Genomic DNA, 144,179 nt, shown 5'->3' with positions numbered 1-144,179 from the left:
GTATCCTCATAATAATTGCATTTGTTAATTTTAAATGTTTTTTCGATTAAGGTTAACGTAATTTTGTTGCAACTTTTTTTTAATTAGAACTGAACACAACAATAACAAATATACAAAACTATTAAGACATCCAAATAGTAAAAATAAATATATATATATAACACAAGAAAAAGGGTTTACATTAATCATTACAAACATTATTTTACAAATACTTCTTCCCCGACAACTACATACAGCAACTAAATAAAAATAATTATGCAAATCAAGATGGAATCATTTAAAAAAAAGATTCAGTTCTTTAGCAAATAGTATTGTTTGCTTACACATTTTTTACTGTCAATAATTTGAATAGAATCCATGTATAGTTCTAAATCAACTAAGCAAGCCTTTAAACAAGGCTTCGAATTACTATTTCTTTTACTTTTATAAATATGAAATTTACCAAATAAAATTATAAGATTCAACATAAAATTAATGGCTATACTCTTTGATTCAAAATAAAATGACACATCTTTTGAAGTCAAATCACAATTGTAACCTGTTTTCTTACAGGGATACTTCTCCCCAAAACTTCTACGGATATACACATTCATAAAAAAGATGAGCTAATTTTTCTGGTTCATCCAGACAAAATAAACATTTTTTTATCAATATCCGTAAACTTTGACAAAGTATAATCACAAACCATTTATGTTAGGTCAACATTTCATACATACAGCAGGGGGCAGTAGCGAGACGCCAAGGGTCATGAACCGCTAATGAAACAAAAGAGCAAGACGAATCAAACTGCAGCTGCGCAAAGTTAATTGACTCTTTGCCCGCGTGCGTTACCCCCTGCAGTTCTGTCCGTTTTGACAGAGGGAAATCAACACCCGAAAAAAGTTAATGGACAGTCTCTTCAAAGAATTTCTGGTAGGTACAGTAATGTTAATAATTATTGCAGAAAACTACTTTTACCTGGTAAAAACTAGCTCTGTCCTCAGCAACCTATTTCAGTACATGCTCCTTTAAATGCTAATGACCTCTGCTGAGCCCGCCCCCCAGTTCTGTGGGGCGTGTCTTCACAACACACGTGGGGTATAGCCACGGGAGTGTAGTCCAGTGTGGGCAATGAATTGTGGGTAATGCAGTAAATGCAAGTGCGAAAACGCAAAAATGTGAGATAAGCTGGAATATAGAGCCTGAGCCTGTTTTCTTAAGTAGTTTTTGGTTTGACTTAAGTACGGAACCCACCCGGAAGTTTGTAATATCGCCTGACATTTACAAATTAAAAGAATGGACATGCATCAACTAGTTTGTCTTTCTCATCACTGCATGGGCATAAATTAATGGGCTGTTACGCTGCTGCGACCAACGACAACAAGAGCAGAGAAGCTAACACAGGGTAAGTAGCGTACTGAGAGAGATACGAATGCGATGTGTTAACTGATGTGTTTACATGACTTCTTAATCATTGACAGACACCGTTATAAACCATTTAGCGTAACAAAGGTAAGCATAATATAGTTTTCCGACTACGTACACAGTTTGCAACTAGACAATCACCTTAATGCATTGTTTATTATAAACGTGCGATTAGGAATTATATAGAGACGGATGTATATAGAGAAGACTACATAACCCTGTTCTATGAGAGTGTAAGTTAACTTACACTCCGCATTCATCGTGATTATTAGAAAAGGCGATCTGCAAAAATTTATAGAAATAGAAATTACACTCACCGAGCCTGGTGAAGATGAAGCAGGAACACAAAGCGTTGGTACAGATCCATTTTTCAGGAGCAGCTTTCTAGCAAAACCTGCTTTATATTGACCCTCGTTTATAAAGCAGTCTGGTAAAAAATGATTAGCGCAAACATGAATGCATTTAGGTAGATTGGCGGGGACGTTAGCTTCAAAAACAAAATTCAGCCACTGTGTCCTCAGCGGCTCAGATGTCGGTAGTGAATGACGACTGCTGTGTTCGCTATTACACCCAACAACTGTACACCACACTTGCTTAGGCCTCATTTTGCTCCAGCATCGAAACAATGGCCAACAGCTTTCTTTTCACTCTGGGTGGGTCTTTGCTAAAACACCAGCGTCAATCAACTATAGTAGGCATTTGAGATTGGCCTGATTTCAGAAGGGGCATCTTATTTTAATAAATAAAAAGAAAATCACTGGGTGGCTCTTTATCATTGTGGAGTGGTTGTGTACACACTCTCTTAACACACATTTCAGTCCAAACAGCTTGAAAAAGTGCATGTAGGACCATATGACCCCTTTAAACACAATCCCCCTCCCAAATGTATATGTATATGTTGCATATTGTGTACAGTATGTCTTTTGTATTGTTAGACCATAATCTTAATCTTAATTTCTCGATTTTTGTGCTGCATTTCAAACAGTGCCAATTTTTATTAAAATGCTTGTGACAGTAACGTTGTTGTGAATAAAGGCACTTACAAATGTTAAATTTACTAAAGTCATTTGTGTGGAACTTGTTGACAAAATTTTTTTATTAAACCCAACATTTAATTTTTTTGAGTGTGTGAATTAGATTGTTAGTGTTTTATGAAAGTTTGGCACCTGTTATAAGTTGTTCCCTAATAAAAAGGATGTATTACATGTTTAATGCCTCTGGAGTTGTCTTTAAGGGTCACTAAAGCATGGTAAAAATGGGGCTGCTATTCATTATGGTATAACATGTAGTTGTAGTAACATGACTAAATAAGATTTATTGTAATTGATGTAAATGTATAGGATTAACATCAAGGAATAAATTTAGAATAGCATGAATAGTTGTTCAACAAAAAAGATTCAAGTTAAATAGAAATATTTAAATAATGTTCAATCAAAGTTAGCTGTTAATGTTAAATGGACACATATTTCAAGTTGGTTTAACATCATCCAATGTTGTTAAGATATGGTGGTGTAATCATGTGGAACCACGGTCCACCATTGAATCCTGTTCAACCAAAGTGCTATTTTTTTAAGTGCTTGTTGTAACCTGGGGTCCTAGACGACCACCTGTATTGCCTGTTGGACAGGCCAGCACTGGTCTTACTAACACCAATATAAGCAGTCAGTCAAATAACATTGTGGGTACTGCAGGATTAAACAAATGTGAAAAATCATGAACATGTAAATAAAAGAATTTTAAACTAAAATAAAAATCACCAGGAATGCCATTAAAGAGTACATTATAATTATAGAGATTAACATGTTCGCCATTCGCTGTGGATTTTTCCTTTAAAACAAAGTAATTAATTTGTTGTTTATACATAAAATAGTGTTATTTAGTATTATACCACTTTTGCCTGTTGCAAATGGAACCGAAATGAGTCCATTTATAGATAACACCACACTTCTTATCATGTTTCAGTAGAAAAAGGGTGTGTCTCCCAGAAGCTGAAAAACGAAAGCATTCCAACTGTGAAAGAGTGAACTTTGAAACAAAGTGTGTTTAATTTCAGCATCTTCTTATTGAGAAAATATATGCATCTTAAAATAAGTGGGTATTTAGGTTTTTGATAAAAAAAAAACGAGTTAATTTGTGATATAAAAAAGTAATGTATGAAGTGTAATTTATTTTGTGAAACAATAATGATAAATTGTCTTTCAGGTATGATGGCTGTTTGTGTGACGCTGCTGATTTTCAACAGCTTTATGGAATATCAAACAGGTATAAAAACACCCTCTCTCTGCCTTTTTCTTACTTACCCTTGTGCGTGTGTGTGTAAGCTTTAGTGAATTCTACGTTTGTGATGTTCTGTATAACAGGAAAAGATAGTGGTATATAATACAACTAATTCTGGTCTACATGTGAACACTGCAGTGGCCTGAAAAAGGTTAATTTGTGGTTTGTGTATAAAAACAATGAAAAAGACAAACATTCTGCCTAATATTATGTGAATCTCTGTACACAAAAGTGACATGTGGAAGTGTGTAATGATCCACGATTACGAAGAAATTTTTGTTGTGCAAACAAGGCTGTGACTATATTTTTACAGTTTTATGGTCCTAAAGAAAAAGCTGGTCCTCATCACTCTTCAATAAAATTTCATTAATATTTTTTTAATGGAGAATTTTAATGTGTCAGGTTGAAAAACAGCCATGCTAAGCTAAAGGGCATGTTTATAACACCGTAAAGGAGAAAAGGAAAAGTGTCAAGCTCTTTTTTTTGGGAGTTCGGCATGAGTTTTTTTTTCCCAAATTCCTGTTCTCGCCAAGTTTCTGTTTAAGGTTAAGTTGACAGGAATGTTCATTGGATTTTTGTATTGAATTTTGTGTGATGTGTGTGCTAGAACTTACACATACATTATGCGTTGCACCAAAGTACAGTTAATTTTTTTTACTAAGTACACTGTACAGTACACTGTAAAGCCATCTAATATTTATAGTAATTAACTTTAAAACACCATTACAGTAAAATATTGAAATACAAGGTGACACAAAAACGGAAACTTTTTTACAATCCAATAAAACTAGAAGTGATAAAAGAAATACATTTTATTGCCCGTTCCACTGATCCATGATTACAAAAATGGCGGAGTGTTTACTTGCTAAATGTCACTAACCTGCAGTGCTACCAATACGCATTTCAAAAATTCCCGTTATTCTGTGTCACCTTGTATTATAAATCTAAGAAATTCATTTGACTGATACAGGATATAAATGAGCAATGCAGAGATTGAAGCACAAGACATTCCAAGTTATAAGGTAAAGCCTTAAAGTGCCCTAATTATGCCATTTTAAAGGTTGCTAATATTGCTTAATGAGTCTCTTAAAACAGGTTAACATGTATGCAAGCTCAAAAAACACTTTAGTTTTCTCCAAAAATAGATTTAATTTTACCCCATTTTTAAATGATTCGTAAACGACTCGTGTGAAGCAGTTTGAAGATTCAGTCTGTCTATCTCCTTTCCGTGAGCCCTCACTGCTGTGATTGGTCAGATCGCGCGGTGATTTATGATTCGTGTCGGAAAACAAAATGCCCATTACCATAACTGAACAACGGCTCTGGAGACCCGTCAATACATAGAAAAGATAGCGTCATTTTTACCGTGTAATGACCAGCTAATTTTATATTAACTGTGGCTACAAAAATCGAGAGGTCTTTTATCTTTGTGTCGGTGTTGCGTTAAAAGGCCGTTGAGCAAAAAGGACAAACACAAACAAGTAGATAAAGCAAACGTGTATTATACAAAACTAAATAAAGTAAACAAAAAAGGTGCACCACAACCAAAGAAAGATATAAACAATATTTACAAACTACATATAATAAACGGTATTTGTATGTGTGCGTGAACGTGGGTGAGTGGAAATGTCCGAAGTCCTTGTTTATTGTATGTGTGTTATCCGAGTATACCGAGTATGGTTCGGTCTCACAGGGGGTTAATGAAGTCTAGGAGGCCGATGACGGAGCGTGAGAAGTCCACGGAATATGTCCAGTCAAAGATAATCCGGTTAAAAAATCTTCGAAAGAAAATGATCCGCAGCAATCTCTTCTTCTCTAGTCCAAACAATTAACGGCTGGTCCACCATTACTACTTATGCATTTTCCCCTCGGGACATGTGCATGCTCTGTGCCCTTACACTTCGTGTGTGTGTGTGTGTGTATGTGTGTGTGTATGTGTGTGTGTCTGTGTGTGTGTGTGTGTGGTGTGTGTGTGTATGTGTGTGTGTATGTGTGTGTGCGAATTGCGCCTGCTCCATGCCCTTACTCCTAGCGTGTGTGTGTGTGATGCGTGAAGTGCACATGCTCCGTGCCTTTACACTTCGGCATTTTTCCCCTCAGGGCTTGCCGTAGATAGGCATGCGCACTTCGCGAGTGTTAGAGTTCAGTTTTGGTGAATGGTGGAGAATAAACATTTAAAAAAGGATTTCGTATGCTCTTGTTTTTTTTATTGTTTTTTTATATTACAAATTGTTTAAGCGAACCCAGCAAGAATGCTCGGTCACATTAACAAGAGTATGGTAATGTTAATTGTAAGATGGCGGGCAAGTTATTCGCGACATGGAACGTGGCCGGGGAAGTTGTTCGTGATGTAGAACATGGGCTGGCATTATGCAAATATGTTACAGAGTGGCGTGGATCCGTAACGGAGAAATATTAGAATTGTTAACGACTCGTTATGGCGAATGTGAGACGACTCTTTTTTTTTTTTTTTTTTAATAGACAGAAACTTCATTTATTGTGCACTGTCAGCGTCACAGATAGTGCAAATAGTTTATGTTCACATACAGCTACATGACACACTGCATGAAAGATAATATTTGAAAAAGCATAATAGTGGCACTTTAAGCACTGACTCACCACAACTAGCCCAAATAACCTTTATTGATTCACTAAAATATTTTAGTGCTTTTAATTAAGTGGTAGAAATGTCTGTAGTTCTACTAAAAGTGCTAACTGTGCTGGTTTAGAACTTAAGGCTTTGCATTATGTCAGAAGCTGGTGTGGTCAGGTCCTAGCATCACCAAACAGGAATATCTGCATCCTGGAACAAGACTTTTCAACTCAGTTGTATCCTACATTGAGGAAATATACTGGATTACTTTATTATTATTATTATTATTATTATTATTATAAATTATATATTACAGGCTTTATTATAAATATATTTTAAGTTTTACCACACATTATACATCACTTAACTGGCAAATATGATTGACATTAAACTACTGTACTATTCATTTACAGCTTTATTCATTTATTTATTTTTAATGATGATGTGGTGAATACAGCAACCAGCCTTAATATTAAAACCTATAAACATATTTTATCTGGGCTTTGAACCGGCACTGTATTCAGTGGATAGGGTTTGTGCATTGGCTGGGAATCAAACCTGTGCCTCTTGCATGGTATGTGAAAAACCAACCACTGAGCCACCAATGCCCTATGTACAGATCTACTGTATGTCGTAAACAAAAAGTGTTAAACAACGCAGAATATGTTTTATATTTGAATTTGTCCAAAGTACAGTAGGTACATTTAGCTTTGATGACGGCCTAGCACATTAATGGCATTTTCTCATCTAATTCATGAGGTAATCACCTGGAGTGCTTTTCAATTCACAGGTAATTTGTGACATTCAGTGCACTCAGGTCATCAGCTAACTACATTTTATTGGCACACAAACTTTTTGAGCTTGGACCTGACCAACTGAAACCACCCCACATCATAACACTGCCTCAAGAGGTTTGTACAGTGGCCACTATGCAGGTGCATCGCTTCATGTGCTTCCCTCCTCCCCCTGTTGCACCCATTACTTTGGACTCATCAGACCACATAACTGTGTACCATTGCTCTAAAGTCCAATCCGCATGCTCCCTAGTAAATTGAACCCTTTTTTCTGATTAGTGTCACAAACAAATAGTTTTCTTATAGCAACAATGCTATTATATCTCCGTCCTGGGATTGGGTGCACAGGGAAATAGTCTAACTTTAACTATTATTTGGTTTTTACTGTTAATTTTTACCATGCACAATTTTACCAAGTGTTTAAGTGATCTCCATTCATGAGGTGTTTTTTTCCCCCGACCACATTTTTTTTCACAAAGTTGATGGTTCAGCAATATCTATCCAGGTTTTGATAATGTGTTGCAAGGGTCTTAACCCTGTTCCTTTAAAATTGTTTTCTTTGCTTAATGCAGTCCAATAGTTTGACCCTATTGAAATGGTAACTTTTTGACCAGGCAGTGTAATTGCATGTGTGTATGCATTAGCTAATAAGGTCAATATAGTCAGTCATTCTGGCATTAGCTTTAATATGTGAACATTTTTTAAAATCTCTTTTACATGGTATCTGTTACAATAAATCATTGGTTACAATAAAGAATTGTTAAAATCAAGCATTGCTATGTTTTGACTCCAAAATGTTTGCCTTAAATAAAACACTTAACACACTGTGTCATTGCTATTGGCATTTACTTCCTACCCGATGTTAGAGAAAAAAATCCACTCAGTGCAAATATTTCCTTCTTGCATGGGATATAAAATGTATTCACTTGTTCTGACAGTCAGATTTTTTCTGCCTGGACCATTGTATCTATTAATTTTTTTTGTTTCTTTTTGGGGAAAAAAATCAGAGCAATTAAAGTTGGTTGGTCCAGAAGCGTCTCTTTATGCTGTAGCTGGTGAAAATCTGGTCCTTCCTTGTTTCATCAAACCCAACACCAGTGCTGTGGACATGACAGTGGAGTGGCTGAGGATAGAGGAAATGCCCTTATTAGTGCATCGCTACAGGAATCATGAGGACAGATATGAAAAGCAGACTCCATCATACAGAGGAAGAACATCACTGTTTAAAGAGGAGCTGAAAAAAGGCAACGCTTCACTCAAACTCTCACCTGTCCAAGCCTCTGATGAAGGAAAATATAAATGTCTCATTGAGGACAAATCTTGGTATGATGACATCATTGTTCACATCATGGTCGAGGGTAAGAACCATTTTTGCATTGAAGCTTTACACAATTAACTTTACCAAAAACCTTATTTTCTCATAATATCAGTGGTTTTTGCATACATAATCTGTATTTTCCATGGTATTTTTTGTATGTTTGGGTTTTAGAATGGGAGTTAACTCAATGACTGACCAAATCACAGGTTTTAAACCATAGTCCTGGAGAACACCCTGATTTTCCTTTTCTAACATTTTTGATTAAACTTAGAAAGTGTTGGTAATAGCTTATGAAGATGAACAAAGAGTGTTGAAAGAAAGGGTAACTCCTAAAACATGCAGGACAGAACATTTCAGTACCAGGGTTGAGAGCCTTTAGACTAGTAAAGTACAGGGGTTGGACAATGTCCACACGTGGGCTGGTATTTTTTAAAATTTATATTTTTTTCTGCGGTTTTCGCCTTTCGTCCACAAACAAAAGCTGTTTTGGTTATTGAAAACAGAGTTTTTGGAAAACTCCTTTTTCAGTGGTTTAGACAGATGTAATTGTCTGTGTGCCAGTCTACTTGAGTTGACGTCAGCTTTGTTTATGAGGATATTTTGTTCAATGGTGGACGTAAGAACAGTAAACTAGTGAATGTGTTAACGTTGCGTACTGGACTTAATGAACCTAGGTGCCTGAATGTACTACTAAGCTTACTGCAGCTACATACTGTACAAAACTCTGATGACACAGACCCCGCAGACAATGACTGCTTTTTCAGACGAGACCCATCAGATTTCTACAAAGCGCAACAGGTAATGACATTTTCTTTAGGCTTCTGATTGGCCCCCTGTTGATTAAGGATGCTCCTAACAGCACTTACTGTAACAGGGCGTGTTGCGCTTTCATGTGAACAAAGATATCTTTAAAACGTAAGTTGTGTGAACGGAATTAATTTTAAAAACGAAGAAGAAAATTCAGTTTTTTGCACATTCTACCAGTAAGATCAGAGGGTGAAGGTTTCATTAGCAGAGTTATAGCAGTTTTGCCTAAAATATTGCAATGCACAAAACATTATGGGTGACGTATCAAAGTTCAAAAGAGGAAAAATTGTTAGTGCGTGTCTCGCTGGCGCATCCGTGACAGCAAGTCTTTGTGATGTATGAAGAGCCATGGTATCCAGGGTAATGTCAGCATACCACCAAGAGGGATGAACCACATCCAACATGCGTAACTGTGGAAAAATAAAATAGAAAATAATAGCGATAAAACTTTTAAAATTATTTAAAATTTGATTTAAAATAAAAATAAAAACAGTTTGCAATGAAACTTTTAAAACTATTTACAATTTTATTTAGAATCAAAACAAAACAGTTAAAATATGAGATAAACATATCTTTTCTAACTGACTCGATCCTAACGATCTGAGTGGTCTGTTAGGTTTATATTCAGTGAGCATATCTGCAATGTATTTAGGTCCTAGGCCATTGAGTGATTTATAAATGAGTAAAAGTACTTTAAAATCTATCCTAAATGTTACAGGAAGACAGTGTAAGGACCTGAAGACTGGTATGATGTGCTTAGATTTTCTGGTTCTGGTCAGAATTCTGGAAGTAGCATTCTGGATGAGCTGCAGCTAGAAATGTCTTCTTGGGAACATTAGACAGACTGTTGCATGCCCAGAGTGAAGCATGGGGGTGGATCAGTGATGGTTTGGGCTGCAATATCATGGCATTCCCTAGGCCCAATACTTGTGCTAGATGGGTGTGTCACTGCCAAGGACTAACGAACCATTCTGGAGAACCATATGCACCCAGTTATTCAAACATTGTATCCTGGAAGTGGTGAAGTGTATCAGGATGATAATTGAACATCTCCTATTACCAGATCTAAATATTATTGAGCCACTTTGGGGTGTTTTGGAGGAGCGAGTCAGGAAACATTTTCCTCCACCAGCATCACGTAGTGACCTGGCCACTATTCTGGAAGAAGAATGGCTGAAAATCCCTCTGGCCACTGGGGCCCATGGAAAAGTTGCAGGATTGGAGGATGGCATGTGCTGGATCTCTTCGGTTGTCAGCTTAAAATATTTTTCTAGTGAAGGAGAGGTAGGGTCCTAAAATTGTACTGTTGGGGTGGGAGTGAAGCAATTTTTTCATCATAAAAGATAGAGTGGAGGTTTCTGTAGGTAAGAAAGAGACTTTTAATGGTTGGATCATGGAGTGTGAGAGAAAATCTGTTTTCCTTACAAGAGACTGGCAGTGACAGAGACCACCTACCATCAGTGTTTGAGAATGAGACAACAGTAGAGGGTAGAGAGATAGGTTTCAGAGAGTAAATCCTCTGCTTTAATATAGGAATGAGGTCAGGTTCTGTACTAGGATTCGGCTATCTCTTCCTAAACAAGAATATGTACGTGCTCTGCTATGCCGTTCCTGTCTTCGTTCATTGATCTAACAGATCTAACTGTTGCTTAGCTAGATACTGTATTGAGGTTGTCAATAGAAGACAACTTCAATATGTCTAGCTAAGCACTTTGCACAATGCACACCCTAAGGGTGACAAAAACTATGCTTGGTTAATCACCTAAGAGAACAAATTATTTCAGACATTTTTCAATAGAACGACAATACAGTGGTACTTGGCATACAAATTTAATCCATTAAATTCCAGAGGCGAATTCTTAAGGTAAAATTTCGTATTGTGAAACACATTTTCATGCACATGTAAATGCAAATAATCTGTTTCAGGGACCCAATAATGTTATAAATATTAACACTTTCTCACATTATAATATTTTTTTGCATATAAAAAAATCTAAACATTTAGACATGTAAATGAAGTAAAATATAAAATAACATTAAACCTCACCTGATCTTAATTTGTGATTCCTCTTTTTTAAAGTTTTGATCAGCTATTGTAAGTAGATGCATCTAAATGTTCACGCAACTGGACGTACCCATGACCAGCTTGCTGAAAATGCTTTGCAAGCTGAGGCAAGCTTGTTGCAAAATTTTTGTTCTTAAGGGGAAAATTCGCAAGGCTGTGCATTCGTATACCAAGGTATCACTGTACTAGGTACACAATATAGATCCAACTGTGTCAACAAGTCTGGAACAAAAATGAGTGTGTTTGTGTTAGCTAACAAGGTTTCAGTATCTTTAAAATTTTCTTTTTTCATGATTACAGCTCAGGGAAGCCACCCAGTGTTCAGGATGGAGAGTTATGATAACTCAGGAGGGGTTAATCTAGTGTGTGAGTCCAGAGGCTGGAGACCTGAACCTGAGGTTCTGTGGCTGAACAGAGATGGAGACCCTTTGCCTGCTGAAGAGACACAGATAGACAGAGACACTGAGGGCTTCAGTGTGAAACGCCGCATCACTGTTCATGATTATAGTGACTCCAACAGATTTTACTGCAGACTTCAACAAAAACATCACATGATGGAAGCAGAGATCATCATTAACAGTAAGAAAAATCATTAATAGATAAAAAAAGTAATAATAAAACCATTTAGATTTATATTGTAACATTTTACTGTTGTCATTACATGTACACCCTAAAAAATGCTGGGTGAAAAACAACCCAAGCTGCTGGGTAACTATTGGACTAAATAATCTGGGTTATTTTTTTAACCCAGCAAAATGGGTTATTTTTTTAACCCAGCAAAATGGGTTAAATATTCAACCCAAATGCTGGGTCATATTTAACTATAATGCTGGGTTAATTGTACCACATAAATTGGTTAAATGTTCTACCCAGATGTTGGTTCATTTTAACTGGAATGTTGAGTTAATTCTACCTCACAAATAGGTTATTATTTTTTTCATGTTTTACAGTGAATCTGTAAAAAAAAAAAAAAAAAATACCCACATCTATTAAAAAGTTAAATTACTTTAATATACTGGATTATTAAAAAAAAAAAAAAAAAAACTTAGAAGTTTTGCAAACCATACATATATGCAATAAACAACATCCTATTAAATGTTCATAGAAAAAAAAATTATTTTTCAAAAGCACAAGAACAGATAATCAATAGCGACATCATTACTATACTATTACTCACAAGGGCAGAATGGAGTAATAACACAAATAGGCTGAGGCAGCTTCTACAGAGCAGGATCTCTCTGTGACATTAGATATCTTTCTGCAGAACAAAACTATCCAGCCCTGGTCTCATTTTAACATACAAACACTGTCTATGACTTTTTAAGTAGACCTCGCTATTTCATAGCGACATTACAAAAAGTCCTATACAGGTGCACACTACTTTAAATAGTTAATGTCAAAAATATAAAATGCCTTGAAGCACACATTAACCGCCCCAAGTAGTGTGCATTGCTCCAGAGCCTGTCCCACCAGAATGACGAATGCCTGAGAGCAGCGCTGGTCATCATCTCCCAACGTCAGGATGTACAGTAGGGGTACGGCCTTGACACTTCAGCCTGCTGGAGGTATTCCACCATGTTGGTGCCAACCTTAGAAAGAAATAAAGAAAGTTAAAAATTGGTTGAATAACAAAGATTAAACTGAATAAGACTATCAATTTAATGTGTAATAGGATTTATACTAAATAAAAAAATGACAAAGCTAGGGTATAGGTAACCTGAAACAAAAACATGGAGACAGCTACTACCAAAAATAAAATAAGCAAAATAAGCATGGCTTTTGGGATAAAGCTCATTTATATATATATATATATATATATATATATATATATATATTAGTCAGACTAGTTGATCTTGTGGTCTGTGTTGATTTTAAGCTAATTACCGAGGAGAAATGCATTGTCATAGCTGGGGACATACTGGCACATTACAATCACCCAAATATTAATACTTCCATCTAGTAGTTATCTGTACAGCTGACTTAATTTAGTCTGAGTCACAAGCAACTTTGGTTAAAGAGGGCTACCTGGTTAGCTTACATGCAGCAGTCAGATTTGCATACTACTTGCCAAAGGGGGAATGGTGTAAAATATTGTTATAACTCGGGAGAAACGCGGACGACTTTTGACCGCGGAGTAAATTACTAGCTAGTGAAAAACGGGAGCGTTAGCAGGGGTGTATATTTGTGAGAGGGTCAGTGTTTTGTAACACCCCAGCATTTTACAGTGAGATTAATAAAGGTTTAATGTTAATGTGGTTGCTAACGCTAGCAACCTAACTAAATGCTAGCGTCATGCTAATACTACAGTTACAGTTTCGTCACCCTGCAAACATTCTACAGATAAAGATAAAAAGCTCAGACATCTTATCCGTTTCTTTCATACACAGGTGGGGTTCTTTGGCTAACTATAGCAGCTATTGTCAGCTAAATTAACTTACCTCAGACCAGCCTGAAAGTTTAAGTGTAACCTTAACACAGTAACAGTAATAAATCTTACATATAGTAATACTATTTTAGTCATATGTGACTTAGGTGAGTGAACATGTGTATACAGACCTTGTATTTAACGTCATTTTCTCTTTAATGAACCGTCATCAGCAGTGTGGGAGCTCAAGAGAGACACGAAGCTCTGACTGACAGCCGCTGAATCCACCGGTGAACTTTGGGGGAGAAGCCAATCAAACTTCAACCCAGCAGCTGGGTTACACAAAAACTACCCAACTCTCTGTAAATAACCCAGAAAAATGACCCAACAGCGGCAACCCAGCGCTTGGGTAGAAAAAACAACCCAGCGTTTTTTAGAGTGTACAGTAAGGTGTTTAAAGATGAAACATGAACACGATAAATATTTATATATAAATAATATTGTATTAGAACTTGGGCATTTCTGTTTTTGCTACAATTCTGTCTATACAGTTGTGTATTGCATTTATGAAGTATTCTTATATATATATTCTCATAAAAATAGCTATAACAAACGTGGTTTCCTTTCAGGTAAAGTCTTTGAGGCTTGGAAGTGGGACGTTGGCATTTCAGTTTCAGCATGTCTTATTGCTGTTGGAGCTATAATAACTGCAGTTATCTGTTACAAAAAAGGTAATCTTAAAATTACTTCATACCATTTCCAACAAGAGAGGACTGCGTTAAGGCCCCGGATCCCAGCCGGAAAAGCCACCCAGCTGACGATGTCAAGAAGGACTGGGTGTGGCCGGTCTTAGCTTGTGTCAGTGGGAGAGGTCATCTTTATGGGAGCGTGCAGGAGCGCTTCCTCTGCATGCTCCAGACTGCCACTCTGCCCTCCGCTGCCTTTCGCCAGCCATGTGCCCGCATGGCAGCTTGGCACTGCCACCGGACTTCCACTCTTTGACACCTTTACTCTTTATTTCCTTCCTCCCTCCTTTAACCCTTCTCCTTCCTTGTTTTTCTTACAGAAAAATCCCTTTTTCCAGTAAGAAGACACCTCATGTCTGTGGTGCCAACTGTGCAAAGAGGTCGAACCTCTTCGATAAGAAAATATATATATATATATATATATCAAAAGAGAGTTTAAAAATAACAAAACAAAAAAAATAAAAACAGGATCCTCACACTGTATTTTTATAAGCTAATTTACTAGTTTGCTAGTGTACTAGAAGCTGCATTCAACAGCAAGCAGGAGCTGGAAAATAACTGAGTAAAGAGCCTGTTGTTGTTCTAAAGTAACTTGCTGAAGAGGATCACCATAAGTAAGAACGGGGAACATCTGAAGTAAAGTAATTGAAGTAGGAGCAACATTTTAAAGGGCCCTAAATTTTATCAGTAATATTTTAAACAGAATGCAGTAACATATGGGAGACCAATGCAACTGGCTGACCAAAGACAGGTGTGAAAAGTTTGGTCTAAGAAATAACTTCATCTTCACTTCTTCATGTAGCACAAGAGTTTTCTGCTTGTTGTATACAGATGGAAACAAGACACTTTAAAAAATAAGCAAAAGCACAAAAAAAAACTTTCAAGAAGTGAATGATAAAAACCCACACTTGGCAAAATATTTTTTTTAAGTCAGCTGTGTTCACAATGGTCCAAGTGTGAAATGGCAAAGGCTTATAAACACACTCCAACTATCAATGTGCAATTCTTTAATGCATAAAACTAAACTTTCTTAGGTTTACTCAAACAAATTGTGCTACTTAATGCACACCTAAGATTTTAACCATTTATTGGGAAGTAAACATCAAGGAGGTAGAGGAGGTGTCTTGTGAACATCATGTTTCACTTTGTGAATTGTGCTTGGTCATTTAACAAATATTTAAGATGGAGAACGATTACATTTAATAACTGAAATCCATGTCCATTTCCCTTATTACTATATAGTATTACACTGTTTACTCTGTTAAACAGATCGATACTTTTATTTATACTGTATAGAATTTACACAAAATAACTCAAAACCACTTCATCTGTTTCAGCCTCAGTGCTTCAAAGGGAAAAGCAAGAAGCAGGTGAGAACTTTATGCTTTAAAATTCTACAGATTATTTCATTGAAGGAAACAAAACATACCAAAAATAATCACTATTGCGAGCACATGCCTCTTTCACAGACAATATCACTCTGAGCAAATGTAATCACAAAGGTAACTGGGAGTTTGTTAGGCTGTTTGGCCTCTTTGACTTAGAGACACAATTATACATTGTGAAGGTTCAGGAGAGAGAACAGAAATAAATTCTGGACAGCTTAGATTTATACAAACAGATGTAAACAGGAAGGAGGCCTATGGAGTGAAATGTAAATGACTCTTTAGGTTTCATTTACAAACATATTCACAGGCACGACCCAAACACAGGAATAAAGGCTATGACCTGTGGCCATTAGCATTAAAACAGTGACTTAAGCATCTCGCAGAAGCAGCAAAACATGAACATAAAATTTAACCAAAAAGAAATTAAACACAAAATGGGACATACCCTATAAACTTCAAAAAATAATACTAATTACAGAAGATCATTACCCATTATCCCTAACATGTCACTGGTCACCATCACCTGTGTCTGTTATTCCTGATGGCAGTAGACAGGATGAAAGCAATATGCTAAAGAATAAAACGAGAAAACAATTATGTGAAAATTCAATTCAAGAAGATTTAGGTAATTAATTAAATGTGACAAAAGCACAATGGAGAAAAGAAAAGTTCAAAGCTTTTGTTAAACCAAGTCAAGATGTGGCAGAAAAAAGCAATAATTGATTTTAATAGGGAATCATTTAGAGGAGGAGTTGGGAGGACTAGATTATGGAATATCAACAACTGTGACAGCAAACATAACAAGAGCAAAAGTTATTGAGGATAGGCAACTGATAACATGTTATAGCATTAAATGCAATAGCTTATCTGTATTGATTCTATAAAGATATTCCATCAAGAATTTAGTTATGCTAAATAAGCTATAAAATTAAATTTTATATACAATATAGATTTTTATCCACATAAAAAATGGTGACCAAAAGTATTAAGACAACATGAGCCATGTATTATAGTTCCCCTGTGCACAAAACAGGTGATGTCACTAATTAGTCTTAGCCTAGCTGACTGAAGAGCTGTGCTAATTAACTGAAAAACTGAATTGTGACAAAGGTATTCAGCTTCTGGAGTCATGGTCTGGTTTATCTCCAGACCTAAACCCAGTAGAAAACTGTAGCAGTCAATAAACTGTCTTCTGTACATGATCTTCAGGACGCAATCAATGAAATGAAAGATGAAAAAAAAAATTAAATTAGATTTTATCATATACACTGTAAAAAAACAAAAACAAAAACAGACTCAACGTAAAAAAAGTTTAGTGACAAGTTGCACAGCTTTTTTAAGTTTACCCATTTTTTATAGGAGAATTTGCTGGCCAAACAAAATATTTCACATTGCTGTTTAGTGGACACATTGTGTACCCAGTTCAAAATCTTAAGTTGACTCAACTTGTAATTCAAATATTTAAGTAAGCTCAAGTACTATTGGTTGTGGGCTCAATTAATTATATTTCTCTAGGATTGACTTAGCCTAACTTTTCATGTACTCAAAAAGGTAAGTTGTCTCATATTGATGTAGTTTGTTAAAATTATAATTTTTCTAAAAACAGGTTGGTCTAACAATACTCTGACAATTAAAACACACAAACATTACTTAAAAAAACTTCTTCCAAATTCTTTCAAAACTAGTCAAAGTTAAAACAATAATCTGTATAAAACACATTCTATTTTGCTTAAAGCTCAAAAAAATACTTGAATAACAACAGCTGCTTATCAGTATATAATGCTTACAACATAACCATTTTTAAAAACTAGCAAATATTTGACTTTTAAAGACTTTTTTCCCCCCAAAGTGTCATTGTTTCTGTGCATGTGAATCTGAGCGTGTCTCTACAAGTCCAATAATAATCGTTCGGATGGCTTTACGTCCAGTGTACACGCCCTCAGTTCTTTTGGTATTTAATGTTTAGAGCACAGACCTGACCAAACATCAACGCTAAAGCTGTTCCATGTCACCCAGGCTATCAAAGACTACAGACCCCTCCAACAGCTTCTTCAGGCTCCTCCTGTAGCTCCAAAAGGCCATCCGTCACCCCTCTGAACCCAATCCTCCACAGCAGAGCTCTGGGTAAAGAGAACAAGTGGAGTGTTGTAAAGACATGATAACTTGATAATAAATGATCAAGTTATCAAAGATGAACTGAATATCTAGTTACTGTATGTTAAAAAGTAAAATATATTAATCAGGCTATATGCCACCAGAGTGTAAAACACTGTTTCTGGAATTTTAACGTTGATGTTTTATATTTTTAAGGGTTTTACTTTGTCATTCTCTGGAGTAACTACATGTTTAAAGTGATGTTTTGAATTTAAACTCATTCGGGTTTCATACAGATAAGCAAACCAATTTAACACTAGTAGATGAGTACTAGCGACTCTAAAGCCAAACTAACACAGACATTTTTATATCCCTTAACTTGATGAATGAGTACTGTGCAGCTACTCTTTAACTGTTAAACACTAAAGGGGTTTTTCTTGAACTTTTTGTTAGTTGAGTGCTGTGTATGCTGATGTGGAGCAGGACGCTGTTGCTGGGCAAAAGTCAGGGCAAAGTGGGGAAACTGATATTGTAGATACGGTTATAAATGTTTGGCTCGCTAACTCCTGTTCAGTGTACCTAACGTTAGCTAAGCTCACCTCAGTAATGTCCAGGGAGCCTCAGTATAATGATAATCGAAAACACACCAGCCTCATATTTATAACCTTAACTGTCTAAAATACCTTTAGGCTAACAAAAAAATACTGTATTTTATAAAAATAAATAAATAAATGAATAAATAGTTACCAAAATAATAAAGAGTCCACAAAACAGCAATTTTTACCTCTATAGTGTAGTCAGACAGCATCAGTCTGGCAGGGGGAAGGGGGGCAGGGGTCTTATAAATCATGTGATTGCATCTTAATGAAGATAAATTACAGTAAAACCTCGGATTGCGGAGTGTTCAGCAAGACGAGCAAAGATTTTTAATAAATTTTGACTTGGAAAACAAACAAGTCTTGGTTTACTAGCACCGAGTATCATATATCATGCATGCACTTTTTGTTTTGACGCTGAGTGTCATGTGATCACAACTGAGCCAATGGTTTTTCTCTCTCTTGTGCTGCGGAACTGTGCGCAATCGTCTCCCCAGCTGGGTCTTAGTGAGCGTCTCCTACTGGTATTATCAACATCCATGCACGCGTGTACTGTTTAATATAACACTGTGACCATGTGTGTGTGCAAAAAGCATATTTTAATTTGTGTCTGTATGCGTGTGTGTACTGCGCGTGTGTAAACAAAAGCAAGTCTCATTAAAGAGGTTAAAAATCCAAGACTCAGCCTGCTCTTTGTGTGCGCGCGCGCATTATTAGACACCGTGCCACACACACACAGACGCCTCCTACTTTCGCCTTTACAAACACACACAGTCTTTCTTTCTGCTCTCTCTTTTCAAAGGTAAAGTGCAGGTTGTTTTGTTTTATTTTTACTTTACAGCAGTGATTCTGTTAGTGTGTAGCTCAATCGTGTGTCATTAGAGAGATTTCTTGTTTATTTTTACGATTAAACAGGGTTTCTGTTGTGTGCGCGCGTATGTGTGAAAAGAGTGGGGGAAGACGAGAAGGGGGAGAGGGGAGCTTACTTAAGATTAACACACACACTAAAATTCAGGAATTACAGGCACACCGCTGCACGCACAAACGGAAACACTTATCTGTCAGGATTTATTTGTACTTTTTTTAAAGGGTAAAGTGCAGGTTAATTTGTTTTATTTTTACTTAATATTTTTTATTCATTATTTTTATGTATTTATGTTTTTGGGCATTGGAACGAATAATTTGAATTCCAATATTTCCTATGATTTGGTTTACGAGTGTTTGGGAATACGAGCCGGCTTCCGGAAGAGTTATGCTCGTAATCCAAGGCTCCACTGTACTGACTCAACTTAAATTTATTTGGTCTGGGTCTCCAAACTACTCAAGAACACAGTGTTACTTGCAGAGGTGTAAAGAGTACCTGAAAACCATACTTGACAATGAATTCATACAGATACCTTACTGTAAAAATTACTCCATTACAAGTTACAAGTCACCAATTCCAATAAGACTTGACTAAAAGTCTTAAAGTATCTGATTTTAAAAGAATTTAAGTATTATACTCGTACTGAATGTAGGCTCAAAGAACACCAAGAAATGTGAAAAACAAGAAACCGTTTATTTGAGGTTTTATTTTCTAATATATAAATGAAATTGAACACTTCAGTATTTTAAAATGGCAGAACATAAGTCAGTCTCAGTCAAACTCAAATGTTCAAAAAAGGCACAAGTAAAAGATTTATTTTTCCTCAAAAAAAAGAAGATATTTTTAGTCTACAATGAAAAACAAAATTCAGAGCGGACTTTTTTTATTCAACTTCAACAAAAGCTGGTTCTCAAAGTTCTTGGAACTTATTCTACCTCTTTTTGGACTGAAAATGAGGCCAGCACTGCTAAAAAGTCGCTCGCAAGCAGCAGATGCAGGTAGGGGAGTGTTGAGCCTTAATGACAACTTCAACAGAGGTGGTAAGGTTTTCAGGATACCCATGTCGTCACCAGCACACGTCAGATAGCCATCAAGCACTGCTGGGCCTTTTTGTGCCCGAGATGTCTTCAGTGGTTTGAAGAAATCCTCTTCTTCTGATGAAGTGGAATCACTTGTAAGCTGAGAGTTCTACATATTTCCCTTTATGAAGTCAAGGCCTACAAAACAATACAATACACATTTGGAAATGTTTCTGCAACAATTAAAAAAATTAATTTAAAAGCATTTTTTGTGCTTTTAAAATTAAGCATATATGCACTTACAGTTTAAAATACATTATCTCAGCATTTCACAACATTCCCAAAACATTCACACATTACTGATAAAAGTATATAGAATATTGCCTAATGTCCCAAATTATATACACAATACTAGAACATCATTTTTCCATCGAAATGTTTAAATTAGTTCTAAAATCAGTTTGCGATTAATTAAAACAGAAAGAAAGAAAGAAAGAAAAAAAATCTACACTAATTAGCATGTCACTGCTCTTCATTTAGTTTTATATGCCTGTATCAACAAACCGAGTTTGAGGATGGCAGCATCAGTTGTCAAATTAGTTTTAAACTTTGGAAGCAGGATTTCAGCCGCAATCAGCACATTGAGCACATCACCGAAGCGCTTGTTAACAACTGCAAGGACTTAATCTACCAGGCTCTTGCAGAATTTCATGGATATCTTGGCTTATTTTAGTTTGGAAACCATGACATTGAGTGTTGGTACAAGCCAGCCCATATGCACATTGGCTTCTCCCTGCAAGATATTAATCACATTGGCAACAGGGGCCATAGCCGTGACATATTTCCCAAGAAAGGTCTTTTCTGCAGGAGTGAACCTATAAAAGAAAAACCTTGTTTAAGACTATTTAAAGTAACTGATTATAGCAAAATATAAATGCTACTTATTTAGGATATAAATGTTTCATAGGAACAGTAGAACAATTTGCATTGATTTGTAATGATTTGCTGCTCCTGTTTCCGATGTTTCTGATTTTTGAATCAATAGTGAAAAAATATCCATCATTTCATCTGACAATTCAGGATGCCATGATGGCATACAAATATTAAATTTTGCTGGTGGAAAAAGGCATAAAGTCTCTGAAAGAAACTTCAAAAGAAAATGCATCATTACTGTACATTATAACATTACTCACATGGGGATTTTAAATTCCGCACAGAGATTTCGGAAAACACTATCTCCCTTTTCCTTCATGATCTTCAGGATCCTCTCCACTGAAAGAAACAAAGAGTTTCATCGTGTGGCATTTAGATAAATTAACTGCACACTACATTCCTCTTCCATCATCTCTGCAGCCTTGTTGGACCGGCCACTCTTGTTCCACAAGGCCCAACATTTGGAGAAGGACGATCTTGATAACCTTTTCATATGATTGAGCAGTGTCAACATCCACAGTGAAAACCAAGTTCCGAAGATGACGAGCACCACATTGATTCTTGGGCAAATGAAATTCAAGTTCACTCTTCTCTAGAATTTCAGCAACCTCAACATATTCAATCTCCTCACATTTCTCCTCATCTTCAGTGTCAGATTCATCCTTATCTTCTGATAGGGTTGCTGTTGCACATTGTGTTGCTGCCGTGCATGTTCTCACTTCCATAGACACGAAAGGCTTTCAAAAATTTTATCCATTATCTGTTGTTATACAGACAACTTTTTCATGGATCTCAAATTCAGAATGTATGTCATGTATCACAGCTGCAAATACATCAAACGTGTGCAACCCCCTTAATTGTCGACAGGCTTGTCTGGGTAAATCCAGTGTGCTGTCATACCTATAAAGCTGCGCCACCTTGAACTCCAGCAGTCAGTAGTTGTACAGATGTATTCCACCCTGCTCATGGCTTCTGTTACACTTTTCTTCATTCCTCCAGCAGCTTCCTCTATCTTGGTACAGATGGTTGATCTTGATCGTACAGTAGAGTTAGGCTGCAAGTCATGAATCAGGTCCTTAAATTAATCTTTTTCAACCACGTTAAAGGTTGGAGACCATATACAATGAATCGCAGGACAGCTTTTTCAGTGGTGGCTTGAGAAATGATCTTGGTCTCTACTTTTGAGTTGTTTCGTTAGGGGCTCCATATTTTTGCTCACATTCTTCCTTTCCTGAGCGATTGAGGTCAGGTCGGAGTAGTTTTCCAAGTGATTAGGATGTTTTCTCTGTATTAAAATTAAACAAAGAGGAGCAGTGTTATTTTTTAACTCAGTAAACTACGTATAAATTTAATGAAAAATACATCACAAACTCACAGTTAAATACACCCGATGCAAAATGTATAATTTCAATGATACGTTTATTCACATTGCACTAAATTTTTTTAATTAAAATATAGTCATGTCGCAGTGGTTTTTGCCATATTAGTAACTGTATTAAGTTTTGGTAACATTATGCTTACAATAACACTGTAAAGTCAGACATGATCTGTATAGAATAATTTGACTAAATTCACATTAAATTACATTAAATTGACTCTTACCTCAATGTGTTTCCTCAAATTTGATGATGAATTCTTAAAAGCACTTATTTTTTGTGGTTCGTGGCAAGCAAAGTAGACACTGCATCCTATAAGTGTCATTCTGTGTACCGGCAAATGAAAACATTTCTTTCAAATAAGGCCATGGATGGTCTTCAGTGCTGTCACTGCTTAATGTGCTGGCTTCGGCTTCATCAGTGGCTGCAGCCATGTCGCTAATTTAAGTGAAACACCTGGCATTTGGCAAGCTGCTAATTCACGTTCACGTTCATTTAGCACATATAGGTAAATAGCATCCAGTACCTTTAGCATCCTGCAGAAGGCAATATCGCCTCTTTCGCCCAAGCAATTAGCCATGGCAGATAAAGATGCCGACTTGTCGCGCACAATCACAATGTAATGAGTAACGGTAAGTGTCCGTTTAAATGTACTGGAGTAAAAAGTACATATATTCACTCAAAAATGTAGTCGAGTAGAGAGTAAAAGTTGCTTATATTTTTTAAATTCAGTACAAGTACAAAGTAGGCAAAAAAATACTTAAGTACAGTAACCAAGTCCATTTACTCAAATACTTTACACGACTGGCTACTTGTTGTCTCAACAAATACCACTGTAGGAAGTTGGGCCAAAAATACAATATTAATTCATTTAACATTTACTGTATCTAGGGATCTGCCACTCTTTGGAAGAAAAGAGCAAATTGGTGGTATAGGGATATTTATAACAAGTAAAATGAAAATATCCTTAGCAAAGGAAAATAATATAAATCAATACCGATATAGATTTTGGTATGCAGAGAAAGTATGAGTATAAATAAATAGGTTGCGATTACCATCAAATCATTACAATTTTTTAGAATAAAATATATTCAGATGAAAGACATAAAGGTGGAAATTAAATGAGGCAAACTGGAAGACATTCCAAGAAAATCTAATGTATCAAGATCTTCAATAAAGATACTGTACAGTACAGGCCAAAAGTGTGGACTTACTGTACCTTTACTCATTCAATGTGTTTTCTTTGTTTTCATGACCAATTTTTATTGGTAGATTCTTACTGAAGGCATCAAAACTATGAATGAACACATGTGGAGTTATGTACTTAACAAAAAAAAAAGGTGAAATAACTGAAAAAAATGTTTATATTCTAGTTTCTTCAAAATAGCCACCCTTTGCTCTAATTACTGCTTTGCACACTCTTGCCATTCTCTCGATGAGCTTCAAGAGATAGTCACCTGAAATGGTTTTCCAACAGTCTTGAAGGAGTTCCCAGAGGTGTTTAGCACTTGTTGGCCCATTTCCTTCACTCTGCGGTCCAGCTCACCCCAAACCATCTCGATTGGGTTCAGGTTAGGTTCAGAGACTGTGGAGACCTTTTTTTGTTAAGTACATAACTCCACATGTGTTCATTCATAGTTTTGATACCTTCAGTGAGAATCTACTAATGTAAATGGTTATGAAAATAAAGAAAACACATTGACAGATAGATGAGAAGGTGTGTCCAAACTTTTGGCCTGTACCGTATGCAGTACAGTAGTTACACAATCAGCAGAAGAAGAAAAAAGAAAGAAAAAAAGGGAAGTGTCCCATGTTGGAATTGTTGACATGGAAAAAGAGTAAAGGTACAAAATAAAGCATCTAATATATAAAATACTGAAAATGTAGCTGAGGAATTCAGGAATTACAAAGAAAATGGCATCATCAGATAAAGAGATACACCTTAGTATATCAGAAATAGAAAAAGCTGTTGCAAATGCACGACCACATAAACAACAACAAACACATGACAAGAGGTACAATTCCACATAAATTATTCAACAAAATTGGGAAAATAAGCTAAATACCATCAACACAGGACATTTCCATCATTATTGTAATATTGCAACCTGCAATAATGCGTCAGACTCGGGCTTTAAACTACAGGCAACCTGCCATATATATATATATATATATATATATTTTTTTTTTTTTTTTTTTTTTTTTTTTTGAAAAGAGAAAGAAGCCAATCTCTCCTTATCAGAGTGAGTTCTGTAAGGAAAAACTTTAGTATACTACTAGTATCAGCTGTTTATATAGAATAGGCCTACAGTATAGGCTATGCTCTGGAGTGATTACTTTTTAAAATAAATTTATGAGAGGAAGGAAGAATGCACAACTAGGTACTAGATTATTTTGTTAAACAATCTATATAAATAAAAGAAAGGTTTTGTCTATACATTGTTCAGAACTCACTCTTTTAATGATATCTTTGTTTTATACTGTACATCGGAGGACCGAAACCACTCTTACGTCAGTATGTCTGTCCGTATGTCTGTATTTCTGAATGTCTGTCCATCTGATTTTGTCACAGTATCAGGCAAACTGACTCAACAGAATTTCTTTTTTTTTTTTTTTTTTTAGATATTTTCTTAACGTTAAAACTGCACCATACACTAAATTAAAATGTAGAAAAGACGTCATGAACAGTTTCGTGCCAGATTACCTCACAGCTGCCATCACTTTTCTGGACGAATACAGCGCTTTTGCTTTAAGATGGACATGGCTACACACATGTGGGACACACAAAAACAACCGTACTGCCCCTACAACCTAACTTTTAAAAACTGAATCTTCAAAGATGATTGGACAGATCATTGTATGTTTATTTTCCTGAGGGAAGTGTAAAATAAGTTTGTGTCATATGTACTGAATCCGTGGTGTTAATAAATGCAGTAATGTGGAACGCCACTATGAGAGGGTCGTTACAGAAATCAGTCTGAGATGAGGGCATGTAAAATATCCGCCCTGAGAATCTTAGCCGCTCAAATCAAAATGTTGTTTAAAAGTGATGTTATGAACAGTCATTTACTTTAAACTTTAAACAGGGAGTGTATTTGGCTGATGATAAAGAAACTTCAACTTAGCGTAAATAAGAGACTCAACCCAAAATTTTATTTCTTTGTATTAATAAGTTAGTTCTATGGAGTTCTGCCATACAGAAAGACAGGCAGACATGTACATGGGCTTTAACCTAAAATAATAATATCACTGATTACATTAACGCTGATCAGCTTATTTTTAGCTTTACCTTTTAAACTATTTCTAAAAACTCCCTGACTGTCAACCACAGTAGTAACGCTAGTTAATTTCAATTAAGAACTGTGTACTCCAAAAAGGTTTAAATGGGACACCACAAGGTGTACAGTATGCTGTGTTTTATTGTTGATCATAATGACTTTAATAAATAAATAGTTAAATGTGTAGGGAATTCATTACATGCTGATGATAAGGCACTGTTGGTGTGGGAAAGGAATCTGGATTATATACGAAGAAAATAGCAGAATGCAATAAATTAAGTGGAAGAATCTGCAAACTGATGGGGATTTGAATTGTATATAAATCAAAAACAAGTGTTATGCTTTCCTAATAAAACTTTGTATGAACACAAATTAGAGCAGAGTAAAATTTATTTGGTTTCTTGGTTTGAAGTTTGAAGTACTTACATGTTCACTGAACCAAAAAGTTAAAGTAGTTCCTTCCAAAATAACCTCAGCGTCAGAGGAGGTGAAAGTCCCATTACACCATTACTTGACTGTGCTCCAATTGTATTTGTGTATACTATACTTTTATTTTAACAAAGGTATAGTGGTTTTTCCTGGAGAACTAAAGTGCACACACATAGAGATTATCTGCAACACTGAGAGAAAGTGCTAAGTTCGATTCAGGGTAGGGAAGTGCAGACAGCGTCTATAACCGGGTAGATCCATAGACAAGAGTTCAAATCCACAAACACGGTTTAAATGTAGAGTCTGTAAACAGGTGAGGTCATACACAGCAGTAATCCAGATAAAGATCCATAATGGCAAAGACGAGAGATGAAATCTAAGGAATGGACAAGGTCATAGACATACTGTACTGTATAGTGATAACTGAGAAACACGCACACAGAAACAAACAGGAGGTGCAGAAAGGAGCTACTCTGGAGATGACTGAATCTCTCTGCATTCTGTTTAAGCTGAGAAATGATTACACGATAGAACTCCTCCTTAGTTATGATTGTGCACAGTGCCATCTCCACCTCGCAACTGAGATCTTCATAAATTTCACTCTATGAAGTGAAATCAGGGATATCAGAACTGTCACGAGCCAGCCAGATCTGATGACGCTGATCTCACTTCATAGAGGATTCAGTAAGAAGATCAGAGATCAATACATCAGTTACATTATAATAAATTATTTTCTGTAGGATCATAACTGAGCTGTAACATCATGTTTAACGTGTGGTCCATCATTTAAAAAACATACAGTATAACATGACAGGGCATTGCAGATCTGGTGGTCCACTGTGGCGACACCTACAACATAACATGACAGGACAATTACATTTCATGACAGCAATTTGTTCATTTCCCTTATCTCTATATTACACTGCTTATTCTTCTGACGCATATATTTTTTTTTTAGAATTTACACAAAATACTCAAAACAATTTGATCTGTTTCAGCCTCAGAGCTTCAGAAGATGGAGGAATACACAGGTGAGAATAAACTTGTGTTTTTAAAATAATATTGAATATTTAATAGGAAGGCACATCAGGAATTATGTAAATACACATAATTTTCTGATATAAAGTACCATCTTTACATTGCACATTAGCTTTTATCTAAACAGCACATCCAAAAGTATGTGGACACTTATCATTTAGCAAACATATAACATGACAGGGCATTACGGATCTAGTCGTCCACTGTGGCGACCCATCGACAGGAGCAGCCGAAACACCAACAACATGACAGGACAATTACATTTCATGACTGCAATTTGTTTCGTGCTGTTCGTTTCCCTTATCTCTGTATTACACTGCTTATTCTTTCATGCATAAATTCTTTATAGAATTTACACAAAATACTCAAAACAATTTGATCTGTTTCAGCCTCAGAGCTTCATAAGGTGGAGAAATACGCAGGTGAGAATAATCTTGTGCTTTTAAAATAATATTAATTATTTAATAGGAAGGCACATAAGGAATTACGTAAACACACATACTTTTCGTATAATGCCCCATAGCTCTCGGCCTGTTTTCACCCTCTGTGTAACAGCTAGAATCAACTCACCAGGTTTAAAGTAATAATGTACCTGTATATTCTAATACTAATGTCTGTCTGTGTTCACACAACAGTTTATATTTTAGTTTGTAAAAATGTTTTGTTGAACACAAATAAACTGGTAATACATTTGCAGTACTGTAGTGTAGAAAGTTGTGTGTACTGTGTGATATAATAAAGTAAATTTGTATTACCACAAAGTGTACTTTTTTAGTATTTGTAATTGACCACAGGTATAACAGCATGTTACTGCTGCAATAAGAATATACTCATAGTATATTAATCATGTATTTGTAACAGTAATAAATAGCTGTAAAGTACTTATAATATATTAAATATATACTTAAATTGTATTAATTACTGTCAGGTATCTACGTTAGTACACACACAGGCATATACTTTAAGTGTACTATTTTTTGTACAATTTAATACAGTTAGTACAAAATTAGTTGTTCCAAAATAGCCAACTTCAAGTAAACTAGTCATTAGTCTGGCTGCAATTACATTTAAGTATAGAATGGATTGTAGTTTTGCAAAAAGACTGGGCAAAGCTTTGTGTGGCATTGAGAAGGTGACAAGGATTCACCTGATTGAGTTTATAAGTCATTTTTAGCAGGGAGTGATCCTTTTCCATATCAGTACAATATTTAACAATCCGGTTATGCCGGATGAAATTGTGTTGAGACAAATTTATATAAAATACTGCATTGTGTTTCAGACTTTTTAAAGAAGAAGCTGTCTTTAGGTAAACATTTTATCTTATACTTTGTGTGTGTGTGTGGGTGGATGCGTGTGTGTGCCTGCGTATGTGTGTGGGTGGATGTGCGTGCGTGGGTGGGTGTGTATGGGTGTGTGTGTGTGTGTGTGTGTGAGAGAAAGAGAGAGAGAGAGAGATTTTGACAATCCTACAATACAAAGCCTTAAGTAGGTCAGTAAAATTGTCTTACTGAAATTACTGAAAATACCTACTAAAAATTATCTATTTAATGCGTAAGAAAACTTACACATTAAATAGATAAATAAATAAATAAATATGTGAGTAAATTAAATAAAAAGAGCATGATAGTGGATGTTCTTTTAATTAAGTTAATTGTTTATGACAGAGCATAAAGCCTCAACATTTCCAAATCCCCAGTGCTCTTATAGAAATTAAAATCTTCCAGAATTCTCGATTTGATTTGTCTGGTAAAATTGTCATGGTGTAATAGTCTGTGTCTAGTGTTTTGTTCTTCCTGGTAATGCAAATTGTCACTTTGGTTTGACCCAGGATAAAATTAATTAGATGACACCTGAATAAATTTTTCCTGGTATATTTTAAATTAAAGATGAAAATCTGAAAGATAAAATTTACATGAAAGCACATTAAGATCTTCTGTAAAAACACAGTGACTGCAGTCAGAGACAATGTATAAAATCATGAAAAGCCTTTATTTTTGGCAACAGAAAGGACATGGTTGTGTGACCTCTGGAATTAAAATAGAGATAATAGAATTTACGGTGATACCGTGTTACGTCCATTGGAGGACAGTTTTTCTTGGTTAATGGTGGATTTCTTGATAATTTACAAATTTCTTGGTTAATTGTGATTTGTACAATGTCCTCCATTCTGGTTTAACATCATTATTAAAACCAAGTACCTCTTACCATGGTGGGTCCACCTTCCCAGCTAGTCTTTTCTTATTTAAAACTTTGACGCAGGTTCTATACAGTAGCTTACTGGACACTGCCCAAATGTTCATTTCTCCGTCACCCAGCACTGTAGGAGAGGAGCCTTACACCTATCAAGGTCCTGGGTGATGTCCAGCTGGGGAAAAAGCTCCTCTGTAGGACCAGACTCACAGATTGTATAGTCCTTCAGCTGAACATGTTCTTGTGATGTTAGTGTGGACCTCCACTAATGTAGCAGCTCGCTGACAACACGCCAGGAACCCACCAATTTACAACCATGCTGCCAAATCGTCTGCCCATGAGTAGTCTGTTCCCGTCATGTTGATTGGGTGTCAAAGCTTTACAATGCCTCATGAAATCAAAATTTTAGACAGTGTCGAGGTGGTCAAGTCAGAGATGTCCAGATGGCCCCTGTAGACCAGGGGCTCCTTGCCAGTGTATGGTACATCCTTGGTCCTGTTTTTTTTATTTTTTATAATTAAACGTAAAGACGATGCTGCCAGGTTGTTAATAAATAGTGTACGCCCCCTATAGGACATTTTTGAGACCAGCCACTTTACCTGCTCAGTCTGCCCTTTATCTTCTTCACAATGCTTTCCCAGTTAAAAAAAAAAAAAAAAAAAAAAAAACTTACTGCTGCCTAGGTGGATACCCAAGTATTTAAAACCATTTTTTTCCACACCAAGCCTCCAGGTAATGTAGGCTCACCATACGACTCTCCAACTAAAATTGCTTTACTTTTAGCCCAATTAATTGTTTAAGTCAAAGTCTTTTTAAACAGCAGTTAAAACTTGTTTACCTCAGCTTGTGTGCCTACCATCAGCTTGTGTGCCTACCATATGAACAAGTTGTCTGCATATGCTGAGAGACAGACATGGGGGGTTAAAAGGTGGAACATTAAGACAGGAAAGTTGGCTTCTCAATAGCATCTCTGGGACTCTCAGCTGCTGGCCGAGCTGTGGTTGCAGGGGAAACGACCCCAGCAGACCGCATTAAAATCCTCTAAACCATCTTTGAGAATTATTCAACCTAGAGTGATTTTCTTTACAGGGAAACCAGTCTTCCATACCGAGATAACTCTTTCGCAATCGCTTCAGGACGTTATAGACAGCACAATCATTTTGGAAGGGGAACTGAGGGGAGAAACCGATGAATTTGTGAATTTCACAATGGGAATGAAAGTATCTACCTATCTATCTCTAAACTGTTATGAGCTCATTGTTACTTATTAAGCCAGTTTGTAACTGAGTTTGACATTGTTTTAAAAAATCACAATTGCACTGTTCATGCACATGCCTCAAGTGCTACTTGCACTCCTCAGCGTATGCGCAGAGAGAGACAGATTGCGTGTGTGTGTGTCTGAAATCAATAAAACCGGCAAATATTTTAAGTTTTTATTTTTTATTTTAGGTGAGTGTGTGTTAGATGTAAATGTGATCAGACATCTTACTTTTACTCAGGACATTGTGCTCAGTAAGGACGTTTGGAAGTCGTAAATTAATTATGCTCCACATGATCTTACCCAGGTTACTGTTCAAACAAATGTCACAGTAATTATTGGGGTCAAATTTAGGCCCACTTCTATGAAATGGTGTTATTAGACCTTGATTTCAGATTTTAGGGAAGACACTTACACTCAGGACAATATTGAAGAGTTTTAGAGCTGGTTTGTTTAATCATTTCGTTCAGGATCCCATCAGGTCCTAAGGCTTGCTTTGGTCTCAGTTTGTTAATTTTATCTTTAAGTTCCTATTCAGTAATCAGAGAGTCTAAGGGGATTTGGTTGTCTTTGATAGCCAGTTCCAGTTCTTCAAGGTTACTCCTAATGAGATATTGCTCTGAGTTTGTGTTGAATCTACATTTTTTTAGTGTGTGGAAATATATATATTTAATATATATAATATGAATGGCTAGGTCTTCACACTCTTTTTAAAGTTTGTTTCAATTATCCCAGTTTAGCGACTCCTTGATTAGTGTCAGCTGTTTCTGTGTGTATTGTGCTTTTTGAATATTAAGTATGTTTATATTGTTCACCGTAAAGAAAGCGTATGTTAGTGTCAATGAGGTCTCTTTGTTTCTGATTTGATAATTTTCAGAGTTCTTTTCTTAAATTTTGACAATCTTTAACAAACCAGCTATCATCCTTTTTAAATGTACGTTTCAACTCTGGTTTTTACTTTCTCTGCTGATTTTTTGAAGATTGTAATAATATTCTGACCTGCCTGATTGACTCCTTCTTTACTGTAGCTGTATGCAGTCTCCAGAAAGTTGTCAAGGAGTGTTTGGATTTCATGGCTATTGTTGGCTTTCTGGAACTCTTCTGTGCTGTTTTCAGCCTATGTGGATGTTGTACAGCTTACTGAGCTGTGTGTGTGTAGTGTGTGTGTGTGTGTGTGTGTGTGTGTGTGTAGTGTGGTTAATCTCTGTCTTTTAAATGAACACAGTAATTTGGCTGTGATCAATTAGAGGGGTTAGTGGTTTAACAGTAAATGCCCTGAGAGAGACAGAGTCTAAATCAGTGATCATGTAATCAACTGTACTGTTCCCAAGAGGTGAGCCAAATGTGTATCTTCGTTAAGAGTCCCCATATGTCCTACCATTGACAATGTACAGGGGTCTTTTAATTGTTGGATTTTTATTTTTATTTTTATTGTGTGTATTATATTGTGTAGGTGTGATTGGTACAGTACCAGATGATAAGACCTCCTGAATCCATGCCCTGGCGGCACCGTCCTAAGTTTTGGAAGGGGGTAATGATTTCCCTATAGTCCCGGGGGCAGTGGGTGATTGTAAAAAATGGATTATTAATTGTCATGCACAGTTACTTCATATTTTGAAAAAAAAAATTTACTTTTAATGTAACTTTTTATTTATTTATTGATTTCTCTCATTACCGCAACATCTTATGTAATTTACAACCATTTAAAAAATATATATTTTAAGGAGACCTGAAAGAACTGTCATGATCAGGGGGCATAGGCGGATGTTGTCGCCGTGGGCGGAAAGAGCAGGCATACACGCAGAGGGGTGTTGTAAACAAAAAATATTCTTTTAATAATATCAATAACAAAATATAAATAATAAAGACACAAAATGAACAAAGGAACTACAAACTCCAACAATAACCAAAAGCATATGGCGAAAGGCTCTATGGCAAGACAGACTTAATGACATTTACAGGCTCTAATACCTGTTACACAGGCTTAAGGAATTATACCAACACTACGCCAGGAGCTGAAACAGAACAAGACCAGAGACACGGGGAGCCCAGGGAGACCAGAGACACGGGGAGCCCAGGGAGACCAGAGACACGGGGAGCCCAGGGAGACCAGAGACACGGGGAGACTGGGGAGACTAGGGAGACCAAATTCAATTTCAAATTTAAAAATTCAAATTTTATTTGTCACATACACAAACATACACAGTACGAAATGTAGTGAAATGCATTATACAACTGCCATTGACCCTAGAAGAGAATTAAAGTTTACAAATAAGAAATAAATATGAATAAAAGAAATACGATAGAAATTAAATAAAAATTTTAATTAAACTAGGAAAAATAGAACTAAAAATGAAAATAGAAATGTGCTAGGAAAAAATAGAACTAAAAATAAAAATAGAAATATGATGTGCAAAAATAGAAATCTACTGTACAAATTGAAATATACTGTGCTGTGTGTGCAAATATGCATAGAGCAAAGTGACTTTGTGCAGAGGTTATTAAAGTGTCTTTGTGCACTGGTCCAGGATGTAAACGTAAAACTGTAAAATGTAGTGTAGTTGTGAAGGTAGGTGTGCAAAGTTATTAAAGTGTCTTTGTGCAATGGTCCAGGATGTAAACGTACGACATGTAGTGTATATATGAAGGAAGGTGAGCATGTAATTGTCCATAGTGCGCATGGATGTAAGAAGATTGATAGATTTAATCAATTATGAAAAAGATGAAAAGATTGTTAGTTCTGCATAGTGATGTGGTTGTGGTTGAGAGACCTTATCGCCTGCGGGAAGAAGCTCCTCCTCAATCTCTCTGTGTTGGCCTTCAAGGAGCGGAATCGCTTCCCAGACCGCAACAGAGTAAACAGTCCGTTATTGGGGTGGCTGAGGTCCTTCACGATCTTCCTGGCCTTGGTCAAGCACCGCTTGCTGTAGATTGAGTGCAGGTCAGGGAGCTCGATGCGGATGATGCGCTCAGCTGATCGCACCACCCTCTGTAGAGCTCGTCTGTCCTGCATGGTGCTGTTCCTGAACCAGGTCGTGATATTTCCCGTCAGGATGCTCTCTATGGTGCAGGAGTAGAAATTCCTGAGCACCTTGGAGGGCAGTCTAAAGTCTCTCAAGCGTCTGAGGTGGTAGAGACGCTGCCGGGCCTTTTTTACCACGGTGTTGATGCGACAGGACCATGCCAGGTCCTGCGTGATGTGAACACCGAGGTATCTGAAGCTGTCCACTCTCTCCACTGGGCTCCTGTTGATGACGGGGGTCTGGTAGTTCCTCACCTGCTTTGTACTAAAGTCCACTATCAGCTCCTTTGTCTTACTGACGTTCAGGAGGAGATTGTTTTTCTGGCACCAGTTCTCCAGATTTCCAACCTCCTCCAGGTAGGCCGTCTCATCGTTGTTCGTGATCAGGCCCACCACAACAGTGTCGTCAGCAAACTTGATGATGGTGGTGGAGCTGGTAGTGGCCACGCAGTCGTGGGTGTACAGAGAGTACAGCAGGGGGCTCAGAACACAACCCTGGGGGCTCCAGTGCTGAGAGTGAGGGAGGCTGAGACATGTCCGCCCATCCTTACTGCCTGTGGTCTGCCAGTCAGAAAATTGGAGATCCACTGACACATTGATGAGCTGAGTCCCAGGTGCTCCAGCTTGGTGGTAAGTGTGGAGGGAATTATGGTATTAAATGCAGAACTGTAGTCGATGAAGAGCATTTTCACATAATTCCCCCTCCGAGTGTCCAGGTGAGTGAGAGATGTATGGAGGAGATGAGAGATTGCATTGTCCGTGGAACGGTTTGTACGATAAGCGAACTGTAGTGGGTCTAGTGTGTCTGGTAGTGAAGAGATGATAAAGTCTCTGACCAGGCATTCAAAGCACTTCATCACTACTGAAGTGAGGGCTACAGGGCGATAATCATTGAGGGAAGCAGGATGAGGTTTCTTTGGGACAGGAACAATGATGGACTCTTTGAAGCATGTGGGGATCACCGACTGAGATAAAGAGATGTTGAATATCTCAGTGAACACAGGTGCTAGCTGGTCTGCGCAGGCTCTGAGAATGCGGCCTGAGATGCCGTCTGGTCCTGCTGCTTTCCTGGTGTTCACTCTCTTGAAGGCTCTCCTCACGTCATGCTCGGTGATGATGAACGCGCTTCCAGTGCTGGCAGTGACTTCCTGTCTGCAGCCGTTAGCGCCGCTAGCATTAGCATCGCTAGCGTCTTTAGCTGCAGCCTCGAAGCGAGCATAGAAAGTGTTAAGCTCGTCTGCCAGAGACACGTCTGCGTTCATCATACCGGATGTTGGTGCTTTATAGTCTTTACAGGCTCCTAGAGTCACTCTGTTGGAGTTGTGACTCTAGTTTCCTCCCGTAGCGCTGCTTCGCCTCTTTCACCGCCTTCCGGACGCTGTATGACGCAGCCTTGTACGGTTCCATGTCCCCCGATGCAAGTCCCGTGTTGTAGGCAGCGGTGCGAGATCTCAGAGCGTCGCGGATGGTTTTATCCACCCACGGCTTCTGGTTGGGAAACGTTTTAATACTCTTTTTTTTTTACGGTATCGTCCGCTAGTTTCCCCATGAATCCCACAACCGCTTCCGTAAACACGCTGACGTCACCATCGGAGCTGTTTCTGAACATGTCCCAGTCTGCGTCATCGAGTGCGTCCTGTAACGCGGCCACCGATTGGTCCGTCCAGCACGCGACCTCCCTCTGAACCGGAACTTCCTGTTTCAGCCTTTGTTTGTATTTTGGCATGAGGAAGATGGCGGCGTGGTCAGATTTACCAAACGGTGGACAAGATTGTGCCTTGTAGCCGCCCTTGACCGTTGTATAGCAGTGGTCCAGTGTCCTTTCGCCCCTGGTGGGGCAGGTGATGTGCTGATAAAAGTTCGGCGCTGCGCGTTTGAGGTTGGCACTGTTAAAATCCCCCGCCACAATAAGCGCAGCGTCCCGGTGTTGTGTTTGTTGTTGTGTGAGTGCCTCATGCAGCTCGCATAAGGCAGTGTCCGTGTCCGCTTGTGGTGGAATATAAACGGCGCTGATTATGACCGATGTAAACTCCCGAGGTAGATAAAAAGGACGACACATGATGGACAGTAGTTCCAGGTTGGGTGTGCAGGAGCGTGTGAGAGGAACAACGCTCGCGCTGTTGCACCAGCTGCTGTTCACCATTAAACACACGCCGCCTCCCCTTGACTTCCCCGAGTCCTGCGTCCTGTCCATGCGATGAACCGAGAAGAACTCGGCCGGCTGGATGGCGTGGCCCCGCACCGTTGGGTTCAGCCATGCCTCGGTGAAGCAGAGGAGATTGCAGTCCCGAATGTCTCTCTGGAACTTTATCCTGGCCCTGAGGTCATCGAGCTTGTTTTCCAGTGACTGGACGTTGGCGAGCAGGATGCTAGGCAGAGGTGTGCGGTGTGCACGGGCTCTCAGCCTGTTCCTGACGCCGGCTCGTTTCCCTCGGGGCCGCCGCTTCGCGTCGCGTCCTTTGTTGTCCCTCAGGATCTCACTCGGCCAGCTCGGATCCGGAGTTAAAAACGTCGAATTGTGAGTACATTGTATACCAATAGAAACAAGAGTGTCTCTATCATAACTAATGTACCCCATGGTGGTAATTTTGCCGGTTTTAAAACGCTATAAACTAACTTAAAGAACAAAAACAAAGAAAAGGTGGTCGGAGCAGTCGTGACGGCAGCCGACCTCACCGGCGCCATCTTGGATATATACCATAGACACGGGGAGACTAGGGAGACCAGAGACACGGGGAGACCAGAGACACGGGGAGACCAGAGACACGGGGAGACCAGAGACACGGGAAGACTAGGGAGACCAGAGACACGAAGAGACTGGAGACACAAAGGGACTATGGCTAGAGGCATTCTTCTAAATAAAGTTGAATTTACAAAACCACTGGACTTACAAACTTACTTAAAAACACAAGACGTTTCAGTGTTCATCCAAACACCTTCATCAGTTGGTTTGGTGCACAGGAAGTAACTCTGGCAAATGTAGACACAAAGGGGTCACATGATCTAAATCACATGACAGGTGTTAGTCCAATTGTGTGCCAGAGAAGATCCAGCAGCTTAAACAGGTTTCCCCTCCCCTGCCTGTAAGGGGGAATCAATTGGCTTGTCTGCAAAGCGCCGGGGCAATGTTCTCAAAACAGCATTGTATGATGAGGACAAATGATGTCTCAGTCCCCCACCTCTGTTTAAAGAAGGTCGCTCTACTTTCACATAGATGGCCTCCTTGACGCCTCTCTCAAACAATCCATCCTCTCTGTCCAGAATATGAACATCTTGAGAGGAAATCTGTTTAAGCTGCTGGAGCACCATCTTCTCTGGCACACAATTGGACTAACACCTGTCATGTGATTTAGATCATGTGACCCCTTTGTGTCTACATTTACCAGAGTTACTTCCTGTGCACTAAACCAACTGATGAAGGTGTTTGGATGAACACTGAAACGTCTTGTGTTTTTAAGTAAGTTTGTAAGTCCAGTGGTTTTGTAAATTCAACTTTACTTAGAAGAAACTTCTACCTGGATGAATGAATCTCCACAGACATAGATTCTACACATGCATTTAAAATCAAAGCAATATTTTCTATTAATTAAATTATCATCTAATGAACACCCGTTGTAGTAATAATATATACAGTACTGTAGGTTTTGGAAATGATGTTAATTATTTTGGTACTAATAATATGTACAGTTAAACAAGTATAGTAAATAAGTACAGTTGTAAGCATAATTCGTTCTGGAAGTGTGCTTGTATATCGAAACATATCAAAGTGGATTTCCTCATAAATAATGGAAACTGGATGGATGATTTGTTCCACAGCCTAAAAATATTGATATAAAAATAATTGATACAAAATGTAAAGTAAAGAATTTACCTGTTTTTTACCTTTGAAAAGAATCCCAACATATCACATGGTTCTAAGTATTCAGACCCTTTGCTCAGTATTTAGTAAAAGCACCCTTTTGATCTAATACAGCCATGAGTCTTTTTGGAAAAGTTGCAAGTTTTTCACACCTGAATTTGGGGATCCTCTGCCATTCCTCCTTGCAGATCCTTTCCAGTTCTGTCAGGTTGGATGGTAAATGTTGGTGGACCATTATTTTTAGGTCTCTACAGAGATGCTCAATCGGGTTTATTATTTTAGCTGTGTGCTTAGGGTCATTGTCTTGTTGGAAGGTAAACCTTCGGCCCAGTCTGAGGTCCTGAGCACTCTGGAGAAGGTTTTCGTCCAGGATATCCCTGTACTTGGCTGCATTCATATTTCCCTCGATTGCAACGAGTTGTCCTGTCCCTGCAGCTGAAAAACAGCCCCACAGCATAATGCTGCCACCACCATGCTTCACTGTTGGGAATATATTGGACAAGTGATGAGCAGTGCTTGGTTTCTCCACACATACCGCTTAGAATTAAGGGCAAAAAGTTCTATCTTGGTCTCATCAAACCAGAGAATCTTATTTCTTACCATCTTGGAGTCCTCCATGCAGGCTTTCATGTGTCTTGCACTAAGGAGAGGCTTCTGTCGGGCCACATAAAGCCCCGACTAGTGGAGGGCTGCAGTGATGGTTGACTTTCCACAACTTTCTCTCATCTCCTGACTGCATCTCTGGAGCTCAGTCACAGTGATATTTGGGTTCTTCTTTACCTCTCCCACCAAGGCTCTTCTCTTCTGATAGCTCAGTTTGACAGGACAGCCAGCTCTAGGAAGGGTCTGGTCATCCCAAACATCTTCCATTGAAGGATTATGGAGGCCACTGTGTTCTTAGGAACATTAAGTGCAGCAGAATTTTTTTTGTAACCTTGGCCAAATCTGTGCCTTGCCCTAACATGCATTGTAAGCTGTAAGGTATTATACAGACAGGTGTGTGGCTTTCCTAATCAAGTCCAGTTAGTATAATCAAACACAGCTGGACTCATAAAAGGTGTAGAACCATCTCAAGGAAAATCAGAAGAAATGGACAACACCTTAGTTAAATATATATGAGCCTCAAAACAAAGGGTCAGAATACTTAGGACCATGTGGTATTTCAGTTTTTCTTTTTTAATAAATCTGCAAAAATGTCAACAATTCTGTGTTTATCTGACAATATGGGGTGCTGTGTGTACATTAATAAAGAATAAAATGAACTTAAATGATTTTAGCAAATGGCTGCAATATAACAAAGAGTGAAAAGAGTAAGGGGGTCTGAATGCTTTCCGTACCCACTGTATGTGCCCCTTTTAGAGTACACAGAGGTATTAGACAGGTCTGTTCTTGATCATTATCTCTATTACAGTATGCAAACAGAGAGATTGGGTTTCTGTTTTTGACATACCTCACTCCAGTATGTCAACCCCCTCTGCAACCTTCAGTAGTTCCAGAATAGTTGCATCCAGAGACTTCTCACCGGACCCAGAAACGAAGTATGGAGAACAGCAGCCTACAGACATTTACACACAATGGGAGGACTCAGACTTGACAGAACTTTACATTTACATTTACATTTAGGCATTTGGCAGACGCTCTTATCCAGAGCGACTTACAAAAAGTGCTTTAAAGTTTACATCATTGGATACATACTTACACTGGGTTAACTAGGTTAATAACTAAGTGCCATTAGTCCAACACAACTGGGAAGAGGGTTTTTTTTGGGGGGGGGGGTTAATTCAAGTACTGGAGAAACAGATGCGTCTTGAGTCGTCGTTTAAAGATAGTCAAAGTCTCAGCTGTACGGACATCTAGAGGAAGTTCATTCCACCACCTAGGTGCCAGAACAGAAAAGAGCCTGGATGAATGCCGCCCTCGATCCCTGAGAGATGGTGGAATGAGGCGAGCAGTGCTGGAGGATCGGAGGGAACGTGGTGCAGTGCGTGGTGTGATTAGAGCAGAGAGGTAAGTGGGTGCTGGGCCATTTTTAGCTTTGTAGGCAAGCATCAGCGTTTTGAATTTAATGCGGGCAGCTACAGGAAGCCAGTGCAGGGAGCAGAGGAGTGGGGTGGTGTGGGAGAACTTGGGAAGGTTAAAAATGAGACATGCTGCTGCATTCTGGATCAGTTGCAGAGGACAAATCGTGGACAGAGGCAGGCCTGCCAGGAGTGAGTTGCGGTAGTCCAGTCTGAACAAGCAGTGGAACAAGCACCTGAGTAGCCTGTGAAGAAAGAAATGGGCGAATTCTTCTGATATTGTAAAGAAGAAATCAACAAGAGCGAGTAAGGTTAGCAATATGTGGGGAAAATGACAGATGATTGTCCACAGTTACCCCAAGATTGCGGGCAGTGGTTGAAGGAGTGATTTGGTTGTTGTCCAGGGATATCACAAGGTCTTGACATGGGGATGAGTCACAAGGGATAAACAACAGTTCTGTTTTACTGAGATTGAGTAAACTTTGTTTCTAATGGACCCAAGAACAGCACACACTACTGGATTACCAGGTTTTTATCAAGGACTTTTTTTAAAATTTAGAACTTTTTACAAAAACAAAACAAGGGAAACAGAACATTACACGGTATGCTGGAGGCACCCCTGGTCTGTGGGGGGCATCTAGATACAGGAAATCGTGACCCTCTGGCACTGGTAAACATCACATTAACAGACCTCTCTCTGGCAAAGGACGTATGGGACTACGGTCTCTATGGGTTGTCAACCAACTCCTGCATCGCTGGAGGTCCACCCTAATGTTAGAGGAACGAGTTCAGCTGATGGACTACTGAAGTCGCAAAACCAGTTCTCAGAAGAGGAACCCTTTCCACAGCTAATCATCACTTCAGACCTGTAGATGGATACAGCAGCCCCCTCCTGGTGTGCAGGGGAGATGAACTTTGGGGCAGTGTCTGGTAAGGTTCTGTACAGATCTTGTGTTAACGTCTTAAACAAGAAACACTGAACGGGAGGTTAGACACACCATAACGTAATGAACTTGGTTTTAAAAATGATACTGAACCAGAGTGGAGGGCACTGTATAAACCACCACTGACAAAAAGTCTGCTGAGCTCCAATGGAGAATTTTAAATGGAATCATCTCTGTGAATCTTTTTATCTCTATTTTATGTCCAGAAATCACATAAGAATGCTCCTTTTCTGTACAGAGAAAAGCTGTTTTTCATATTTTTATACATTTTTCCAGGTTATGGTCCTTGATCTTTAAAAAAAAAAAAAAAGTAATCACTGCATGTGAATTTCACCTTTCAGGTTTTTACTTTTGGTTTTAAATCTGTTTAAAGGAACAGATTCATATTCCAGTTTATTAATTTAATCGTTGGTCGAGCCACAATGGCAAATATACATAAGCAGGAAAAACAAGCTGGCACAAAGTACAGACTGCGATACCCAAAGAATCTTAATTGATTTTTATTTTAACAAGAATATGAAAGACACAAACATGTTCAATATAGTGTTGTAAGAAGACTTTATGCTCTGTAGAAGAAATTAGGAAGAAATTATATTTGCACCAGAGCGAAACTGAAGTGCAACAGCTATATATGTTTCACAAAGTTAACTCCAATGTCTTTAAAATATTAATTTTCTTATTTATTTATTCATTTATTTATTTATTCTTAATTTATCAATCAAATCCTGATCTCATTTTATACAATTAAATTAGTAAAATAAAGGATTGTAAAAGAAGTTAAAAGTCTCTCTCTCTCTCTCTTTCTCTCTCTCTCACATACACACACTCACACACTTTCTTTCTCACACACACATACAATCTCTCTCACACCAACACATACACATATGCACACACACAATCTCTCTCTCTCTCACACACACACACACACACAATCTCTCTCTCTCTCACACACACACACACTCTTGCTCGCACACACACAATCTCTCTCACACATACACACACACGCACACACACAAGCTCTCTCTCTCTCTCTCACACAAACACACACAATCTTGAGAGAGAGAGAGATTGTGTGTGTGTGTGTGCGCGGGCAGATGTGGTTCAATAGCAAAAAAAATAGATTTCCTACATTTTTCCACATAAACACATAAAAGTGTGTGTGTGTGTGTGTGTGTGTGTCAGTGGATGTGACTCTGGATCCTGATACAGCTCATCCTGAACTCAGAGTGTCTGCTGATGGAAAACAAGTGACACGTGGAGACACACGACAGAAGAATCTCTCTAAACCCTCTCTAAAAAGGTTTAGTTATTATTACAGTGTTGTTGGCAAGCAGAGTTTCTACAAAAGGAGATTTTATTATGAGGTGCAGGTCAGAGAGAACACCTGGTGGACATTAGGCGTGATGAGAGAGAGCGTTAACAGGAAGGGGAAAATTACATGGTCACCTCAGTATGGACTCTGGACTGTGGCACTGTCGGGGAATCAGTACTGGGCTAAAGCTGATCCTGATGTCCGCCTCACACTGAGAGAGGTGGAGAAGGTGGGGGTGTTTGTGGATTATGAGGAGGGTCTGGTCTCCTTTTATGATGTGGAGTCCAGATCTCATATCTACTCTTTCACTGGTCAGTCTTTCACTGAGAAACTCTATCCATACTTCTGGACTTGGAACAATAAACCACTGATCATCACTGCTGTTACCGAATAAATAATAATTTGTGTTAAATTTGATTAGAGACTGTTATTGTGTATAAAGTAAAAATAAAATCTATAAACAATTGAAACATGGAGAGTTTATAATGAAGTGTGTTTACATGAACACAAATAATACCATCATCATCTGATTTTAGCAGTTACAACCAGATTTTACTATTATTATTATTATTATTATTATTACAGCTATTATTAGATTTCTTTAAACTCTTTAAATAAACACAGCTGTTAGTCCAGTTACTGTTTGTGTTGTTAAAGAATGTAGACACCTCATGAAGTTGAGTCAGACACGTCAGTGACGCCGCCATCTTTGAAAGGGCAAGTTTCCAGCCTGTCACTTCAATTTACAGCCTTAACTAACATTTTCTCAATCTAGGAATCACCACTTATTACAGGGTAAATCCTTGACTGTGTGTGTGTGTGTTATTGCGTTTTAAAGTTTGATTTAGTTATTGAGGTTTAGAGTTCAAAGTTTGAGATTCTGTTTAATGCTGTTTGTTTTCTCCTCAACATCATGTAAGTTTTAATATTGCACTTGTACATAATCATACATGAAATTGATGTATTTTTATACAGTTTTTATTAATGTGTAATATAATCAGTCAAAACAATAGCGTCACAGTTTATAATCATTTCATTCTCAGTGATGAAATCTGCAGGATTTTCACTGAATCAGAATATGACCAGTGTGTGGAGCTGTGTTTGTATTAGTTGTGCATGTTTGTATCTACAGAAACCGATGATGGCTGCAACATAGAATTTTGGGGGAAATGAGTTTGTTGCTATGAATTGTTCCTGCGGTAACAGCAGTGGCGATTCCAGCTGGGAAAGGGGGCCTTAACCTCTTCAGTGGCTGGATTGCGAAGACTGGCTCTTAGCGAAAGAGAAAGTGCCCTGGCAGCTTGTGCAGCCCTTTAGCCACTGTTTCTTGTGCCTCAATCAAATGAGTCCATCCACCTTTGAAGTCCCTGGGGCACATGACATAGCCATCGCAAATATGAATATGAGCATGAACATGTAGGACTTCAGGAAATTGAATATTTAATGTCTCTGGATCCACCATGACCCTGACCAGGATAAAGCACTTACACTCACATACCAGTCACATTTACAATCAAACTGGTGTACACTGGGTTATTAACACACACAGCTAAACACATCCAGTTTGCTTAACTGCTCACGTGCTGTGTATTTAAGAGGGGTGATGTGTGATATTGCATCATGCTCCCACCATCTCTCAGCCTCCAGAACTCTTCCCTGTTCTGACACCCCGTTGGTGGAATGAACTTCCTCTACTGTAAATGTCCGAACAACTGAGCAACTGGCAGTCTACAAACAACTTCTTAAAACCTATATTTTCTTTAAGTCTTCTTCTTTGTCTTTCGGCTGTTCCCTTTCAGGGGTCGCCACAGTGAATCATTTGCCTCCATCTAACCCTATCCTCTGCATCCTCTTCTCTCACTGCATCCATAAATCTCCTCTTTGGTCTTCCTCTAGACATCCTGCCCGGCAGTTCCAACCTCAGCATAAAACCATATTGCTGCTCACAAATGCTCACCTCTGCCCTTAACCTAGCTTCCACTACTCTTTCCCACAGCTTCATTGTCTGGCTCATTAGCTTTATACCTCTATAATTGCCACAGCTTTGCACATCTCCCTTGTTCTTAAAAATTGGCACCAATACACCTTTCCTCCATTCCTCTGGAATCCTCTCACTCTCCAAGATCTTGTTAAACAAACTTGTCAAAAACTCTATTGCCACCTCTCCTAAGCACTTCCATACCTCCACAGGTATGTCATCAGGACCAACAGCCTTTCCACTCTTCATCCTCTTCAACGCCCTTTTCACCTCACTTCTACCAATATTTGCTACTTCCTGTTCCACAACAGTCACCTCTTCTACTCTTTGTTCTCTTTCGTTTTCCTCATTCATCAACTCCTTCCATCTTCCCATCACCCTCCTGGCATCTGTCAGTACATTTCCATCTCTATCTTTAATCACTCTAACCTGCTGCACATCCTTCCCATCTCTATCTCTCTGCCTTGCCAACCTGTACAGATCCACCTCTCCCTCCTTACTGTCTAGCCTAGCATACAAGTCCTCATATGTTCTTTGTCTGGCCTTTGCCACCTCTACCTTCACCTTACTCTGCATCTCCCTGTACTCCGGTCTACTCTCTTCAGTCCTCTCAGTGTCCCACTTCTTCTTAGCTAGCCTCTTTCCCTGTATACACTCCTGGACTTCCTCATTCCACCACCAAGTCTCCTTGTCCACTTTCCCCTTACCTGATGATACACCAAGTACCCTCCTACCTGTCTCCCTGATCACATTGGCTGTAGTTGTCTAGTCAACTGAAAGCACCTCCTGACCACCCATAGCCTGTCTTAACTCCTCCCTAAAGACTTCACAACATTCTTCCTTTCTCAGCTTCCACCACTTTGTCCTCTGCTCTGCCTTTGTCCACTTTACCTTCCTCACCACCAGGGTTATTTTACACACCACCATTCTGTGTTGTCTGGCTACACTCTCCCCTATCAACACTTTGCAGTCACTGATCTCTTTCAGGTTACAACGTCGACACAAGATGTAGTCGACCTGAGTGCTTCTGCCTCCACTCTTATATGTCACCCTATGTTCCTGCCTCTTCTGGAAGAAAGTATTTACTACTGCCATTTCCATCCTTTTTGCAAAGTCCACCACCATCTGTCCTTCTACATTCCTGTCCTGAAGACCAAACCTGCCCATCACATTTTCATCACCTCTGTTCCCTTCCCCAACATGTCCATTGAAGTCTGCACCAATCACCACTCTTTCACCTCTGGGGATGCTCTGCATCACTTCATCTAACTCACTCCAGAATTTCTCCTTCTCTTTTAACTCACATCCTACCTGTGGGGCATAACCACTAGTAACATTGAACATTATCCCTTCAATTTCCAGCTTCAGACTCATCACCCTATCTGATACTCTCTTCACCTCTAGAACATTCCTTACAAACTTCTCTTTTAGGATAACTACTACTCCATTTCCTACTATATTTTCTTTAAGTACTTGGGCTAAAAAAAAAGAAGAAGCACGTCTGCCAAATGCTTTAATTATAAAGTTTACATTTGCATTTACATGATGTTCAGTGTAATTCATGCTTCGGCTCAAACCATGGACCCTGGAGCTCCTCTCTGTGGAACTGTAAATTCTAATCCACCTAAACTACTAGCAGCAAATAATGTTAAAAATAGTAATATTAGGTCAATTACTTGTCCCCTGTTTTTTCAGCACAGTGAGATTTTTTTGCATTTCCCAGTTAGTAATCTGGGGTTAGAGTGCAGTCTATTAGGTATTTAAAGTGATCAGTGTCTTTTCTGTGAAACTCTAAGAAGGGCTGTTTCAGTGGAGAGTAAGCCATGGAAACTTAAACTAATTCAGGATATCGTGTCTTATCTGAGGACGTCTATCATCGCTCAACTTTGCAACAAATGTTTTAAAGATCAAATATTGTGATTTTCTAACACACAACTATGATCAGAAATTAATAACTCCTCAATGTGAACAGAATCAACATTTAAACCACAAGTAAAAACAAGATTAAAAGATTCAGTAAGTAAATAAAGTATAAATCAGAGCTATCTGGTGTCATCAATATTAAAAAACAAATCATATTTTGAGAAAAAGTCACCAAATAAATTTAAAAAGACACTGATGGACATTGGTTACCAGGTGGACAGTAAACATAACTAAAACGAAAAAAAAAAAAATAGAGTGGCTGACCTTGGTCATTTATAATTCAAAAGAAGAACAGTGGTAGCTCAGCGGGCTAAGGCATTGAGTTACTGTTTGGGAGATTGTTTTTGATCCCCAGCTCCACCAGATTGCCACTGTTGGGCCCTTGAGCAAGGCCCTTAACCCTGTGTGCTCCAGGGGCACTGTATCATGGCTGACCCTGCGCTCTGACCCCAGTTACGCTGGGATATGTGAAGAAAAAATTTCACTGTGCTGTAAGAGGACGATTCAGTGTTTTGCACCCAAAGACTTTGTTTTCATGTGGGACTTCTATTCCCAGAGTACTCCTTTGTCATGTGCTGAATGCCCTCACCTGAGCCTTTTTGCCTTGGACACAGTGGTTGTCTCGCATCTGATCTGTTTTAAGTTTGTTTTAATCTGTTCTGACCTGTTTCGTTAATTATTGCTGTTGTGTTTGTTTGTTTATTTATTTATTTTATTTTATTTTATTTTATTTTAACTGTTGTCTTTAGTTTTCTTTATTTGTGTTTTTTCATTAAATGTCTTAACGCCTGCAAATATGCCTTGTCTGCATCTTCCATCCAATTCTGCCTTTTTGTCACATTTCCCAAAAAACATCTTGAATATCTCAGGACTTCTGGGCAAATCTTCTATGGACTGATGAGTCAAAAGTTGAACTTTCTGGAAGGAGTGCATCCAGTTACGAACACAGCAGTTCATAAAAAAAATCCGTTTGTGACCTTGAGCTTAAGCGCACTTGAGTTATATAGCAGGACAATGCTCTAAAACACACCAGCAAGTCCACCCTGGTTGGAAAAAAAAATTAAAATAATAAAAATTGAAGGTTTTGGAATGGCCTAGTCAAAGTCCGGACTTAAATCCGAAACTCTATCCATACTTTAGTCCATGTTATACAGATGTTGTCTTATGTTTTCAGGACAATGAACCACTGAGCATAATGGCTGTTATTAAATAAATATACTGTTTGATTTATAGCTTATAACATTTTAAACTGTATGTTTTGAAGCTGGCTATAATCATTACTTACATCTAAAAACAGAATAATTTGTGTAAAATATGATTTGAGACTAACTGTTATTGTATATAAAATAAGCATAAACTCTAAAACAGCTAAAACATGTAGAGCCTTTATCATTATCTGATTTAGGCAGTTACAATCAAATTAAAGTCATTATAAGACACATGGATGTTAGTCCAGTTACTGGATTATTACATGTTTGTGTTGTTAATCTGATTTCTCCCAGAAACCCTGATGGAATGTAGACATTTACATTTACTTTACTAGGCATTTGGCAGACTCTCTGTTCCAGAGCGACTTAAAAAAGTGCTTTGAAATTTCCATCATTATATAGATCCCCATTGGTTACTAGACTACTAACTATAAGTACCATTAGTCAAACACTGTTGGAAAGGTTCAACCATTTAGAGGAGGTGCCAGAACATAAAACAGTCTAGATGCATGTCTTCCTTGATCCCCGAAAGATGAGGGAACAAGTTGAGCTGTGCTTACGAATGTGAAGAATTAAAAAGAATGTTATTGGTAATTACGTTTGCACATACAAGGAATTTGTGACAGAAGCTTTCAGAGAAGACAACAACACACACAAAACAAAAAAGATTACAATTAACAAGAAATACAATAAGATTTGAAGTATTATCAAACAAATAACAGTGGTATGTGATTATGATTGTTTTGTTATGATTATGAGTGACATATGATTATTTCACATATTTTAATTGCACACTGGGGAAAATATTTAACTGTTCATGAGATAGATTGTCTGGGGGAAGAAGCCTGGCTGTCCTGGTGTTCAGTGCTCTGTTTGACAAGATGACAAACGTTCAAGGACAAAATGGTTTGGATGTGATTTCCAAAGTAATTTCCTAAACTTATATCTTCATTCTGGATATATATATGCAGTTCTGGAAGGAAGGACAGGGGAGCACCAATAATCCTTTCAGCAGTCCAAACCATCCCTTGTAGTCTTCTGATATCTGATTTATCGCTGAGTCAAACCAGACAGTTATTGAAGTGTGCAGGAGTGATTCAATGACGGTTACTGTATGTAGAACTGTGTGACCATCTTCTGTGCCAGGTTGAATGACCCTCAGCTGGCGAAGGAAATACAACTTCTGCTGTGATTTTTTTAAACAATGGAATATGGTTGTCCCACTTTAGGTTCTAAAAAACAGTAGAGCCCAGGAACTGAAATGACTCCATTTCTGGAGTCTGTAGAGGTGTTCATTATCTGGCTGTTGAACATGACAAAGCTGTTGATCAATTAAAAGATAGGGCTAGGAACAGAGAGGTGGGTTGGTTTGATGTGGAGCAGTATAGAACCAAGCACCAAGAGGACCAAGAGCCTTGTGGGACACCAGTGGAGAATTTGCGTGGAGTAGATGTGGATTCCCTCTGTGTCACTTTATATAACTAATCTTCTATGTAGGAAGCAAACCATATTCGTGCCATGCCACAGATTCCAAGGCTTTGCAAGTGTAACAGTTGGTAGTGAAAAACGCTCTCACTTTTGTTTTATGACAACAATTTTTTTTATGGATGCTTTTGTATGCGATGATTGTAATCCCCTGCCTGTGTTTTCATGAGTCTGTGTGTGTGCGCGACATGAGCGGTGACATAATTACGTAGGCGTACGTGCGCACTCTGGTCAAAGCCTTTTTCTACACGACCAGAGGGGTGCAGGCGCGTGAGAGACTCGACACACACAACTCATAATTATATCTGTTTGTTACAGCAATAAATTGTCAAAGAATTAGTCCCGTGTTCAGCCTCATCTGTCACACAACACAACGCAGAGAGAGAGAGAACAGAACAGTGTAATGCACACAGGAGAGGAGTAGGCTAGAGAGAGTAGGGTTACACAAGGATAGACAGGAGAAACTTGGGACTTACTGGGGCAGTGGTGGCTCAGCGACCGTTTGATCGACAGTTCGATAACCAGCTCCACCAGGTTGCTACTGTTGGGCCCTTGAGCAAGGCCCTTAACCCTAAGTGCTCCAGGGGCGCTGTATCATGGCTGACCTTGCGCTCTGAACCCAGTTATGCTGGGATATGTGAAAAAAGGAATTTCACTGTGCTATAATGTACATGTGACATATAAAGGCTTAACTCAACTTAACTGTGTCAAATGCTGCTGAGAGGTCAAAAAGGATGAGAACAGATGACTGTTTAGCTGATCTAGCAGCATGGAGCTTCTCAGCGAATGACAGAAGGGCAGTCTCTGTAGAATGTGCTGCTTTGAATCTGAATGGGTAGGATCATTAAGGTTGTTCTGCAAAGGATAAAGAGACATTTGATTGTAGACAGTGCATTCAAGAATTGAGTGAGAAAAAAGGGAATGATAGCAGTATTAATGATGCATGCTGGCTCCTGGCAGGGTTTCTTAAATGTAGCAGAAACATATCCAGATTATTTAAAAAGGTTGATGATGGCTGTGCTGAAGAGGAAAAGGTCTTCAAAAATGGCCTAGAGCATTGTGAAGGAATTGAGTCTAAGAAACAGGTGATGAGATTGGAGGATGAGGTGATGTGCTGAATCTCTTCAGTTGTTAGGCTGTAATATTCTGCTAGGAGATAAGAGGGAGAGTCCTGATGTTTTGCTGTAGGACCAAACGTGTGGCGATTAATTGCTATTTTCCCCCATCATAGAATATGGCAAAGTAATCAACAGTTAGAGAAGCCAGTGGGTTGAGTGGTGAAGAGAAGATATTGTGGAGCTTGCAAGGATTATTTGCATAAGCTTTCAGCTTTTCCCTGTTGAAGGCAGTTTTAGGGGAACTGCAGTTCTCTGCAGTTTTTCTGCAGTTCCTAATTCTTTTCTATTATTGCAGCATATTTTCTATTATATACATAACCAAGGAGCAGAACAAGAAATCTTCCTTGTTTTTTTTTTTTTTTCTATCACTAGCTGTAGGGAAAGAAAAGGAGTCTAAGTCTGAGAGGGATGATAGGGTACAGGAAGACACAGAGGAAGGGGAGACAGATTGGAGGTCTTTGTGGGTACAAGAGAAATTTTCGTAGTTGGTTTATTTATTTGGTTCGTACCAACCATACGATACGCAGGAGAGGATGGGTGAAGATAAAAGATGCAAGAAAATTATCAGATTTATCAAAAGGAATAGCTGGAATATTTGTGGCTGGGGAGTGGTAGTGGGAATTTCTCTCTCTTATGTGTGGGTGGGCAGCTGTTTAATGTTCAAGTTCAAGTTCAAGTAGGCTTTATATTCATTACAACCATATACAGTTAGTACACAGTGAAATGAAACAATGTTCCTCCAGGACCAAGGTGCTACATGCAACATAAATTTACAACATAAATTAACATAGGCACTAAGCTAGCTAACCAAGAGGCCTAGTTAGCTGGCTAGCAGAGACAGGACAGATAGACCTAACAAATTAGAACATAAATTAACAAAAACTAACTAGCTAAGTATAAAATTTTTATAGACAACATAAAGTGCACATGCAAATGTGCAAACAAGAGCAACAACAAAGTGACAGTGCGCAACCACGACATAACAGAACATAGAATATGGTGTTGAGGTAGTGGGGAAACATAAACATTTCTTAAAACAGCAGCAAGAATTGAGGAATTAGTGCAAAATGTAGTCCAGTAATGATCATTGTGCAAAAGAGATAAACAGTGAAGCATTTACAGGTACAGGTTGGTGTGTACGATAAATGTTAAGAAGTTGTTTAAGGAGAGGGATTGCCAGATTACCTCACAGCAATTATAGCTTTTTATGGCAAATCTCTTAACAGAGCCAATTAACACAATAGTTTATCATAAATACACAGTGTATGCGGAAGACAGAAACAAACATAATGCCCCTACAAAGTGCCCAAATGTTTACAAAACATTAACAAATGCGTGACATAGCAGGGTTTACTCCAAAAAAATGATGTAACTTTTGAAAACTGAATTTTCAGAGATGTATGGAAAGATCTTTATACATATAACATTAGAGAGAGGGTAAAATACAATTTAAGAACTACTTAGCAATAAGAAGCTTTCGGGAAACCGGGCCATGATTAGTTTTAGCTTTTAACTATTTCTACAAACTCTTTACTGTCAACGGTGGGTACTAACTCTAGTATATAGTAAATTTCAACTGTTATTTCTGGAAAATGCATATCTCACGAAATATATAATTAGGAAATTTTTTAATTTTTTAATTTTTTAATACTGTGCAAAAGTCTTGAGTCACCTCATTTCTTTATATGTTGCTTCCAAAGAGCCAGACTTTATTGTATTTTTCTTATGTTGTCTTAATAATCAGTTCTGCAAGCTCTCATGTTTGGTAAGTTTTTGGTTTTCATTTTCAGTCTAGTCCCTGTACTTAAAACAGTTTCAAAGGAATGTGTTTTGTTTGTTAAGCTACACCAATGTTATGAATTATTCAAGCATAAAAAACATCTAACTCAAGGCCTGAACCAGTGAGAGACAGGTGTAATATACTGGTGATGCTGATTGCAGAGTGGTTGCAACAGACAAGAGGGGAAATGAGGTTGCTGCAAGCAATTTTTAAATAGTATCTTTAGGCACGTTGCAGCCTGCCACAGTAAAACATTTGTTCCCATTTTTTATTTAATCTACATCATTTAATTTTATAAGAAAGCAAAGCAAGGCAGGTTTATTTGTATAGCACATTTTATACACAATGGTAATTCAAAGTGCTTTACATAAAAGAAAAGAAAATAATCATAAAATAAAATAGAAAATAATAACAATAAAACTTTTTGAGGAAATTTTTTACATTTGATTTACAATAAAAAAAAAACGTTTGCAATGAAACTTTTAAATGAATTAAAATTGAATTTAAAATAAAAATAGATAACTATTTAAAACGAATTAAAATTCAATTTAAAATAAAAATAAAACGTAAACATAAAATATTAGGTAAACATAAAATAATGCAGTCTGTTCGGACGTAGCACTGTGCTCATTCAATAAATGCACAGCAGATGAGTTTTAAGTCCAAATTTAAATTTGACGAATGTTTTAGCACATCTGGAGCCTCATGTATCAACATTACGTGCGCACAAAAACTTTGCTTACGCCAGTTTTCACGCTCATGGTCGGATTTACAGTGAAATTAACGTGAGAATGTGCGTTCTTCCACGCCAACTTCATGTCTGGCGTACGTGTATTTCTTGTGTGTGTTTGTTTTATTTCCGTTGGCGACTCCTAGAGGCAATTATGTTAAATTACACACTACAAAGTATCGCACCAACACGTGAAAAACATTGCTATTGATTTATAATTAATAAAATGGGTTAATTGACATAATATTTTGCTACAAATTATGTGATTTAGAACATATAAAAGCATTTGCAAATGTATACAACCCTTAGTCTATGGCAATGGCAGTGTTGGCCTTATTAGAGGACATTGTCAGTGGCCGAATCCGAAGGGACACGTTTTTAGGGATCACAGTGATTTTCTGGCCCACGATGATGACTGGCTTATTAGCCGTTTCAGATTTCCAAGAGCTATCCTCTTGGAGCTCTGTGCTGAATTGGGTCCAAATTTGGAAAGAGAGACAGCGAGGAGCCACACAATACCCGTTCCCTTACAGGTGCGGTGCTGACAACACTTGGTTTCCTGGCAACTGGCTCTTTCCAAAGGGAACTGGCAGACCCCTCGGGGTTTAGCCAGTCGTCTTTAAGCTGTGCAATGGCAGCTGTATGGGACGGGATCATCCGCATGTTTAGCAGGTATATAAGGTTTCCATACCATGCAGTTGACCAGCCAAACATTAAAGCGCAATTTGCAGCGATCGCCGGTTTTCCTAATGTAATCGGAGCGATCGACTGCACACACACTGCTATAAAGGCGCCACCTGAAGACGAATTTGCACACGTGAATCGGAAACATTTCCATTCAATAAATGTGCAAATAATATGTGATTCTTAAAGGCGCCTAACAAATATTGTGGCACGGTGGCCTGGGTCAACCCATGATTCATTCATCCTCACAAACAGCATGGTTGGGATGAGGCTCCAAGGTGGCAGGGTGCGCGAGGGGTGGCTTCTTGGTGAGTGATGTATTTAAAGATATTATTCCAGCTAAGTTTTTTTTTTATTATTATTAATTCCGGAGGACAAACTTGCAAATAACACAGTTTTTCTCCGTACTGTATTGTCCTAAATTCCCTGGCTGTTTTCCAGGAAGTTGTCTTGAAGCTGTGGTAATATGTCACAGTCTGTCTGTAAAGAGCTCTGTGGGCAGGACTGAGCTGGGATGTCCATGAGCAGTGGTTGTTTTGGCTGTGTGGTGTTATCAATGTCTTTGTGGGATTCTTTAACCCAGTGGTTCTCAAACATTATCTGTCATTCCCCACTTAAGGGGGTGGGCGAATTTCCAAGCCCCACTTGTCAACAAAATGATAATGAAATCGGCCAAGTTAACTATTTATTGAAATATACATTTCTAAACCAATAAGATCAAATAACACCAAGTTCAAAACAGATAAAATACACATGCAATTGTTATAACAGGCTTACTTTGTCACTTATCTAGAGTTTTCTTTCAAAGAAGTCGAGTGGCTTATTAACGTGACTAGGGTGTGTTGTCTCTAAGTGTTTTCATACTTTGTTCGGTCTCATGCTGTCTGCTGACAGCGGTTTAAGACACAAAACACACACGGGTCTCTCCTCTGCCCCCACCATCCTTACCATCCCCACCATGAATCCAAGCGCAACATAGGCTTCATCATGTTTCCTTTCACCTGGCTTTTTGGTTGATTAGGCTGATGGTGCTGAATCGCCTGCTTTTTTGTGGTCCATGTAACAAATGTATCCATTGATGTTATTATGCTTACTACCAGTGGCGGCTTCTAGCTTTTGAAACAGGGGAGGCTCATATTAGGCCTTCATCATAAAATTCATTATGTTATAGCACCGTCTGCGTCTGCCATTATGCACAGCTTGCTAGTTGGCTAGTTTCCCCTTCCATGAGCCACTTTAATTATATGAACGAAGTAACTTTACAATGTTGAAACATGGAGCAAAGTCAAGAACACTATAATATGTTTTTTTTTTATTTAAAGAATGATTTGTACAAACAAAAATGGTTTATATCACCAGCAAACATTACAGAGTGCAGCATCGTCGTACCACTTCACCTGCAAATCCGCATGGGACTGAACTAGAATCTCTGTAGCGCTGATGTATACTTAAGACATGCTGTCAATCATAAAAGGGGTTCCGCCCTTTTAACAGCTCCTCCAATCATCATGCAGCATCCCAGCATCCTGGCCCGCCCCATTGGTCCATTCACCCCCAGAGACGCTGAGCGTCCGTGGGCGGGACATAATCGCAGCGTTTATCCAATGACCGTCTAGTTTCAAAGCACTGAAAAAAAAAAACGTTCAAAGCAGCCGCATTGAAGTCAATGGACGCTGGGCTTCAACGGGGAAATGCACTGTGACGCTACGGGAATGTATGAGAAGAAAATCAAGTCAGCCGACCTGCTATATCTAACTGATTCTGAACGAACTCGTCTTTGAGATGAACGTTTTCTAACGCATTTTTAGTCAATAAAATGTTAATACAATAGTACATAATTTGACCAATAGTTTTGTGACATTATAGGGAAAGCTGAGTTTCCCTTGCAGTCTTAAAGAAATCGCCACTGCTCACTACATACTGTACAGTGCGCTACTGACCCGGTTCGTGACGGCAGTAAAGTTAGTTTTATATTCGCATATTCGCATCTCCGAATTCAATAGCTGCGTAAATAAACCTGCAAATAAGATACCCACATATATTTCCTCTCTACATTGTCTTTAAGCTCCATCCGCCTTAAATTATACATGTTTAAAAGCATAAACACCATTATTCTCTACGGCGCAACGAATGATTTAGGGATCATCGCAAAATGCCGCATACCAACAAAAGGCGTAGAACGATATTGATCTTCCCTTCTGTTCAGCGCCTGAAGGATCAAAAAGCAACTTTGTTGCCACACTGGAAACTAGAAATACCAGACTAGTATTGCCTGATAAAATATAAATTTTTAACAAAAATACAGAAACATCGGCATACACATTGGAATAAATTAAAATACATATATAATACCGAATGTTTTCTTATATATGTTTCTTATATTGTTTGGTTTCGAGTGTCCGATCTTTATTGTCAATAAAGAAAAGCATGAATAAGAATAGGTACATTCCTATTATTTTCCACTAATTCCCTCCCGTTCATTGCGCCCCACCTGTCATATCTGTATTCCCCACACTTTGAGAACCACGGCTTTAACCACATGATGACTCGAAAGCTGTCTGTGGTCACTCATACTTTGTCCAGGCGTACATGTACCATTCAGATTGAGAGGATTGGCACACTCTGATAAAGGATGATTAAGGGAGAAATAGATATTTTCCTTTAGCACCCTTGCACCGGGTTTGTTTGGGTGGAGACCATCCAGTTTGAACAGTTGTTTATGGCCCCAGAAAAGACTGAAGTTGTCCTTTTGAACTGCAGGTTCTTTGTAGCCATGTGTTCAGCCCAAGCAACCGTGAGAACATGTTAGTTCCCCTTGCTGGGAGTGATCCACTGATGAACGACTAAACTTTAAGTCTTTGAAGTGTTTCAAAGAGGTCAGTGAAATTCTTCTTTAGGAGTTCTGACTGCTCTTTCCGAATCTCATTTTTCCCTACGTGGATAATGACTCGATTTGCAGTCTTGTGCTTCGTCAGAATGTTCCGAAGTTACCTGTTCACATCAGAGACGGTTTCTTGAGGAAATCAGCATAAAGTTGTTGTCCTGCTATTAATGTTTTTGATAGTTGAGTCCCCGATTATCAGAGTCTTAACCTTGGTTTCGCTCTGAGCTGAGTGCCGCTGTCTGACTTTGAGCGCTTGTTGGTAGCGACATTAGTTGGCTGATCCAATCCCTATTCAGTCACATTTTCCTCACCCACATTCATTAACGCTTTAAATCTGTTTTCAAGTTGAATAGGGGGTGGCAAAATACCAGTGTTTGTTAGTCATAGCCATATCTGGGAAAGAGGATGCTTTTGCAGCAATGGGAGATACTCCTGACAATCTGATGTCTCGAGTGCCTTTGGGTCTCGCTCCCTGTTTGTGCCATCGATTAATCTGTCGATCAGTTTTAACATGTTCCTTTACACTTGGTATAAACTGTTAAGATTCACGGGACTCACCAGCTGTATGCTGAGGGGGGCCATGATGACGATCTGCTAAGTATTCTGCCTTGTTTGGAATTCCAGCAAGTAACTTTGTTTTAAGAACCGCAATCCTTTGTAGAAGTGTTTGGCAGGTCATGCAGCAGGTAGAATACACAAGAGGCATTTTCTTTCTCGTATGTTTGTAGTAGGCAGCTGTGTTTTCCCGTCTCTGGAATATAAGCTGCTGGCAGCAAAAGGAAAAAGTCCCCTTTTCGTCCATTCACAAAAAGTTTTCAATTTAAGTGTTTGTGCCAAAAAAGTCTTGTTTGAGCACTGTGCTCAACTTCTTGTGCTAAAAATCTTGAAGAAATCAGAGAAAAGTACAGATATAGGGAGCAAAGCAGTAAGCAGGAGCGTCCGAACGGTAGCGAAGCCGGAAGAAGAAATTATACATAGTTTAAGACTTTCACACAGTATTGTATATACAGTATTAATGTATTAACCATGTTGTTTGATTATGATCATGTTGTTTGATTATGATCTCCTCCTGAACGTCAGTAAGACAAATGAGCTGATAGTGGACTTCAGTACAAAGCAGGTGAGGAACTACCAGACCCCCGTCATCAACAGGAGCCCAGTGGAGAGAGTGGACAGCTTCAGATACCTCGGTGTTCACATCACGCAGGACCTGGCATGGTCCTGTCACATCAACACCGTGGTAAAAAAGGCCCGGCAGCGTCTCTACCACCTCAGACGCTTGAGAGACTTTAGACTGCCCTCCAAGGTGCTCAGGAATTTCTACTCCTGCACCATAGAGAGCATCCTGACGGGAAATATCACGACCTGGTTTGGGAACAGCACCATGCAGGACAGACGAGCTCTACAGAGGGTGGTGCGATCAGCTGAGCACACCATCCGCACCGAGCTCCCTGACCTGCACTCGATCTACAGCAAGCGGTGCTGGACCAAGGCCAGGAAGATCGTGAAGGACCTCAGCCACCCCAATAACGGACTGTTTACTCTGTTGCGGTCTGGGAAGCGATTCCGCTCCTTGAAGGCCAACACAGAGAGACTAAGGAGGAGCTTCTTCCCGCAGGCGATAAGGTCTCTCAACCACAACCACGAACTAACACAATCTCTTCATAATTGATCAAATCTATCAATCCTTTTACATCCATGAACACTATGGACAATTACATGCTCACCTTCCTTCATATCTACACTACATGTTGTACATTCACATCCTGGACCATTGCACAAAGACACTTAATAACTTTGCACACCTACCTTCACAACTACACTACATGTTTACGTTTACATCCTGGACCAGTGCACAAAGACACTTTGTTCTTTGCATATTTGCACACCCAGTACAGTATATTTCAATTTGTACAGTATATTTCTATTTTTATGCACATCATATTTCTATGTACAGTATATTTCTATTTTTATGCACATCATATTTCTATTTTTATTTTTAGTTCTATTTTTCCTAGCACATTTCTATTTTTATTTTTAGTTCTATATTTTCCTAGTTTAATTTAATTTTTCTATTTAATTTCTATCGTATTCTTTTTATTTATATTTATTTCTTATTTGTAAACTTTAATTCTCTTTTAGGGTCAATGGCAGTCGTATAATGCATTTCACTACATTTCGTACTGTGTATGTTTGTGTATGTGACAAATAAAATTTGAATTTGAATTTGATGCCCAGGTGGCATTCAGCAAAATTCTGCAAAATAAGAAAAGGGCAGAAAATAGCTCAAGGTTAAGTCCTTGGACACCAGGTCTTATTATGAACTGAAGGTGACGCAGAAGGTGCCCTGGACTGTGGGGCTGCGTACCGAGTCTTTCAATGCAGGCGACATTCAGGATTGGTATCCGGAGTGTCACCTGTACTAAGAGACTCATTGCCATTGTCTCAGCACAGGGAAAGATAACAATCAATGATGGTAAAGCCACTTCGACAATGTTCACCAGACTGGCAAAGCTCGGTCTGTATTTGGATTACACACAAGGTCAAGTGTCCTTCTATGATGCAATACCTAAACCTCACCTACTATACTCTCTTATCTTATCACCTTCAAAGAAAAACTTCATTTCTATGCAGCTTTTCACATTGAGATTGAAGAGACTCAGGAGGTGATGCTTTTGTTTGTTTAGGGTTGATATTTGAGCATGTTAGGTTCGGTGAACTATTAATTTACCTTGAATTAAAATGAGTAAAAAAAAAAGTTGTCTTATTGTCTTATTATACTAACGTGTTTTATTTATTATTTTTGAAATAGTATGAATGTTGTAATGATGAATAAAAACTTGTTCAAAAAGTAATACTACATGTATCTTATCTGTGCTCTAGCATTAAAATATATTTGAAGATAAAGACATTTCAAACACTGAAGGAGGCTAGTTATTTATACACATCACTGAGACTGTGGACACTGTACACAGACTGTAGTCTGTAGAACAGACACGACTGATTTAATATGTGTACAAATAAGAGCATCGATTTCAAAATGTTGGGTTGGATGGGGAAGTTTAATGAGAAAGAAACCAACATTAGAGACCATCAACTAATCTTAGTGAGGACCTTCCACAGACATGAACATTAATGCAGCTAATTAATGGCCAAATCTAGTTTAAATTAAGATTATACATTTTTCTAAATCTGCGAGATATTCTTACCCTTGTAAGACTGTATGTACTGTACGTCCCAATATAAAAACGTGCTCCCACCCTAACACACACATACACCACATACACATGCACGCCTATGTGCTAATGTGGCAAATTTAAATTTAGTGTAACAGCTGTGTGCATCAACTCGCCTCAACCACCTCCATGGTTGAGAATTTAAATCCTGTATTGGGTCTGTGTGTATGGATTTTGCATGTTCTCCCTGTGGTTGGTGGGTTTCCTCCGGTTTTACACCGGTTTCCTCCCATAACCCAAAGACATGAAGATTAGGCTAATTGGTGTTCCCAAATTGCTCGGAGTGTGTGAATGAGCGTGTACAGTAAGTGTGTGTGTGTGTGACCTGCGATGGAATGGCACCCCATTCAGGGTGTACAATGCCTCAGGCCCTAAGTCTTCTAGGCTCCAGGCATCTCGCAACTTTATATACAGGATAAAGCCTTATAGATGGTGATTAAATGAGTGTAACAGCTGTAGATGGAGCTGAGGAAGGAAAACTAAGAGGAGCAAAAGAAAAAAGGTGTCTGCTATTATCACATCCTGTTACATTGACTACCTAGTAGTATTTTTTTAAAGGTCCTACACATTGTATTTTTTATTAAATGTTAATATGATCTTTAGGGTCCTAATGAAAAGTTTTATATTATACGTTAATTGAAAATTCAAAAGGATTGTGTAAAAAAAACACTACTTTTACCTGGTAAAAACTAGCTCTGTTCTCAGCAACCTGTTTCAGTACATGCTAATTTAAATGTGCTGAGCCCTCCCAGTTTTGTGGCGCGTGTCTTCACACCACACATGGGGTATAGCCACGGAAGTGTAGTCCAGTGCAGGCAATGCTTTGGACTGCATTACCCACAAAGCATTGCCCACAACGCAGTGCTTTGTGGGTAATGCAGTCCAAACTAGAAAATGCTGGAAAATATAGCCTGAGCCTGTTTTCTTCAGTCGTTTTTAGTTTGATTTAAGTACGGAACCTATGCGGAAGTTTGTAATATCGCCTGACAACGCAGAAATTAGAAGAATGAATTACCGGGCTGTAACGCTGCCGCGAGCAACAACAACAAAAACCGGAGAAACTTACCGAGAGAGATACGGATGCGATGTGTTTACTGATGTGTTTACATGACTTCTTAATCTTCGACAGACATCGTTATAAACCATCTAAAGTAACATAATATAGTTTTCCGACTACGTACACAGTTGGCAACTAGACAATCACCTTAATGCATTGTTTATTATAAACGGGCGATTACGGATTATATAGAGACGGATGTACATAGAGAAGAAGCCATAACCATGTTCTATGAGAGTGTAAGTTAACTTACACTCCGCATTTATGGTGATTATTAGAAAAGGCGATTTGCAAAGAGTCATAGTAAAAGGAATTACTCACTGAGCCTGGTGAAGATGAAGCAGGAACACGAAGCGTTAGTACAGATCTGATTTTCAGGAGCAGCTTCCTAGTAAAACCTTCTTTATATTGACCCGCGTTTATAAAGCAGTCTGGTGAAAAATTATTATCTATTATCTATATAATTCTAACATGCCACAGATTGTCAGCATTTTAATAATTAAAATTAACCTGTGGTTCTTGATGTGTTCTCTAGTGGGTGAGTGTAAAACAAAAATGAAAATGTTTTTTTTTTTTTATAGTATGTTTTAAATGTGCGGTAGTTTCTATAGTTGTCCAGCAGGGGTCAGAGTGTTCATTATTGTAAAGATTTGGGGAGTAGTGACGCGCGGGTCGGGTATTTTTCCAACCCGCGGGTCCCGCTTTTATGAAATTATGTGGCCCGCCCCAGCCCGCCCCGCACCACTGTATCTATTTTTACAACCCGCCCCTCCCCCACGACCATTAAATAGACATAGTAGGCATTGTAATTTAAATGTCTGTTGCTCCGTTTGCATGTCACCTGACTTCTGTCTGCTAAATTGAGGAATCTTTACCTGGAACTGTAAACATCTCCATCACCTGATAGTGTGAAGCACTACCTTTATGCATGTGGTCTATATACATATCACTGTAAAATGTTGCATAAATATTTACATTTTTACCCTATGTATATATCATCATTCCTAATAATTACTCTAGAAGTGTCCACCGTTAAAGAACCTACTCCTGTTCTGCTGGTCTGTTGTGTAGTTGCTATATATTTTGATTATTAAGCAGCACAGTCAGCTCACTATTTACAGTATTTTAATGCCAAGCAGTTTTGATGTCAGTGAAGAATGTTTGAAGGATTTGCTTTATTATCAGATTGATTATCAATACTGCTGCTAAACCTGCTATACATTGGCATGTTTTCATATTAAACAATTAACACAATCAACTAAACCCACTCTCATCTCTCCTTACTGATTTCAGTCTCTGCCTCATGCAAAGACTTTTTATGTCCATGTGCAGGAGTCAATCATTTTTGAGTCCAAAGCTTTCTATAGTCCTGTCATGTTCTATTCTGATTGTTATTTTGATTCTTACCCATTAATATCTGCCATATTTCATTACAATCTCCCCAGGATCCCTAAAAGCTTAAGATTGTTTCAGGATCTAATTCAGGACTGTGCGAAATGAATCTAAAGCTCTGTATGAAGAGTTAAAATGAGAGCTACAGTCTTACTAACACCACTATAAGCAGTCAGTCGAATGGCATTGTGGGTACTGCAGGAATAAACTAAAGTGAAAAATCATGAACACGTAGATGAAGTTTAAACTAAAAACTCCACTTGAAATTTCGTTACAAAATACATTTTGAACACCACTGAAGATCACATTATAATTATAAAGATTAACATGTATGCTTTTCAGGGTGGATTTTTCCTTGAAAGCAAATTAATGTAATTTGATTTTCATACATAAAATAGTGTAATTTAGTATTATACTACTTCTGCCTGTTGCAACTAGAACCTAAACTAGTCTGTGTTAACACACACCTCACTTCCTATTACAGTATGTTTCTTTAAAAAAAAGGGTGTGTCTCCCAAACGACCAAAAACGAAAGTACACCAACTGTGGAAGAGTGAACTTTGTAACAAAGCATGTTTACTTTCATCTACACATCTTAAAATAAGTGAGTATTTAGATTTTTGGCAGAAGTGATAGTATAATTTGTGCTAAACACAGGTGTAATGTAATTAAGTTTGAACAAATAACGTGAAATTGTCTTTCAGGGATGATGGTTGTTGGTGTGACTCTCCTGATTTTCTACAGCTTTATGGAATCTCATTCAGGTATGAAAAAATATTCTCTCTCGTGCGCGTACTCACTTACTTATGTGTGTGCAAGCATTAGTTAATTCATGGTTGTGAAATCAATGTTGTATCTAATAGAACTTATTTTTAGTCTACTTGTGAACACTGAAATGAAGCCTGAAAGCAGAGTAATTTGCTGTTAGCGTATAAACAAAACTCACAGATAAACATTCTGAATAATATTCTGTGAATCTCTGTACACAAGAGTAACATGTGGAAGTGTGTAATGATTCACGATTATAAAAAAAAAAATTATTTGTGAAAACTAAACTCCCAGAGACTAGAACCTGTTCTACATGTGGAATTAACTAAATTAATCGGACCTCATCAAACCTGTTCATGCTTTCAATTGTTTTGCATTTGTTCTCTGGGGAAGAGAGAAATTTTTTACAGCATTGTGGTCCTGAAAAACAAACTGACCCTCATCACTCTTCAATAAAATAACTTCCTGTAACTTCAGGGTTTCTGATTGTTGAGAATATTTTTGGATCCATTATATTTGTGTCATTTTGTAAAACATCCATCCCTAGTTTAAACAATGTAAAGAAGAAAAGGAAAAGTGTCTAGCTCTTTTATTTTTAGGTTCAGCATGCATCAAAGTTTTTTTTTCCCCCAAATTCTGTTCTCTCCAAGTTTCCCTTTAAGGTTAAGTTGATAGGAATTTATTTTTATATAAATTTTATTGCAATCAAAAGTTTATTGCGGTTTGGAGGTGTGATGTGTGTGCTAGAACTTATACATACATTATGCATGCGATGCACCAAAGTACAATTCATTTTTTGAAAGTGTTTCATTATACCTGTACAATGTGAAGTTCACAGTAATTAACTTTAAAATACATTTATAGAAAAATATTGCAATATCATAAATCCAGTAAATTAATTTGACTGATACAGGATATAAATGAGCAATGCTGGGATTGAAGCACACAACATTCTAAACTGTAAAGCAAAGCCTTAAGCACCGAGTCACCACAACTAGCCCAAATAACTAGTACTGATTCAGTATAATATTTAGTGGTGTTAATTTAGTATTATAAACGCTTGTGGTTGTACTAAAAGGGTTAGCTCTGGTGGCTCAGTTCCTAAGGATTTAAATTGCAGATCAGAAGGTGGTGTGGTCAAGTCCTAACACCACCAACCAGCAATATCTGCATCCTGGAACAAGACTCTTCAGCTCAGTTGTATCCTGCATTGAGGGAATATACTGGATTATGTGTTACTTTACATTAGGTTAGACATTACAGTCTTTAGTGTAAATGTGTTTTACGTTTTACTAAACATTTAACAAATTTAGCAAATTACATTAGAACTTTATTTATTTATTTATTTATTTATTTAAATTTAATGTTAAGGCATTTATAATGCCTTAACATTAAAACCTCTAAAGGATGAAGTGAATAATTGATTATCTCAATACAGCGGCACCTTGTGAAGGAAGGGATAAACACACCAAATACTTTATTAGAGACACCTGTATACCTACACATATGTAATTATCTAATCAGTCAAGCGTCTGGCAACTGTGTGGTGTATAAAATTGCACAGATACAGGCATTTAACTTCAGGTAACGTTTACATAAACCATCAGCACAAAACTCTGATCTCGATGATTTTGACTGTGCCATGGTCAGTGTCAGAAAGATTTGTTTGAGCATTTCTATATTAATTGCTGATCTCCTTCGATTTCATGCACAACCGGGAATTCCTCAGAATGGCGGTATAATAAAAAAAAAGAAATCTGGTGAGTGGCAGTTCTGTAAATGACAATAAAAGAATGGACAACATGTCAGTCCTTAAGGTGCAAAAAGATTGCTTCCTATGTTGCAGTGTTTAACATTTATGTATATGTATATGCATGTACAGGTAGTCCCCTACATAATGACCTGTATGTATGAACTATGTAGCAAACAAGTGTTAAACAACCCAGAATAGGTTGTTTAACACTTGTTCCAGAACCAACTGAAGCAACCCCACATCGTAACACTGTCTCCAGAGATTTGTACAGTCGCCACTATGCATGATGGGTGCATCGCTTTATGCATTTCCCTCCTTACCCTGTTGCACCATAACTTTTTGGACTAGGGTCAAACTGAACTCAGCAGACCACATGACCTTTCAAAGTCCAAAGTTTAGGCTCCCTAGCAAATTTAAGCCTTTTTTTCTGATTAGTCTCACTAACAAGTGGTTTTCTTACAGCAACACTGCAGTTTACTCCCAGTCCTGTGATTGAGTGCACTCTAACTTTAACTATTATATAGTTTTGATTTTTATCATGCCAAATTTTACCAAGTGTTTAAGTGATCTCCAGTCATGAGGCCAAACCCCAAATTTCTTACACAAAGTTGATGGTTCAGCAATATCCGTCCAGGTTTTAATGTGTTAAACATTAAACAGTTCCTTTAAAATTGTTTTCTTTGCTTGCTGCAGCCCAATAGTTGTACCCTTCTGAATGGTGACTTTTTTTTGACCAGACAGCATAATTGCCTAAATAAGCCTTGCTTTGTTTTGACGTAAGTGTTTTATTTGAGACAAACATCTGACTGACACTGCCATGGGTTTTTACTCCCCATGTCAGGGAAAAACTCCACTCAGTGTCTGATTGAAGATTTCCTCCTTGCATGGGACTTTATTCATTTGTTCTGACAGTCTAATTCTTTCTGTCTTGACCATTGTATCTATAAGTTATTATTATTTTCTTTTTTGGAAAAAAAACAGAGCAATTAAAGGTGGTTGGTCTGGAAGCTTCTCTTGATGCTGTTGCTGGTGAAAATCTGGTCCTTCCTTGTTTCATCAAACCCAACACCAGTGCTGTGGACATGACAGTGGAGTGGCTAAGGATAGAGGAAATGCCCTTATTAGTGCATCTCTACAGGGATTATGCAGACAGATATGAAAAGCAGACTCCATCATACAGAGGAAGAACATCACTGTTCAAAGAAGAGCTACAGAAAGGCAACGCTTCACTCAAACTCTCACCTGTCCGAGTTTCTGATGAAGGAGTATATATGTGTCTCATTAAGGACAAGTCCTGTTATGATGACATGATTGTTTACATCAGAGTTGAGGGTAAGTAACATTTCCACACTGAAGCTTTACACAATTAACTTTACAGCAGACCTTCTTTTTTCATATTTTTGTTTGTTTGGGTTTTAGAATGGGCGTTAGCTTAATGACTGACTAAATCAAAAGTTTCAAACCCTAGTCCTGGAGAACTCCATGTCCTACTCAGAGTTTTCTCCTCTAACAATTTTTTATTAAACTCAGGAAGTGTTGGTAATTAGCTTAACAAGATAAATCAGGAGTGTTGAAAGAAAAGGGGAGTCATGGCAGTGACTGAAGGTGTGGCCCGAGTGTTGTCCAGAGGATCCTAAAGTCGTGATGGTAATGAATCACCAGGGATGAACAGCAATTTGGTTTTGCTGAGATTAAGGTTAATTCAATGAACTGCCATCCAAGATAACATGTCTGATTAAAGTGGAAATATGAGTGTCTGAGGAAGGAAAGGAGAGAATTAGTTTAGTGTCATATGCATAATTCAATTCAATTAAATTTTATTTGTATAGCGCTTTTAGCAATTTTCATTGCCGCAAAGCAGCTTTACACAATTAAAAGAATTATTTAAGTTTGTATGAAATGTGAATTTGTATGAATCAAAATGGTCAGTTTGTCCCTGGTGAGCAAGCCGAGGGCGACAGTGGCAAGGAAAAACTCCCTGAGATGGTAATAGGAAGAAACCTTGAGAGGAACTGGACTCAACAGGGAACCCATCCTCATTTGGGTGAAACAGAAAGCAGTAAATGATCTGCATTTATACAGTGTGTTAGGTGGCAGCCAGTTCAGCTATAATAGCTGATGTTAATTGATGTTAATATGGAGTCCAGGTAGTTACAGTATTAAAGACCCAGGTAGACTTGTAAGAAGTTCCAGTCCTGAACTATCGAACTGTCAAGTCCCCAGAGAAACAGTTGCCAACACCAGTCAAGGCCAGAACCATTTTCTAGGTAGAGAGAATCATCCCCAGACACCAGACGCATCCCAGAGAGACACACGGCGCATCCATGTGACGAGATCTTCAGCCAGAAGCGGGGCACCAGGATGGGTCAGACAGGTCTGGAGAGCAGAGGGAGTCTGGATCACTGGCAGCTCGAGAACGACATGTGTAGCTCGACAGAGAGAGAGAAGGAGTGAAAGGGGGAGACAGGGAGAGAGGAAAGAGAAAGGGGGGGGAGAGAGGAAGAGAAGAGATGGCAGTTAGGTATGGTCACAGTCACACATGGTATAATGGCAAGTTGTATTTTTGAGGAATAATTTTATTATTGAACAACAACCATGTTCTCAATGAACCCAAAAAACTCAATATCAAAGCTGAATATTTTTGGAAGTAGTTTTTAGTTTGTTTTTAGCTTTAGCTATTTTAGGGGGATATCTGTGTGTGCAGGTGACTATTACTGTGCATAATTATTAGGCAACTTAAAAAAAAACAAATATATACCCATTTCAATTATTTATTTTTACCAGTGAAACCAATATAACATCTCCACATTCACAAATATACATTTCTGACATTCAAAAACAAAACAAAAACAAATCAGTGACCAATATAGCCACCTTTCTTTGCAAGGACACTCAAAAGCCTGCCATCCATGGATTCTGTCATTGTTTTGATCTGTTCACCATCAACATTGCGGCAACCACAGCCTCCCAGACACTGTCAGAGAGGTGTACTGTTTTCCCTCCTTGTAAATCTCACATTTGATGATGGACCACAGGTTCTCAATGGGGTTCAGATCAGGTGAACAAGGAGGCCATGTCATTAGTTTTTCTTCTTTTATACCCTTTCTTGCCAGCCACGCTGTGGAGTACTTGGACACGTGTGATGGAGCATTGTCCTGCATGAAAATGATGTTTTTCTTGAAGGGTGCAGACTTCTTCCTGTACCACTGCTTGAAGAAGGTGTCTTCCAGAAACTGGCAGTAGGACTGGGTAGTTGAGCTTGACTCCATCCTCAACCCGAAAAGGCCCCACAAGCTCATCTTTGATGATACCAGCCCAAACCAGTACCAGTAACCTTGCTGGTGTCTGAGTCGGACTGGAGCTCTCTGCCCTTTACCAATCCAGCCATGGGCCCATCCATCTGGCCCATCAAGACTCACTCTCATTTCATCAGTCCATAAAACCTTAGAAAAATCAGTTTTGAGAGATTTCTTGGCCCAGTCTTAACGTTTCAGCTTGTGTGTCTTGTTCAGTGGTGGTCGTCTTTTAGTCTTTCTTACCTTGGCCATGTCTCTGAGTATTGCACACCTTGTGCTTTTGGGCACTCCAGTGATGTTGCAGCTCTGAAATATGGCCAAACTGGTGGCAAGTGGCATCTTGGCAGCTGCACGCTTGACTTTTCTCAGTTCATGGGCAGTTATTTTGCGCCTTGGTTTTTCCACACGCTTCTTGCGACCCTGTTGACTATTTTAAATGAAATGCTTGATTGTTCGATGATCATGCTTCAGAAGCTTTGCAATTTTAAGAGTGCTGCATCCATCTGCAAGATATCTCACTATTTTTGACTTTTCTGAGCCTGTCAAGTCCTTCTTTTGACCCATTTTGCCAAAGGAAAGGAAGTTGCCTAATAATTATGCACACCTGATATAGGGTGTTGATGTCATTAGACCACACCCCTTCTCATTACAGAGATGCACATCACCTAATATGGTTAATTGGTAGTAGGCTTTCGAGCCTATGCAGCTTGGAGTAAGACAACATGCATAAAGAGGATGATGTGGACAAAATTAACTGTAGAGTGCAAGCAGAGACTCCGGCAGGACTAACTATGACAGCATAACTAAAAGGGAGAGCCAGAAGGAAACACAAACATGAGGGCTTCCTGAGATGTAAAGCAAACAATTACCTCACCGTCAGCAAACCTGAGTGATCAATGAGAGTGAGGAAGACAGCATCCAAACATACCAGTTCACCATAATACTCTACGTCCATGAGTCCCCCAGATCTGCTCCTTTACATATGGCCAATCTATTTATAAAAATGCTTGGCTAAATAGCTAGGTTTTTAGCCTGGACTTAAACACTGAGACTGTGTCTGAGTCCCGAACACTATTTGGAAGACTATTCCATAATTTTGGGGCTTTGTAAGAAAAAGCTCTGCCCCCAGCTGTATTTTTCATAATACGCGGTACTGACAAGCAGCCTGCATCCTTTGATCGAAGTAGGCGTGGCGGATCGTAAGACACTAGCAGTTCGCTCAGGTACTGCGGTGCGAGACCATTTTATGCTTTATATGTCAAGAGTAGAATTTAAAATCAATGCGAAATTTCACAGGGAGCTAATGCAGTGAAGATAAGATAGGGGTGATGTGCTCATATCTTCTGGTTCTAGTGAGGACTCTCGCTGATGCATTCTGGACTAGCTGAAGCTTATTTATGCATCTAGCTGAACAACCAGACAGTAAGGCATTACAATAGTCCAACCTAGAGGTAATAAAAGCATGAACTAGTTTTTCTGCATCGTTTAGCGACAATAAATTTCTTACCCTGTTAATATTTCTGAGGTGAAAGAATGCTATCCTGGTAATATTATCTACATGATCTTCAAATGAAAGGCTGGAATCAATAATCACACTAAGGTTTTTCACTGTTGCATTTGATGGAACAGAAAGGCCATCTAAAGTTACGGTGTGATCTAAAATTTTACTCCTAGCTGTATGCGGTCCTATGACTAGAACTTCTGTCTTATCTGGATTAAGCAGAAGGAAGTTAATTAGCATCCAATTTCTTATGTCCTGCACACATTGCTCAATTTTAGTAAGCTGTTTTTTCTCATCAGGTTTTGCTGAGACATATAACTGTGTATCGTCAGCATAACAATGAAAACTAATACCATGCTTACGGATTATGTTGCCCAGAGGAAGCATGTAAAGGGAAAAAAGCAGTGGACCTAAAACTGAACCTTGTGGAACGCCAAACTCCACTAGAGAACATGCAGAATAATCACCATTTAAGTCTACAAACTGATAACGATGGGTCAGATAGGATCTGAGCCAGGAGAGGGCTGTACCCTTAATTCCTACTACATTTTCTAATCTGTGAAGAAGAATAGCGTGATCAATGGTGTTACAAGCTGCACTAAGGTCGAGTAATACAAGCATAGTTACACAACCCTGATCAGAGGCCAATAGGATGTCATTAAAGGGGTCATCCAGACACATTTTTCATTAATTGTTAATGCTCTTTAGGGTCCTAATGAAAAGTTTGTAATATATTTAATAAAAAAAATTCAAAAAAACCCCACTACTTTTAACTGGTAAAAACTAGCTCTGTTCTCAGCAACCTATTTTAGTGCATGTTCCTTTAAATGCTTATGATCTCTGCTGAGCCCGCCCCCCCAGTATAGCCACGGGAGTGTAGGGCAATGCTTTGTGGGTAATGCAGTCCAAACTGGAAAACGCTGAAATATAGAGCCCGAGCCTGTTTTCTTCAGTCGTTTTTGGTTTAAATTAAGTAGGGACATGTTATTGTAATAAATGAAAAGAAAACCACTGGGCGGCTCTTTATCATCGTAGAGTGGTTGTGTACGCACTCTCCTAACACACAGTTCAGTCCAAACAGCTTAAAAAAGTGCATGTAGGCCCGTATGACCCCATTTAACTACTTTAACGAGTGCTGTCTCTGTACTGTGATGAGGCCTAAATCCTGACTGATACAGTTCATGTATGCCATTTTTATGTAGATATGAGCATAGTTGCTCCGCTACTATTTTTTCCAGAATCTTGGAGATAAGGGGGAGGTTTGATATTGGCCTGTAACTGGACAGCTGACAGGGGTCGAGGTCAGGTTTCTTAATTATCGGTTTAAAAACTGCTAATTTAATAAAGATTTTGGAACATAACCAATGCAGAGTGAAGAATTAGTTTTTCTTAACAGGGGTTCTGTTATTGCTGGTACTATCTGTTTAAGAAAATGTGTCGGAACAGGATCTAATATACAGGTTGATGAATTTTCAGAAGAGATGAGTGAAATTAGTTCATTCTCTTCTAGGGGAGTAAAGTATTCTAGGTTCTGATCTGACATGGTTAGATTAACATCTGCATCAATTACATTGTTCGGTTTCAAAACTTCAATTTTATGCCTAATATTTACAATTTTATTATTAAAAAAGTTCATAGCTAAACTGAGGATCAATTATTATTGTTTTGGCACAAAATGCATTTAATGACTACATCTCTCAAATTTCATGAATTCTTTTCTCACTCAGACACAACAACTACCAAAAATCTTTGTACGTACAGGACACTTTGCATGTGCTTACATACTGTTTTCAAAACTGTTAAACTTATGTTCAAACAATAACATAATGCAAAACTGAATAAGACTGCAAAATTCATTGGCAATATTTTATTGAAACATATTTTAAATCTAAAAATGCAGTTAAACCAGCCACAGCTAATTCTCATTGTAGATGAACATCTACACAGGTGTTACTCTTTCAATTTCATTACAAACGGAGACAACTGCTGAATAGGTTTGGATTGTGATGTAAACATGGACCCAGCCAGAAATAGAGAAGTGGCTGAAAGAGGAAGAAGAGTGGCTGGGAGGGGGCGAGGTGGAAGAATGCATGGTGGAAGAAGAATAAGATCAAGAGCTGTAGTCTCAGATGAGATCAGAGCTACTGTAATTGATCATGTAGTAAATCATGGAGGCTGGTCAGAGAGTGCAGCCAAATCTGCAACGCTCTACAGTGGCATATGTTTTCCGGCAAACCAACAGGTAACTTGTATTCTGCATGGGGCATTTGACTCAGTTGCACATTTCAGAAGTAAAAAAACTTTTGTGTAATTGTTTTTGCATTTCTGCTTAGGACTCAACGGTTACCTCACACAGGGGGAAGGGAAAGAATTTTGGAATAACTTTGTGCAAAAAAAATAAAATAAAATAAACAAAATAAAATATTGACAAATTCTGCATAATGTCTAATTCATTCCAGTAACATATATTGCAGATATAAACAATATATATTGCAATTCTAACAGAGATGTGTCCTTATTTTACACAAGAAAACACTGTGTAATGCTACATGTTTTTAGTGTTTTTTAGGTCATTATTTTGTGGGTCACAATGTGTGTTTGTCGGCTGTCGACCTTTGCTAGTGTTCGGGAAGAATGAGTATATTTGAGACCTGAATAAAGTGTTTTGCTAGTTGTAATGCATTTTGAATGTGAAATGAACTGCTTTGCCAGGCTGAAAGTCAGTCAGGAGAATTGTGTGAAGAGTTTTGCAAAAGTGACCTAAGTATTGAGAAATGTGTCCTAGCGTCTGTAAAAAACTGTAAATTCAGCAGGAACAATACCAGATGATATAGTAAGATTGATGATGAAGGGGAAGATGTACTGTGAGATGACCTAGAGCAGAGATTGGGTCCAATGGAAAGGTTGTAGAAGGATGACATGATGTGCTGAATCTCTTAGGTTTTCGGGGAGGGGCCTAAAATTGTAGTGTAGAGGTTGGGGTGGGAGTAAAGATCTGGCAGATTTTTTAAAAATTTTCATCATAAAAGACAAATGTCTTTAGATCACATAGGCCTGGTTTGGTAGCGATTGTATAAATTCCCTAGGAGAAGTATATCATAAATCCAATAAGTGCGTTTTAGCAAATGACACAAAATAACGACATGTTTGTGTGCGTGGTGTGTGAGTTTGTGTTGACATTTGTGATGTGTGTTAGTATGTGTGTGTGAGACATGTGAATTGTTAGTGTCTGTGTTTCTACGTGCGTGCTTTAGAGAGAGAGAGAGTGTGTGTGAGTTTTAACTTTGTAATGTGTGTGTATGTGTGTAAAGTATGAGTGTGTGTGTGTGTGTGTGTGGGTGTGTGTGTGTGTGTGTGTGTGTGTGTGCATTTGAGATATCAAAAATCCCTCTACAATTGTGCATTCTTAATGTCCTTAGATCACATCGGCCCGGTTTGGTGGCGATCGTATAAATTCCCTAGGAGGGGTATATTAAAATTAATCGGAAGTTGTTCAGCTCAATGAGCTCTAAATGTGTAACGAGTTTTGTGTGCATATGATCAAGTGTGTACCAAATCTCTTTTGAGAGCCCCAGGCCACGTGGCTCTCAGGCATCCTAATGGCAGCAGATTCCAACCTGTCTGAAAATTTTCATAAGTTTTTGGGCATGTTAAGACCCCCATAAAGTCCAAAATAGTGGGGAAAAAATCCGTACGAAAACAAGAGGGTCCTGCACACCCTATAGTGCTTGGGCCCTAAATATAGTTGCAAACAATGATGACGGGCCCAAACTCCTGTGCCATCGCCGCCCAGGCACACCAGAAAAACAGCGAGCAAAGAGTGCACATGCACTTAAAGGGGAATGCCTAAAAGACAAAAGTGACAGTTTGGGTCTAATGAAACAAATTATAACAGTGTCCACTGATGTCAAAAGGGACTCAGCAACTAAATTCTAATGTCTATACTGTGTGTGTGTATATAAATATATGTACGTGTGTTTGTGTATGAAGTTATTAGCCACTTTTCAGCATTAGACATCACCATGACTAAACCGTTTGAGATATCTGAAATCTTATTGCAATTTTGCATCCTCGGGGTTTTGAAATTATAAAGGGCTTTGGTTTGGTGAAGATGATAATGTTGCAGGTGCTTTGGTGTGTGTGTGCATGGGTGTGTGTGTGTATTTGCGTGTGTGTGTGTGTGTGTGTGTGTGTGTAGGATGGTTAGTGTGTGTAGGATGTATGTGTGGTTTGTATATCGCCGCCCCTGTGCACCAGACTGAATGTTGCACAGTGGGCAATTAAAATGTTTATATTGTTTATCTTTTAATTAAATTTTGTTTATTTCTGTATATGTTAAAATTGTAAACATAAAGCCATATTAAAAGAACAAGAAGAAATGCATCTAGTGGACATAGTTTAGTACTGCAGGAGTCAGGCCAAAACCATGTCTAGTCAATGGGCTCATATATGTAAAAATTAGTTGTGAGCCGTTTGACCATAACAAAATCCTGAAACTAAGCAAATTTACTCATAACCACTTGTTCTTTCTATGTAAAAATGTTTGAAACATTAGAACTTTCTACCCGTAAGAAATAAGAATATTATTTTTCCTTAAGTTAAAACCTTGCCATAGCAACACAATTCAACACAAAAAAATCCTTTATAGTTTCACATCAGCCATGTCTTTAAATTATTGTGCCTGATTTAGAATCAAATTAGTTGAAAATTTGTGACAAAATATTAGAGATTTCCTAAAGTAAACACTTCCTGCTGCCAGTTGATTGCGCTATGACGGAGACTCACTTTTTGCATGTCATTGTGAGCAGCTTTTTTTTCTTAACATAAAACTGAGGTTTGATGTACATCACTCAATTTACAGTTATTAGACACTTCTGGTTTCCTATCATTTGCCAGAGGTTCAAGGGCTCACCAAGATGTTCAAAATGTTGGGTTCTCAATGTATTGAGATTATATTGGACCCTGTCCGGTCAAAATGATATAAATCCCGTGAGAGAAGTAGATAAAATTCTAATGGGTCTGTTTTTTTTTAAACAACGCAAAATAACTGACTTCCTGTTTAACAAATCCCACAACAACTGGATAAACTTTGATCAGCTCTAAATCATATCAAGTCAGATCTAAATCTTTACTTGCAATTTTGCATTATTAATGTGTTGAGATCATATTGGCCTGGTTTGGTAGCAATTTTATTAATTCCCTAAAAGGAGTATTTCAGTATTTAAAATTCCACTGGGTGCATTTTGCAAACAACTAAAAATAACTGACTTCCTGGGAAAATTGTTTAGCTCAAGGAAATCTAGAGGAATACAAGATTTTTAAAGAATATGTGCAGCAGTGGCGGCTGCTAGCTTTTGAAACAGGGGAAGGTCATATTAGGACTTGATCATAAAATTCATTATGTTATTTGTATGTAAATTCTGGCTAGTTTCCCCTTCCACAAGCTACTTTAATTATATGAACGAACTAACTTTACAATGCTGAAACACTGAGCAAAGTCAAGAAGGCTATAACATGTTTTTTTTATTATTTAAAGAATGATTTGTACAAACAAAAATGGTTTATATCACCAGCAAACAATACAGAGTGCAGCAGTTCATCGTAGCACTTCACCTGCAAATCCGCATGTGTAGTGGCGGACCATCTGTAGTACCGGGAGTTTTTCCTGGTGGGCCGCTGGCCAGTGTGGGCCGGCCCAGTCAGTACGCAAATATATAAAAAAAAGAGCGTGTTGTTGCGGGAGAGAGAGGTTGATTTACGACAGCTGTGGACGGGAGTGTAGTCCAGTGCGGGAGATGCATTGTGGGTAATGCAGTCCGGTGTGTGTGAAGTTGAACGCGAATGCGATATGTAAGCTGAGATATAGAGCCTGAGTTTTGTTTTCTTTTCAGTACTTTTTAGTTGGATTTAAGTGCGGGAGCCACCCGAAAGTTTGTACTATAACCTGACAATGGGACTGAACTTGAATCTCTGTAGCGCTGATGTATACTTAAGACATGCTGTCAATCAAAAAAGGGGTTCCGCCCTTTAAACAGCTCCTCCAATCATCATGCAGAAGCTCGGCGTCCAGGCCAGCCCACTCCTTATTTGCTCCTCATTTACCCCCAGAGAGTCTGAGTGTCTGTGGGCGGGACATAATCGCAGCATTTATCCAATGACCGTCTAGGTTCAAAGCACTGAAAAATAAACGTTTAAAGCAGCCGCATTGAAGTTAATGGACGCTGGGCTTCAATGGGGAAATGCACTGTGACGCTACGGGAATGTATGAGAAGAAAATCAAGTCAGCCAACCTGCTATATCTAACTGATTCTGAACGAACTCGTCTTTGAGATGAACCTTTTCGAATGCATTTTTAGTCAATAAAATGTTAATACAATAGTACATAATTTGACCATTAATTTTGTGACATTATAGGGGAAGCTGAGCTTCCCTTGCAGTCTTAAAGAAATTGCCACTGATGTGCAAGTACTTTATGTATGGCCTATGCAGCAAGATTTTCCAGGGGCGCTGTGACGGGCGTGTGCCACTCCCAGGGCCAAGGCTCACTGACCTCCTAATGGCCGCAGATTCCAATCTGTCTGCAAATTTTGATGAGTTTTTGAGTATTAGTATTTTTTTTTAATAATAATTCTTAGAAGAACAAGAGGGCTCTTCGCATTACAGTGCCTGGGCCCTAATAATCTTTAGGAAAACAAGAGGGTCCTGTGCACCCTATAGTGCTTGGATCCTAATTACACCATTCAGTTGTTCTCAAAAGTTGTTAGCTAGTAACTGTAGGATCAAGTAGCTTTTTAGACTTTGTTTAGCCAAGTTGTGTATGGTCAGAAACATAGACTCAAAATTGCGGGTACTAATTTATCTAAACTGTAGGATTCAGCAGATCTGCTGGAATCGTTGCGCCTAGAAACAGCCAGATCCGAGGGATTCAGTGTGTTCATGAGTCCAAAGATTCGATGGATTCTAAGGATTCGGTGAGCGCCCCTAGTGGAGAACCATGGCAAAAGCAGATTGAATCTGTATCACAATGACACAACAAACTGCAGCTATTTAACTTTTCCGGGATTATGTGATTGGACGTAATGCTCTATAATCTGCTTTTATTAACCACCAAACATATGAAAAATGTAATGAAAAACGGCTCTGGCATTCGTATCACGCCAGCCTTGTTTCCAACCCCACAACACCAAAATGGGAATATTAAGCATGTACGACCCCTGAAAGGGAATAGCCAAAAGACAAAAAAGAAGAAGAAGCATGTGATGCTTTAGCTCAATGGATACAATGGATAATGTATAATTGACATGAAACCCAAGGTCAAATCCTGGCTTCACTATCTTTTTTTAACTGAATCAAACCATACCAGATGCCTGTTTTAACCGATTAAAAAAATTCAGATACCTCTGATATATTTATATAATTATTTTCTTCATTTTAAAATATTTTGCACATTTGTTTAAAATGAAAGATTGATACGTCCAAGGATTCAATGGACTCTAGAGCCTCCATAGATAAGTGCCCTCTAGTGGCATACTATAGGAAAACGCAGTCAGAATCCCTACTGACTCAAGTGACTCGTGAGACTCGGATCCGTTCAATAAGTGATTCAGAAGGATTCGAATCCGTTAATGTATCCGGGTTTCTTTCTCATCTCTAGTTCACTTTCCTCCAGTAGCTCCAAAAGGCCAGCCGTCACTACATATCTAGTTATGATAAAAATAAAAGATATTAATATGGCTATTTACCACCAGTGTGTGTAAAACACTGTTTCTTAAATTCTAATGATGGGTTAAAGCCGCGTATTGCTTCATATTCAAAAGGTTTGATATTTACAATGGTTTTACTTTGTTTGTGTGGAGTGATGTTTTAAAATAACCGGGTATCTAATCAAGATACTGTAGATACGTAGATAATCATTAGTGATTCTGAAGCCAAACTAGCATAGGCATTTTTATATCCCTTAACTTACGAGTACTAAAGTACCACTACACCTTAACTGTTAATTAACTGGGTTTTTCTCGAAGTTTCGTTAGTTGAGCGCTTGCGCGTCTAAGCTCTCCTCAGTAATGTCAGGGTACCTCAGTATAAAGACTGTGTCAAATAGTCTGGAACAAAAACGTGTGTGTGTTTGCTAACAAAGTTAGCCTTTCTGGAATTGATTTTAATACACAAGTGCTTCTTGTTTAGCTCTTTATGTGACCTTAAAAGCTTATTATGATTTCAGTATATTTAAAACTTTCTTCTTTTTTATGATTATAGCTCAGGGAAGCCACCCAGTGATCATGATGGAAAGTTATGATAACTTAGGAGGGGTTAATCTAGTGTGTGAGTCCAGAGGCTGGAACCCTGAACCTGATGTTCTGTGGCTGAACAGTGAAGGAGACCCTCTGCCTGCTGAAGAGACACAGATTGACAGAGACACTGAGGGCTTCAGTGTGAAACGCCGCATCACTGTTCATGATTATAGTGACTCCAACAAATTTTACTGCAGACTTCAACAAAAACATCACATGATGGAGACAGAGGTTATAATTAATAGTAAGTCAAATCATTAATACATGAAAAAAAAAACTTGAGTTAATAAGAATAATAAAAAAAACTTTTAGATTTATATTGTAACATTCTACTGTTGTCTTTACATATGAGGTGATTAAAGAGGAAACACGAACATGATAAAGATAATATTTCAGTATTAGAACTTGGGCATTTTTGAGTTTTTTTGTGTGTGTGTGTTCTGTCTTTACAGTTACGTCTAGCATTTAGGAAATATTCCTGCCTGGGTTCATAAAAATATCTGTAACAGGCTTGGTTTCATTTTAGGTAAAGTCTTTGAGGCTTGGAAGTGGGACGTCGGCATTTCACTGTCAGCATGTCTTATTACTCTTGGAGCAATAATAACTGCTGTTATCTGTTACAGTAAAGGTAATCTTAAAATTCCTTTTTAACATTTCTAGCACATTCAAACACAACAAGTCCAGCTTTTTGTAAAGCGGAAAATTTAATTCATCCCTGTCTTTAAATTTCAGTTTCTTTATTTATTAACTAACATTTTCACAATCCTTTTGTTAAAAAAAAGAAAGATATTTAATAAATGAGAGAGTATCACCTTTCTGTCTGCACATCAGGGTATTATTACAGGACACATGAGATTTACTGTTCGCAGCTCTTAGAAACCTTAGCGTAGTCATATATTAAAGATTTCAATTAAAACACAAATGTTTGCAGTGTGGCTTAATTCTGCAACATTGTGCAAATCAGCATATTGATACTTGCACCTCAATCAATTTAATAAAAAAAAATTTTGTATTACTCCTTTAACAATGGACATTGAGAAGCTTTAAACAAACAAACCAAAAAAAATTCTAGATATAAATTAAAATGGGAAATTTTATAAATATATGACTTTATCAGTCTCCCAAGCAGTGGATGCTGAAGGTGATGGTGGCAAGGAAAACTATTAGAGAGGACGTAAAGAAAAAACATTGGGGGTAATAAAAGACTTAAAAGGGTATCCATACTCATTTGGGTAATACGTGATTAGTGTGATAATTAAAAAATAAAATACCTTCCATAACTGTATAATATGAGATCAAATGTGCAAATATATAAGTCCACTAATAAAGAATTGGGTACAAAATGGTTCATTGCAGTTACAGTTTTAAAATTATTAGTGACATTAAAACATACCAGTTCACCATAAAACTATAAGTGTCGGATTAAGGTGGTTATGTAACTTAGTGCCATGTGCAATAGCATGTTACAAATATTACACAGCTCCAATGTCTGGGCACATTCAGAGCACATTAGCTTAAACACACATTGAGACAACCTTTATGACAGAGCTACAGGAAAAAAGGAATTTACAGTCCATCTTTTAGCCAGATATTAGCTTTTAACTTCCGAAACCATCAGGTGCAACAATAGTACAGTCCATCCTATCAGGCAAAATCACAGCATCCTTATAGAAACAGAAATAAAAGTGCACAGTAAAAATAAAAAGGCCACCTCAAAATAGTTTACTAAATTTTTGTAGAAATTTGCTCGCCAAACAAAATAATTTATATTGCTGCTTATTTGACAAATTGTGTACCCAGTTCAAAATCTTAAGTTGACTCAATTTGTAATTCAAATACAGTGAAACCTCGGATTGCGAGTGACACGGTTTGCAAGTGTTACGCAAGACGAGCAAAGATTTTTAAGAAATTTTTACTTAAAAAGCGAATAAGTCTTGGTTTACCAGTGCCGAGTATCATGTATCACACATACACTTCTTGTTTTAACGCCAAGCATCACGTGATCACAACTGAGCCAACGTTTTTTCTCTCTCTTGTGCTGCGGAATTGTGGGTAATCGTCTCACCTGCTGGGTCTCCCCTGCTTGGTCTTACTGGTATAATCAACATTCGTGCACACATGTACTGTGTACTATAACACTGTGACTATGCGTGTACGCATAAAACATCTTTTATTTTGTGTTTGTATACGTGTGTGTACAGCGCGCATGTACTGTTCATTATAACACAAGTGTGCATGCGTATAAAGCAAAAGAAGGTCTCAACTCAAATAGGAGAAGCAAGTGTTACTGTGTGAGACGATAGGGGGGAGGGACTGATCCTTCCTCTTCTCTTACTTTAGCTTCACACACACACAGACACACGCACACACACACACAGCGCCTGCGTGCATAAACGGAAACACATATCTGTCGGATTTATTTTTACTTTTTTTTAAAGGTAATGTGCAGGTTAATTTGTTTTTTATTTTTACTTTATATTTTCTATTAATTATTTTTATGTATTAATTTTTTTGGGCTGTGGAACAAATAGTTTGAGCTTTCATTATTTCTTATGGGAAAATCTGCTTTGATTTATGAGTGTTTTTAAATATTTGTGCTCGTAATTCAAGGTTCCAATGTATTTAAGTCCACTTAAGTAGTATTGTTTGTGGGCTCAATTAATTATATTTCTCTAGGGTTGACTTAGCCCAACTTTTCATCTATTCAAAAAGACAAGTTGTCTCCCATTGTTCAAGTCAACGTTTTTCTATAAAAATAGGTTGGCCTAACAATACTCCGACAATTTAAACACACAAACAATACTTTAAAAACTTTATTCTTTTAAAACTAGTCAAAGTTAAAACAGTGATCTGCATAAAACATGAGAATACCCATTCTAATTTTCTTAAAGGTCAATAAAATACCTGGAGACCACCATATGCTTATCACTATTTTACTAATTATTTTACATTACAACATTACAACTAGCAAATATTTGACTTTTAAAAACTATTTTTCCAATGTGTCAGACACAAAAAAAGAGTCTATGTCAACAAGAGTGTCTCTCCAATAATAAGTCCAATAATAATCGTTTGGATGGCTTCATAGGTGTACATCCAGTCCTTTTGGAATTCAATGTTTAGAGCACAGACCTGACCAAACATCACTGCTAAAGCTGCTGTATGTCACCCAGACCCTCAAAGACTACAGTCCCCTCCAATACCATGTTCAGGCTCCTCCAGTACAGTAGCTTCAAAAGGCCGGCCGTCACCCCTCTAATTCCAATCCTCCACCACGGAACTCTGGGTAAAGAGAACAAGAGAATCATGTAAAGACAAAGATGATAAATTTTAACTGAATATCTAGTTATGATAAAAAGTAAAATATATTAATAAGGCTATATACCACCAGAGTGTAAAACACTGTTTCTGGAATTTTAATGATGTTTTAAAGCTATGTGTTGTTTCATATTCAAAGGGGTTTTATATTTTCAACGGTTTTACTTTGTCATTTTCAGGAGTAACTACATGTTTGAAGTGATGTTTTAAAAAATTTACTCATTTGGTTTTCATTCAGATAAGTGAACCAATATAAGACTCGTAAATGAGCATTAGTGACTCTAAAGCCAAACTAACACAGACATTTTTATATCCCTTAACTTATCAAGAACTGAAGCGCCGCTACTCCTTAACTGTTAAACACTTCTGGGTTTTCTCGAAGTTTCGCTTATAAATCAAGTGATTGCGTCTCAATAAAGATGAATTAGTGGCTCAATTTGATTTTTTACATTTATTCAGTCTTGGTCTCCAAAGTATTCAACAACACAGGGTTACCTGTATCTTAACAAATACCACTTTAAGAAGTTGATCTTCCACCAGATCTCCGGCATATTTTTTCTAGAGATTAGCTGCTCCCATCTGAAGATCTTGCACGGAGATGGATGAAAGAATACAAATGTTTGCTTAATGTCTTGTAAGTAGGATACCTCCAATCAAGTTTGGAGACGATTGGTCTATGACAGCACAAAAAGTACATAGTGTAAGTAGGGGGATTTGCCATTGTTTCAGCAAGCGCCTTTTGCCCTGTAAACAGCATCAGGTGAAGTTGTCATGGCAGGACTCGTACAACATAGTGGCGTTTCCCGTGGTTGAACAATCTGTCCCCCTGTCTGACTCATTACTAAAGTGATTTCTCTTGCTGTGGATCAGCATTTTCTGGATGACTAGATGATGATTCTGCAATTTTAAAATATCCAGTCAATTTAGGAAATTCTTTTTGTGCTTTTCGTTTTTGTACTCCGCTATCATATTTTCTTTTTGATATTTTTCTGCTGTGCTGTTAAGTTACCCAGAATGACACAACAGTAATACAGTGACCTCACAAATCTGACCACAAATACCAATTTTTAAAAATGTTTCTCATGGCGAAATAGGGGTTAAGTGGGCTTTTTTTTTAGCTACATTAAAATAATAAAAAAATAACCTGCTGAACCTAGTCTCCTGCCAACATGGGGCCCCGAGGCTGCAGTGCATTAATCCGCTCCTGCCCGCAAGTCCCCTGAGATTTCTCCTTTACATAAGGAAAAATAAATAAAATCACAAAAGGCATTCACAGTCTAGACTTAAACATTGAGAATGCCTGAGTCCCGAACATGAATTGTAAACATGTTCCATAACTTTAGGGATTTGTAAGAAAAAGCTCTCACCCCAGCTATATACATATATTTCATTTTACAAGGTACCTTGTAAAAACTGTACAAGGCAGCTATTGATTGAAGTAGGCATAGCAGATCATAAAATACTAGTAATTCATTTATGTACTGTGGAGCAAGAATTTTAAGTGCTTTTTAGGTTTTTTTTAGTGTCTTCTTACATTTTCCCTAGACAATGTTAAATTTCCCAGGTTTCCCTCTCCCTTTGTTCTCTGCAAGTTCTCTCATTCCTTACATATATGACAATTTCCTATGGGTCGTTTCCCTCTCTTTTTTTCCTGGATTTCACAGTAGATGATGACCCTTGCTCTTTTGATTTGGCAGATGTGCATGATATGATGCAGGGTTCTTGGCTAATGTCTTATATGTCTCTTTGTGCTATTAATAAACTAGAGAATATTCAGACTCCATCTTGCAGTGTGGATGGAGTTTGCCTATTCTCCCTGTGCTTGGTGGGCTTCCCCAGTGTGCTCTGGTTTCCTAATACAGAACATGCAGATTCTGTTAATTGGCATTCCCAAATTGCCCTTAGTCTGCATGTGTCCCCTGCGGTACAGTGGCAAAAAAAGTATGTGAACCTTTAAGAATTTCATGGTTTTCTGTATTGATTTGTCATAAAATGTGATCTGATCTTCATCTAAGGCAAGAGTATTGACAAATATGATGTGCCTAAAATAAATAACACAAAAATTTGTGTAAACATATTCTATATTATTTTTAGTTTATTATATTTTAACTGTTTTAATGAATTTTATAATGAAAACAGAATGATGCCAATGCCTTTTTGCTGTGCAATTGTTGATCTTCCCTTCTATTTGTTCTAATTATTACATAAAAAAGGCTCATTTAGATTTTTTTAGACAGAAAAAAATAACACATTTTCATTTGTGACATAACATTTTATGCCATTAGAGAAATCACAAGTATTGCCAGGAAAGCCAAGCCAAATCCATGCTTGAGAATGATGACAAATGTTTGTCCACCATGGTTCCACTAAAGAAATTAATTTCACGTTACACTGATACACGTTAACAGCCTAGCATTTGAGAAAAGAATGCAGACAAATCTACTTTCTACTACATGTAGCTCATAAACACCTGAACATAAAAAAATTACTCATTGAAATTTGTTGAGAAATGTAAAAATTATCTTGCTTTTTATCCAAAAAAAAAACAAAAAAAAAACAGAGCTCCATTGTTCACTCGTATTTGTTTACAGGACAGGTTTGTCTTCATTATTATTGCACATTCGTTCATGTATTTTTTGTGGGTCCCAAATGCAACATCATGTGATACAGTATGTCTATGGCAGTGGTTCTCAAAGTGTGGGGCGCGCCCCACTAGTGGGGAATACAGATATGACAGGTGGGGCGCAATGAACGGTATGGGAATTAGTGGAAAATAATACGAAAGTATGCTTTTCTTTATTGATTTCACTCGAAACTAAATAATGACAGAAAAAAATGGATCATTAATACAAGTAAATTAAAATAACATCAGAGAAAAAGTGGAACCATAGTGCAACAATAACGGTTTAACGTCGGCATGTTAATTCCAGAGGAACAATATATAAGGAAACATTCGGTATTATATATGTAATTTCATTTATTCCAATGTGTATGCTGATGTTTCTGTATTTTTGTTAAAAATTACTATTTTATCAGGCAGTACTAGTCTGGCATTTCTAGTTTCCAGTGAGGCAACAAAGTTGCTTTTTGATCCTTCCGGCGCTGAACAGAAGGGAAGATCAGTATCGTTCTACGCTTTTTGTTGGTGTGCGGCATTTTGCGATGATCCCTAAATCATTCGTTGCGCCGTAGAGAATAATGGTGTTTATGCTTTTAAACATGTATAATTAAAGGCAGATGTAGCTTAAGGACAATGTAGAGAGGTATCTTATTTGCGGGTTTATTTACGCAGCTATTGAATTCAGAAATGCGAATATAAAACTTACTTTACCGCGGACACAAACAGGTGTTATGCGCTAAAATGCCCCCCTGCCACGGATTGCCCAAACCCACCCCCAACACATACACACGTAATCTCTATCAAATATTATGTTAGGACATACATTCAAAGGTTTATTATTATCGAATATATTATTACTATTATAATTAACCCTAGGCACGTGACACTCGTCGAGACGATTAATACAAATCCCCCAAATTATGTATTATTTTATGGCACATTTATTTTGCAGGGGTTTGTCAATGTACAAATAACAAATTATTTATTACAAATTACACTAAATAAATATTGTTTGTGGTCTAAAATTACGGTGGTGAAAAGAAACGATTTTTATTATGAAATAAGCAATATAAAAATATACATGTGGTATATAAATATATATATATATATATATATATATATATATATATATATATATATATAAAATGTATATATTTTTCCCCCTATACAACCTTTTTTTTATATATTGCTTACTTTATAATTAAATTCATTTATTATAATTTGTCATTTGTAAACCATAAACCTATGAATTTAGGTGGGCAATCCGTGGTCTAGGTCGGGGGCATTTTAGACCATAACACAGTAGTGTACTGTATGTAGTGAGCATAATAACGTCAATGAATACATTTGTTACATGGACCACAAATAAGCAGGTGATTCAGCACTATCAGCCTAATCAACCAAAAATCCAGCCGAAAGGAAAACATGATGAAGCCTATGTTGCGCTTGGATTCATGGTGGGGATGGTGGGGCAGAGGAGAGACCTCTGTGTTTTTTTGTCTTAAACCGCTGGCAGCAGACAGCATGAGACAAAGTAGGAAGACACTTATCGACAACACACCCCACGTTAATAAGCCACTTAACTTCTTTGAAAGAAAGCTCTAGATAAGTGACAAAGTAAGCCTGTTATAACAATTGCACGTGTATTTTATCTGTTTTGAACTTGGTGTTATTTGATCTTAGTGGTTTAAAAATAGATTTTTCAATAAATAGTACACTTGGCCGTTTTCGTTATAATTTTGTTGACAAGTGGGGCTTGAAAATTCGCCCACCACCTTAAGTGGGGAATGACAGAAAATGTTTGAGAACCACTGGTCTATGGCAATCATAGAGGGCTAAAATACTTAAATTTATACCCAGGGTTATATACCTCATGTTAAATATAGATTCATTTAAAACCAATACATTAAAATACCTCGATTCCTGCAGATAGTTTACAAGCATTACAAATTCAGGTTCTGCTCAGTCTGATTTCACTCTATAGAGGATTCAGAAATTAGATAAAAGATATAAACACATCAGTCACAATACATTTAATCACATGTTTTCTATAACTGAGCTGTAACATCATGTTCCACTTTGTGAAGCTTTATCATTTAACAAATATTTAACATAGAGGACGATTACATTTAATAACTGCAATCTGATTTGTGTTGTCCATTTCCATTATCACTACATTATACTGTTTAATCTGCTTGTATGTTTATTTACTGTATATAGATATAGTACTGTATAACTCAAAACCGCTTTATCTGTTTCAGCCTCAGTGCTTCAAAGGGAGAAGCAAAAAGCAGGTAAAAATAAACTTTTTTGCTTTAAAATTATCCAAATTATTTAATTGGAAAAAAAACCTAACATACCAAAAAAAAAATTACTACTGAGAGGGCATGACTCTTTCTCAGACAATATCACAAAGGTAACTGGGAGCTTGTTAGTTCTTGTAACTAACTAAGAAGTTTTAGTTCTTGTAAAGTCTGACTAGAAATACTGACTAATTTATCCCAGTCTGTTGAAAACACACTTAGAGACACAATGTACCATGGTGAAGGTTGTAATTAATGCTAACAAATTCTAGGCAGCTCAGATCAAGTGTCCATATTTGGACAACAGTAAGTAGACCAGAAGGAGGCAGGAACAAGGTCAACCCAATAGTGCTCTATTTGATTATTATTATTATTATTATTATTATTATTATCATCATCAATAATAATAATTCTTTATTTACCTAAATTCCTTGAACTAAATTTCAATACCTCAGCTTAAATATGGATTAATTTAAAACCGGTACATTAAAATATCTTAAGATTCCTGCAGATAGTTTTCAAGCATTACAAATTCAGGTTCAGGTTCTGCTCAGTCTGATTTCACTCCATAGAGGATTAAAAATTAAAATTAAAATTTAATTTGTCACATACACAGTCATACACAGTACTATATGCAGTGAAATGCTTACACGACCGCCTGTGACCTTATCTTTATTAGGAAATAAATATGAAAAAGAAAATAGAAGTAAATTTAACTAAGAAAGAATAAAATATTTGTACAATACATAATATACAATATATAAAAAATATAAGAAAAAGTAAGAAAAACCTAGCTGTACAATACAGAAAATAAAGAATTATGGAATTTTTGTATGGGAATAAAGTTGTATATAAATAAAAGTTGTATATAAATAGAAATGTCCAGGGGGTGTGCAAATATGCCTGTAATTCAGTAATAAGATCAGGTTAGTAATAAGATCAAGTTAAACACATTAGTCACAATACATTCAATCATGTCTTTTCTATGTGACTCATAACTGAGATGTAACATCATGTTCCACTTTGTGAAGCTTTATCAGTCAAAAAATATTTAACATAGAGGACGATTACATTTAATAACTGCAATCTGATTTGTGTTGTCCATTTCCCTTATCACTATATTATACTGCTTTTATTTTTATAGAATTTACACAAAATAACTCAAAACCACTTCATTCATTTCAGCCTCAGAGAAGCAAAAAGCAGGTAAGAATAAACTTTTTACGCTTTAAAATTCTACAAATTATTTAATTGGAGACAACAAAAGAATAATTTCTACTGCGAGCGCATGCCTCTTTCATAGACAATATCACACTGAGCAAATGTCATCACAAAGGTAACTGGGAGCTTGTTAGACTGTTTGGCCTCCTTGACTTAGAGACACAACTAAACATTGTCAGATCAGGAGAGAGAACAGAAATTACAGCACCTTCTCGTGTTTATTTTAAATGAATGATGCTAAATTCTGGGTATCTCAGCTCACGTATTCAGATTCATACAACCAGATGTAAACAGGAAGGAGGCCTATGGAGTGAAATCTAAATGATTCTTTATTTACAAAACATATTTACAGGCACGACCCTAAACCCAGGAATAGAGGCTATGACCTGTGGCCATTAGTCAAAATAAGAGTCAAAGAACCAAAATCCATTACCCATCATCCCCAGCATGTCACATGTCACTAGTCACCTTCACCTGTGTCTGTTATTCCTGGTGGCAGAAGACAGCAAAAAGTATTAAGACAACATGAGCAATGTATTATAGTTCTCCTTGTGTACAAAACAGGTGATGTCACTAATTAGTTCTAGCCTCGCTGACTGAAGAGCTATGCTAATTAACTTTTTAAACAACTGTGAAAAACTGGCTATGTGACAATGCTATTCAGCTTAAATAAACATAATATAAACAATTAAACTATTTAAAAAAAACTGTAAAACTGTAGCAGTCATTAGGCACGGATTGAGCAACACCAGAGTACTGCACATGTCTTTTGGACTCTATGGCTCGTCGCAACAAGCAGGTTTTGAAGGACAAATGACTTCATACTAAATATCGATTGTTGTACAGTAATTTTATTGCACAAAATAAATTCGCATTATCTTGATTGTCACTATTTTAAAAGCAAAAAGAGAATGTAATTAAACACATAATTTCACTTTTGGCTGAATACTTTTGAGATGTTTTAAAGGTCAAAATTTTGGTCATGTAACAGCGATCCAGTAAATAGAAATGCAGAAGGTGTGCAGGAGAGCACATGTATAGTTGCTGTGAAGCCAGTAAGAGAGGAGCAGATTAGAACTGCACTGCGACTACCTTACTGTGAAGTACAGGAAATACATACAGTAGCAGGACAAAGTCTGTCAAACAAATAGCTGTAATCATTAGCAGAAGCAGTCAGTGTGAAGGATTTAAGAAAATAAAGAGAAACGCTGTTATCTAACAAGAATTACTTCGTTGTGTTCATGACCAATGCAATTAACTGTTCAGCTCAAATTAAATAATTAAATATTACTGGAAAATCAGCTGGAAAATACCTTGGAATTGAAAGCCTAAGTTGATAAATAGTAAAAGAAGCAATAGGATACAGAGTATCCTATTGTTCTTAGGCTATCACTACCATGCAACTGAGATCTTTATACATTTCACTCTATGAAGTGATAATTAGAGTCATCAGAACTGACACGAGCCAGACAGATCTGATGAGTCTGATTTCACTTTATAGAGGATTCAATAAAAAGATCAGAGATCAACACAGTCACTTTATAAAATATTTTCAATAGGATCATAACTGAGCTGTAACTTTAATGTTTTACATGTGTTTCCTCATTAAGCAAACATATGGTTGGCTCAGGTGATCCGTTGTGGCGACCTCTTGATGGGAGCAGCCGAATGACCAACAACATAACATGATTGATGATTACGTTTTTGTGCTGTCCATTTCCCTTATCACTATATTATACCACTTATTTTTTTCATACTGTACAGGTATTTTTATAGAATTTACACAAAATACTTAAAACAATTTAATCTGTTTCAGCCTCAGAGCTTCAGAAGGTGGAGAAATACGCAGGTGAGAATAAACTTGTTGTGCTTTTAAAATAATATTGAATATTTAGTAGGAAGCCACAAGAAATTACAGTAAATATACATAGTTTTCTGATATGAAGTTTTATCTTTACCTTGCACATTAGCGTTTATCTACACCACACGGCCAAAAGTATGTGGACACTCATGAGTACTAGGAAATTAGTAGGTGTTTCAGCCACAATCATCACTAACGGCTGTTATACAATTAAACACAGAGCCACGCAATCTCCAGAGACACACACTGGCAGTATATGCATGGGGGTTATGTCGGATCTAATTGGATTGAGACAAATTTATATAAAATACTGCTTCATGTTTCAGAGTTATTAAAGAAGAAGTTGTCTTCAGGTAAAAACAATTTTATTTTATCCTTTGTGAGTGTGAGAGAGAGATATTGTGTGTATGTTTGTGAGAGAAAGAGAGAGAGAGAGAGAATCTTTGACTTTTACAAAGCATATATTTGTGCTTGGCACATTAAACAATAAAATTCATGTGCTTTAGTAAATAGGTCAGAAAAATTGTTTTTAGAAAACTTACACATTAAATAGATAGAGGTCCTTCCATGGAAGGACTTTATCTAAAAGCCAGGCCAAGTACAACAATGAATTGTGTATAATTATTTAGCCTAAAACAATATTGTTTCCAATGCTAAAACAAACATGAATTTTATTTTGTTTTACAACAGGTATTTCATAATGAACGTGTGTATATGTGCTTCATATTATTTTCATAATGATAAAATGAGATGCCCAAATTCGTGCTTTAAAAGTTTCTTATATAGTTTTTGTAATTTCTTAACAGGGACAAAACAATGAACGACATGGCAATGCCTCTGTTTAAATGGTATTGAAATTAATCAAAATTTATTTATATCTGCCTAAAATGTATTTTGCCAGCAAAACATAGACATAAATCGAAATATAATGTTTAATGGTACCAATCAAATCAGACTTCATAATTACTTTGAGTGTAATTCACAAATTTACTGAATATATTATGTTTTTATGTGTATACAATATGTGTTTGTATGTGAATAAATTATATAAGTATGTGTTTGTGCACGCGTCTCATATGTAGCATTCATATAAAATGCAATTCATGATAAGTGTATGTTGTTAAAGTATTTGTGGATATGTATGTAACAACGCGGCTCGCGCGAGGGGCTGAGCCGCGCATAAACTGTTCAGAACGGGCCAGGTCGTGATACCACATGGAGTAATCATTCGGTCGCACCGGTAAAATGTGTCAGGGCCAAAGACAAAGCGCGCTGAAGAAGACACAGGCAAAGCCCAAGCCTCTGTCTGTCTAAGACACCAGCGAGAAAGTGAGGAAGAGCGACACGCATCAGTTTAGTGCGCACTCTCGGGTTAAAGTGCACAAACCACAAACTCTACTCTCTCTCTTCCTAAAGGCATAAGCCCCGAGAGCATCTTTAGTTTTTTTTGTTTTAGTTTCCAGAATCCTGTCCGTTCCTGCGTAGACGGCAGAGCTCTGTTTATTTTGTGTTTTCAGTTTTCTTTTGGTTTCTTTTTAGGTTTCTTAATTAATAATCCAACGCTATCTCCAAAAGGAAATATCTTCCCATGTCTGTCATAAGCTCTTACAGCCAGGGTCGGTTCTAGACATGGGATTGTTGTAAATAAAAATAAGATCTTCTGGATCTGACCAGAGCATTAGATGATCAAGGAATCAGGAGACTCAGAGCCAGGGTTCAGCTGGAGAAGATAGTTTTAATTTGCATGCATGCGTCAATCAGTCAGCCTGGGCAATGAAATCCGAACATAAATGGCAAAACATCCATTTTATACTACGATGTAAACATCGACCCAAGGCCAAGAAAGGAAAAACAAAGGAAGAAAAATACAATCAAGGTTAAAAACATCATGTGAGACCTAAGTAAACAAGGACACTTATTAAGTAAACAAGGACATGTATTAAGTAAACAAGGACATGTATTAAGTAAACAAGGAACTTATAAAGATCACGCTGACATAAGTCCATTATTAATGATTAGTGCCATATTCATACAAAATATTAAGGAAAATTAGAAATAAATCCTTCAATTCCCCCCTGTGAATGCCCTAAAAGCATTCATAACAGCAAGCTTAATCTTTTGAAACATGTCTTACAATCTGTAACCACTGGCCAGGCGATTACTCGTTTACATATTCCACAACGGAATAGGACTTAGACTTCTAACCCGCGTACCGAGCATAATATAAGGAAAAGGTCATGTCAAATGTAGGCATTAGGCCTAGGAGTCAATATTATGGTAGTTTCGGCTATTTGAGTGTGTTTTACGCTTTTAGAGACACACCAACAACAGCAACGAATAGCCACATAAGCCAACAGAAGAATAAAAAGGAAAACCATGAAAGCTAATAGGATTTCACGGCCATAAATCCACCAGGAACCTAGCCAGGCCCCTAGACCATCACAGTTAACTTGATCAATATGTATAACACGATCACGTAACTCCTCTACGTTTTTAATGTAGTGAGTTAGGTTTAAGGTAGGGTCAAAAATATCCGTACAACATTCAGGGCCTACAACTGCACAGGTACCCCCCTGTTGTGCTAAGATGTAATCTAAAGCAACTCGATTTTGCAAAATCATCATGCGATGTGATTGTAGTGTGGTAGATATCACACCTAGGGCTTGGGCAGTGTCATTAGCCAATTTCTCAATTTCATGAGATAGGATACGGATCTGATCCAAACTAACCATAATACCATAATTAGGAATAAGAGCACCGAGTGATCTACTCCAGAAAGTCTGACTGCATGTAAAATATTCAACACATGGACGAGGGTCATTAGCTGCAAATGATATAACCTTGATAGGACTGTTTTCCTTATAGGAGCGTGTGTGAAGTTGATAACTCACTGGGCACTTTTGTTCATTACTACTAAATGTAAAAATAGCATCAACTTCAGAATAAAAAGCAATATCCGACAGCAGCTTATCTGTCACAGAGATAGGAATTTCAGATTGGTTGATTGAGTCGGCAAAGGATTGATATCCCTGTTTCGTTGGTAAGAGTGTTAAGGTACCATTGTCATGAAGGTTAGCGTTTGGGGGTACCTTTTGAACTCCCCTCTCTATGGCAGTGTGCACTTTCCCGTTCTTATACCAAATGCATTCGGCTTCCTTGCAATTTACTGGTCCACAAGAACTAGGAACATCTAAATTAATTTCTGAGCGATCTGTAGGAAGCCAGTGTATTAAAATGACATGCTGCGGAGTAGAATTAGGCTTACTCGTAACTTGGTTCTTAGGATTTGGGTGTCGAGGTCTCATGGCAGGAAGAAGATAGATTAAAGAACATCGGCCATTGAATCTCGCAGGTAATTCGCTATATGCGGTACTTCCACACAACCAGTAAGTACCAGAAGGAGCTGGAACGCGACAGAATTTATTAATTGAGAGCCAATTAACCCATGGACCAGGTTTAGAAACACAATCAAGTATAGAATGAGCTATAACTTTAGGTTGAACCTGGGAAATATCTTTTACCTGAAATTTACTGAGTTCAACGATAAAAGTGCACAATGGCCCAGAGATTTCACCCATAAAGGGAGAGTCCTTAACATGATTTTCAACACATCATGGAAATTTAGTCAAGGTAATGACATCAGTTATACTATGAGAGGGAAGATAAGTCTGATTACAAACTTCCACCCCTGGAGAGCAACACTGCATGGCGACTGCTTGAGTTACATTATGACAAGTAGTTATGTTAAATTCTGAAACATTAATATGAAATAAAGCACAAGTGTCACAGACTGAAATGGCATGTCCTGACCATGCAATGCCAGCAGAAACACTCACTGGATGAGGAATGCAGACTTCACAGCCTGGGTACAGTGTGTTCTGAGTTAATGTAAACAAAGCATGGAAAGTGTTTCTCTTATCTAAATCAGCACCTGACACATCTACCCGACAGTTTAATATCATCAGAAGAGCGAATCTGAGTGGAAGTGTCCCAAATGTTAGTTTCCCCATTGTACAATTTGAGAATTTCCCACCACGTATTAACATTACCAACAGCTACACTTCCTGCATTGGAATCAAAACTATTAGCATACCATGGATAACTAATGTATGTTAAATTTTGTTGATATTTATTAAATAACACTCTGACCTTGGTTTTAGGGTACAACTGATACGTTCTTACATTTTGACAATGTAATACAGGACATGAATTAATGGTTATGGCATATATGCTGAACAAGTAATGGCCTTTACATGTCTTCCCCAGACTGTCGGAGAAGGTAATCTTCTGAAATTCCTAATAAAATAACCTCGAGCTTCAGTGGCAGCATAAGTGTAATTATATAATGTGAACCCAGTGATTGTAACTATTTTATGATCACAATTTTTAGGGAGTTTTATGTGTGTAATCGACAAAATTAGCTTCTTGAGATGTGGTGGCGATGACAGCGAGGATAGCTGGATCTTGTCTCAGCACGGCACGAATAGATGTCGAAGGACGCTGAGGCGTGCTGTGTGGCCAGCTGGGAGAAAGCGGGAACCCGATGTATCCTGTAGCAGACTCGTGGTTATCTCGTATCATCTTCTCCAACCTCCGGAATGCCTCACTTGGTTGTTCCTGCAAAAAAAACACCACACACACACACACACACACACACACACAAGAGATACCAGAATCAGGTGGTAAACACAGAGATGGTGCGTTTTTTTTTTTTCCCCTCTGTGAGTTATTTAAATGAAATCTTCTAAACCCTGTGTTTTTTTTTTGCCCTACGTTAAAATTTTTATTAACTGGCAACGGTTCAGGATCCACCATACGACCACTGTAAAGGGTGACCATCTTTCCCTTCCTAACTTGGGTCCTGTCCACTGAGAGAAGTAGGAAGCGCTAACCGCATGTTGGGGAAAAGGGAATCTTCACTTCGAGTTTGACCCCCGCGGCCTAAACACCATCGGATCCTCTCAAAGCTCTTCTCCCAGAGCCACCCAAACTGACCCTATTTAGGAGGTAACACCACTTTACAGTGTGAAGCATGAGTCCAGGTCTTACGCCCCTGACATAAAACTGCTGAATCGGTTACTAAAAGAACTTGGAAAGGTCCTTTCCATTTCACTTCCAATGGTCCAGCAGTGTGATTTTTGATCATCACCCACTGTCCTGGTACAATGGCATGGCCACCCTTCTCAGGTGAGGTCCATGCCTCTGAAACACGCTGTTGAGCAGCACTGACTGCATCAGTGAGCTCCTCACAATACTTCAACAGCGCATCAGAGGTCAGATGAATATCTGCCTGTCTTAAATCAAGTGTGCCTGGCAACGCCATGGGTCGACCAGTTATGATCTCATATGGGCTGAGACCAATCCCCCTTGTAGGAGATGACCGAATGCTGCACAGAACAGCTGGTAGTGCATCTACCCATGACACTCCACTCTGATGGAGCTTGGACAGTCGTAGTTTTAGTGTCTGGTTTTGACGTTCAACCTGCCCAGAAGCCTGGGGCCTGTAAGGGCAGTGAAGCTTCCACTGAACGTTTAACAATTTCATGACTTCCTGCACAACCTGTCCAGTGAAATGAGTTCCACGATCTGAATGAATGCATTCGGCAATTCCCCAGCGAGGGAAGAAGTCCTTGACCAGTGATTTTGCAGTGTGCAGAGCTGTGCCTGTTTTAGTTGGGTAGGCTTCAACCCAGCGAGAAAATTGGTCAACCACCACCAACACATCTCGTTTACCTTGACATGGAGGAAGGGTGATGTAGTCGACCTGCAGGTGTTTGAACGGACCTGCTGGCGCTGGTGTGTGAGCTGCAGGAGTTGGCACTCCCGCTGCACTGTTGTTAGCCTGACACAGAACACAGCGTTTCACTACATCAGATGCGTGTGCACGGAACTTGGGGTTCCACCACGTAGACGAAAATCTGTGAACCATTGTCTGAACACCCACGTGTCCTAAACTGTGAATTTGTTGGGCCAAGTATGGCAGCAAGGACTCAGGGGCAACATATTTACCTCCCTTTGTCCAAGCACCAGCAGAGTCTAGGCTTGCCCCTTTATCAACCCACGACCACACTTCTAGTGCAGGAGCATTAGCATACATGTCCATCAGGGAAGATCGAAGTTGTTGTGACTCAACCTTCACATCAGCAGAGTTCGAGGTTTTGACGGCTGAGATTGTGATAGCGGGCAGCCTGCATGCAGCTTTGGCCGCAGCATCAGCCAGGGCATTTCCTCTGCTTTCATCAGTGTTTTTTGGACAGTGTGCCTTGACCTTGACTACTGCTAAACTTTTTGGAAGCTCACAGGCGGACAAGAGATCAGAAACATATGAAGCATTCTTGATTGGCGTTCCTGAAGCTGTTAGGAAGGCACGTCGTCGCCAAATGCTCGCATAGTCATGTATTGTGCCATAGCAATAACGGCTGTCAGTGTAGATTGTGGCTGAACATCCTGTAGCCAAAACACATGCATTAGTCAGGGCAACAAGTTCCGCAACTTGTGCAGAGAGATGATCAGGAAGGCGACCCTGAGCTATAACAGCATGTAATGAGCACACAGCCCATCCAGCCCGTCTGCATCCATTCAGCACCTGGGCTGAACCGTCAGTAAACAAAACCATGTCTGGATTTTCCAGAGGAATTTCAGAGACTTTTGAAGGTGGTGAGTGTGAAAGCATCACACAGTCATGATCACCCCACGCGCCCTCATCTAAGGAATCAGACATTGCAGCCATCATTAACGATGAGGGGTTGGTGATCTTTGCCCTTTTTAGGGTGATGTTAGGAGCTGTGAGAGTATCGAGCCAATTGCTCCATCTTTGAGCAGTTACTGTGATCACACGAGCTGAGGACAACAAAGAGAGAACAGCATGAGGACAATGTACAGTGAGATGTTGCGTCAACACTATCGGAGCACAGGCAGTAACAGCTAAAAATGTAGCTTGAACAGCGCGAAGACATGGACCAAAACCGCTAGCATTCACGTCCAACTTAGCTGAATAGTATTGGACTGGACGCAATTGGCCTCCATGATCCTGCATCAAACATGCAGTCATGAACCCCGCATGCTCATGCACATATTGGGTGAACGGCAGCTCAGGTTGCGCAAAACCTAAAGCAGGTGCAGATGTAAGAGCAGCTTTAAGGTCGGTAAATGCTGTTTCAGCTGACTCAGAAAACTGAATACTGTCTGTCTCATTTGGAGATCCTTTCAACAAATCATATAGAGGCTGAGCTATTCGGGCATAATCCTCAATCCAGGGGCGACAGTAGTTACACATACCCAGGAATGAGCGGAGCCCTTTCACTGTTGATGGAGCAGTGAACATTTGTACTGCTGCAACCCGATTAGGGAGGATGGATCTCTGTCCTGCTGTTACTGATTGTCCTAGAAACTGTACAGAATTGGTGGCTAGTTGAGCTTTGGCAATGTTAGCTTTATGACCATGTGCACTAAGATGTGTCAGCAGCGCTAGTAACTCTCTGTTATGCACTTCATGATTAGGTGAGGCTAAAAGAATGTCATCAATAAATTGGACCAGGCTAGACTCCTTAACTGGACATTCTGGCTCTGACAGGTGACGCCTTAATGCTTGATGATATATTGTTGGGCTATTATGCAGACCCTGTGGCAGACGCGACCACAAATACTGATCACCATCGAAAAAGAAAGCTAACCATGGCTGGCTGTCTGGGTGTAAAGGAACAGACCAAAACCCATTAGCCATATCAATGACTGAAAACACTGTATGTGAAATAGGGATTCCATCAAAAACAGTGCTAGGGTCAGCTACTCGAGGTGGGATGCGATCAATGCATGTATTGGCGACACGATAGTCGACTGTCAGACGCCAAAGAGTTTTTGGTGCATTTCCTGTTGCATCTCTCTGGGCCCCGCCTTTCCTGACAGGCCACAAGGGAGAGAAAGAGGAGCTACAGTATATGCCTTAATCAAAATGCCTCGGCCTACCAAATCAGTGATTACAGGCCGAATCCCCTCAATAGCTTCCTGTGAAAGAGGGTACTGTTTAGGTGGGGGTTTTCCAGTGAGCTGCACTGGGTTAATATCCAATAGACCACAATCGTTCTTATCTTTAGTACAAATAGGGTGATTAGCAATCATGGGATCCATCACTTGAGATGTAAAAACAGAGAGTTTAGGTTTAGCTGCATCAAAATCCGATTGCATATGTAAACATGAGATAACATCAATGCCTAAAATAGGGGAAGTATTAATTCCTGCTACCATTAGTGAGACATCTAGTTAAATGAAGACCCAGCTTCTTAGCCATCTCTAATGGAATTATAGAAACTTGTGCACCTGTGTCAATTAAAAAGCTACATTCCACACCATTAACAGTGATCACAACATACAGTCTGTTATCTCGCTCATAGGTAACTGGCTGCAAATAGGCTCTCACAGCTTTCATATCTAAAAAGACTGAGGCGGAGGGGGAGGAGGCAAACCAAGTGACGTTGCCTGGGAAGCACGTTGCAAGATCTGAATGATCTGCCCTGCCACGTCAGGCGAAAGAGCTCCGCCCCTCAAGTCAGGCTGAGAACCTCCAGAGTCAAAAGCACATTTCTGCTTTTTCATGTCTGCCTTTCGCTTCCGGCAAGCCTTGTACCAATGTCCGGGCTTATGACAATAACGGCAAACATCACGTGGAACAGATTGAGCAGTGTCCACATCAACAGCAGCTTGCATCAGCGCAGACACATGTGTTTTCACATTGGAATCTCTTTCATATGCTGAAAGACTGTCAGAAAGATCATTAAGTGTGGATTTCCGCCACTCAGGTTTCAGAAGCGGCAACACCTTGCGTAACTCAGCACGTAAGCCATCAGCCCACTGCGCAACGGGAATTCGGCTGGCCATCACCTCGTCTGTAGAGCTCAAGCCATTCCCACCATACAACATAAACACCTGGGCATAGCGCTGAGTGTATTCAAGGACAGACTCATTTTTTGCCTGCTGACAATCCACAACTTTACGCCAGCATTCATTACAGTCCACAAAATCACGAATAATCATCAGAAGGTCATCAGAACACTCTTGCACAGCTTTTGCTGAAGTAAGCTTCTGCTTGTCCTCACAAGCCTGATAATAAGCTCTTAACTTATCTACTTCAGAGGGCAGAAAAATCTGGGAACTTATGGCAATCACATCCAGAGGGTGGAAATTATACAACTGAATTTTACGCTGCATCTGCGTTAAGAAAGGGCCCATGCCCATCTCTCTCGGATGTTTAAAGTCTTTTGCCATACGATCAACTTCAGCCGGACTCAGTGGCTTGTATGTGATTGTTACTTTTGAGTCTTCATCTTTTTTAGAACGAGACTCTTTCACAGCCATCGGAGCCACGCCGATGTGTACTGGATCTGAGACAGTGTCTGAAGCCTCAACCTTTGACTGCTCTCTTAATTGTATATCATAACCAAGATTAGGAAGAGATGGAAACAACGGCTTTGATTTAGACAGAGATAGCTTCCCTGCTTGTTTTTCCAAAACCTCGAGTTTGGTTTGGAGAGAGTTAATTAAACACTGAGACTGCTCACATGTTTTTCGAGCAGATTTAGCGGCACTCTTATGTTTAGCGCATTCCTGCGCAAGTTTACTGATCTTTTCGTCACTCTTACGCTTCTCACAATCCTGCTCTGCAGCGTGTGATTGTATTAGAAGAGCATGCCACTGCCTAAATACTTGAACTGCAGCTTCAAGGTCTTTACGCTGCACACACCTTTCCAAAGCAGAAAAACATTGCTCTCTAGTCCATTTATCCTCATCTTTAACACCAAGAAATTTGCATAACTTCACCTTTTTCTTGCTACACAATTTATCTAACATCTGCCCCAATTCCTTCTCAAAACAGGAATCATCAGCATAGGGCAGGGATTCACAAACTAGTGAGGACCGCCGTCCGTCACACTTAGGATCCTGAAAACACGTCGCCATATTGTCAAACAATATTAAAGCTAACTCATTCAGTACTGAGAAAACTACACGTTAAACTTTTACTGATTCCTCCACAATCATCTAGCAACAAGGATTGTTGTACAGGATGGAACTCACCCGTGCTGTCATGCACAGGACCTCCAGGGACTAGAGTCAGAACTCAGGTAGATGATATTGCTGTCGCCTGGATCAGTCGTCACGTCGCAGACGTCAGACGGAGACCATCGCTGCCCCACGTTGGGCGCCAGGATTGTTGTAAATAAAAATAAGATCTTCTGGATCTGACCAGAGCATTAGATGATCAAGGAATCAGGAGACTCAGAGCCAGGGTTCAGCTGGAGAAGATAGTTTTAATTTGCATGCATGCGTCAATCAGTCAGCCTGGGCAATGAAATCCGAACATAAATGGCAAAACATCCATTTTATACTACGATGTAAACATCGACCCAAGGCCAAGAAAGGAAAAACAAAGGAAGAAAAATACAATCAAGGTTAAAAACATCATGTGAGACCTAAGTAAACAAGGACACTTATTAAGTAAACAAGGACATGTATTAAGTAAACAAGGACATGTATTAAGTAAACAAGGAACTTATAAAGATCACGCTGACATAAGTCCATTATTAATGATTAGTGCCATATTCATACAAAATATTAAGGAAAATTAGAAATAAATCCTTCAGGGGGCAGTGAGAAATGTGAAGAGGGCATCATGTATACACTCTACCCTCAGACCTGTCCAACTTGGGTGTCCCACTTGAAGACTAAGCTCCTGCTGGTATAGATCTTAAGGTCACTGAGGCACGCAAACCCCCTGACCACAATAAGGTGGCAATCCCTCAGAGGGGAAACTGAAAAAGAAAAATTTAATAAATAAGCCACTGGGCGCGTTCATTGAAGATGGATTTAAGATGTCTCGCGCGCCGTGGTTATCCGGAATTCGTCGTGCTCGTTGCACATTTCTCCGGGGACTTCGACCGCCGCGGCTCCACGACCAAATCAGGTTAGCGGCACCAGCCACCCTTTCTGAGGCGCTGTGCAAAGCTGAGCGCGCTGAACCCATAATGGCGGAACATCACGGCAAAAGAGCCGAGCGACCTCCCGCAGCTCGGGGCCGCTCGGTAGGTGAACCTAGCCAGGGACAGGGCTACCCGTCGCGGCTAGGCAAGAAACAAGCTTCTGAGGTTTTGCGACGACGCCGAGGCCAGGGACCGCAGGACTACCGCTGCAACGTTCTCAGGCCTGAGGACAGCGTACCCCAGCAGCCGTTTAAAGTAGCTCCGGGGTGCACTAAGGGGAAGCTACCTCCCGCAACCGTTCTTGTTCCCCCAACTAGTGCATTCAACTTCCAGTCGGGATGTGTAGGAAATCGCGCTGGGGTCTATGTGGACTGTGTTCTGGACAACGTCTTACTGCAGGCGCTCATGGACACTGGTTCCACTGTTTTGCTGTTGCGCTCTGGATTACTGGGTCAAAGCGAGCGCGTTTTCAGACTGCCTAAACCAGCCTTCAACATTCGCACTGTTTTTGGGAGCTACGTGAAGGTACGGGGGTGTCGTAAACATCCAGTAGCAGACCGAGCGGGAAAACTACACGCTAACGCCGGGGCTTTATCCCGACGGCCAGGCAGCAAAGCGCGTGGTTGGTACTGCGAGCGAGTTGAAAAGCGTGTGTGCGGTTGCGATGTAGAACCCACGACTCCGAACATTCTCCCCGTGCAGTCCTCCAGGCTCTCCAGCGGTGATCAGCCGTCCAAGCCAGCGTGCAGCGGACCGTGATCAGCTTATTGCGGAGCAGGAAAAGGAACCGGTTCTGCACAGGGTCCTAGGTTGGGTTACAGCGGGCGTGAGACCAGATTGCACCGCAGTCGCTCATCTGGGGCGAGAGGTAAAAGCTCTTCGCTCCCAGTTTACTCACCTAGCGTTGCACGAAGGGAACAGCCGCGCGGCGCGGGCGAATGCTTTCAGCTGCTGGTACTAAGGGCTTTGCGCGCATGTAACTGGGTTTCGTGCATGGACATTCCGGTTCTGGACACTTCAGGGTAATTAAAACTTTGCGACGGTTGCGCGCTCATTTCTACTGGCCAGGCTGTCATACCGACAGTAAACTCTTTGTTTACCGATGCGACCTCTGCATGGCAGAGAAGGGCCCCACCCAGCGCTCACGAGCACCGCTGCAGGACTTTCAGGTGGGGGAACCTATGAAGCGTATGGGCGAGGACACACGCCGGCGAAACGTCGAACTCTGCGGAGGCCGGACCGTCCTTCCCCCACAAAGGGACCCCGCGTTCACAGCAATAGCGCCCACCGCCTTCACGCCTCCGAGAATGAGAGAGTCATGGTGGGTGGGGGCAGTGTGGCGTGGGCGGACTGGCGGCTGACGACCATCATGCATTGCGGGGGTTGTCAATGTGTTCACCCTGTTGGGGAAGGGTGTTTGGGTAAGTGGCTTCGGCCATGTTGTGTGAGTTAAGTGTGTGACCTGTTGAATGTGCTCTGGTTCATGCTTAGGCTGAATCGGTGGTTCTCTTGGTGAATGTGTTGCTCATGCTGTTTTATGACTTGTGTGCTGAATAAAGTACTCCCAGCCATTTGCATTGGGCAGCAAACAAGCTCACTCGTATCTCCAACGTCCTTTTAGCGGTAAAACGCTACAATATTTCAAACATTTTGCAGGCTGCCGTTTGGAGAAAACGAATAAAGAATAAACCAGTTGTTGGGTCAAAATAACCCAACCAGGTGTTCATTTGTAAATGACTTACTACATCTCATTTGACCCAACATGAGCAACACAACAATGTGTTTAAAGTACCCGAAATAACCCAGAATTTTGACCCAGCATAAACCACCCAACGATGTGCTTACAGAAACAACACAGCATTTTTAGTGCATCTTTTCTGAGTTATTGTAATGTTTTATTTTGAAAGTCTATTTTACCATTTATTTCTATATTTAAAGTTTGATGTATTTTTCAAGAATTTTAAAAGAATAAACAGATACAAACAGAGATAGGCTATATAACAGTCCATTTTTTGTACAAATTATCAGCTAGTGAACTTGATCGTCTGTGTAAACAACATTTAAACAATGTTTGTTTTTTGACTCATTATTGTACAATAAATATCAATACTTCTGGTTCAGATTTTTCATATTTGTTGTATAAAGTTCTCAGATGTGGAAATTACAATCACTGTAGTATTTCTTCCATACAACATATTGTTATGACTTAATTATATTTGAAAACTGCGGCGAGGGAAAATGTTACTTGGTGCCACCTGGCTGTCATTTCACAAATGACTAACTGCTGATTGTAACACAGCTAATATTTTTGCACAACTGAAAATCTGGACAGGAATCACACAGAACCTCACATGGCCTCCCAGGCGAGATAACGGAGGCTTATGACTACATGATGTATGGAGAAATTTAAATTAAAACAAAAACGGTACACATAGGCCCATTCTATGGACAACACACATTGTCCATAGGACAATGGCGAGACTCCCTGGCGAGATTAGATCATTTTCAATGCTTTACACATCAACTGTCTTTTTTTTTACAAAATGTTTTATTGTTCCAGTAGACATTTCTGACCACAGCATGGTACAGTAAAAAATTTAATCCTAGGAGTGCCTACTGACATTTTAACACTACATTTTTAGAAGATTTAGAAAGTGCATTTTTACTTGTTTATAAACCAGACTTAAATCACAAAAATTTGATTTTGGCTCTCTGTAGCAGTGGTGGGACATGACTAAAGCACAAATAAAAGTATTTTGTCAACAGTACACTCTCAATGTCACAAAAGACATTGTCAGATCTATGAGAGCTCTAGAACCTGAAATAGTGAAAGTTCACAGACAGCAGGAAATTGAGGACACTCCCCCCTCAAAAACAAAACAAAAAAGCCACAATTATTGACCTACTGGGCACTGCAGCATAGGGGGCGCTGGTCTGCTCATGCTTTAAATACATTGCTGAAATGGATGCTCCTTTCAAGTTCTTTTTTGGTCTTGAGCAAAAGAAAACAATCATACATGCCATGCAAACAGAATCGGGGGATCTTGTATCAGGGCCGACTGAAATTCACAAGCAGACAGCTAAAGCTGTATAGTAGTGAGTGGTCATGGGCAAAACCTACCAAAGCTGTCAGAGCAAGCTGCCACAGATATGGACGGTCTCCCTGTAGAGTTTTACAAAACTATCTGATCATTAATAAGGCAGAATGTGTTGGAGGTTTTACAGAACAGTGTGAAGGGAGGAAAACTCCCGGTGAGCTGTAGAAGGGCCGTCATGACCCTACTGCCAAAGGGAGACCTGACACACCGGAGGAACTGGTGCCCGGTGTCACTACTGTCCACTGACTACAAACTAAGACTGACAAAGTTAATGGAGCAGATCATTCACCATGACCAGACCTCACCTCTGACATTATGTTTGAACTCCTGCATCACTGGAGGTCCACCCTAATGTCAGAGGAAAGAGTTGAGCTGATGGACTACAGAAGAAGAAAAACCAGAAGAGGAGCCCTTTCCACAGCTGATCATCACTCTAGACCTAGACGGGTACAGCAGCCCCCTCCTGGAGTGTAGGGGTGAGGGGTAAGGTTCTGTACAGATCTTGTGTTGGAGTCTTAAACAAGAAACACTGAACGGGAGGGTAGACACTCCATGGCGCAATGAACTTAAAAATAAAAATTTATCATAAAAATGGTATTAAACCAGAGTGAAGGGAACTGTATAAACCACCACTGACCAAAAAGTCTGTTGAGCTCAAATTGAGAATTTTACATGGAATTGTCTCTGTGAACTCTTTTATCTCTATTTAAATCCAGAAATCACAGAAGAATGCCCCTTTTGTTCACAGAGAGCTGTTTTTCATTTTTCCAAATTGTGGTCCTTGTTTGATCTATTAAAACATTTCAAAATCACTGCATGTAAATTTCACCTTTCAGGTTTTTACCTTTAGTTTTAAATCCATTCAGAGGTACAAATTCATATTCCATATTATTAATTCCATCACTGGTCGAACCACAATGGCAAATATACATAAGCAGGAAAAACAAGCTGGCACAAAGTACAGAAAGTTACCCCTTTCTGTTCCCTTTACATTAGAGTCACCCCTCTGTCTGTCCCCGCGGCGAGGGTGGTGATATCCAACATGCCTCCGTTCATAAAGAATGATGCAATAATGAAGGAGATGGCTCGTTTCGGGAAGTTTGTCGGCCCCTTGAGAGCCATCCTGCTCAGGTGCTTAAGCTCCAACATGCAGCACGTCTTGTCTTTCCACCGGCAAATTTTAATAGTTTTAAACAACGAAGAACAGACATTAAATGTGAACTTTAAATGTGAACTTTAAATGTAAAGACGGGAACAACAGTGACACTGCCTTCACCACCACGGAACGGCTGAGGTGTTTCGAGTGCGGGGACATCGGTCAAAAAAGGCTGAGCTGTCCGCACGGAGCCGTGTAGCCGGGGAGCTCGCGGGGCAACATGGCCGGGAAACAGTGGCAGCAGCGTGAGGACAGCCGGCGGGGGAGCACCAAGGAGTCCGTGCCTGCGGTAGGCCTCGCCAACACACCTGAACTCCATCAGGTCAATCCTGAACACATCGGCAGCACTAAGACACTGAGCGGCGCTGAACTCAACACCGGTACCACTGTACACCGCGCAAGCGCAAAACCAGATGCCGGTACAGTGTTCGGTGCTGACAGTGACCACGCCCTTAACGTCTGCACCGAAAAACAGCAGCCGCAGACACCCAAAGACAACACAACAAAACCGAGGAGAAAACAGGAGGAGACGTCCGGTACAGAACTGACAAATAAGCGGAAAACCCGAAGTCAGACTCAGTGCACTGCATTACAGGAGAATGAGGAGGCCGGGTGCAGCACCGGACACACACCTGTGGACATGTAGCAGGTGAACCTATTTCTACAGCTGTCCAAAACTGAGAAAAAACAGGTAGTAAACACATTAAAAGAACTGAAAAAAACGAACACAACAGGAAAAAAAAAAACGTCACTCAGAAAGAAGAAGAAAAAATGGACAACAGCTGAAACCAAACAAAAACTGTAAATAAAACTGTAAATTAGTAGACAAAAAGGCTTGTTAATATCGGGGAAGTGGGGTCTTCTACTCTTCGTTTGTGTGTGTACAATGTGTAGAATGTGGGTGTGTATATATATACCCATATAGACTGCACCTGTGGGATAGTCGTTAAGACCTTAACAGCTTACAGAAAGTAGCCATTTAAGGTCACAGTTCTAAAAATGCAGGACACTAAAGAGACTTGTCTACCCACTGAAAAACACCCAAAGAATGATGCCCAGGGTCCCTGCTCATCTGCATGAACGTGCATTAGGCATGCTGCAGGGAGGCATGAGGACTGCTGATGTGGCTAGGGCAATAAATCGCCATGTCCGCACTGTGAGACGCCTAGGACAGCGCTACAGGGAGACAGGAAGGACAGCTGATCATCCTCGCAGTGGAAGACCACGTGTAACAACACCTGCACAGGATCGGTACATCCGAATATCACACCTGCGTGACAGGTACAGGATGGCCACAACAACTGCCCGAGTCACACCAGGAACACACAATCCCTCCATCAGTGCTCAGACTGTCCGCAATAGGCAGTCCATGAGGAGGAGATGCACTGCAGTACTTCAAGCAGCTGGTGGCCACACCAGATACTGACTGGTACTTTTGATTTTGAGCCTCCCTTCATTCAGGGACACATTGTGAAACATTTGTAGTGAGCGGTAGCGTGAGAGCGTTGGGCATAAGTGAATTTTCTGTCTTTCTTTCTTCTTTAATTATTAATGTTGTAAATATTTTCTCTGTGTATAGAGATCAGTTATTTCACTGTGTGTGGTGTGTAGGTACGAGCTATAAGAAGTAGCGTGTTTTTACCCGGCCGGGGCTTGTGCCGGTGTGTGTGTGTGTGTGTGTGTGTGTGTGTGTGTGTGTGTAGTGGATGGTTGCAGACTTCACTCAGCTGACACGGAGGCACGGAGTTAAAATCTCCACTAATTTTCCGTGTTCAGTGGAAGAAGTCGCTCTGGCAGTGGGGGAAGTTGTGGGACACATCAGTATTAAATCCGTCGCTCGGATGAACAGCGCTGTTGTGATCTTTTGTCAGGGGACGGTAGGGGGCGTGGTGGATCCAAACGCAGAAGAAACAGATCACTCTAGATAGCAAATGGAGTTTGGGTGCTTGTGACTTGGTTGACAACGTTATAGTTTAAATGTCTTGACCTTAATTCCGCGTAGAGCTGGGATGTGAAATAAATCCACTGGAAAGCGGAAGCGCGGAGCGCCGACACGAGCGGGCCGAGAGAGGAGGGGGGGTGTGCGACGCTTGACTCGCAGAGACGCGGAAGCGCGAGCTTTATGCCGGTATGAAGAAGCCTGAGCCTTGCGGGAAGGCAGGAGCGAGCGGAGCCGGCGAAAAGCGGCAGCGGGAGTCCGGCTAGGAGAGGAGATAAATCGGGGTCGTGGAGCTGGCGAGGGTCGAAGCCGAAGAAAGGGGAAGAGGTCCGTGATCCAGATTCGTGGTCGATGGCAGGTAAGCAGTCGGTAACGGGAAAACTCCAAATGTGTCAGATCCAAAACGAAAGGCGAAGTCGTAGTCAAAGGGGCGAAGCGAGGTCGATACTTGGCAGGCTGAGACGAGAGATAACGCTGGTAAATTGAGGCTGAGAAGGCACACAATAAACTGGCGATGTGGTGGTGTCAGCACATGGCTTAAATAGGCATGAGAGGTGATTGCTGATAGGAGACAGGTGTGTGGAGAGCGGAAGGTGAGATGGTGATTTGGAAGCAGTGGTTGGGAGAAAGGAACGGAAATGCTTTTAGTGATCATGGCGAGACTGTGGCTTGACGTGGCATGACAGTACCCTCCCCCCTACGAACGCCCCCAGGCGTTCTACCAGGTGCCTCGGGGTGAAGTCTGTGAAAATCAGTGATCAATGAGCGGTCTAGGATGAATCTTGCAGGTACCCAGCTTCTCTCTTCAGGACCGTAGCCCTCCCAGTCCACTAAATACTGGAGACCACGCCCACGGCGGCGAGACTTGAGGAGTCTGTGGACAGTAAAGGCTTCACCCCCATCTATGAGTCGGGGGGGTGGAGGGGGTTGGGAGGGTATGGACAGTGGGCAAGGGGCCAGGCGACGAATCTGGGAGACGTGGAAAGTGGGGTTAATTCGGCGCATGGTGAGAGGTAGCGATAGCCGGACAGAGCATGGATTGATGATGCGGTTAATAATGAAGGGGCCAACGAACCTTGGAGAGAGCTTCTTCGAAGCGGTCTTGAGGGGAAGGTCCCGTGTAGATAGCATGACCCTTTGACCGACACGATACCTGGGGGCCGATGATCGATGACGGTTAGCATAACGCTGGAAGGTACTCACAGTGTGCAAGAGTTGCTTGCGGGCCTGCTGCCATGTCCTTTTGCAGCGACGGACAAAGTTTAGCGCTGAGGGAACCGCCACCTCCTCTTCTTGGGCAGGAAAGAGGGGTGGTTGATAACCCAGGCAGCAGTGAAAGGGGGACATGCCTGTTGAGGAAGTTGGGAGCGAGTTGTGGGCATACTCGACCCAGGGAATGAATCTGCTCCAAGAGGATGGGTCCCGGGAAGCCATGCACCTTAGGGCCTTCTCGAGTTCCTGGTTCATTCGCTCAGTTTGCCCATTAGTTTGTGGGTGGAATCCAGATGAGAGGCTGGGGGTGGCGCCGACAAGGTTGCAAAAAGCCTTCCAGAACTGAGCCGAGAACTGGGGACCCCTGTCCGAGACGATGTCGACAGGAAGCCCGTGAAGTCGAAAGACATGATTAACCAGGAGCTCAGCAGTTTCCTTGGCAGACGGGAGCTTGGGTAGTGGGATAAAGTGGGCCGATTTAGAGAAACGGTCCACAATGGTCAGGATGCAGGTGTTATTCTGTGACGGTGGTAGGCCGGTGACGAAGTCGAGAGATATGTGAGACCAGGGGCGGTGAGGGATGGGGAGAGGTCTGAGTAGGCCCTCCGGAGGTCGGTTAGTGTTCTTGTTTCTGGAACAGATATCGCAGGAGGCCACAAAGTTCTTTACATCCTCTTTGATTGTGGGCCACCAGAAGCGTTGGTGCAGGAGGAAAAGAGTGCGTGCTGCTCCAGGATGGCAAGCCAATCTGGAACCGTGGGCCCAGTCCAATACCTGAGAGCGCACAGAGGCTGGAACAAAGAGTTTATTTGCGGGAACAATACTTGGGCTTGGTTCTTGTTCCAGGGTCTGCTGAACCAGGTGCTCTACGTCCAGTTGGGTGATTGCAATGAGGCAGTGAGGGGGTAGAATTGTCTCTGGCGTGGACATGTCTTGAGGGGTAGAGAACTGTCGGGAGAGAGCATCAGGTTTTACATTCTTGGTCCCAGGACGGTAAGACAACGTGAACTGGAAACGGGAAAAAAACAGTGACCAGCGTGCCTGGCGTGAGTTCAGTCTTTTAGCTGTCTTTAGATATTCAAGGTTTCGGTGATCCGTCCATACGAGGAAGGGATGTTCGGCCCCTTCTAACCAATGTCTCCATTCCTCAAGTGCCAGCTTGACTGCCAAAAGCTCACGATCCCCGATGCCATAATTACGTTCGGGGGGGGTAAGTCGGCGAGAGAAGAAAGAGCAGGGGTGGAGTTTATTATCCTTGGGGGACCTCTGTGACAGGATAGCCCCTACTCCAGTTTCCGATGCGTCTACCTCTAAAACAAACTGGAGGGCGGGGTCAGGAAAAATAAGGACGGGCGCCGTGGTGAAGCGGTGCTTAAGTTCCCTGAAAGCCTCCTCAGCCCGCGAGTTCCATCGGAACGGCGTTTTGGAAGAGGTTAGTGCCGTGAGCGGGGCTGCCACCGTGCTATAACTTCGGATGAAGCGACGATAAAAGTTAGCAAACCCCAGGAACCGCTGAAGTTCGCGTCGCGAGGAGGGTACTGGCCAGTCAGTGACTGCCTTGACCTTTGCGGGGTCCATCTGGATGCCTACCGGGGAGATGGAGTGGCCTAAAAAGGAGGTGGAGGTGCAGTGAAACTCACATTTTTCTGCCTTAACGTAGAGCTTGTTCTCCAACAGCTGTTGCAAGACCTGGCGGACATGACATTTGTGTTCCCTTATAGAACGTGAAAAAATTAGGATATCGTCTAAATAAGCAAAGACGAAAACATTGAGGAAGTCTCTAAGGACATCGTTTATGAGGGCCTGGAACACGGCCGGTGCATTGGTCAGACCGAATGGGACTACAAGATATTCATAGTGGCCCGTGGGGGTGTTGAAGGCAGTCTTCCACTCATCACCCTCCCGTATCCTGACAAGGTGGTAGGCATTTCTTAAGTCAAGCTTGGTAAAAACATGGGCATCCTGAAGAAGTTCGAAGGCGGACGTCATCAGCGGGAGGGGGTAACGGTTCTTTACTGTGATCTCGTTTAAGCCTCTGTAATCAATACAAGGTCTGAGGGACTTGTCTTTTTTTTCAACAAAGAAAAACCCAGCTCCCGCCGGAGAAGACGACGGACGGATTATGCCTGCTGCTAGTGACTCGTTAATGTAATGATTCATGGCCTCTCTCTCTGGGCGAGAAAGTGAGTAGAGTCGCCCCTTGGGTGGGGAGGTGCCGGGAAGCAGGTCAATAACGCAGTCATAGGGGCGGTGAGGTGGTAAGGAGATCGCCCGTGACTTACTGAACACCTGTCGCAAATCGTGATATTCAGCGGGAACCTTAGTTAAGTCAGGTATCTCCTCTAGTGATGCTGGCGAGGTCCGGTCCACAGGGGCTGAGCGTAGACATGAGGAGAGGCAGGTGGGGCTCCAATCAAGTATACTCCTTTTAATCCAATCAATGTGGGGGTTATGTAATCTGAGCCAAGGGAGCCCTAAAACAATGGGTGCATGAGCATTTTGTACAGTCAGGAGGGAAATAGTCTCTGTGTGGTTGCCTGAAAACTGTAGGGTGATGGGGGCAGTGCGATGGGTGATGGGAGTGAGTCTGCTACCATCAAGGGCCTGAACAGAAAAAGGCTGGCACAGGGGAGTGAGGGGGATTTGGAAGTCGGAGGCAGTAGAGGAGGAAATTAGGTTCTGGTCCGCCCCGGAGTCCACTAAGGCATGAGTGGCATAAGACCGATCTTCATGGGTCACAGTCACTAAGAAAAATGAGCGCTGGTCCGGGGAAGAGCTAGAAGTTGGGCCCCCCTGCATCCCCAGAATTACGGGGGGGCCTGCCCTTTTAGTGGGCAGGATCGCACGACGTGGCCTGTCTGGCCGCAGTAGAAGCAGGCGCCATCGTCTCTGCGGCGCTGACGCTCCCTTGTCGAAATGCGCGTGCGACCTATTTGCATGGGTTCAGGGGTTGTCTCGGGGGGGGGCTAGGACAGGTACTGGGGTGTAAGGAGCGAGCGAAGGCTGCCGTTCACTACGCCGAATCCTTCTCCGGGCGTCAACGCGGGTTGCTAGGTCGATGAGCCCCTGCAGATCCGAGGGGAGATCTCGAGCCGCGAGCTCATCTTTGATTGAATCCGAGAGACCATGGAGGAAGCAATCAAAAAGGGCTCTTTCATCCCAGTCACAGGAGGGAGCCAGAGTCCGGAAATCTATGGCATAGTCTGAGACGGAGCGTGTTCCTTGACGAAGCTGAAGTATCTGGGTTGCCGCCTGATGCCCCGTGAATGAGCGATCGAAAACTCTTCTCATTTCATCAGTGAAGGTCTTATACGTAAAGCAGCATGGAACTTGGGCATCCCATAATGCCGTCCCCCATTCTCTAGCCTTTCCAGTGAGCAGGGTGATAATATAGGCGACTTTGGAACGCTCTGTGGGAAATGACATAGCCTGCAGCTCTAGCACGAGGGAGCATTGAGATAAAAAAGAACGACACGTGCCTGGGTTGCCGTCATAGGTAGGTGGAGCAGGGAGGCGTGGCTCCTGAGAGGGAGGAAGTATCTGAGTGGGGGGGCGAGGAGTGGGTGCAGGAGGTGGCCGATCCTGAATCTGAGCAGAGAGAGATTGCAAAGTTTTTGTGATGGTTTGAAGAGTACTAGTTATCTGAGAGATTTCCTGCTGGTGAGTGCCTAAGAGGGCTCCTTGGCTCTCCAGTGCCCCCCTCAGGCGAGCGGCTTCTGCTGGATCCATTCCTTGGCCAGTTTATTCTGTCAGGGGACGGTAGGGGGCGTGGTGGATCCAAACGCAGAAGAAACAGATCACTCTAGATAGCAAATGGAGTTTGGGTGCTTGTGACTTGGTTGACAACGTTATAGTTTAAATGTCTTGACCTTAATTCCGCGTAGAGCTGGGATGTGAAATAAATCCACTGGAAAGCGGAAGCGCGGAGCGCCGACACGAGCGGGCCGAGAGAGGAGGGGGGGTGTGCGACGCTTGACTCGCAGAGACGCGGAAGCGCGAGCTTTATGCCGGTATGAAGAAGCCTGAGCCTTGCGGGAAGGCAGGAGCGAGCGGAGCCGGCGAAAAGCGGCAGCGTGAGTCCGGCTAGGAGAGGAGATAAATCGGGGTCGTGGAGCTGGCGAGGGTCGAAGCCGAAGAAAGGGGAAGAGGTCCGTGATCCAGATTCGTGGTCGATGGCAGGTAAGCAGTCGGTAACGGGAAAACTCCAAATGTGTCAGATCCAAAACGAAAGGCGAAGTCGTAGTCAAAGGGGCGAAGCGAGGTCGATACTTGGCAGGCTGAGACGAGAGATAACGCTGGTAAATTGAGGCTGAGAAGGCACACAATAAACTGGCGATGTGGTGGTGTCAGCACATGGCTTAAATAGGCATGAGAGGTGATTGCTGATAGGAGACAGGTGTGTGGAGAGCGGAAGGTGAGATGGTGATTTGGAAGCAGTGGTTGGGAGAAAGGAACGGAAATGCTTTTAGTGATCATGGCGAGACTGTGGCTTGACGTGGCATGACATCTTTATAAATAAGTTAGAGAAGGTGAACGCGGTGATAGAGGCGGGAATCACAGTAAATGAGCACTTCATTCCTGTTCACCCGCACTCTACACCCGCTAAACGGATCACTTCAGCTAACGTACCCCTGTTTATTAGTGCAGGTTTCCTAAAACGTGAACTGTCACAACATGGGGAAAATAGTTTCCCCAATTTAAAAAAAAGTCCCCTCTTCTGAAACATTTTGTGTCTCATAGAAGGCATGTGTACATGATACCCAAAAACCAGCAGGAAATCAACCTGAAATTTCATGTGAGAGTGGATGACTTTGATTACATCCTGTACGCCACATCTGACACCATGAGGTGCTTCGGCTGTGGACAAGAAGAGCATGTGATTAGAGCATCCCCTGAGAAAGCAGCTCGAAGTGAACCTGATCCAGGCCAAGGTGTCAGTGGACAGGACAGAACCAGTGCTGAGAGCACTGAGACCAGTATGGAGAGCCAAAACGGTCTCCAAAAGCATGTAAAGAAATAGACTGTCAGTCACAGAATATCAGTACTGCGGAGACAGTTATTAAAGACAAAGACATGTGTAACACACCCGAGAGCACTGAGAGTGCTAGCCCGACAGACTTGTTGCAGGATCCTACAGGCACTGACTGTAGTGATGGTACAGTTATTGCTGCAGACATCAAGCTATCCAGTACTAAAGATCCTTCACGGAGCGAGGTTTACATTGCAGTATTAACGGGGCAGAAACAAGGAACAAATACGCAAGACATCAAAAACAGAAAAAAACAAGGTTCCAAGCAGACCCAAAAGGAAAACAAAAGACAACAATAGTAAAAGGCAAACGAAGAAAAATCACCTTGAAGAAAATAAAGAACCAATAGAAACAATCCCAGAGTGTGACAACAGTGAATGGGAAGACATTGAGTGTAACCTGAGTCCATAATCTAGTAAAAGAAAAAGGCCACCTCACAAGGAAAAACAGTTTACACAGCCAAACAAATTTAGCAGTTCCTTAAGGCCACCTTCAACGGAAAACGTCAAGAAAAAAAGTAAACTTCTTCTTTCCCGACATAAAAGGTTTTTGTGAATCCGCCAAATCACACATGAACAAAAAAAAACAAACTGCAAATTCACTCTACGAGAGATATTCTGGCTGAGGAAACTATTGCCCAAGTTAAAAGGAGAGCACCACCATAAAAAGAAAAAATGATCAAGACAAACTTAATCCATTACCTCTTCCTCCTAAGTGTCATTACATTGCACCTCTTTTCTCTCCCTATAAATACTTTTAAAATTGCCTCTTTAAATCTAAACGGGGCCAGAGAGGCAAAAAAGAGGACAATGGTGTATGAATTAGTAAAAGTAAAATGTATTAATGTTCTATTTATACAAGAGACACATAGTGATTCAGAAAATGCAGTAGATTGGAACAGGGAATGGCCGGGGCAGGTTGTCCTAAGCCACAACACAACACACAGTTCTGGTGTGGGGATCCTATTCTCCACAAGGTTCAACCCTTCATCGTATACTGTACAGTGGAGGAAATAGAAAAAGGAAGGCTTCTCTTAGTCAAAGCCAACCTTGATAAGTTTACTTTTGTTTTTATAAATATCTACGCCCCGACAAGTGGCCTAGACAGAATATTGCTTTTCAATACATTACATAAGTTAAATACATGTCATGCTGACGATTTTTTAATTTTAGCTGGTGATTTTAACCTTGTAAACCTTTTTAACCTTGACGAAAGCATAGACAGAAACCATAGAGACCGCCACCCAGCCTCACAGCGAGCCCTCAGCCAGCTAATCCACAGTCTGGTAAATGTATGGAGAAGGTCGAATGGAAAAGATAGGCAATATACCTGGCGAGACCGGTTTTACTGTTTTAAGAATTAATATAACATTTTAAAGGGTGTATCATAATGCCTGTCGGTTTCACAGATCACTCTTTGGTTTTATGCAAGGTCTTTATTCAAAATGTCTTCCAAAAAAAGCCCCTACTGGCATTTTAACAACTCCCTAATTTTTTTTTTTAAGTTTTGAAGATGCTTTAAATTTTATGTGGTCGGGTTGTAAAACAAGAAAGCAAGAGTTCTCCTCTCTCAGACGATGGTGAGGCTGTGGAAAAACTGAAATTAAACTTTTATGTCAACAGCACACTCTTAATGTCACACTTAATCACAAGGGCTGTGCACTTTTATTCCGATCTCTACACCAGTGAGTTCAAAGACAATGAATACATTTTTAACTCCTTCATAAAGAATCTTCCAAAAATCTCTGACGAGTCTAACAAGCTCCTGGATGGACCTTTATGCTGCACTACAGAGTATGCAGGGCCAAAAGCCTTCTGGAATCGATGGACTAACTATAGAATTTTTTTATCTTACTGAAATATTTTAGCTGATGATTTTCTTGAAGTTTTAAATTAAAGTTTCGCTGACAGATGCTTACCACTGTCCTGTCGCAGAGCAGTCATCACCCTACTACCAAAGAAAGGAAACCTTCAGGATATAAAAAACTGGTGTCCTGTATCCTCGCTTTGTACAGACTACTGTATAAAATTTTATCCAAAGCCCTAGCTAACAGGCTGAGAGAGGTGATGGACCAAGTTATACGCCAAGACCAAACCTACTGGGTGCCCGGACGGTCAATGGTAGACAATGTCTGCCTTATTCGAGATGTTTCGGACATATCCAGCTCAATGGGCCTAGACACTGGTCTTATTTCCCTAGACCAGAAAAGAGCGTTCAATCGTGTTGAGCCCCAGTACCTCTGAAAAGTCATGGAGAGGCTTGGGTTCAACACTGGTCTGATCACTAGAATCAGAGTTCTATACCAGGACATTGAGAGTGTGCTAAAGTTTAATGGCGAACTGTGTGCCATTAAACATTAAAATGAGTAGAGGAATAAGACAAGGATGTGCACGATCAGGAATGTTATATGCTCTTTCCCTTGAATCAATGTTACACAAAATACGTAACACACTGACTGGTTCTACTGTACCTAATTTTACTAAAAACATTGTTTTATCTGCTTATGCTGACGATGTTATTGTCTTTGAAAATAACCAGATGGAGGTAAATATTTTAAAACACATTACAGAAAATTTTGGACTGATTTCCGCTGCTAGGGTCAACTGGAAGAAAAGTGAAGCCCTTTTCTTCCAGTTGGCAGTAGGTGAATGGAATAAAGGTCTCCCAATTTTACCACAGAGTTTGACCTGGAAGAGAAACGGACTAAAATCCTTGGGTGTGTTTGTTGGCAAAGCACTTTTTACCAAAAGAAACTGGGATGATATAGCAGAGAAAGTAGAAGGGAGGCTGGCCAAGTTGAAGTGGTTACTTCCACAAATTTCATACAGAAGCATGGTGTTAACCGCAAATAACCTTGCTGCCTCTACTTTGTGGCATTGTTTAGCATGCATGGAACCTCCTGCTCAGCTATTGTCATACATACAAACAAAAATTTTGGGGGGACCGACTACCCTGGGTTCCCCAAAGCATATTATTTTTACAAAAAGACAAGGGGAGACAAGGTTTAATTCATTTGGCGAGCAGGACTGCAACCTTTCGATTACAGTTTGCTCAAAAATACCTGACAGGACCGAAAGAACTGGTATGGCGGGAGGTAGCCGTCTGCATTCTAAAAAGAGCAAACAATCTAAGATTGGATGCAGCATTGTTTTAACTAACCCTGGTTTCCTAAAGGTAAACACCTACCTTCTTTTTACCTAGGGCTTTTTAAATCATGTAAAACTTTTTAAGTGGACTCAAGTCAAACCTAAAGACTCTATACACTGGCACCTAGAACAACCCCTAGTCAATGGAGCAAAGTTTGACATAGAAAGCAGTGCCTCAGCTGGACTAAATTCAACACTCCTCAAGACAGAAACACTGCACCTCCTGCAGATTGTCGATGCAGCAGGACCTAACTTGAGAGACACTGAAGCTGTGAGTGCCCTTCTGGATCTGAAGTCAAGATGGGTCACACAAAAAATCCTGGACCTGTGGATTCAAGAACTTAGAGAGGACGAACTGTCGATGAACATCCTCTTCTTAGAGAGGATGAACTGTCTGATCCTCTACTGAAGGCCAGCACCAACAAAACGCTGACACTATACAGTGCAAGCAAGCAGTGTCTATACAAAAACTGCGTCAAGGTTCAACAGAAACGAACTCTGTTACCGTCCAGACACTGTATGGAGGAACAGACTTTTTCTAAATGAACAAACTGCACCAGTGTGGAGAGTGTTGTACAAACCTCCACTAAGAAAGCGTACTGCTGATCTCCAGTGGAGGATCCTACACGGGGCCATAGCAGTTAATGCATTTGTGACTGTTTTAAATTCTGCAATCTCAAACAAATGCCCATTTTGTTTGATGAACATAACTATTTTTCACTGTTTTTTAGAATGTAACAGACTCATCTTTTTTTTTTTTTTATTTTAACAAATGTTTTTAAACAATTTGAAGAAAAGTTCTCAGGAACCATTTTTATCTTGGGTGCAGGCTACAAAAAAATTAACCGTGTAAAATGGCAACTATTAAACTTCCTGCTGGGAGAAGCTAAACTCGCTGTATACAGTATGTAAACAAAACAAAAATCCCTCCATCAGTGCATCTGTGTAAACAAAAAAACAAAATGAAGGGAAGAGCAGGTCAGGAGGCCAGTGAGGTGTGGCGCTGTAATATTAGGTCCAGACTGTGGCTGGAATACAGGTTTTGTAAAATGATGGGAAATCTTGAGTGTTTCAAACAACAGTGGTGCTAAAATGAAATAATTTGCACCAAAGTAGATATAGAACTGCAATTCTCACAATTTATTTTTACTGAGGAATGACTTTTAGTTGATTTTAATGTTTTAACCATTGATTTATCCATCTATTTATTTACTTATTTATTCATTTATCTCTTGCAAACTCAACTATGTTCAAAACAACAATACTTTAATACCGTGTAAATGTGAAGTTGAAAATTAGATAAATTGTCTGTGATAAGTTGTGAAAATCAAATCAAAATAAAATCTCCCTCTCTCTCTCTCTCTGCGCTGGGTGTAAGTGAGCGTGCGGAAGGCTGTTTAGCGTCCTGGCCAGTTTTTTTTGTTTATTTATTATTATTTTTCTTTAATGAGTGAATGTTTTTCACTTAAAAAGTATAAAGTTTAAAGTGAGAGAGAGCGAGCAGGCACTATGGCCTCTGAGGTCAGTGTGGAGACTTTGTCCCTCCGAAATGGCGTCAGATGCATCCCAGAGGACGGCGTGCCGATTGAGGACGTGTTGTTAGCGGTGTGGGAGCAGGACAGGTGTGAGAACATCTACTCTGCCTCCCGGATGAATAAAGCGGTGGTGATGTTTGTGAACAGGGTTGACCTTGCGAGCGCACTGACGCGGAGCGGAGTGGCGAACTGACCATCTGGAGTAACAGGAGTTTTTCCCGGTGGGCCGCTGGCCAGTGTGGGCCGGCCCAGTCAGTACGAAAAAAAAAAAAAAAATTACGGAAACCATAATATTGCATCTTTTTCCTACTCATATGAACAAGTGCGTCGATCGCATGGGCGCCACCGACAAAGAGCGTGTTGTTGCGGGAGAGAGAGGTTGATTTACGACAGCTGTTTACGGTCAGTGCGGGAGATGCATTGTGGGTAATGCAGTCCGGTGTGTGTGAAGTTGAACGCGAATGCGAGATGTAAGCTGGGATATAAAGCCTGAGTTTTGTTTTCTTTTCAGTACTTTTTAGTTGGATTTAAGTGCGGGAGCCACCCGAAAGTTTGTACTATAACCTGACAATGGGACTGAACTTGAATCTTTGTAGCGCTGATGTATACTTAAGACATGCTGTCAATCAAAAAAGGGGTTCCACCCTTTAAACAGCTCCTCCAATCATCATGCAGCAGCCCAGCGTCCTGGCCTAATCGCAGCGTTTATTCAATGACCGTCTTGTTTCAAAGCACTGAAAAAAAAAACATTTAAAGCAGCCGCATTGAAGTCAATGGATGCTGGGCTTCAACGGGGAAATGACGCTACGGGAATGTATGAGAAGAAAATCAAGTCAGCCGACCTGCTATATCTAACTGATTCTGAACGAACTCCTCTTTGAGATGAACGTTTTCTAACGCATTTTTAGTCAATAAAATGTTAATACAATAGTACATAATTTGACCATTAATTTTGTGACATTATAGGGGAAGCTGAGCTTTCCTTGCAGTCTTAAAGAAATCGCCACTGCTACAGGGACTATACCAGCTACGGATACCGAACTTAAAAAAGAGACATTTAGTAAGAATGTTATTAATAAAGGCAAAAACAGCAGAAAAAAAATCCTAAAAAAACAATGACGCTCAGGAGGAAGAAAAAATGGTCAGAAGCTAAACAAACCAAAAATTATAAATAAGACTGTACTGAAAAAAATGACTTTTTGGTGTGGTAAAATATATTAAATTAACCATCATAATTTTTACATTGTAAAAATAAATTTCAAGGAGAACTAGAATTTTCTAAGTAAAAGTTTAAATACCTACACATTTAATTCATGTAATAAATTAACTGAGTGGAAGAAGTTAAATATTATTATGTATTTACTTGTAACATTTACATGTTTTATAGTCACTGCACATAAACCTAATAATATTAAGTAAATTTTACTTTTTAAGTTTAGTTTAAATTTCAAATTAAACCGCGCATGCGTGTTTGGAGACGCTGTACCCGCGCTGTGGATCAGTCGGTTGGGGATCATCACGGAGGTACAGCACGGCGTGGCTGGAGCTGGAGTTTGGCGTGTTCGAGGTAAGTTTACCTTTCTGTTTTGGATGTGATTCTCGTTTTCCTGACTCCCAATTAATGTTCATCTTAATCTCAGGACGTACAATTAGCAATATTTCAGTTTTTAATAGTGTGGAGATTCACAAAACACCGTTTTTTGTGTAAAAACCTGAACCTGCAGAGCCCCCCAGGAGTCCTGTGGTAAAAAATAAATAAATAAATAAATAAAATAATAACGAACCGAGCGCGCGGATTAATAAACCGAGATGCGTGTTTCTTACCCCCACCTCTCGTGAAAACGGCGTGTTCAGAGGCTCGCCAGTGAGATGTCCTTTCTGAACAAACTGAGTCAGGTGTGTTAAAGCATTAAATGGTAAAAGAGCACTAGCAATAAACGTTTTCTGAATCCGAATATTATTAATAAGTTACAATTTAAGTTTCAACTATAAAGAATCTGTACATATGTTCATACAGTATTGACAGAAGCTCTAATTTGTCTAAATCGCACTGCAGACAAGAAAAAGAAGTAAAGTCATCCTGTGACCTTGCATGCTTAATCTTTCCACACATGATTCTTGCTTCTCACTTTTTCCTTAATCCCTCACTGTTCTATCTTGTAATTTTCTAACGGTGTCAGAAACTTTGTGTTAGTAGCACTGCTTGGCATGCTTGATGCCTTCCTCTGTAATTTGCTTTGGATAAAGGCAAACTTACAAAAGATGAAGAAATGACTAAACGTAGTTGTACGAATAAAAGATTATGTAATGATACAATGTAAATATTTTCACAGAAACAAAGCGTAGAGATGAGACATGAATCTGTTATCTGCAGTCTCATTCTCTACCTTGGGGAGAAAGAAGAGGATCTCTTTGATGATTGCCTGGTAAAGCATTGTTTTCTTATTAATTATACAATTATGATTATGATATACTGTGATGACCATCTACAGTATATCTAACTCAAACCGTAGAGCATGGTGCTACCAAGGTCATGGGTTTGATTCCCAGGAAAAGCAAGTAATTGTAAATCACAAGTTATAAATAACAACTTGTACCTTAAATATAGTGTTTGTTGCATTGGACAGAAGCATATACCAAATGCAAATGAATAAATAAATCTGAGTAATTATTGAAAGAATTTTCATGTTTGGACTAAACCTTTAAATACAAACTCAGCATTCATCATAGGATTTCCTGACACTGTAAAGGTGCAAAGTAATCTATAGAGTGTAGCCATCTCATGCCATGTTTTACAATGTTTTACTGATGCAAGATTATTGCTAAAGCAATTTAACCCAAGTTTAACAATCTGAAGTATATATAAGTGGTCATTTTTTATTATAAATTATTTTTATTATATTTTTTTCTCTGTGATAATGAAGTCAGCACAGGTGATTTAAGCAATTCAGATTTTTTTGTTTATCAAAATAATTTTTTATTTATTTTCTTGTAAATTCTATGCAGGAGGACAGACGAAGTGATGCCAGTTTGCACATTCTTAAAATCCTTGTCGTCCGTGCTGTCGAAGGGGAAGAACCGGTTGGTGTATCCATAATCCTTGAAGGAAAGGAAATTTTGGAAGAATGTGGCAATACTGCAAAGGCATGTGCACTGCTTATGGGAATAATTTACGCCATTAACCTTGCATACCTCCGAGCACTGCGCTACACATTTGAGCTATTTCAGAAAGATCTTCTAGAACTTGTTGGGATTAAGCTATCACCAAAAGTGCAAGCTTTAAAGATGAAGTTATCATCTTAAAACATTTGACATGGCATGACTACAAGTCTTTACATGTTCAGTGTTTACATGTTCAGCTTAAAATGTTTTAATGCGTTACGGTTTCAATGGCATACTTTTAAGTGCACTAGTCCAGTGCAACTTCACTGCTTCAGAGGGCTATTAAGTTTTAAAGTTTATCCACAGTTTGTTTAATGTATTTTCTGCTGTATTTTATTTCTAAACGAATGCTGTATTTTATTGATTTATTTATTATTATTATTTTACACAATTTTGTTTAAAACAAGTATTTCAGGCCCTGGTGCCTTGCAGTTGTTCCTACGGATGCAAAATTTAGCTAAATGCACTTTTATTAAAAAGACAACCTGTATCGAGACTGTCTGTGAATGTCAAAAATATTTGGTAATGTTGGTGAATAAACTGTTTAATTATATTTTAGTTGTGTGATTTATGAAAGATATAGATGAAATAATTACTTACATTTCTTTCCAAAACATAAATTTTACATTATTATGGGGAGTAATATAAATTGATAAAACCAAGTAAGGGAAAATCTTCCAAAACAAAATGATAGTAAGATTTATTTAATAATCTCATAAAACCAAGGTTCCTGCTGATACAACAATAAATTAACTTTACTTGATTATTTTAAATAAATCTAACTTGTGCATTAAATATAATTATGTAACTTTTACTTGATTTCTTTGATAGTTAATTTAATTGATTTAAGTAGATTTTACCTGACAATTAAGGGTGAGTTTTACTTAATATTGGAGCAATAAAATTTACTTAAAATCTATGTGTGCAAATTGTTACGAGGATTTTATCAAGTAAATTTTACAAGTTATTTTTTTTAGTGTGTATGACTGAACCTAACATGAAAGGGAAAATTAAGACTTAAAAAAAAGGTTGGTGGGGTGAAGGGTCACAGGTTTTTTCCTTATTAAAAAAAAATAGTATATGTTAATTTATTGTGTATGAGTGCACATATGAGTGTGTTTATGTTGTGTGTGTGTGTGTGTGTGTGTGTGTATGGATACAATATGTAAATTTGTATATAAATTGTAAAATAGTCCCTTCTTTAATTTGTAATAATAAAATGAGTTTAAACCTCTCTCTCTATCACACACACACAATCTCTCTCTCTCTCACACACACACACGCACACACAATCTCTCTCTCTCTCATACACACACACACAATCTCTCTCTCTCTCACACACACACACGCACACACAATCTCTCTCTCTCTCATACACACACACACGATCTTGAGAGAGAAAGAGATTGTTTTGTGTGTGTGTGTGAGGTCAATAACTAAAAAAAAAAATTCCCCATAAACACACCAAAAAAATTTTTGTTGTGTGTGTGTTTCTCTCAGTGGATGTGACTCTGGATCCTGATACAGCTCATCCTCGACTCAGAGTTTCTGCTGATGGAAAACAAATGACACGTTTAGACACACGACAGGAGAATCTCACTGATACACCAGAGAGGTTTGATTTTTATCTCTGTGTTGTGGGAAAGCAGAGTTTCTCCTCAGGGAGATTTTATTATGAGGTGCAGGTCAGAGGGAACACCAGGTGGACATTGGGAGTGATGAGAGAGAGCGTTACCAGGAAGTGGTGGATTATAGAAAGACCTCGGGGTGGACTCTGGACTGTGGCACTGGCGAGGAATCAGTACAGTGCTAATGCTGATCCCTCTGTCCGCCTCACACTGAGAGAGAAGGTGGAGAAGGTGGGGGTGTTTGTGGATTATGAGGAGGGTCTGGTCTCCTTTTATGATGTGGAGTCCAGATCTCATATCTACTCTTTCACTGGTCAGTTGTTTACTGAAAAACTCTTTCCATACTTCAGGACTCTGGACAATAATCCACTGATCATCCCTGCTGTTACTGAATAACATCTGATTTATAGTTTATAACATTTTATACTGTATGTTTTACAGCTGGCTATAATCATCACTTACTTCTAAAACCAAAATAATAATTTGTATTAAATATGATTAGAGACTAAATGTTATTGTGTATAAAATAAACATAAACAGTTGAAACATGTCGAGTCTATAATGAAGTGTGTTTATTTAAACACTAATAATACCATCATTATCTGATTTCAGCAGTTACAATCAGATTAAAGCTGGTATTAGATTTCTATAAATTCTATAAATAAACACAGATTTTAGTCCAGTTACTGGATTATTCTGTGTTTGTGTTGTTAATCTGATTTCTCTTAGAAACTCTTAAAGAATGTAGACGCCTCATGAAGTTGAGTCAGACACGTCAGTGACGCCGCCATCTTGGTAAGGGCAAGTTTCCAGCTCTGTCTCTTGAGTTTAATTTACAGCCTTAACTAACATTTTCCCAATCTCTAGGAATCACCACTTATTACAGGGTGAATCCTTGACTGTGTGTGTGTGTGTGTGTGTATTAATAAGGTAAGTCTACAGTTTAAGATACTGTTTAATGCTGTTTGTTTTCTCCTGAACATCATATAGGTCCTGTGATTGAATGTGTAAATGTATTTAAAATATTTTCGCACTTGTACTTGATCATACATGAAATTGATGTATTGTTAGACTTTTAATACAGTTTTTATTAATGTGTGATATAATCAGTCAAAACAATAGCATCACAGTTTATAATAATTTCATTCTCAGTGATGAAATCTGCAGGATTTTCACTCAGTCAGAATATGACCAGTGTGTGTAGCTACAGTATGTGTGTGTATTAGTTGTGATCTGCAGAAACTAATGATGGCTGCAACACAAAATTCTTGGGAAATTGATTTGTTCAGGTGTGAGATCTCTGACCTGGTGTTGTTTCTCCGATAACCACAGTGGCGATCCTGGCTGGGAAAGGGGGCCTTAACCTCTTCAGTGGCTGGATTGTGAAGGCTGGCTCTCAGCGAAAGAGAAAGTGCCCCGGCAGCTTGTGTAGTCCTTTAGCCACCGTCTCTTGTACCCCAATCAAATGACGGTGCTCAGTCCACCCACCTTTGAAGTCCCTGGGACACATGACATAGCCATCGCAAATATGAATATGAGTATGAACATGTAGGACTTCAGGAAATTGAATCATTTAATGTCTATGGATCCACCATGACCCTGACCAGGATAAAGCACTTACACTCACATACCAGTCACATTTACAATCAAACTGGTGTACACTGGGTTATTAACACACACAGCTAAACACATCCAGTTTGCTTAAATGCTCACATGCTGTGTATTTAAGAGGGGTCATGTGTGATACTGCATCATGCTCCCTCCGATCCTCCAGCACTGCTCGACTGCTCCCACCATCTCTCTTCCCTGTTCTGGCGCCCCGTTGGCGGAATGAACTTTCTCTAGATGTCCGAACAACTGAGTCACTGGCAGTCTACAAAAAATGTCTTAAAACCTATATTTTCCTTAAGTACCTGGACTAAAAAAAAGAAGAATCGCGTCTGCCAAATGCTTTAATTATAAAGTTTACATTTGCATTTATATGATGTTCAGTGTAATCCACGCTCAGGCTCAAACTATGGACCCTGGAGCTCCTCTCTGTGGAACTGTAAATTCTAATCCACCTAAACTACTAGCAGCAAATAATGTTAAAAATAGTAATATTAGGTCAATTACTTGTCACCTGTTCAACCAATCATCCAATGCTAAAAACAAAGAGCTGAAATTCCAGATTCAGTTTGTAAAAAAGTAAGAAATAAAGGAATAAATATGAACCAGTAAATTTAAAGTACACTTGCAAATATAATTCATTTGACTCCCTAAATGACACATACAGGAATAGGAAGCTGTCGCTGACGCACAATGATCACTAGATGGCGCTTTCACACAAAGCCAATTGTTTAGCTACAAGATCAACTTGCACTTGGACAATGCGCCATTCATTCCCGCGTTGATAATCAGGGATATTTAACTGAGAAAACCTACTACAGAGTCTCTAAGGGGACAAAGGAAAATAAAAAAAAAGTGGAAAAAAACTTAGTTTTATAACATTTTGAGAAAATTCATTAGTTAAACAATGACCCCTGTGGATATAAAGCTTTATTATTGTGTTTGAATAAATCAGATCTACCACAGCAGATAAACTGTGCTATGTCATAACCTAAGCAAACACCACGATTATGCCTTGTTTTGTTCAGTGTTGCTAGGCAACGGACCAGGCACCTAATCGGTAATCTTTACTTCACTTTTCCGTTTACCTCTGAGAAAAAAAAAAAAATTTTGTTTGTTTATTTATATTGAGGATTTTTATAACAGTACAAGAAAATAACAGTTTGGTCTGTGCAGTTAGTGCCCTTGTAGAGAATAAATAAATATTGGATAAAAGATTTTATTGATGAAATATGAATCAGGCAGGCCCTGACAGACAAATAGCCAACGATTAACACTTCCCAACCCCTTTTTAAAAGAGTGATTTGGCTGAAACAAATTATCACTAAGTACCTTACCATCGGCTGAAACTAATTCGATACAGAAAATGTAAATGCAGATTGCAAATATACAATACAGGCAAAAAGTTTGGACACACCTTCTCATTCAATGTGTTTTCTCCATTTTCATGACCATTTACATTGGTAGATTTTTACTGAAGACATCAAAACTATGAATGAACACATGTGGAGTTATGTACTTACCAAAAAATGGTGAAATAGCTGAAAACATGTTTTATATTCTAGTTTCTTCAAAATAGCCACCATTTGCTCTGATTACTGCTTTGCACACTCTTGGCATTCTCTCAATGAGCTTTAAGAGATAGTCACCTGAAAGTCTTAAAGGAGTTCCCAGAGGTGTTTAGCACTTGTTGGCACCTTTGCCTTCACTCTGCGGTCCAGCTCACCCCAAACCATCTCGATTGGGTTCAGGTCCTGTGACTGTGGAGGCCAGGTCATCTGCCGCAGCACTCCATCACTCTCCTTCTTGGTCACATAGCCCTTACACAGCCCGGAGGTCTGTTCGGGGTCATTGTCCTGTTGAAAAATAAATGACCGTCCAACTAAACGCAAACTGGATGGGATGGCATGTCGCTGCAGGATGCTGTGGTAGCCATGCTCATTCAGTGTGCCTTCAATTTTGAATAAATCCCCAACAGTGTCACCAGCAAAACACCCCCACATCATCACATCTCCTCCTCCATTCTTCACAGTAGGAACCAGGCATGTGGAATCCATCCGTTCACCTTTTCTGCGTCTCACAAAGACACGGCGGGTGGAACCAAAGATCTCAAATTTGACTCTCAAATCTGACTCATCAGACCAAAGCACAGATTTTCACTGGTCTAATGTCCATTCCTTGTGTTTCTTGGCCCAAACAAATCTCTTCTGCTTGTTGCCTCTCTTTAGCAGTGGTTTCCTGGCAGCTATTTGACCATGAAGGCCTGATTCGCGCAGTCTCCCTGATTCAACCCTGATAAGGCACAGCTGTGAAGTGTAAACCATTTCAGGTGACTATCTCTTGAAGCTCATGGAGAGAATGCCAAGAGTGTGCAAAGAAGTAATTAGAGCAAAGGGTGGCTATTTTAAAGAAACTACAGTATAAAACATGTTTTCAGTTATTTCACCTTTTTTTGTTAAGTACATAACTCCACATGTGTTCATTCATAGTTTTGATCCCTTCAGTGAGAATTTACCAATGTAAATGGTCATGAAAATAAAGAATACACATTGAATGCAGAATATGCCCTTTTTTATGCAAGAATTAAAACATACAAGAACAGGGAAGAAAGACATTGATATAGTTTTACAAGGTACAATCATACATAAAAATAAGCAAACAAAGGTCTTTGGTTTGCATTAAACAGATTAATATCCATAAAAATAAGTGCAGAGAGAAGAAAAATAAGTAAATAAAATATTATGTAAAGTTACATCCTTTCAGAAAATTTATCAAAATGCACCAAAAACTGTAGACTTTTTTTGTTATTCGTACTGTAAGTCTAAGAGAGGAAACAAGATGGTTAAATTCAACAAGGAAGAGGGTAAAAGTTACAGGAGATTTACACCATTTTTGTTTATGAATAAAAAACTTTGCATTCAATATGATAAAATTAACAACAAATTCGGCCGATGGTAGCTTTGGGTTTTCATAATAAAATATAATATCCTTGAGGTCAAAGGTATGGGTCACATTTGTAACATTAGAAACATAAGCACTTAAGTCAATCCATAAATTTTTGGTAATACCAAAATCAAAAAAACAGGTGAGCAGCAGTTTCCTCCACAATTCCACAAAAAGAGCAAGACTCATCAACATCAGAACATCTCGAAATGGTCAAATTAACTGGATAAATTTTATGAAGAATTTTAAAGTGAATCTCCTTAACTTTGTTAAAAATACAAAACTTATTTGGTAACAGCCAGGCCTTTCTCCAATTTACATTTGTTATAAATAAACCCCAGTAAAATTTCCCTCTTGTCGTAATTTTTCTTTTTGACTGAAAAATCTTGCGAATATGTTTATTATTACATTTTCGACCTAAAATATTCATTTCATCCTAGCGTAAAGATGGATAAGCAATGTTGCCTTTATTAAACTTAAGGTAATTTTTAGTCAACTAAATCAAGCCAGTTGGTATAGCTTTCATTAAAATATTATATTCCTTCAGTGGGACTGGAAAATTATGAAGATTCATAAATTGTTCATAAGTTAAGATGTTACCGGAATCATCAAACACAGATAGAATACAATTAAAGTTGTTCTAGGGAAAAAAGAGACCTATTTCTGACAGTTATATCTGCATTATTCCAAATTATAACTTTGTGGGGGGAGAAGCCATTAATAAAACACAGTTTACATGAAAGAAGGCATTGCTAATAAAAATTGGATAAGGAAATAGGTAATTTACTGGGGAGGAAATTGCATTTTAATAAAAAAGGTAAGCCACCAAGTTGGTCAAAGATCTTACTTGGAATAAAAAACCATACAGACATTGGATTTTTAAGGCATCTCTTCAGCCAATTTACTTTAAAAGTATTCACTGTATCAGCAAAATCCAAAAAATCCTGACCACCTTCACTCCTAGAGTTAGCAAGCACTTCTCTTTCTAATTTGTAGGGTCTATTTTTCCAAACAAAATCCAAAAATTGTTTATTAATTTCCTTTATAGTTTTATCGCTGACAAATAAAAAAAGAGCAGAAAATATAAAGCGAGAAAGCCCTTCAACCTTGGATAAAAGAACACGACCATATAAGAGAGATCCCTTTGAAGCCAGTTGTTAAAAATATATTTAGTTTTAATAATTTTATCAGAAAGTTTAAATTATGTCTACAAATTAAATTTCTTGTGATATGAATTCCTAAATATTTTACACTATTCTTACCTGGAATACCTTCTAAGAGTACATCATCTATATCATGAACTGAGATAATTTCACACTTCGACATGTTAAGTTTTAGACCTGAGGCACAAGAAAAATGTTTAACTAGTTTCAGAGCTTTTAGTAGATGCTTTTTGTCTTTCAAGAACAGCGTAGTGTCATCCGCTAACTGTGCAATTTTGAACTCCTTATCAAATACACTAATTCCTTTCAAATTGCTGAAATTTTCTGAAAAGTCTTATCGTGTTTTAAAGCCAGTTCGCGTATTGCAGCCAAGACATTTTTATTACCATTACCACCGACGATAGATTCCGCACGCTTCGATTTTTTCGCAGCTGGTTTCTGAGGAGTGTTTGTTAGGGCAGCAAGAACGACCTCGTTATTAAAGTCTGAACAAGTATCAAACCATCATGATTCTGTATCTCTCTGTGACTTAAGTCCAATGATATTAAAGGCCGAAGCTGAATTTTCAAAGAGTTCAACCACATCAGACGCGCTAGAAGCCTTGCTGTCAAGTGCTTGTTTAACATTCTTCTTTCCTCTTTTTTTCATGCGTAAGTATGTCAAAGGGAATTATATCACTTTTAGACTTATTGTGTGTGCATTATCACTAATCTAAACAGTTGGTTATATCACCACTTTACCTATATTTCCCTAAAGAGCAAACACACAACCGCCTACATCGCCGCCATCTTGAACTTGAACGCTTTTTCTTGACACCAAAAGTTGAACTTTTTAGAAGGAGTGCGTCCAGTTACGAACACAGAATTTCATAAAAAATATCCAGCTATCAGTTTGTGACCTCAAGCTTAAGTGCACTTGAGTTATATAGCAAGACAATGCTCTGAAACACACCAGCAAGTCCACCTCTGATTGGAAAAAAATAATAATAATAATAAAAATTAAAGGTTTCGGAATGGCCAAGTCAAATTGAGATGACGTGGCATGACGTTAAACAAGCCATTCATGCTAAAAAAAAAAAACTCCAGTGTGGTTGAATTAAAACAATACTGCAAAGAAGAGTGGGGAAACATTCCTCCACAGTGATGTAAAAACCTCACTGCCAGTTATTGCAAAACCTAGATTGCAGTTTTTGTCACCAAGGGTGGCCAAAGCAGTTATTAGGTTTAGGGGCAATTATTTTATCACATACAGCCAGGAGGTTTGGACAGCTTTTTCTGGTTAATAAATAAAATAATTTTTAAAACTTCTTATTTTTGTGTAATATTTAAATTAGTTTGATGATCTTGATTATTTAAGTGTGATAAATATGCAAAAAGGCAAATATATTTTCAAGGCACTGTAGGTTTTTTAATTTTGAGCAGCTAACAGGACTAAGATCACCATGTGCAATGTCAGCTCTATATTGTTGTCCACGGGTCTGGAATGAGATTTCCAGCAAACTCATATACTGTAGGTGTGATGGTCAGGTGTCTATATACTCTAGTAAAGTACATACAGTATACAGTAGTATATACAATGGTTTTACTATTTTTGTAAAGCTGCAGAGACAAAAAGTGGAAGATGGTATTACCTCCAAGTTTGTGAAATTATTAGAAAACATTTTTAAAAGAAATTAGATACTTTTTTTTTTTTTTGCTTCCGTGCACAACAATTTTTAATCTGTTCTTAAATTATTATTTTGTCACGCTCTCAGCGCTGATTTCTTCCGGCTTATAAGGAGGCGCCGCTGGATTAGTGTGCGTTTTTGCCGAAGTTCATGATTTCTTTTTCACGTTACTGCTTTGTCCCCGTTTTTGCCTCTCGCTTACGCTTAGGATTTATTATCACACTCGGATTTAACGGCTTTGAACTTTCGCTTTCGTTTTTCGACTACGGCTCTGCTTAGTGTTTGTTTTGGCTCGTCGCCCCCGCTGACGGATTACACGGCTTTGGACTTCCGCTCTCGCCCCTCGACTACGACCCAGATTCGCCCTTCCACTGCTACACTGCTCCTTATCTCTTTGCTCTGCTCGCCCAACGCCTCACAGAACCACCTGCCTCTCTGCACCTGGATCCATCTCTCCGCCTGCTCGTTCTCACCTCCTGACAAATTTACATGCAGAAGTCAGAACAATATGTATAAAGGTGCTACAATTTCTACATGGAAATGATAGAATTTCACTATATAACAATAAAGTATAAAATACACTGTATTATAACCTGAAAATGTGCAATTATCCAGATGTGAATTTTTTACAATGTGTTATATAAGATTTAGGTAAATTTATATGCAATATTGGTTAATGTTTCACAGAGAGAGAGAAATTCAAAACTAAAAATAAAATACATATTGCTTACACTTACAATAATTTGCTGTAGGTGTGTGTGTGTGTGTGTGTGTGTGTGTGTGTGTGTTTTCCTCAGTAATTGTGACCCTGGATCCTGATACAGCTCATCCTGAACTCAGAGTGTCTGCTGATGAAAAACAAGTGAATGGTGGAGACACACGACAGGATTTTCCTGATACAATAGAGAGGTTTATTGTTGATCCCTGTGTTGTGGGAAAGCAGTGTTTTTCCTCAGTGTGCAGGTCAGAGGGAGCACTGAGTGGATATTAGGAGTGATAAGAGAGAACATTATCAGGAAGAAGGGGATTCCATGCTCACCTAAGGATGGATTCTGGACTGTGGGATTGTTGGAGAATCAGCACAAGGCTAATTCTGGTCCTGCTGTCCCCATCAACCTGAGAGAGAAGGTGGAGATGTTTGTGGATTATGAGGAGGGTCTGGTCTCTTTTTATGATGTGGAGTCCAGATCTCCTATCTGGTCAGTCTTTCACTGAGAAACTCTATCGATATTTTAGTCCATGTTATACAGATGGTGTTTTACTTTTTTAGGACAATGAACCACTGAGCATAATTGCTGTTATTAAATAAATATACTGTGTGATTTATAGCTTATAACATTTTAAACTACATGTTTTACAGCTGGCTGCAATCATTACTTATGTCTAAAAACAGAACAATTTGTGTAAAATATGATTTGAGACTAACTTATTGTATATAAAATAAGCATAAACTCTAAAACAGCTAAAACATGTAGAGCTTTTATCATTATCTGACTTAAGCAGTTACAATCAAATTAAAGTCATTATTACACACAGTTACTGATTATTACATGTTTGTGTTGTTAATCTGATTTCTCTTAAAAACCCTTATGGAATGTAGACATTTACATTTACCATTTAGAGAAGGTGCCAGAACATAAAACAGTCTAGATGCATGTCTTCCTTGATCCCCGAAAGAGGATGGAACAAGTTGAGCTGTGCTTACGAATCTGAAGAATTAGAAAGAGTTTTATTGGTAAGTACATTTGCACATACAAGGAATTTGTAACAACACAAACAAAACGAAATGGAATAAGATTTGGAGTATTATCAAATAAATAAAAGTGGTATTGCACAGTATTTTGCATATTGCACATTTAATTGCAGGAGAATACTTGGGGGAATATTTGACTGTTCATGAGAGAGGTTGCCTGGGGGAAGAAGCTGTTCTTGTGCCTGGCTGTCCTGGTGTTCAGTGCGCTGTTTGACCAGACAACAAAAGTTCAAGGACAAGATGGTTTGGCTTACTAGTGCGCATGCGCGAGCGTGCAGCAGCTTGGTGCAGTTGCTCTTTGTTTTTTTGGGTTTTATTAGTTTTTTAATACTTTTCTGCTTTTATCTATTTATAACTTTTTTTTCTCTTCGGCAATCAGCGCGCAGCAGCACAGAGCCGGTTCCTTTGTTTACACTAGGGAACAGCTGATCTCACTAAAGCCAGCCGGCATCGGAGACCCAGTTGTGTTTCGGTCTCTAAACATCCCTGATGGGATATGGAGGAGGACACCGAGAGGACAAAGAGGTGGAAGAAATGGGCGCAGAGGATGCAAAGATGAGGAGAGACGAAAGGATCAGGAGGAGAGGATGAAAAAGTACAAGCCGTATCTCCCGTCTTTTATTATGGGCAATGTGAGATCTCTGGATAACAAGATGGATGAGCTGAACGCCTTAGTGAGGACAGTAAACTCGCGAGTGCAGTCTGATGTGTTTTACAGAGACTTGGTTACATGGTGATGTGCCTGACTTTAATATTACATTGGATGGCTTCAGCATGGTACGGAGCGACAGGACGAAGAGTGAGAGCGGTAAGAGGAAAGGAGGGGAGCTGGCTGTTTAGATCAACAATGTGTGGTGTAACCCCGTTCATGTGACTATTAAGGAGCGCGTTTGTAGTCCAGATATTGAACTGCTGGCTGTCGGACTTCACCCATATTATTTACCCAGAGAATTCTCTCATGTGATAATAACTGCCGTGTACATTCCTCCATCTGCGAATGCCACCGCAGCCTGTAACTTCATCTACTCGGTCACCGCCAAACTCCAGACCCAGCACCCAGATCCCTTTCTTCTGATCTCCGGTGATTTCAACCATGCATCCCTGATGAAGACTCTCCCCACTTCCACTCAGTATGTGGATTGCCACACCAGGGGGGATAGGACACTGGACTTGCTTTATGCTAATGTTAAAAGTGCTGCAGCCTGCCCCCTCTGGGGAAATCAGACCACAACCTAGTTCATCTCCAGTCAATATACAAACCCCTGGTCCAGAGGCAGCCTGCTACAGTGAGGAATGTAAGAAGGTGGTCAGAGGGAGCCACTAATACCCTGCAGGACTGTTTTGAGGCTACAGACTGGGATGTTCTCTGCGTTACAGAGTACATAAACTTATGTGTGGACACTTATGCTGTTCCCCAACAATAAACTCTGGGTCACCAAGGACATTAAAGCTTCCTTAAATGAGAAAAAAAAGGCTTTTAGGTCTGGTGATAAGGAAGCAGCGAAGAAGGCTCAAAGAATGTTGACTGGCAAAATCAGGGAGGGGAAAGAGTCGTACCGCAAAAAACTGGAACAAAGGTTGAAGAACAACAACATGAAAGAGGTGTGGAGCGGCATGAGGAGCATTACTGGCTACAAGACGAGCGGCCAAGCTATTGAGGGTGATGTGGAACGTGCTAACGATCTCAACACCTAGATTTGATGTCCCTCTGCCTCACACAACCTCCAACTTCAGCTTTAATACAGGCTCCTATCCTTCTGCTCCACCATCCACCCCCACACAGAAAACTACTTCTTCTGCACTCCCATCAATCAACATCTCAGATGACCAGGTAAAACGCAAACGTGAAAAACATCTTGCATTGTTCCTGTCCCCAAAATACCACAACCCTCTGCCCAGTCGCTCTAACATCACATATCATAAGAGTGTTTGAGAGACTTATCCTGGATGCACTTCATCCCCAGGTAAAGTCCTCTTTTGACCCTCTTCAGTTTGCCTATCAGCCATCCCTGGGAGTAGATGACGCCATTAGACATCTGCTCCACCGAACCTACTCCCACCTCGCCAAACCTGGGACCAGTGTTAGGATTATTTTCTTCGATTTCTCAAGTGCCTTCAACACCATACGACCGGCAGTACTGGGGGAGAAACTAAGGATCTTGCAAACTGACACTCCCCTGGTCTCATGGATCATGGACTATCTGACATGCCATCCCCAGTATGTCAGATTACAAAACAGTGTGTCTGACACATTGATCTGCAGCACTGGTGCTCCTCAGGGGACTGTTCTGTCTCTATTTCTTTTTACCCTCTATACATCTGACTTTAAATATAACTCAGAATCATGCCATCTACAGAAGTTCTCTGACGACTCTGTGGTGGTGGGATGTATTAAGGACGGTGACATCTCCGAGTACCAGTCTGTGGTGGATGACTTTGTTTTCTGGTGTGAGCATAACCACCTACAACTCAACATCAAGAAAACGAAGGAGCTGGTGGTCGACTTTAGGAAAAGTGGAACCCCTGTGACTCCGATATCTGTTAAGGGAGAGACAGTGGACATGGTCTCTGAGTATAAATACCTGGGAGTGCATCTGGATAACAAACTGGACTGGGGTGCGTTTCCCGTACAACGATGTAGCTCTTTGCTTAACCACCGTTGTACGATGCAACGTTGAAGAAAATAACTAACTAGTCACGACTGTTTCCCAACACCATAGTACCTGTGTCGCACTTCCATCGTTAAAACCATGTTGGTTTAATCTGTCGTTCTTCTTCTTCTTCGATACAATGGCGAAAGATGACAATTCTGATGAGGATATATATATATAATTTTTTTTTAACCTATGAATAGTCCATATTCTACTTCTGAGAGCACAACAAAGATATAAAAACTCACCTTTTCTTCGCACAAACGAAACCAAGGCTGTGCTCCAACCGGCATAAATAATGCTTTCGTAGGGCACTTCGAAGGGAAAATAATTGCAATGGTATCGCTGTTAAATCGTTTCAAAGTGAATTTGTAATCAAAATAATGGAAAAATGAATAACCTAATATCTCAGCACCAAAACATTAAGTTTTCCAAATCGCTCAAAGTGGTTGGGAAAAATTTTAGAAACTAATGAAATACTGTGAATAGAACACACCCAGCCGCGGCAAGGAACTATGCTTCTAACCACAGGTCGAAGGCTGTAGTTCCAACCACGTAAGTTTGCGACGCTGTTTGCGAATGTTCGTTTGAACTATGGTTTCGAGAAACACTGAATTGCTGAAGTGGCCACAGTTGGCTAACGATGCTTTTGGGAAACGCACCCCTGGTCAGTTAACACATTGGCACTCTACAAGAAAGGACAAAGCCGGTTGTACTTTCTGAGAAGGCTCAGGTCTTTCAACATCTGCAATACCATTCTTCAGGTGTTAAGAACATAACTTAACATAGGTGTTAACATAAATCTGTTGTGGCGAGTGTTGTTTTCTATGCTGTGGTCTGTTGGGGCTGCAACATGAAAGCGGCAGACAAAAACAGACCGGACAAGGTCATTAAAAGGGCCGGATTCTATCCAAAATACACACAATCTTGAACAATCTTTATCACCCGCTACACAGTGTTCTCTCTGACCAGAGGAGCAATTTCAGCCAGAGACTGATCATGACCAGGTGTTCTACAGAGTGCCACAGGAGATATTTTCTCCCAATGGCCATTAAACTATACAACTAATTTCTGTAACGCTTTCACTAAGGGATAGAGACTGTCAGTAGTTAATGCTTAATAATACTTTCGGACACTACTGTTCCCTCAACTCAAGATAAGTTCCAAGTCCAAGTGCAATATCCGATTATCAGTACATTTGTGCAATATTCTTTTCTATTCACTTATACTACATTTCAAAGGCAATATCAGTATACAGATTATATTTTTTAGTGCAATATGTAAAAAAGTGTGCTATATTTAATTCTATTTTTGCTTCTATTTATTGTATTTTTCTTTTAATTTTATTTCTTGAATTTTACTCTTTCCTTGTCTCAAAGTTTTTTGTTTGTTTGTTTGTTTGTTTTTTAATTAATTAATGCAACTGTATGACCAAGACAAAGCAATTTCCCTCTGGGATTAATAAAGTTCTTTTTCTTTGAATCTTAAAGTGATAAAAAAAAAAACCCTCTTGGTTCTAAAAAAACCAGTGGTGCCCAGGAACTGAAATGACTTCATTGCTGGAGTCTTTGGAGGTGCAATCATTAGTGTAGAGAAATGAGCAGTGGGGAGGAAACACGTCTCTGGGCGATGGCAGTGTTCATAATCCGGCTGTTGGACATGAAAAGCTGTTAATCAATTAAAAGATAGGGCTAGGAACAGTGAGGTGGGTTAATTTGGTGTGGAGCAGCAGAGGACCAAGCACCAAGAGGACCAAGGAGGATGAGAACAGATGACTGTTGAGCTGATCTAGCAGCATGGAGCTTCTCAGCGAATGACAGAAGGGCAGTCTCTAGAATGTGCTGCTTTGAATTTGGAATGGGTAGGATCATTAAGGTTGTTCTGCGAGGGATAAAGAGACATTTGATTGTAGACAGTGTGTTCAAGAATTTAGAGAGAAAAAAGAGAAGTGATACCAGTGTTAATGATGTATGCTGGCTTCTTGCAGGGTTTTTTTAAATGCAGCAGAAACATATCCAGATGATTTGAAAAGATTGATGATGGCTGAAATGAAGGGGAGAAGGTCTTCAAAAATGGCCTAGAGCAGGGGTCTTCAACTAAAATTGCTTGAGGTCCGGTAAATAAACACTCCTCACCAGCTAAGGTCCGGACAACCCAAAACAGACACTGATGCTTTAGGTGTATCCAATATATGTTTTCATATGGATAAACATGTCTTTTTGTATGTATAAACAGACCAATTTACATCCTTCACAAATTGGATCTAATTTTAATGCTGTTCTTTTCTGTCCTTTATGTTGCTTTGGTACAAAATAATTTAATTAAACCAGTAACAATGTCTGTCAAAAATATAATAAAGGAAACTGTGCAAAATGCCTTCATCCCTAAATCTGAACAGAGCATAAATAAATTTCAACATTAATAACTTAAAAGTTGCCAACAACTTAAAAATTAACAACTCCTTTACTATTTCCCCACCTGTAAAGGGCTTATTATCTTCTTCTTTGTCTTTCGGCTGTTCCCTTTCAGGGGTCGCCACAGCGAATCATTTGCCTCCATCTAACCCTATCCTCTGCATCCTCTTCTCTCACACCAACTTACTTCATGTCCTCTCTCACTGCATCCATAAATCTCCTCTTTGGTCTTCCTCTAGACCTCCTGCCTGGCAGTTCCAACCTCAGCATCCTTCTACCGATATATTCACAATCTCTCCTCTGAACATGTCCAAACCACCTCAATCTGGCCTCTCTGACTTTATCTCCAAAACATCTAACGTGGGTTGTCCCTCTGATAAACTCATTCTTAATCCTATCCATCCTTGTCACTCCCAAAGAGAAGCTCAACATCTTCAGCTCTGCTACCTCCAACTCTGCCTCCTGTCTTTTCTTCAGCGCCACTGTCTCTAAGCCATAGAGCATCGCTGGTCTCACCACTGTCCTGTACACCTTTCCTTTCATGTTGACCCTAAGTACTTAAAATCCTGCACCTTCTTTACCTCTGCTCCCTGTAGCCTCACCGATCCTCCTGGGTCCCTCTCGTTTACACACATGTATTCCGTCTTGCTGCGGCTAACCTTCATTCCTCTGCTTTCCAGAGCATACCTCCACCTCTCCAAATTTTCCTCCACCTGTTTCCTGCTCTCGCTACAGAGCACAATGTCATCTGCAAACATCATAGTCCATGGAGACTCCTGTCTAAACTCATCTGTCATCCTGTCCATCACCAGAGCAAACAAAAAGGGTCTTAGAGCCTATCCTTGATGCAGACCCACCTCCACCTTGAACTCTTCTGTCACACCTACAGCACATCTCACCACTGTCTTACAGCTCTCATACATGTCCTGCACCCCTTTAACATACTTCTCTGCCACTCCAGACTTTCTCATACAATACCACAGCTCCTCTCTTGGCACCCTGTCAATCGCTTTCTCTAAATCTAAAAAGACACAATGCAACTCCCTGTTATGTACCTTCTCTGTACTTCTCTGCCAGCATCCTCAAAGCAAATACTGCATCTGATGTACTCTTTCTAGGCATAAAACCATATTGCTGCTCACAAATTCTCACCTCCGCCCTTAACCTAGCTTCCACTACTCTTTCCCACAGCTTCATTGTCTCACTTTCTGCTCTCTTCAAAGCACACATGACTGCACATCTGAACGTATCGGTTGGCGTAGCAACCCGTGGCGCCGTAGGATCCAAATGGCATACTGAGCTGACCTTCACGTGCCCGATATACATTTTCTTTCATTAGAAAATAGCGTTTGAGATATATATATATATATATATATATATATATATATATATAATATTTATTTTATTTTTTATACTAAGTCAAAAGGCTTCATGGTCGCATCTCGCGGTCCGGATCCACCAGTTGGCGACCCCTGGCCTAGAGCATTGTGAAGTAATTGAGTCCAAGTAACAGGTGATAAAATGGGAGGATGAGGTGATGTGCTGAATCTCTTCAGTTGTTAGGCTGTAATATTCTGCTAGGGGTTGAAAGAGAGAGTCCTGAGGTTTTGCTGTAGGAGTTGGGATGGGAGCAAAGGTGTGGCGGTTAATTGCTATTTATAAATAATCAGCAGTCAAAGAAGCCAGTGGGTTGAGTAGTGAAAGAAGATATTGTGGAGCTTGCAAGGGTTATGTGCATAAGTTTTCAGCTTTTCCCTGTTCAAGGCAGTCTTATGGGAACTGCAGTTTTTCTGCAGTTCCTAATTCTTTTCCATTGTTGCACAATACATAGCCAAGGAGCAGGACAAGAAATCTTCCTTGTTTTTTTTATTTTACTATCACAAGCTGTAGGGAAAGAAAAGGAGTCTGAAAGGGATGATACAGTACAGGAAGACACAGAGGAAGGGGAGACAGATTAGAGGTCTCTGTGGTAGAAGAGAAATGTTCGTGGTTGGTTTTAGTCAGGAGAGGAAGGGTAAAGATGAAGGATACGAGATAATTATCAGATTTATCAAAAGGAATAGCAGTCATATTTGTGGCTGGGGAGGGGTAGTGGGAATTTCCTGACAAATACTACAAATTTTTCTGACAAATACTACGCTTTTACCCTCAAGGTGGGCATGGCAATATGCATCAATCAACAGAGCCAATTAATACAATAGTTTATCCTACAGTAAATACACAGAGTATGCAGAAGAAAGAAACGAACGTAATGCCCCTACAAAGTGCCCAAATGTTCACAAAACATTAACAAATGCGTGACACAGCAGGGCTTACTCAAAAAAATGTATGTAACTTTTGAAAACTGAATCTTCAGAGATGTATGGACAGATCATTATGCATATGGTTATTTTTCCTGTGGGAAGATTAAAAGCAGTTTGTCTCATATGTTCCAAAACCATTCTGCTAAAAGCAGACTTTAGACGCCACTATAAGATAAAACATCGGTCGTTAGAGCAAACATATCCACAGCAGTCAGAGGTGAACACTTAAATATCCGAACTAAGGATAAAAGTGACGTTATGTGCTGGCTGTAATAATCTCTCTTAAACAGAGAGTGTATTTGGCTGGCGACAAAAGAAGTACAACGTAGCGTTAACAAGGCGTAAGATACTCAACCTTACAAAATGTAAATTATTTGTATTAACAAGTTAGGCAAATTCTGCTGTAGTGAAATAATAATATCACTGATTACATTAAAGCTGATCAGCTTATTTTTAGCTTTTAACTATTTCCACAAACTTTTCACGGTCAACGGTGGGTACTAACTCTAGAACAGTGGAACCTTAGATTATGAGTAACGCGGTTTACAAGTGTTCCGCAAGACGAGCAACGATTTTTAATAATTTTTGACTTGAAAAACGAGCATTGTCTTAGTTTACGAGCACAGAGTATCATGTTTCACGCATGCGCTTCTTGTTTTGACACCGAGCATCACGTCATCACAAGTGAGCCAACGGTTTTTCTCTCTCTTGCAGCGGAATTGTAGGTAATCGTCTCTCCTGCTGGGTGAATACACACACACACACACACACACACACACACACACTGTGTGTGTGTGTAATGTGCGTGGGCGCACACACACACATTAACGGAGAGACCGTTCTTAAAACCGTTTAAAAATTAGCAAGGAACATCGCTAGTCACACTCGCGTGAGCGCATACAAACGGGATCACTACTGTAAAGTAAAACAACAACAACAACAAAAAAAAAGTAAACAGCTCTTCACCTTTGAAAACAATCGCGACAGAGAAGAATTTCTGTGTTTGTTTGGCAACCTGAGAGGAGGGGAGACCTATCGTGTAAAGCCGAGACCTATCGTCTCCCCTGCTGGGTCTTAGTGCTTGCAGTGTTTTTAAGTGCGCGTGTGTGTGTTTGTGTTTGTGTAAGGCAGAGAGTTTGTGTGTTTGTTTGGCAACCTGAGAGAAGGGGCTGTGAGCGAGCCCCCCTTCAGTCCCCCTTCTCTCAGGTTGCCAAACAAACACACAAACTCCTCTCTATCGCGATTGTTTTCAAAGGTGAGGAGCTGTTTAATTAGTTTTTTGTTGTTGTTGTTGTTGTTTTACTTTACAGCAGTGATCCTGTTAGTATGCACTTACGTGAGTGTGACTAGGGATGTTCCTTGCTAATTTTTTTAACGGTTTTAAAAATGGTCTATCTGTTAATGTGTGTGTGTGTGTGTGTGTGTGTGTAAGCGTGCACGCACATTTTACACACACCCACCCTGCATGCACAAACGGAAACACTTCTGTCAGGTTTTATTAAAAAAAAATTTAAGTTAAAGTACAGGTTAATTTATTTATTATTTTTATGTATATATTTTTGGGGCTGTAGAATGAATACTTTAAGTTTCCATTATTTCTTATGGAAAAATTTTAATTTGGTTTACGAGTGTTTTGGAATACGAGCCTGCTTCCGGAACGAATTATGCTTGTAATCCGAGGTTCCACTGTATATTATAAATTACAACTGTTACAGTACTTCAAGAAAATGCATATTTTACTAAATATATTATCAGGACTTTTTTTAAATACTGTGCAAAAGTCTTGAGCCACGTCATTTCTTTATATGTTGCTTCCAAAGAGCCAGACTTTATTGTATTTTTGTTATGTTGTCTTAATAATCAGTTCTGCAAGCTCTCATGTTATGTATCATTCAAGCATAAAAAACATCTAACTCAAGGACTGAACCAGTGAGAAACAGGTGCAGAGGATGATCAGGCTGGTGATTAATATACTGGTGATGCTGAATGCAGAGTGGTTGCAACAGACAAGAGGGGAAATTGCTGCTGAGGTTGTTACGTAAACATACAATTTTTAAATAGTAACTTTAGGCACGTTGCAGCCTCCCACAGTAAACAATTTGTTCCCATTTTTGTATTTAATCCTTACCATTTCATTTATTAAGAAGAAAATATAAATAGCTCAAGACTTTCACACAGTATTGTATGTATTAATGTATTAACCATGTTGTTCGATTATGATGCCCAGGTGGCATTTAGCAAAATGCTGCAAAAAAGAAAAAGAAAAAAGCTAAAAAAAGCTTAAGTTTAAGTTTTTGGACACCAGGTCTTATTATGAACTGAAGGTGACGCAGAAGGTGCCCTGGACTGTGGCGCTGCATACCGAGTCTTTCAATGCAGGCAACACTCAGGTATGTTTGAAAGACCTGTATTGAAAGATTCATTGCCATTGCCTCAGCACAGGGAAAAATAACAATATTATTGCCAGAGCATTATTATACAATGACATTGTCACTTCGACAATGTTCACCAGACTGGCAAAGCTCGGTCTGTATTTGGATTACACAGGAGGTAAAGTGTCCTTCTACGATGCAATGGCTAAACATCACCCACTGTACACTCTTATCTTACCACCTTAGAAGAAAAACTTTCTTTTAATTTTCTATGCAGCTTTTCACGTCGGGATTGAAGAGACTCAGGAGGTGTTGCTTTTGTTTGTTTAGGGTTGATATTTGAGCATGTTAGGTTCGGTGAACTATTAGTGTACCTTGAATTAACATGAAAGTTGTCTTATTGTCTTATTATCCTAAAGTGTTTTAATTTTAATTTTTTAACTCCTGTTGGTATGAATGTTGTAATTATTAATAAAAACTCGTATGTAAATGTAATGTAAATGTATTACTTTATTAGGTCTCTAGAAGGTTTGTACATTCCCTCAAATTCTGAAATGACTTTGTACCCATAGGGACATTAAAAAGCAATGCTACATGTATCTTATCTGTGCTCTAGCATTAAAATATATTTGAAGATAAAGACATGTCAAACACTGAAGGTGGCTAGTTATTTATACACATCACTGAAGACAAACAGTGCTGATTTCCCAGCTCAGACTGTACACAGACTGTAGTCCTACACAACTGAGTATGGTTAGCCTAATGGTTAACCATTAAACATGCAAACTGCATTAGGTTAACCATACTGCTCCCATCTCCCATGTGCAGGACATTTGGGACCAGACACTGTGCTTCAATCCATCTCAGTTACAGAGACCACACACACACACACCCTTTTCTTCTGTTTTGGATAATGGGATCAAGTTCATTAACTGAAACAGGTGAATCAGAGCAAGAAGAACATACAGCAGTAGGACAGACGCAACTGATCAAATATCTGCAGAAATGAGAGCATGAACTCCAAAATGTTGGGTTGGACGGTGAAGTTTAATGAAAGAGAAACCAACATTAAAGACAAACCCTGCAGTGGGAGACCATCAGCTGCATCTTAGTGAGGACCTTCCACAGACATGAACATTACTGCAGCTAATTAATGGCCAAATCTAGTTTAAATTAAGGTCAAACATTTTTCTAAATCTGTGATATATTCTTACCCTTGTAAGACTGTATGTACTGTACGTCCCAATATAAAAACGTGTTCTCCCTGTGTTTGGTGGGTTTCCTCCCATAGTCCAAAGACATGCAGATTAGGCTAATTAAAGTTCCCAAATTGCTCGGAGTGTGTGAATGAGCGTGTAAGTGTGTGTGTGTGTGTGTGTGTGTGTGTGTGTGTGCCCTGCGATGGAATGGCACCCCATTCAGGGTGTGCAATGCCTCAGGCCCTACTGTAAGTCTACTGGGATAGGCTCCAGGCCCCTTTGCAACTTTATATACAGGATAAAGCCTTATAGATGGTGATTAAATGAGTGTAACAGCTGTAGATGGAGCTGAGGAAGGAAAACTAAGAGGAGCAAAAGAAAAAAGGTGTCTGCTATTATCACATCCTGTTACATTGACTACCTAGTAGTATTTTTTTAAATAACACAAATGTGAAACACAGATGTGGAAATAATTTTAACATGCCACAGATTGTCAGCATTTTAATAATTAAAATTAGCTTGTGGATAAAAAAATTAAAATGTGATTTTAAATGTGTGGTAGTTCCTACAGTTGTCCAGCAGGGGACAGAGAGTTCATTATTGTAAAGATATGGGGAACAGTAGTAGGAACACTTCTCGTTTGTGTGTGTGTGTGTGTGTGTGTGTGTGTGTGAGAGAGAGGGGAGAGAGAGAGAGAGAGAGAGATGTTTATAGCTGTTAATGAATTTACAGTTTTAGATAATGTTTAATGCTATGTGTTTTGTCCTCAACATCATGGTAATTTTATAGATGTGTAGATGTGTTTAAAATATTATTGTATTTGTATAATCATACATGAAATCAATGTATTGTTAATAGGTTATTAGTTGAGATCGTCAGAAACTGACGATGGCTGCAACACAGAGAATTTTGGTGAAATGAGTTTGATTTGATCAGGTTATATCTGCATCTCTCCACAGAGCTGCAGTTTTATTCTAAGCTCCTAGTATGGAAAAACCAGAGGTGGGACAAAGTCATTGTTTGGCAAGTCACAAGTAAGTCTCCATTTATTGCCCTCAAGTCCCGAGTCAAGTCCCGAGTCAAGTCCCGAGTCAAGACAGGCAAGTCCCGAGTCAAAGGCCAACAAGTCTAAAGTCAAGTCCAAAGTCCTACGGTTTGACTTTCTAATTTTTTCAAGTCTTTTTAGCAGAAAAATAAAATGTATACAGATTATGTATGGTTGTAAGATCTGTATTTTTTAAACAAACCTTTTTTTATGAAAGAACATTGCTCAGATACATAAAAATACAAATGTTAGTAAATGCTAGTAGCAATGTAAAATGGTAGCACATATTCTCAATGAAGTAGGCTACTTCATACAAACAATAACGTTGTTTTCTTCACATAACATTAAAGAACTTTGCTCCCTACCTTGTGAGATACACTCACGTAGGCTACCTCATACAAACAATCCGGTGCTGTTTTGAAGTTGGTTCCCCCATCAGGATGCGTTTTTTTTAGCCCCACCCCCATGAAAAGGGCACAGGGAATGCGCACTTCGCCCGCGAAGGGTTATGCGCGGACCACTGAGATTCTACGGAGCGCGGTAAAGAATAAAAAGGACAGTTAGTGTTTTTTAATCCCCTGACGAACTCTAGCCATCAGGATGTGTTTCCCTTGTTATCTTGGACATATTTAGAATGATGAACCTCGGCTAAGTCACTTGTAGGCTGTAAACATGTCAGTATTTTGTCTAATATTTCATATCAAATATGCTTTTTCAGCAAAACCATAATGCCAAAATAGAGACCCGTCAGATACAGTCTCAAGACATTTATAATAATAATAGTAATAATAATAATATATAAATTAATAATAATAAATATTATTATTATATTATAATTAAATATTATATATTATAATATTAATAATAATAAGTATTATTATAATTAAATATTATATAATAATAATAATAATAATTATTATTATTATTATTATTATGCGAGATAATTAGCATTTTATCCGCGTGATGTCAATTCACTAGGTCACATTATTTGAATAAACCCAAACTGCATATGAAAGAAATCAGCAAATCATGGGTAGTGTATACCAGTGATTAAATATAAACAATACAACGCATGTCCTGACATGTTTCCAGCCTACAAGTGACTCAGCCAAGGTTCATCATTCTAAATATGTCTTAGATAACAAGGGAAACACATCCTGATGACTAGAGTTCATCGGGGGATTAAAAAACTTTTTCCTTTTCAACTTTTTCAATTTCCTTTTTGGCCTTTACTGCGTTCCGTAGAAGCTCAGTGGTCTGCGCATATAGTATTTTTTATTTCTTATAGCCAAACGAAACTACCTTCGGTATCATTTCGCGAACTGGCGCGTTCACCTTGTTGTCACGTTGGACGCTGTCAAATCAAAAGAATCTACGGTACTTTGATTGGATGTCGTGCCGAACGCGCGCATGCGCTCTGTCACACACACGCGCACAGACACATAAACAGAGATAGAGCGGACTGTGTTAACATACTTTTTATCTTTGGGCTTTTTATGGGAAGTAGCAAGTCTTTACAAGTCAATAGGCTCAAGTCCAAGTGAAAGTCCGAGTTATTTATGTTAAAGTCCAAGTCGAGTTTCAAGTCTTTTTATATTTTGTCAAGTGGAGTCTAAAGTCATCAAATTCATGACTCAAGTCTGACTTGAGTCCAAGTCACATGACTCAAGTCCACACCTCTGGCAACAACCATCACAAATTCTCTCACCTTCACCTTCTACTTGTTTCTTTGAGTTCATGGTGCTTAACATAATGTAAATTTTTTTAACTTGTACGTTTAACCGCCTTGCTA

The 144,179-nt window shown here is 39.4% G+C and overlaps 2 protein-coding genes and 2 long non-coding RNA genes across 5 annotated transcripts; all 4 read left to right on the top strand.

The window, feature by feature from the left end:
• Positions 1–3,368: 3,368 nt before the first annotated feature.
• Positions 3,369–43,748, top strand: LOC128524666 (butyrophilin subfamily 1 member A1-like). Of its 2 annotated transcripts, none has more exons than XM_053497383.1 (10): positions 3,369–3,441; positions 3,607–3,666; positions 8,076–8,426; positions 11,559–11,837; positions 14,253–14,354; positions 15,707–15,739; positions 27,346–27,378; positions 27,775–27,807; positions 28,665–28,691; positions 41,859–43,748. In XM_053497383.1, the coding sequence occupies exons 2-10, from the start codon at positions 3,609–3,611 to the stop codon at positions 42,380–42,382; spliced, it is 1,440 nt and encodes a 479-aa protein (XP_053353358.1). In that variant the 5' UTR covers positions 3,369–3,441; positions 3,607–3,608; the 3' UTR covers positions 42,383–43,748. The 2 variants fall into 2 exon arrangements, with proteins under 2 accessions (XP_053353358.1, XP_053353351.1); XM_053497376.1 differs by having other exon boundaries at positions 3,370–3,495.
• Positions 43,749–61,965: 18,217 nt separating this feature from the next.
• On the top strand, positions 61,966–121,820 carry LOC128524740 (butyrophilin subfamily 1 member A1-like). Its single transcript, XM_053497464.1, has 8 exons — positions 61,966–62,067; positions 62,168–62,227; positions 64,966–65,316; positions 77,038–77,316; positions 77,599–77,700; positions 88,351–88,383; positions 88,722–88,748; positions 121,143–121,820. Exons 2-8 carry the CDS (start codon positions 62,170–62,172, stop codon positions 121,664–121,666), a joined length of 1,374 nt encoding a protein of 457 aa, XP_053353439.1. The 5' UTR covers positions 61,966–62,067; positions 62,168–62,169; the 3' UTR covers positions 121,667–121,820.
• LOC128524767 (uncharacterized) lies at positions 117,677–120,117 on the top strand. The gene is made up of 3 exons (XR_008360605.1): positions 117,677–118,047; positions 118,814–118,906; positions 119,487–120,117. It is a non-coding gene; the product is annotated as an uncharacterized LOC128524767 (long non-coding RNA).
• A 7,060-nt stretch (positions 121,821–128,880) lies between the features above and the next one.
• Positions 128,881–130,199, top strand: LOC128524789 (uncharacterized). Its single transcript, XR_008360627.1, has 2 exons — positions 128,881–129,168; positions 129,448–130,199. It is a non-coding gene; the product is annotated as an uncharacterized LOC128524789 (long non-coding RNA).
• The last annotated feature ends 13,980 nt before the right edge of the window (positions 130,200–144,179 follow it).

This window comes from Clarias gariepinus, chromosome 1 (genome assembly GCF_024256425.1).
Source record: "Clarias gariepinus isolate MV-2021 ecotype Netherlands chromosome 1, CGAR_prim_01v2, whole genome shotgun sequence".
Lineage (NCBI taxonomy): Eukaryota > Metazoa > Chordata > Actinopteri > Siluriformes > Clariidae > Clarias > Clarias gariepinus.
Note: the sequence above shows the minus strand (reverse complement) of the source record. Positions and strands in the feature narration are given on the sequence as shown.

Bases quoted from the DNA above. Each gene is read 5' to 3' on its own strand.
- LOC128524666 (XM_053497376.1), top strand. The intron at 8,427-11,558 runs GTAAGAACCATT...TCATGATTACAG, and splicing joins TGTTCACATCATGGTCGAGG to CTCAGGGAAGCCACCCAGTG. The intron at 27,808-28,664 runs GTGAGAATAATC...ATTGTGTTTCAG, and splicing joins TAAGGTGGAGAAATACGCAG to ACTTTTTAAAGAAGAAGCTG.
- LOC128524740 (XM_053497464.1), top strand. From the start codon at position 62,170: ATGATGGTTGTTGGTGTGACTCTCCTGATTTTCTACAGCTTTATGGAA. The intron at 77,701-88,350 runs GTAATCTTAAAA...AATCTGTTTCAG, and splicing joins TGTTATCTGTTACAGTAAAG to CCTCAGAGCTTCAGAAGGTG. The intron at 88,384-88,721 runs GTGAGAATAAAC...TTCATGTTTCAG, and splicing joins GAAGGTGGAGAAATACGCAG to AGTTATTAAAGAAGAAGTTG.